This window comes from Podarcis vaucheri, assembly GCF_965113315.1.
Source record: "Podarcis vaucheri genome assembly, chromosome: 15".
Lineage (NCBI taxonomy): Eukaryota > Metazoa > Chordata > Lepidosauria > Squamata > Lacertidae > Podarcis > Podarcis vaucheri.
In genome coordinates this window covers 23,047,792-23,191,573 of record NC_138753.1, presented here as the reverse complement: position 1 = coordinate 23,191,573, position 143,782 = coordinate 23,047,792, and the positions used below count along the sequence as shown (strand labels likewise).

The following is a 143,782-nucleotide window of genomic DNA, read 5'->3' as shown; positions in this document are numbered from 1 at the left end:
TCATGGCCTGTGCTCATGGTATTGGGGCAGTTATATGCCATCCTGTGTACTGCTGGCACCTGTAGATGTTTTGGGGCAGTCATACTGCTTGCATTCTTATCAGAGCATGCCCAGCAAATTCTTACCTAAATCATCATGTACCATGAATGTTCTGGACAGTGGAAGCCAGTGTGGTGTAGTGGTTAAGAGCGGTAGTCTCGTAATCTGGAGAACCGGGTTCGCTTCCCCGCTCCTCCACATGCAGCTGCTGGGTGACCTTGGGCTAGTCACACTTCTCTGAAGTCTCTCAGCCTCACTCACCTCACAGAGTGTTTGTTGTGGGAGAGGAAGGGAAAGGAGAATGTTAGCCGCTTTGAGACTCCTTCAGGTAGTGATAAAGCGGGATATCCAAACTCCTCCTCCTCCTCTTCTTCTTCTTCTCTATATTGTTCTACTTTTGTTGCACTGTAGAACAAGAGTTCCCCTTCCAGGAGCACTACTGCAGTAACAATGGGGAAGCATTGCAGAACAGCTAATAAAGTGGAATTATGTGTGGACAATCATGTATAAATCTAGCACTAATGCGCTATTATTGCACCAGTGATAGGATACAAAATACACCTGCAATAAAACACCAACTCAGGGGGACCCTTAACATGAAGAGAGTTCCACAACTGCAGGGCCACCACTGGAAAGTTCCTGCGTCATAGGGCCCAATGTCCCTTCAGCCCTCCCCCCTCAATAAAATATTTAAGGCAAAGTTGATGGGCATCGCCATTCAAATGGTGTTTGTGTGTGCCGCATCTTGGGATCGATTATGCTGGGCGGGGCTTACCTCCCTCCCCCCCCCACAATATTTTATCCAAGTTGTGCGCCCCTGCCCTGCCTTGTGTGCTTGCCAAACTAAGCAATTTCACCTGTGGACACATGAGATAAAGCCCTCCTTGAGTATTTTCTCCAGATGCTTCAAGACAGCTAACTGGGTAATAATTACAGGGCTCAGAATAAGCATGGCCCACCTGTCAGTCACTGGACATCCTATGACAACATCACACTTCAAAGGGAAAATTCTTCCTTTCCTGATTTTCAGTCCTGGATTTCAACAAAGCAGGAGTTTTATTTTAAGAACTCTGAACTGCTTCGAGTCCACTGGCAGAAAAGTAGCATATAAATGCAATCGGTGAGCAATATAAATGTTGTCTTTATGGGGGGGGGGACCCATTCAAAGGAGCCTGCTTGGTAAGCCATTTTGCAGTGGATGACCACAGCTAGAATGCAAGGGCTGTAGCTCAGCAGTAAATCATCTTCTTTGCATGCAGCAAGCTCAATATAGGCAGCTTCCTATATTCCTAGAAGGTGAGAAGGAAGGATGAGTTGTTTTGTTTGATTTCTAAGTGCAAGCTCGTGGTTAGCTGAATTATCAACAAGGCTGGCCTTCCCCTTAGAAGGTTTTTTTTTTAATCCACAAAAAGTTGGTACTTGCCCATTAATGATATGAAATAGTCTCCCCATCCCTTCTTTTTTGATCTGTCTGCAGCAAAGAGGATGCAGAAGCAAACCTTGAAATATCATCTCGCCACCCCACCTCCTTGCCAGCCTCCTCTTGCCTCCAGCAATGAGTGTCTCTGGCTTGACTTTCCATCCATCTGGGAAATGGCACAAGACAAAATGTGCAGACAGTGGCCAGAGGACATGACTTTGATGGAGCGGCTCTGCTCAAGGAATGCTTAATTCTTCCCAGCCCTATTACCTGAACATCCCTTGGGATCCCCTTAGTCACCAATCAAGAGTACAGAGCAGCTCATTCTGTCCTCTGATGTCTGTAGTTGCAAACACCAGGAAGACAGGCTGCAGGAATTAAAGGGCAAAGATATAATTATTATGATTGTTTCCATTTATTAATTGCTTCCTATGAAAAATCTTGAAGCGATTCCAGCATTCCATAAAAACATTAGTTGTAGCCCATGCTAATCCTACTCAGAGTAGACACACTAAATTTAATGGACCTGGCTAACCTACATTTATCAATTTCTGTATATCTAATCTGAGTAAGGGACGCAGGTGGCGCTGTGGTCTAAACTACAGAGCCTAGGGCTTGCCAATCAGAAGGTCGGCAGTTCGAATCCCCTCGACAGGGTGAGCTCCCGTTGTTTGGTCCCTGCTCCTGCCAACCTAGCAGTTCGAAAGCACATCAAAGTTCAAGTAGATAAATAGGTACTGCTCTGGCGGGAAGGTAAACAGCGTTCGCCAGAAGCGGCTTAGTCACGCTGGCCACATGACCCGGAAGCTGTCTGCGGACAAACGCCAGCTCCCTCGGCCTATACATCGAGATTTACGGGCAACCCCAGAGTCGTCCACGACTGGACCTAATGGTCAGGGGTACCTTTACCTTTAATCCGAGTAGAACTTAGTAGGCTATAATCCATATAAAATAATAAGATAAATGTTTTAAAAAATAAAATCAAACCGAGAACAGATGCTGACTTGGATAAAGTCTCTGCTTCGCATAATCCTTTCTCCCATCTCAGTCTTGACACGGAGGTACTGTGGACCCCTAAAATTCAGAAGAGGGACTTGTGGTCCTCCAGATGTTGCTGGACTCCCTTTCCCATAGCCTCTGTCAGCATGGCCAATTGCCAGGGGTAATGGGTGCTGTAGTCCCAACAGAAGTTACAAAGAGCAACAAGATCACAGCATTGCAGGAGTTGTAATCCGGCAACATCCAACAGGCAACAGGATCCTCACCCCTGCCTTAATATTTTATATATAAAGTCAGAACTTTCTAGATCCAACCAGCACCAGTAGGACTTGAGGTATAATAATCAAATGAAAAAGAACATTGCCTCTACTTTTTTTCTAGCTCTGATAGTGAAACATGTTTTCGTTGTGACATGTGACAGCTCTTAGCTACTGACCACATTTAATGTGGATGCATGGAGTGCATTTCAGAAGCGATAAAATTGCTAAAACATTTGCAAGGCTAAGGAAGGCCTAGTATGGCTTCGAATTGGATGAGGGACCACGTGCTGAGATTCTTGAGAAACTGAAACTGGCATATTTACTCATCTCTAGCGATATCCCAAGGACGGAACTCAGAATAAAAGGGCTGTCTTGGAAAAATTGAGCCATCTGGAGCCACTAGACTCCACAAAACCAACCCAGAGAAACCAGTGATCAAAGAGACTGGCTAGGAGAGGGAATCAGTCATGGTGAAGCATCAGACACTCTAGCAGCAATGTTTACAGCCTGATAGACTGAGCTGAATGGATTTGGTAACCTGAGATCCCAGAGGGCATCCTCAGAAGGCTGCCGGTGAGGTCTGTTGTTCACAGTTGGCATTGTCTGTGTACATGTTGGCACTTCGGACTGGGTGGTAGGCTCATTTAATTATTAAATGCTTTCGTGTTCTGGCAAAGGGGAAGCACGTCAAAGCGCTCTTCCAGCCCAGGAGGGGAGGAAAAAACGCATGTTTACATTGTTCTTGGCAATGCCACAGAGCCCACGTCACAGCTGCAATTCAGTCGACGGCACGTCAAACCACAGGAATATGCAGATCACACCGAGGAGAATGGTTATTTTGAGGCACCCTTAACTTGACAGAAAATGCTATTGAATCCAGCACTGGCTGGAGGGACAACAGACTCGCTTATGTATAAATATACTTAAGTTTCAGCTGCATAATGCCTGGCAAGAACCTCATAGGAATTCTTCTTTCACGCAAGCTGGGTTTTCTTTCCACTGTGGGTTACCAGTGGTGGGGGAGTGGGGCATCAACAAAAATGAATGGAGATTTGCATAAAATTTACATATGCAGACCCTCCAAGTGTCCCTGTTTTCCAGGAACAGCTCCAGATTTACAGAAGCTGTCCTGGTTTTGGATTGGATCCTGGAACGTCCCGCTTTTCCTTAGGACGTCCCTATTTTCATCAGAGAAATATTGGAGGGCATGCATATGCTGATTTCTATGTACAGATGCACACTTAGAAATGTGTACTGCAATTTAAACAGAAAGACAACCCATCACCAGTGGCGTAGCGTGGGGGGTGCAGGGGGGGCCGGCCGCACCGGGCGCAACATCTGGGGGTTAGGGGGCGCAAATCCACAGGTTAGGGGGCGCAAATCCACGGGTTAGGGGGCACAAATTACTTGCCTTGCCCCGGGTGCTGACAACCCACGCTACGCCACTGCCCATCACACCCTAGTGAGAAAGACTCTGGCCAGCCAGATGACTTCTACACTCCTGCTGCTCAGTTTTCAGACAACCAGGGTTTGCTAATGGTTGACGAGCAACACCATCGTCTTTGCAGTTCTCCCTTCTTAGGGTTTCTTACCTTTAAACCAGATTTGGGTTCAATAGTGCTGCAATTAGAGGGCTCACCTCTTTAAAGAACCAGTGTGGCTTAGTGGTTAGTGTCAGAGTCCCAGGACCCTAGGAGACCAGGGTTGGAATCCCTACTAGGCCATGACGCTCACTGGGTGACCTTGGACCAGTCACTGCCTCTCAGCCTAACCAACCTCACAGGGCTGTTGTGGGAATTAAATGAGAAGGGGAGAATCATGTATGCCCTATTGAGCTCCTTGGAGGAATTATGGGATATAAATGCAAGAATGAATGAATGAATAACCAAACAAAGTTGGACCTCTGGACATCCTGTCAACATCATGGTACAGGCTGCTCCTGAAAACTGCCTAAATGACCCCTTGCCATGCAGTGATCAGTGTGTTTGCACATGTGTGCCCATGTGCCCATTTACCAGAGACAACACCTTTTCTTTTTGTTCTTGAACCCTGGGAAACCGCTCTCCCTAACTGGACCCTATTCTTTGCCCTTTGGGTGTGCCTTCCTTGTTGGTGTGGGCCAAGGTGGAGCTTTCCCTCATTTCGAGTTCAGCTCCCTCCCCAGGTTCTCTGAGATTTAAATCCCTGAGCCCAAGTATGTGTCTGAACGCCAAAGCACTGCCATGATGTACACAGCCTGCCGTTTTGCACCTTGCAGCCGCCGTGGTCTGTTTTCGATAACAGATTATGTGCAATTAGGCTTTCCCAGTACATTGCAGCGTAAATAAAAGGCACCTTCTTGGCTTTTTATATTATTTGTGTATTTATTTACTGGATTTGTATGTCTCCCTTCACCCGAAGACCACAAGGCAGTCATGACATAAAAATACAAAATGAGAACACAAAATACATCATAAAACAAAAACAAACGAATAACTACTCTCTTCAAACACATTTAAAAAGCCGCAGAACATTAATCAGCTCAAGGCCTGGTTATAGGGCATGGGAGGCCATTGCAAGGAGGATGAATGCAGGATCCTGCGGGCGAATAGAGCTTCCAGGAATGTATAAGGAGGGGAAGAAATCAGGTGGTGATTCTTGATGTTAAGTTGTGAGCAAACATAGCAGACGACACAGCGATTTCTCCAGAACAGCTCTTTATTTGTAAGCTGGACAGAACTGAACAGCAAACAGCTCAGCCGGCCTGCTTTTATAGGCAGCCGGCTGTCAACAATGTAGCAACAACAACCCAGGGTTTCCCGCCTAAAATAACTGACGTGGACCTGAGTGAAAACTACATACACAATACTCCTGGTGGCCAGGGTGAGAACTTCAATACATAACACTTGACATGATAATACGGTCATTACAAGTGTGTGTCTGTTTTCACTGCAAAATGTTGCAGGGCATGATGTGGGTGCTTCAACGTGTGTCTCTGCTGTTCCAAGAGTACAATCCAGTGGCCTTTTAAGTGCATGTAATTAATTGGATAATTATTTGGGTCTACGCTTGTGTTTACCCTAGGATAAAAAGGCTTGGGGGGATTTTTTTGGCTTTAATTGGCACTGCGTAAGTTGTGACTTGCCAGGGCACTTTACACATTAATGATTAAAATAATGTTTGTGTGCACACACTGTGTGTGTGTGTGTGTGTGTGTGTGTGTACTAGAAAAAGCTTTAAAACCTCTGCAGCACTAAGTAGATCTAGAATGCAAATTAAAAGGACTAGAGCACGAATGTTTTCACTGGGCGCATTAAAGATGTAAGAACATAAGCAGAGCCTGCTGGATCAGGCCAATGGCCCATCTAGTCCAGCTTCCAGTTCTCAACAGTTGGCCACCCAGATGCCTGTGGGAAACCAGAGAGCAATAGCTGTGGTTTCCAGAAACTAGTGTTCAGAAGCATTAGTGCCTCTGACTGTGAAGATAGAAGATCGTCACCAGATTCCAGTAGAAATGCTGGCCTGACAGGCAATGGCGTAGTGTGGGGGGTGCAGGGGGGGTCCGGCTGCACCGGGTGCAACATCTGGGGGTTAGGGTTAGGGGGCGCAAATCCATGGGTTAGGGAGCGCAAATCCACGGGTTAGGGGGCGCAAATCCACGGGTTAGGGGGCGCAAATTACTTGCCTTGCCCCGGGTGCTGACAACCCACGCTACGCCACTGCTGACAGGTTACTGGTATGCTATGGTTAAGTATGCTAAAGGTATAAATTCAGTATGCATAAAATGCTATGTCTGAATGCTTTGTATGTAAAACGCTATGCAGAGAGGTTTGCATTTAGGCAAGAGAGGTTTGTCTCTAGCTACAGGTGGCAAAGAAAAGGGTGGGTGTTTCCGTTCAGGTCTATTGGTGACTCATCCCAGAAACCCAAGAGGATAATCCCCGCTTGGCTATGAAGCTCACAGGCTGACCTTGGGCCAGTCACTGCCTCTCGGCCCTTCCTACCTCACAGGGTTGTTGTGGAGATTAAGTGAGGAGGGGGAGAACCATGTAGGCCACCTGGAGAAAAGGTAGGAAATAAATCAAGAAGTATTAAAAAAACTATGGTGCTTAACTGCTATTTTAAAAAAGCAGTGCCCCTTTTCTGCCACATTAAGAAGCATGCTTCTTTTAAGATGGTGATGTGGCATCTCTCTCTCTCTCTCTCTCTCTCTCTCTCACTCACTCACACACACACTGCTTTTTCTGTGGGGTACACATACCCCTAAGCATTTTGTGAATCTAAATTTGGCCTCATTGTGGGGCCATATTTCAATATGAGTAGGAAAATGAGAGTACCACTGAACATTTTTTAAAGAAAAAAAAGCACTGAATATACACAAGCACCTCTTCATTACCACTGATTTTACTCTTCATATATAAAATTTTAAATTATTAGCCAAGTACAGCTGTAGTCCTAAACACACTTAGTAAGGGCGTAAGCTCCATTAACCCCAAAGGGGTTTCCCTCACACAATTGTGAGGAAATTGTTTTAGGATGGCACTTCACAAATTATTTTATCAGGAGACCCATACTGTTTTTTTGGGGGGAGTCACCTTTAGGGAATAATGCGACAACCACTAAATTGCATGCAAAATCTTATTGCCTCCAGGCTTTCCTTTGCAAAGAACATCACTCTCTGTCCAGTCCAAGTCAAGTTTCCTGCAGAAAGAGGATTTGGAAATATTAGAAAGGTTTTGTAAAAATGGAATGCAAGCTCCCTTGGTCTGAAAAGTAACATTGTTCAAGTCAGCAGCTTGTAGCTGATGACCTGCACAAAGGCCAGAATTTATCCTTTCTGAATTTTCATGCTGAAAAAGACTACAGATATTCTTTGAATGCCTTAGGCAAATGTTCACTGCAGATTTTCCCACATGGACTGTACTAATTTCCAAGCGGTGAGAGGTTTCAGGGGTTCCACTGTATACCCTGCATTGGCTTCCTTTGGAATGAATTCACAGGAGCATTTTGCAATATGTACATTTATTTATAGATATGAAAGCTGGGCATAGGGCAGATGTTCGTGGTGGTGATTCCCATCCATTAAGCTTATAGTGGGAGCAACAGGGCCATAGGATCCTTCCAGGGAGCAACTCAGCCATGGCTTCCCCCAACAAATTCTGGGAGCTGTGGTTTGTTAAAGATGCTGAGACCCATGTTCCCTTCACAGATAATTCCCAGAGTTTCCTGGGGAAAGGGGCTGTGTTAAACCATTCTAGGAATTGTAGCTCTGTGAGGAAATCAAGGGTCCCCTAAGAACTCTTAGCTCCTGTTATGTACTGAAGTTCTCACCCTGGGCCAGCAGGGGGATACTGTAGATAGTTTTCACTCAGGTCCACATATGCAAATAAGGGATTGAAAGTGACGTTCAGTGATTGGATAGTTACAGAAAATGGTTACTGTGCGTTCTAGTGGAGCTCTATATAAGCAGGCTGGCTGAACCCTTCAGTTCAGTTCTGTTCTGGCCTGTGAATAAACAAGAGCTGTTTGAAGAATCGCTGTGTTGTCTGATATGTTCACCCACAACTTAACAGCTCCCTTAAAGGACTACAGCTCCCATAACTCTTGGAGGGAAGTCATGTCTGTTTAAATGGGCATCACAGCACTTTGAATGGATGGTGGGAATGTGGCTCATGTCTTTCCCAGCTTGAATTTTAAAAAATGTAGGCTAAACTCATTCCCTCCCTCTGGACTAATATAGGTACTATTTCCCCCCTCATTTTTCTGTTTGACCAATTAGCCTGCTCTCCCTTTTGATGTTTTTACTTTGCACGGCCATGCGTCCCAGAAAAAGACCCTACAGATGCTGCTCCTCCCCTCCTTTAAGAGGAAAGAACAATTCATCTCATACCTGCATCAGCCTCCAGTCAGGAGAAAACACTGCTCCATTGTTTTCCACTTTCCCAAGAAGGTTTAGAAGTTCCAAGGGCAGCCTATCCAGGATTTGTTTCCCTTAAGACGAGAGAGTGCTGCAGAATTATGATGTGTGTGCAGTGTCTATGTGGAATCCTATGCAAGTCTACTCAAAAGAAAAGGCCTATTCTGTTCAATGGGACTTACTCTCCCAGGAAAGTGCGTATAGATTGCAGCTTGTGTATTTGCAATATTTGCTTGATGTGCAGCTCTGCAAGCGGAGCGTAAATAGAGACAGACACCAGGATTATCAAGGAATGGATCAAATGCCCTACATCAGTTCCCCAGACAGAGGGGTCCACAATCCAAAGGGGGGGGGGCTCCCATGTGAGCTAATCCACAGCTCCTTCTCTCCACTTCTTTTTCTGTTTGCTCCAAGCTGCTGGGCCGGGGGGGGGGGAAGCTACATAAAAAGGGCCTCCTGGATCAGACCAATGGCCTACCTGGTCCAGCATCCTCACTGTGGCCACAAAGATGTCTGTGGGAAGCTATCAAGAAGAGCCCTTCCTGTGTTTTCCAGAAGCATTACTGTCTCTAACCGTGGAGGTAGAGCATAGCCCTTGTGGCTAGTAGCCAATTGTAGCCTTCTCCTCCATGTATTTGTCTGATCCTCTTTTAAAGCCATCCAAGTTGATGGCCACTGCTACCTCTTCCATACCTTACCTCTATTCTGTGTGAAGACGTACTTTCCTTTATCTCCCAACATTCAGCGTCATTGGGTGTCCACTAGGGCTGGGTGACAGCTGACTTTCAACATTGTAATAGATCACCAGCTAAACATCACAATAGACTGATATATGTCTGAAATAAGGATGGAACTATGTAGAGGCGAACAGTAGAGCTGGGCGATATCTTCGTGATACATCACCAGCTAAACATCACGATATACAGTGGTGCCTCGCAAGACGAAATTAATCCGTTCCACGAGTCTCTTCGTCTAGCGGTTTTTTCGTCTTGTGAAGCAACCCTATTAGCGGCTTAGCGGATTAGTGCTATTAGCGGTTTAGCGGCTATTAAAGGATTAGCGGCTATTAAAGGATTAGCGGATTAGCGGCTAAAAGGCTATTAGCGGCTTAGCGGCTTAGAAAAGGGGGGGAGTGGAAAAAATCGGAAACTTGCAAGACGTTTTCGTCTTGCAAAGCAAGTCCATAGGGAAAATCGTCTTGCGAAGCAGCTCAAAAACGGAAAACCCTTTCGTCTAGCAGGTTTTCCGTCTTGCGAGGCATTCGTCTTGCGGGGCACCACTGTACTGATATATCACAACGTCTGACATAAGGATGGCACTATGTAGAGGCATTGGCTGGCTTCACGGTTTTTCCCACATTGTGATTTTTTCCCAATATATCATGATTTGTGATATATTGCCAGGTCAGAAATTCTGAAACCAATATCATGATATGGACTCGAAACTGGTTTTGGACGATATATTGCCCAGCCCTAATGCTCATCATGACTTACGATATATTGCCCAGCGCTAATGCACATCATGATTTACAATATATTGTCAGGTCAAAAACGATGAAACCCATATCACAATGTGGACTTCAAACTGGTTTGAGACAATATACCGATATATCACCCAGCCCCAGTGCCCACAATTTCTGGTGTTATGACAGAAGGAGAAAAACTTTCCTCTATCCACTTTCCCCACATAGCTTTTTTAAACAACAACAACAACAACGTTCCTGTCACCTCTTACTCTCCTTTTCTCTAAACTAAAGAGTCCCAAATGCTACAACCTTCCCCCATGGGGAGTCTTTCCAGCCCCTTGGTCATCTGCCCTTTTTGGAAGCTTTTCAACTCTGCATTACCCTTTTTGAGGTGAGGTGACCAGAAGTGTACACGGTAGTCCAAATGCAAAATACTCATTCTTCACACTCTTCCCCTCATGCATCTACTAGCATCAGGTTCCTTTCCTTAGTCAGGGAGAGGGGAGGGCCACTTTCTCCATCGGACGCCTGTTGCTTTTAAAGTATGTGATTTCCCCAACTGTCTCATAACAATTACTGTGACATCAGCGACATCAGTGGACCATACTGTGCAGTTTAACAAGTGTTGTCACTAGCAGTTAAATGGTCAGCCAGACCTAACAATTCAGTCTTTGTTTAGTTCTTTAAAAAAAACCCCCACACTAATTGTCAGGTCATTCCACTCGCACAGTAGCTCATTCACCTCTTGGGGGGTGCTGTGTGTGGTGCCTTTGTGACAGTCCCCTGGGACAGGGCCGGCTCTACCGTTAGGCAGAGCGAAGTTGGCATTTCAGGCTGCAGAAGCTGGGGACTGGCAGCAAGGTGTCGTGAGGAGGGGGCCGTGTCCCTCCCAGGGCCTTCTGTTTTCTTATAACAAAAATCAATGGCTAGTCTGGTCAGTTCCTGTGTGCAAACTGAGGAGATACCATCTTGTTCTACATCTCAGGCGGGAAGATGACTCAGCCCCCCACCCCCACCTTGCTGTGGGCTATCAGAAATTGCTACAGTGAGAATATCACTAGACCTTGAGGACAATATCCTGATATCTATAAATAAAACAAACCTTTTAAAAGAAAAAGATTACCACCTTCCCCTGCCAACACCAATAATAACAAATATTATTATTTCCCAAATAAATAAATATTTTCATTTCCAGGGATTGTGAATTAAATGACCCACATTTGTATGTGTTTGCATGCAATCTTAATTTTAATTCAATTGCATTGTTCCCCACACCTTTCTTTCTTTATTTCCATATGCCATTGAAGCATATGATCTTGATTAAGTAAATACAAATACATTTATTTTAAAAAAGAAACCACCACACGTAAGGTTCTCACACCTGGAGCACATTCTGCCTTCCCAAGGAAAAGACATGGTTTTCCAGAAGTCCCACAGGTCAGAAATGACTGTGCATAGGCCTTTGATTAGGGATGGATGGAGCCCGTGGTTTCAATGTAACCTGCATTGTTTCCGTTTCGCTACAATTCGGCTTCCACTAAAATCTGTGCCTCGTCATCTCACTATCCACCCTGGCTGAAACTAACATGGAGCACAACGCACGGCCAGCTTGCCTTGATCTCACCCGAAACAGCCACATGTCAGGCTTACATATGTGGGACGCGCTCTGCCTCTCTGGCTCAGGCATTTCACAATATGGCAGGTGGTTTTTAAATAGGCTTCCTCAACAGGACCTGATTCTGCAAAAAGAAAGAAAAGAAAAAAGCTGGATCAGAGAGGGCTCTGATGTTTTTAAGGGGACCTCCCGGATCTGTCATTTGCTAGGAAGAGTGTGCAGGATGAGGGATCAATATATTGTATCCCCCTTTCCTGGGAAGAGACTGAAGCGGAACGACTGGCAAGCAGTTGCTATGCAGGGAGAGAGAGGGAGAGTTCTGCCATCATCTCGAAGGGATGTGCCATCCATCTCCCAGGCAGAGAGACTGCAAATCGCCGCGTCTCCTCGAGTCTTTAAATTGCTTCCATCAGTTCTGCATAAGCAGGCAGCGGGTGATTGCAAAGGACCTTGAGCTCCTGTAGGACGTGCCTTTTTCTGCCCCAAAGGGCATCTGCTACCCAAGAGGTTGAAATGCACCCCAAATGTGTTTGTGTGTTTTAAAAGGCTCGGACCTTTTGAGCGTCATAGTGTGGTGTCGCCTGCCAAGGTCTCTCCCTGACATATGAACGGCTGAGTTTCATGAACCATGGCCAGATCACTCCAGCAGCAGCAGCAGCTGTCTCCGGAGAGGAGCTGCAATAGATGTTACTGCTAAAATATGGAGCCTTGAAATTGCACTATTACAATTTCAATAAGGAGCATGGGAGGAGAATGGTGATGCAGGAAATATGCAGTCAGAGGCGCGCCTCTTCTGAGAAGCTGCCATTCGTACGGAAACCATAGAATCATAGAATCATAGAGTTGGAAGAGACCACAAGGGCCATCGAGTCCAACCCCCTGCCAAGCAGGAAACACCATCAGAGCACTCCTGAAAGCTGCTGATTCATAATAGATTAGAAATCCAGTGCCAAGCTAAGAACAGCAACCATTTTTGCTTTCAAGGAAGTATGTTTGCTGTTAGAACCTCATTCTTTGTCAAAGTTTCTTTAAGACTGGACGTGCCCCAAGATAAAAGTCTTCTGGGAAAGGATTTATAATGAATTGAAAAAAGTGTTGAAACACACATTTATTTTAAAAAAACCCAGAAGCCTTTTTACTTGGTATAGTAGGGGGGTGAAATCCGCAAAAAAGGATGTTACTTTTTTTCTGTATGCCACAACAGCTGCGAGAATATTGCTAGCGAAGAATTGGAAGAAACAAGATCTACCAACTATCGAAGAATGGCAGATGAAGATGATGGACTATATGGAACTTGCCGAACTGACTGGGAGACTCCGAGACCAGAGAGAAGAGACGGTGGAAGAAGACTGGAAGAAGTTTAAGGAATATTTGAAAAAATATGTTAATATTTAAATCTTTGAGTAGCTTTGGAAGTGGATATAGTCTGTAGGGTTAGAAGTAGAAGATAGTGTATTTTAAAATAGTATTATCTGTAAGTGATAAAATGTGAAGTTATTTTAAGAGTGATTAAAAAACAAAAGATGGTTAGATACTATGATATATGTAAACTGCTAAAGATGAAGTAAAATGAAAATCAGATAGGGGGGACCTGCGGAAGCCCACTTAACAATGTTTAGAAAAATAAGGATATGACAAGTATGTGTTTGTACTTTTTGTGTTCTTTATTTGTATTATAAAATGAATAAAAAAAATTTGAAGAAAAAAAAGAAGAAACTCAAAGGAGGAGTATCAGGACGTGGACATGTCTTGAAACACAGGCAAGAGCATCAGGGACCAGAAACAGCTGAGACTAACTTGGAAGAGTTAGCCCAGCACCTACCGGGGGTGAGGGGAGTTGGCATACACTGAGGGACACCCTGGAACACATATACAGTGGTACCTCGGGTTAAGTACTTAATTCGTTCCGGAGGTCCGTACTTAACTTGAAACTGTTCTTAACCCGAAGCACCACTTTAGCTAATGGGGCCTCCTGCTGCTGCCGTGCCGCCAGAGCACGATTTCTGTTCTCATCCTGAAGCAAAGTTCTTAACCCGAGGTACTATTTCTGGGTCAGTGGAGTCTGTAACCTGAAGCGTATGTAACCTGAAGCATATGTAACCCGAGGTACCACTGTATTCAAAGTCAGAGGACTCGGTGCTCACCAGCTGGGCACAAAGCTCCTAACGCTCCCTCTTCACCCTTAGGATCCCAGGCTAGGATACAGTGACAACCTCAAGCTGATGTTCAGATGAGAAGGTACAGGCAGGGTCATCTCCAGGAACTGCAGGGAGGTCACCTTGGGCAAGGTGCATTCACTGGGCCCGCTCTCTGAGTTTCCCACTTGCTTTTCCTGCAATCCATTTACTTGCCAGATCTGCCGGAATGCATGGGGGTAGTGGAGGAGGTGGCTTTGTCACCTTGCATGGTGAGAAGGCAATGGGGGAATAGGCCTGCAGAGCAAGGAGGAGGAGAGCAGGAGAAGGGGCTTTGAGGAGTTGCAGTGAGTCCTCTGCTGGGCCTAGCACCTACCAGCGGTGAGGGGAGTTGGCATACACTGCGGCTGTCCTGGCACCGGCCCTGTCTGTGGGGCACACCTGGTGGCATGAGTGTCATGGGCCAGGTGTTGACTTCACCTGCTGAGCAGCAGCCTAAAGGAGCAGAAGGTGAAGTGACTCCACCTGCTGCTGATCAACCTTCTTGCTCCTGATGAGAACCTGCTGGCTCCAGCTTTCTTAAGCAGGGTTTCCACCTTCAGTCAGTTGCTGGAAACAGTGGCGTAGCGTGGGTTGTCAGCACCCGGGGCAAGGCAAGTAATTTGTGCCCCCTAACCTGTGGATTTGCGCCCCCTAACCCATGGATTTGCGCCCCCTAACCCTAACCCCCAGATGTTGCGCCCGGTGCGGCCAGCCCCCCCTGCACCCCCCACGCTACGCCACTGGCTGGAAACAACATTAGTCGTTCCTGGCCAGATCTTGCTGCTTCTTGTGACCTTGCACCCTCGGTTTTCTTGACCCCCGGATCATCTGACTACGTGAACTGAGATTCTCCTGACCGTAGGACTGGACTGAACCTTGTATACAGGCTCTGCTTCCAGGCAAGTAACCCCCCCCAAAGGCTCAGCTGGTTGGCTGGTTTCTCCCTCCACTGTGCGCTGACGACAAGGCAACGCTGAGCTGTTCTTGGAAGGAGGATGCAAGCATCGAGGCACGCTCCAGATAAGACGCACCAGAACTCGAACCTGAGCCTCAGTGGGCCTTCCTCTTAAAATAAGGGGCAGCAGGGTCCTTGGGTGGCCACTTGCACAAATGGGAACCTTGGGGCATTAGTCCCCACCCTGAGGCACAGTGATGTGCCCAGATGACACTCTGCCCAAAAGGGGATCCAATGAGGCCCCACTGCCCTTGATTGTCCCAATATCACATGGAGATGTGTACTGATCATTGCAATGCATCCCTAGAAAGCTGTGTATTTCTAGAAGGGAGCTTAGCTATGAGGGGCCGTGGCTGTCACTATGTAGGCAGCATCTAAACTCTGTACCTCCCTGCTTATTGACATTAGGCAACCACCTTCACGGTACCCTTGACGAATTCTGCTATATAAAAAATGAATTCTTTAGTCAAGACAGCCTGCGCTGACATGCAAAAGCTGCTATGGGTTAATTGTATTTTGAATTTTTTTAAAAAACTTGTTTTTAACCTTTAATAGATAATGATAGCGTATGTTTTGTGTTCTTTTGTAAATCGCTTAGAAGCTTTGTTTACAATTAGGATGTACGTAACTTTTGTTCAATTAAATCAACTGTTGCACGTCTGAATCTGCCACCAGCCGATTGGGTCTCATAAATGGAGGTGCAAAATGTTTAATCATGGCAGGATTTCCTCAGGAACTGGGATGCGTGAATTATGCAGCATCGCTTCCCCCCGACGCCACAGCCTTCTATAGCAGCGTCCTTGTGATTCTGATTTAAAGGTTGCTTTCCCTGGCAGCTGCTCCATCTCTCCCAGACCATAATAAACTTGCTTGTTTTTTTTCTTTTCGGAATCCCATTTTCTCTCCCTCCAAATAACCCAGGGCGCTCATGCGCACGGAGCGTTAATTAGCTACAGCAGCCCCTGACTTGAGAATCGAACGGTGCTGAGCTACTAAGGAACTGCAGCGTGTCAGGATGATCTGAGCTGCCCAGGAGGTTAAGTGACTAAATGCCCGCAGGGAGGGATCACAGGTGTGTCTGTTGCCTAAGCAGGCCTGGCTTTGATGCCACTTCTCAGGTGTTGGGCAGAGCTAGCTGGTCTGCAAAGGGGAGTCCTCAAAGGCAGCAGTGCAGGGGGACATTTAGTGCAAATGTTTCCTAATGCACATATTTTTGTGTTGCATGGGGATGGGCTAGTCCCTTTCAGCTCGATGATTCTACATTTCTCACAACACTCTGTCTATTATACCACATTCCTCCTTTACCCTGCATTGGCCACCACTTGTGCCCCGCATTTCCTCTTATGTACGCATGTTCACACAGCAGTTTCCCCCTATATAATGCATTTGCATGTTATTTTCACTAATACCTTCGTTTTAATGCACACTCTACCCCAGTAGATGCCTTTCAGTATTCATTTCTCTTCTAGAGAACTGCACTGCAAAACTCACCGAAGTGCAAATTTCAGAGGATGGTTTCATTTCCGTTCCCGTATTGTTTCGAAAAGCAACAATAGGTTTGCTATTTCATGTGAACTGAATTCAACTCTCCACATGTGGAGAGTGCATGGAAACCTAATCTGCAATAAGACAACTGCTAGAATAGTCATCCTTCAAAACTCTCTGAATTTTTTCGTGCATTTCTTCAGCCTAGTAACATGTACAGGAATGCATATACTGGGGTAAAAGTGTCACCCCCCCCAAAAAAAAATGCATTGTGAAAGCAACATACAGATATGCATTGTATTCAGGAAAACAGCTTGCAGAAGCATGGGTATGAAGCAAAACTGCATAAAATGGGTGAAGTTCATTCATCACGGATTTTCATAAGAATTTTAAACTAATATGGAATCACAAACTAATGTGGATAATTTTTTTTATTTTTTATTTAAATCACAAACTAATGTGGAGAAAGGGACGTGGTTTAACCCAGAGCGCCTAGGACTTGCCAATCAGAAGGTCAGCGGTTCGAATCCCTGCAACGGGGTGAGCTCCCGTTGCTCGGTCCCTGCTCCTGCCAACCTAGCAGTTCGAAAGCATGTCAAAGTGCAAGTAGATAAATAGGTACTGCTCTGGTGGGAAGATCAACGGCGTTTCCGTGCGCTGCTCTGGTTCGCCAGAAGCGGCTTAGTCATGCTGGCCACATGACCTGGAAACTGTACGCCGGCTGCCTCGGCCAATAAAGCGAGATGAGTGCCGCAACCCCAGAGTCGGTCATGACTGGACCTAATGGTCAGGGGTCCCTTTACCTTTATGGCAACCCTAGCTAACGTGTCGACATTCTGACCCCCAAAGTGGGTGGTAGCGCCCCCTGGTGAAAAGTGGGATTACCAGGGGGTAATAAGAATCAAGGTGGCAGCGGGGGGCCGGCGCTGGAGGCAGGGCTATTTTTCTGGAAAAAGAGGTGTTGGAACTCACCATGAACGCCTCCCTTGTTCTCTTAGAATGGCAACGGCACCCACCAGAGAGGTGCTGGAACTGGGTTCTGGTGAGTTCCAGCTGAAAAAATGCTCTGGCTGGAAGTATAAATCCTAGGGGCCAATGTCCCTCTGCCCCAGCATAAAGTATTTAAAGGGGGTGGGCCACCCAAAGTTGATGGGCATTGCCATTCAAATTGTGTTCACGTGCTTATCATGTGATCGATGGTGCAAGGTGGGACTTACCTGCCCCCCTCCCAATATTTTATTCAAGTTGGCACTTCTGCTATCCAACTTTGAAAAGCTGGTGTCGCTGGATATAGGTCATCCATTTTGTGGAATTAATTAAGCTAAATAGTTTTTACTGGATGTTGAAGGAATGTGCAATTAATCACTGATTTATTGTGTTATCATTTTCCTTAGTGGGTCATGCAAACTGTTACTCTGAATGATGCTTTTTATAGGGTGGCACCGGGGATGAGTTTATGGGACCCAGTGGCCAGAAAAGGTTTGGCAGCCGCAGCTCTAATACCTTTTGCTTTCGAGGATTCCTACTTCCCTCTGCTTTCAAAACTCTGCGATTTCCCTCTCGGAGGCCAGAAGAAACCACATATGGGCTGCAGACTCCAGCAACCACAGGCGTGCCCACGATTGGTCCCTGTGGACCAATGAAGCAGGATCAAATTTCGGGCACAGCAACCACCAAAAGCAGCAGCTGAAGCTTTTCGGTGCTTTTATTGCAGCTGACTTGGGATGAAACTGTGGCCATGGTGGTGAAAGGGGTGTCCCTGCTAGCTGAAGCCTAGCAAGGCAGCGAAGGCTGCAGGGTTACTGAGCTCCCCCTTTCAAAAAGTGCTAAGGAAGCTGTTTTTTGAGGGGGGCTTTATAACCGCTCTGCAAAGCGACGGGCCAAAAGGACGCCGGAGCCTGCCAAGAAATGTGTTCCCGTTTCCCTGAACGATAAGAGAACTCCAATAAATCACACTGTAAAGAGCAGGCTGACTCGGGGGCAAAGAGGACTTTCCTCTCACCCTCTTTCACCATTGTGCACCGTCAGATTGCATTTATTCCAGTGTGTGTTTCACTGACTTTTGTTTCTCGGGTGAAAGAAGGCTTTAAAAAGCTGGGTTTTTAAAATAAAGTGTCTCAATGTGCTTGTTTTATTTTGCATTTATTGTTTTAGTTTTATCTATGAGCCAGCTGGAGTGCACTGCTTTGCAGAAAGGCAGGGCAGAGAAAATCTTGTAATAAATAAAATTAACACATTTGCGCACCATGCACGCTAAGAGTTCAGTGCTACACATGGCTACTGAGAAGTAAGACACATTCAGTTAAATTGAGCTTATTCCTGTGTCTGTGACTGCAACCTAAGCAGCCAGTGGTGATTTCTGAGATCTGTCTTGGCGAAAAGAAAGCTTCATGTTTGTTAAAGAGCCAAGTCCACTTCCTTCAGACCCCTGAAACCAAAGTAGGTAATCAAGAACCAGTGTTCCCCTTGTGGATGGACCTGACTCAAAATCTTCTATAAGTCAGTGGTCTGGTTTGACAAAACCTCTGGTTTGTTAAATTGTGGTCTGTGAAACCATGGCTTAGAGCTATGTGCAAACACCACCCAGTGGCTTCAATATGGTTTGTTTACTGCCAACCAACTATGATCTGAAGCCATGGTTTGTTGCTGACTTACAAACCTTGGTTTGTGTTAACCATGTCTTGGAGCCATGTCCAAATTGAACGTCCCTCTTTAGCCATGGTTTGTTTGGCTGCCCCATTAGACAAGCTTCAAAGGCATGAGACAAGAGCATCTGGCAAACAAACCAAACACCTGTGGGACAACTTGCGGATAACTCATAGCTTCTTAAACAAACCATGGCATAAACAAACCACAGCTTAGCCTGTTTGTGAACCAGGTCACCAGCTGTCAGCCTGTTTCCCATATATGCAGAGGAAATTACTACGATGTACTTAACAAAGCCATATGAGGACAGGGAGAGCACAACTGCAAAGTATAAAATGTGCTACATAAATGGTAAATGATAGGGTTTTTTTATTTGACGGGGGGGCATTGTTAGGGGGTGTCTGCCAAAGGGTGTTTACACGCTGCCAAAGGCAAAGCAACAAACCAACCAGAAGTAACTGACAAAGGCCATTTAGGATTTGTCTCCCTGTCCCTGCCAAAGTCCATCTTTTAATTTTGCATCTCTTAATGCTGTGCTCTGCCCTCTCTGGGAGATTACTTCCCCTTGCCTGACACCAGAAGCGGATTTACTGCAGCTCTATGGTGTTCTTAACAATAAGATCCAAGACCTGCAGGAAACAATTCAGCCCCGTGGATTACATACAAGCCGAGAAAACTTGGCTGGACTGTGCGGAAATGGGAAACGATTAAGCGGTGACCTGCCTGGCTCCTTTTTTTGTGTGCCCACCTCATGAGATTTGGCACTTTAAGAAAAGTGCCTGCTAATTGCTCCAATAAGAATGAGAAGTCCACTCAAAAAAGGCTCAAACAGGCTTCCTTCCTAGGTATCACCCCCCCCACCTAACTCCACATCGGGAAACTGGCCTTTTTTTGGGCTGCATGTATCCACTGCAGACTTGGCTAGACAGCTATTCCCTTTTACCTGTGGATTGGGAAACGTTGGCAGAGAATTCTCAGCACACACACACACACACACTCCCCCGATCCTTTGTGGGAAGCAGATATAATGATATGAGGAATATAAGACTGCTGGGATAACATAATAGCAGCCTCCAAACATATGCTTTGACTCGCGGTCCCTACAAGACAAGGGCTCTGATCTAGCAATGGAGATGGGTGCACACAGGTGGTCTTCCATATCTTTGCTGGTTTAAGAACCGCAGGATCGCTTTTGAAGGAATGCACATCCCCATCCATCATTCTGGCTCAACTAGTCACAGACAAATATATTTTACAAGTTACGGCAGCCTCTGTGGAAATCACAAGAGACTTAATGTCATGGATGGAAATAAAGGGTGAGCCTTGTGCCTGAGCTCTGGGTCTTCTGCACTGGCCAATAGATTTCCTGCTGCTTGACCATTAAAGAAAAAAAACCCCTCTATTTGCATACAGGGTGGCTGGGCACTCTGCAAAACATATGGCTGGCGAGACCCCAGCTAATCACCATTTTTATTTGTCCAGAGGCAAATGTGTGTCAGGGGTGGGGAAGAAATTCAATTCATTTAAAGGCAAACCTACCTAACTTGTGATTTCCAAAAAAATACGCAGACTTGTGAACCAAAATGTTCTTAACAGCGCAATCCTACACATGTCTACGCAGAAGCTCCATGGAATTCAGAGAAATTTACTCCCAGGTAAGAGCTGAAAGGATTGCAGCTTTTGGGCATCTTTGCCTCTTATTCATAGCCTTTATCAAAACTTCCTTTTCCCCCTCCTCCCCCTTTAATTTTTTTGTTTGTCTCAAAATTTGTCAGGTGTTTTTCGCTTCAGAAAGCTAAATTTGTACTTTGTTTGCCTATGTTTATTTTTAGTTTTCGTTCTGTTCGTTTGTTTTTCATTCTTTTGCTTTGCTTGGTTAATGCCCATTATTGAAGTGTATGTTCTTGTTTAAGTCAGTCAGTAAGTAAGTACCGGTAAGTAAGTAAGGAAGTAAAACCTGGAAGGGACAAATCTTCCTTGTTGTTTTGCTTTAGGCAAAATTCAGTGTGGCAAATGTTGGGTCCTGCTGATCCCATCAGCTTTTTTGGACAAAACGCTGACTCTGTATAAGGCCTCTTCGTAGCCAGTGGAAAAGGTAATCAGCTCTGTCTGTTCTTTGCAGAAAAGATTTGTTGCAATTACGGTACTTTAACAAAAAAATATGTTACACTAGTGCGTCTGGGGGTCTGAAATGCAACCCACACCCCTGGAAAAGGGAATTCCATGTCAACACACTTCTCGTTTGCCGGAAGGTTTTAAACTACTCCTTGAGTTTTCAATCTCTCTCTCTCTTTTTATGAAGCAATGTGGCAAGGGACTTCTTCTTTTTTTAAATCTCTTTACCTAAGTGTTCGGAGTTCATGCTGTTCCTTGCTGATGGGTTCCAGATGCAAGATAAATTCTAATGTGTTTCCCTCTCTGCCTATAAGCTATAGGATGGAGAAGCATTTATTTCAAGCGCAGGAGTGGAGTGGAACGAGCATGTTTGGTTCACTTTGGGTTCACTTTGCTCCTTTGTGGGAAACCACTTCTCAGCGGAGTCAGTTGTTGCAGTGAACTAGGGCTGGTGCAACACAGCAGTTAAAGGCATCAGCTATGATCCAAAGCTGGACGGAATAGAAATTTAATAAATGAATTAGGGTGTTGAACTAGGTCTAGGACCTGGGAGACTAGGGTTCAAATCCCCCCTGAGCTATGAAGCTCACTTCACAGCCTTGGGCTAGTCACTGTCTCTTGGCTTAACCCACTTCACAGGGTTGTTGTGAGGATAAAACAGAGACAGGGAAAATCATATTATGTCACCTTGCGCTCCTTGGAGGAAGAGTTAACGACAACGATCAAACCCAAAGAAGAAAAATGCAATAGACAAAAAATAGAAACAGAAAGCTCTATATAGAGCCAAATGAAAACCATACACTTACTGTTGGGAGCAAACAAACAAACAACTTAAAGCAGGAACCTGGTTTATCTATCTATCTGTCTGTCAGTCTACAATATGCCAAAGTAATGTCGCATAATACTGTCCGAACTTGCAGGTTTGTTGAAAGGATTACTGAGATTATGGACGGGAATTGCTTTGAGCACATGTAAAAAATGTGATATAAATATTTGTTTATAAATTTTCAGTTGAGAAAGCTTTTTATTTCATAGAATCATAGAGTTGGAATAGACCACAAGGGCCATCGAGTCCAACCCCCCTGCCAAGCAGGAAACACCATCAGAGCACTCCTGACATATGGTTGTAAATCCTCTAAAATTTTATCTGTGTCTTCTAACAAACTCATTTCATCATGCATAAGGTTTGTTTTATTCTCATGGCAGTCCTGGGGGGTAGGTTTGGGTGAGAGATTGGCTGTTTACCTTCCCGCCAGAGCAGTAGCTATTTATCTACTTGCACTTTGACGTGCTTTCAAACTGCTAGGTTGGCAGGAGCTGGGACCGAGCAACAGGAGCTCATCCCGTTGCAGGGATTTGAACCGCCGACCTTCTGATCGGCAAGCCCTAGGCTCTGTGGTTTAACCCACATATAGTAATACTTGCCTAATCATCATCATCATCATCACCACCCACCCTGATCTGAAATCTGAAGTGTTAAACAGTTCAGGATTCCACCACACAATTCTGTGCTGTGCTTTTTTAACAGCTTTTTTTAACATCTTTAGCAGCTTTTTTAAATCTTTGGGGATCTTCAATGAAGCTCTCCTCTGCCATGATCACAGAATATGATCAACCCTTCTATAAGGTCAATTAGCAAAAATCTTGCTGCAATCAGGGTTTCTTCCCCCACCCTGCCCCATTCCTATCCAGCACTGCCTTCCAACTGAAGCTTGTACCGTAGAAATCTCATAAGGAGAAACAATTTCATACCCTCCTTAATATCACGACCCCTAATACTCTGGAGAAACATTTCTCACTGATTGAGTCAGAACAGCTGAAAGGTACATAATTGCAGTTCACTCAATCAGTTAAAAAGAAAGAAAAAGGATGCTAACTAGATTTGGAAGTATAAAGGAGATCACAGGGAATGGCCTCAGCAAGATAAACACCAGTCCAATAGTAGGGATGGTCTGGCTTTAAGATCAATGTGTTGATGTATAGATGTTTTATTATGACTTTCTGTACTGGATCAGATTATTTCTATACCGCCTTATATTTTAAAGGAAGAATCTCAAAGCGGCTTACAACACATCAAAACATCAAATGAAACAATCCAGAATGAAACATATTCAAGCTTCAAGGAGAATATTTCAGATCCTTCTCCAACGGGTCAAAGATTATAAGGTGTGTGTTCTTTGTTGTATATTTTGTTGCTGTAAACTGCCTTGTGAATAGTAATATAGAAAGGTGGTATACTAATTAAAAGTGAAATAAAATAACATAAAGTCTTCTGCCCTTCCTCGACTCTCCCAAGTACATATGGTGGGGGGAAAGGAAGAGCAGAGGAGAGCCCCCCTTTTTATTTGCTAGCTCAGCAAAAGTGCTTTCTCTTTCATCATAACACCCTTGGCATCAAGATCAACCCTCTGAGCATTTTTGAGAGCAGTAGGAAGAGAGGTTGATGGGGACGAGAATATTTAGCATAGCTTTAATATTACATAATGGGCCCCTGCCACCTGCACAGGGAGAGTCAATCACATTCCTCTTTGCCTCTAACCCTAGGAGAAGCCGAGTGCTTCATTCTAGCCATTTATCATACAAAGCCCAGAGACGGAGGAAAAGACCTCAAAGGTCAGAAAATCCATCTTCCCGTTGTCAGGGGAGAATTGGCCATATATTATCATATATCATCCCGCAGAAGGTCTGACCTGGCTCATGCAAATGTCAGGAGAAAGAGGCATGGCAGGATGTGTTTGACAAGAGTTTGGGCCACCCAAAGGATCCTGGGAATGTTTGCTGGATTTATTTACTTTTTCCATTTAAATCCCATCTTCCTTCCAAGGAGGCAACAGAGGGGGAACACACAGTTCTCCACCTCCCCATTTTATCCCCACAACAACCCTAGGTTAAGCAGAGATACTGTGATTGGTCCAAGGTCACCCTGTAAGCTTCGTATCTGAGCAGGGATTCAAACTAGTCCCCCAGGTCCTAGCCCAACACTCTAACCACTACACCACACTGCCTTCTCCCACTCTGGCTCTGGTCCTGTTCTTGTAGCATCAACCAAACCACCCATTAGGACAGGGGTCACCTATGTGGCACTTATGGGTGTAACGGTGACCTTGAGGTCTGCCTCTGGGGTACATAGAATCATAGAATTGTAGAGTTGTAAGGGACCCTGAGGACCATCTAGTCCAGTCACCCCCAAATTTGGCCCTCCAAATGTTTCCGGACTACATTTCCCATCATCCCCAACCACTGGTCCTGTTAGCTAGGGATGATGGGAGTTGTAGTCCAAAAACAGCTGGAGACCTAAGTTTGGGAAACACTGCTTTAGGATTTAAGGCAGGCATAGGCAAACTCAGCCCTCCATCATCCCTAGCTGACAGGACCAGTGGTCAGGGATGATGGGAGTTGTAGTCCCAAAACATCTGGAGGGCCAAGTTTGGGGATGCCTCATCTAGTCCAACCCTCCACAGTGCAGGAATATTTAGCTGTCCCTTACAGGGATCGAACCAGCAACCTTGGTGTTATCCGTATCTCCCTGCCAGCCACTGCCCCTTTGGTCATGAAGTGAGGGTGGTTACCTTCTTCCTGAAAAATAACATAAGAGAATGGAAGTAGGAACTTGGAAGAATGATGCTCATTCCCACTTGCCTCTTTCACTTCCATGTGCTTTTCAGTGCTCTCCAGATCCCTTGGGAAAGCAATGTGTGATTCGGTGGTGGAGGAGACATCAAGAAGTGTGTGTGTGTGCCCATGGCACTGGCTCAAAAATCCAAATGTGCCCAGCAGTCTAAATAAGTGGGCAGCCCCTGCATTAGAACATCAGATAAATCTTTACAGAGTGTCTTGTGTTGACAAACGAGATTAACAGTCCCCTGTTGCCTGCCTCTTGTATACGGGAAACCGCATTGGCTGAGCAGTTGTGACATCATGGAATGCTCCCCCAAGATTCTAAGCACATGGGGGGGAAGGAACCAGCTATGGAATGTGGCAATTTAGGAGCCTGGCGAACGGTCCAAGGGAACTGGATGCTGCAGCACCAGTGAAAACTGAAAAGATGGAGCAAGGAAGATGGGAGAAGCGGTGATCAGGTATGTGTGAACCACCTCTAAAGGAAATGGAAACACTAAGCACACAGTAGCAGAACGTCATTTTATACCAGGGTGGCTAACCTATGGTTAGCTAGATGTGCCTGGACTCCAAATCCCATCAGCCCCAGCTTGCACGTCCAATGGTCAGGCATGATGGAAGCTATAGTCACAGGTTAGCCACCCCTGTGATCTATGTGTAGTCAGATCACCACCTTTCCCATGAGTGCTCCTCCTCACTACTTAAGAGGGCCAGTGTGGTGTAGTAGTTAGAGTGCCAGACTAGGACTTGGGAGAACAGGGTTTGAATCCCCACTGGGCTGTGTAGCTGACCAGGTGTACTTGGGCCAGTAGCTGCCTCTCTCTGCCTAAATTATCTCAAAGGGATGAAATGAATAGGTAGATCTGCGCACGCATTACTATGAGTTCCTTACTGAAAAGGTGGGATATAAATGCAGTAAGTAAATAGATACAGATATTGAATAAGTAAACATAACTCTACAGCAAAACAGAGGCATCTTCCAGCTCCAGCATATTTAGTATACTGAGCTTACCCGCTTTCGTTTTACAACATAAGAAAGTAAAGGAAGAAGAGCTGGCTGGATCAGGCCGCTGCCTTCATTTATACCCCTGCGTAGCTTCAGAAAAGCGCTTGTCACATGAGACCATGGGCTCTTCTGTAAAGCTCTAAAGGTGCTTTGAAACACACACGTGCACGCACAAAAACACACCGCAGGGAACCCGGAGGAACCTTTCCAAGGCTTCACGTTCTTCTTTTTGCGCTTGCAAAGAAAACATTTCTGCGCGGGGCGCAACAAATAAAGGCGATGTTATTGACTTTTTTTTTTTAATTCGCGAAAGCCCTTTCGCTTTGAAGGTCCTGCTGCTGTACTTCTGGGAGGTCAAAGCCAGGAGCAGGCAAAGAAGATTATGGAGAAAAGCGTGCGTGTGTTTTGTGGGGGTGGGGGATGACACGTGACTTGCACCCGCACACCGTGGCCGGCTGGTGCAAGCCGGAGGCTGCGAATGCAAATACAAACAACAACAACAACAGCCAAGCGGATAATTTCGCCACGCACGCGCGCGCTCGCTGCTTTGCCCCGCACCGCGCAAAAGGCAAGGAAGGGTTGCAATGCCCCGGGAAGCGGCGCGTGCAGCCCCGGGCCCTTGGCGCGCGCCGGAGCCGAGCTGCCTGCAGCTGGCCTGAATCTGCTCGCTGCTGTTGCTCCCTCGCCACCCCTCCTTCCCCGCCGCCACCGGGTTTCCCGGCTTTGCAATCCTATTGCACATTCTGTCCTGGCGGCGGCGCCCCACTTTGCAGCTCGCCAAGCCGGCGGAGCGCGGAGGCAGCGAACATGGCGACAGGGAGAAGCCGCGCCGGGGAGCCGCGCTCTCCGCTCCGGGAAACGGCCGCCCGGCTGGCGATGCCGCCGCCGCGTCTCGCTCTCCTCCTCCTCCTGCTCTCCGCTTGCAGCCTCCGGCCGGCCGAGTCCGCCGGCAGGACCTTGCGGCTGCACGCCGCTTTCACATCCCGAGCCCAGGACCGGGGCTTCGAGGTGCTGCGGGCGAGCAGTCCCGATGGCACAGTCAGGCAGCCGCCGCCGGGCGAGATGCTGCGGAGCAAGCGGAGCGCCAACGCCGCCGCCGCCCAGCAGCAGGAGTCCATGAAGGTGTACGGACAGGTGAGCGGGCACCTTTGGGGCCACCTTCTGGCACTCCTCCATCGCCTTGTCTCGCAAGGCTCCCCCCGATTTGGCAAGCCAGCCAGCCAGCCAGCATCGCGCGGAATTTGGAGCGGGGAGGGGGCGCGCGCTCTGCTTCCAGGTCCTTGCGTTTTCTTTGCAACATCCTCCACTCCACCCCCTCTTTGCAAAAGGAGCTTTTGTTATGCCCCCCCTCCTCTTTGCGCGGCGCTGTCTGGTTGGAATGCACGCAGTTCTCAGTCCAATGTTCCTTCGTTCCCCGCCGCCTTTGAGCCACGCGCGGTTTTAAATTGGGTAGTGGGCGCCCTTCAGTTCGCCCTGCCTCTTCCTCTCCCCACCATCATACTCCGCATCCCCCTCCTCAAATGGATCAGGGGCTCTGGGCTTCCTGGCTCTTAGGCGATCTCTCTCTTTGCTTTTTTTGTGGCGGGGGGAGGTTTGCGACTCAGGTGACTCGCGGGTCCAGTTGCAAGGGTGGTTGCTGGTTGTTGTATCACACGCGTAACTGGTGGGAATCGAACTGTAAATATTTCTTCTTTGGAATCGTTCCGTGTCAGATGCAAACAATGCAGTGCGGGGAACGGAGCGCTGCAGCAGCTTCTCAGCCGCTGCTCGGGCAGGAGGCCAGTTTTGGGCAACCTTGGACCACACTGTCATTTTTATTATTTATTTTTTTGGCTCATCTTGCAGCCTTCTCCCTCCCAAAAGTTTAAAAGCGTCAGACTGGGATTCGGGTTGCCACTGTTGCTTTTTGCTCTGGAAAAAATGGCAAGGAATTGGTGCAACTCAGGTTAGCTTTGCAAATTAGTTAACTAGTCCAACATTGTGACACAGCCCTTTTTGTTTGTTTATGGTCGATGGAAGGAATGAAAGAAAGATATCCAACTTTTGCAAGACCTCCTTTCATGGTCACCTGATGGCAGTTCTGCATCGCCATAGGCGAGTAGCTGTGTACAGTGCCTTTCACCTTTTTGTCACAGGTTACTCTTTCTGAGATCCATCCAAACCAGAGGTTTAATTCTTATCTTAAGTTCTGGTGCAGCTTAATTGGCACGTCCCCCCTGGGAACAAGAGAAACGCACCTGTGATTTAACTTAAGACAGTTGTCTCAGGAGTGGGTCTGACACACCTTGCTGTTGCTTATGCATGTGAGCAGGAGAAAAAAGCCCTGGGGTAGCAATTTCTGGATTTTGATTGTGCAAACATCTTATTGTTTTGCCTGTTTGCAAACCTGGGATGGCAGCCGGCATCTCATACTGAGAGCTTTTAGAGAAAACAAGTCTTTTTTTGCTTTTGATTTTCCCTTTCTCCTCTTCCCTCCAAATCCCTTTTCCTTTTGTGTTGTGTTTTTGGTTGTAAGCCCTAAGGGTGGGGACCGTTTTTATCACTGACATTGGTAAGCTGTTCTGGGAACCTCCCTTCCCCAGCCGAAGAACAGGATAAAAGAGTTTAAATTAAAAAAAACAAAACCAAACCAGACCCTCTTTGAATGATTTACCACAGGGGAAGGTGTGTAAGAGGATAATACCACATTCCTCTGAACATGAAATCTCTCAAATGCATCAAGTTGCATACCTCATAATAAACAGGTGCAGGTTGCGTGTTTGATCACTTTAGGCCAGAGAGTAGTGATAGGTTTCTGGGTACCAAATACAGTGGTATCTCAGGTTACAGACGCTTCAGGTTACAGACGCTTCGGGTTACAGACTCTGCTAACCCAGAAATAGTACCTCGGGTTAAGAACTTTGCTTCAGGATGAGAACAGAAATCGTGTGACGGTGGCGCAGCGGCGGCAGTGGGAGGCCCCATTAGCTAAAATGGTGCTTCAGGTTAAGAACAGTTTCAGGTTAAGAACGGACCTGCGGAACGAATTTAAGTTCTTAACCCGAGGTACCACTGTAGTCTCCAGCTATTGTTGGACTACAACTCCCATCATCCCTAACTAGCAGGACCAGTTGTCTGGGATGATGTGAATTGTAGTCCAAAAACAGCTGGAGACCCAGGATTGGGAAACACTGATAGAGATTTTTCATCTGGCCTCCACCGTAACCTCTGATCCCAAGGTACAACCCCCCCACCCCCGCTCCAAAACATGCACAAAAGAACATAGGAAGCCGCCTTATTTCATGTCTGACTGTGGATCCACCTAGCTCAGCACTGACAGGCAGCAGTTGTTCAGGGTTTGCAGCTTGAGAACATAACTGGAGATGGCATGGATTGAACCTGGAACCTTTTGCATGCAAGGGAGGTGTTCTAGCACTGAGCTAGGGCCCTTTCCACATGGGAAGCTGCCTAACACCATGTCAGACGGTTGGTCCATCTAGCCCATTATTGTCTACACTGATTGGCAGCAGCTCTCTGGGACTTCAGTCAGGCCTTCCTCCCAGTCCTGATCCTGGGACCTTCTGCAAGCAGAACAGATGATCTGCCTCTGACCCATCCCCTTAAAACACATGGTTCTATGCCTTGGCTACCTCCACCCAAGCTGAGATGCAGCCAAGGGACTCCTTAACCTCCTCTTCTGTATCGTTAACACAGCATGGGATTCCTGCCTTGCAGGGGGTTGGACTAGATGACACTCGGGACCCTTCCAACTATACAATTCTATGATATTCTCTCTCTCTCTCTCTCTGTCTGTCTCATGAACAAGACACAGGGAAATGGTACTGAGCAGCTGAGTTCCGAAGGCCTGTCTTGCTGTTCTGGGGAATGAGCTTAAAAAGCCTATATTTTCATTATGACATTTGGATCTCCCTTTCCTCCAATGTGGTGTGCAGACTTCTTCACCCCCTGCCTCCATTTTACTCACACAACAACCCTGCATGGTAGGTCAGGCTGAAAGACAGTGAGCAGCAGCTTCCAAGGTCACCCAGCGAGTTTCGCAGCTGAGTGGGATTTTGGTCCCTGATCTCTCAAGTCTGTGCCTGATTCACTATACCTCAATTGTGGACCCATGGTTTGCTGGCTGGTGCCTCACCCTATTCTGTATGAACTGTTAAAAACAGCCAGGGCAGAGCATGGGTGGGGAGCTTCCGGTCCCTGGGCCCCAATATGGCCCTCCCAACCTCTCCATCTGGCCCCCTGGACTCTCCACATCCGTCCACAGCCACCTGTCGCCTTGCTTTGTGCCTTCCTTGAGGCTTCTTGCCTGGCTGGACTTTGCCCTTGAATTCTGATCATGCCTCTTGCTTGCCTGCTGGAAGGACAGAGGGGAATGTGTGTGTGTGTGTGTGTGTAGAAACTACCCCACTGTAAAAGGTAAAATTTACAATTTTTCTTTGTCCACTTTTGGTTCCGGCCCCACCCACCACCACTGGGATGTGGCCACTGGAAGATTGTTGAGAAGGGAAGGTGGCCCTCCCTCAGAAAAAAATTGTTCTCTCCGGCCCTGTATTGGAGGAATGTGTAGTCCCCCCTCCCCCAGTGAATTAGAGGACTTGTGTTTTGTTTTGGGAGGAAGGGTGCTGGACTTGTACGAAGTGTTAGAAAGGAGAAGAGTTAGAACATCCTTGTGGAAAGACTCTTCTTATCCGTGCTGAAATCAAAGAGTTACTTGCATTTCTAACAGGCTGCCGGATCCGTTTTCAGAAATGGCAACCACTATTTTTAGGCGATACAGAAAAGGAGCATTCAGAGCACAGTTATGCTTCCTTAAAGGCGTTCCCAGACTTTATCCAAATTGTGCTTATTTGGCTCTTCCCATTAAAAAAAAAATTGGCCTTTTGTTGATGGCGTGCGTCCACATGTTGGACTGGTTTGCATTTATATTCCTTCTTTCTACCTAGTTTCACAGATCTTTTATATATATATATAAAAACAGAAACTGGAAGCAGAAGTGACCCCCACTGTGAACTATAGAGTAGACCGTAAAGAGGTTTATTGATCCAACACAACTCCTGCTGGACTTCCTTCAGAGAAATTCTGAAAACTGATTCAAAATATATAGGAGCTACCTCTCTTCTATTTCTTATGCTATCTTATTTCATTTGCCTACGGCAATCAAATGGTTTTCAATTTTTGCTTCTGCTTTCACTTCCTTTTGGGGGTTCCTGTTTTTGTTGCATACTTTATTTTTAAAATAGTCCTGTAAAGAATAGTGACATGTAGCCAGATTGAAAGGACAGCAACAACTCACTTCCAATAGCAGAGGGGATAGCGGTTCAGAAGGTATTCAGGCCAAAGATGCTCTGCAACAGAGAAGTTTTCACTTGTCATTTTAAATGCCGCTCAGTGAAATCTCCTGGGGCAGGAAGTTCCACAGGGGCACTTCAGTGGAAAAGGCCCTCTCCCATATTCCCATCTACTGTGACACAGATGATGGTGGAATATAGAACAGACTCCAGCCTGATTTTAAATTATTACGTGTATGGTTTTCTGGTTTTAAAACATTATATGGTTTTTTAAAAAATTGTGTGGTTTTATAGATCATTATTCTAAAGCTCTCTGATTTTTCTTCTTCTGCGTAAACCAAGGTTTGCAAGCCAACAGCAACAAACTATGGATTTAAGCTGTGCTTTGTTGCCAATAAACAAACCACAGTTAAGCCTTCCCATGGGCTCTTGAATTGTAAGCCATCACAGCATACCCAACCGTGGTTTATTAAACAATGGCTTAGCATTATGTGTGAACCTTTCCCAGTGGCTTAACTGTGGTTTGTTTATTGGCAACAAAGCGTAGCTTAAATCCATAGTTTGTTGCTGTTGGCTTGCAAACCTTGGCTTGCCTTAACTATGGCTTGGCATTCTGTGTGAATCTAGCCCACTTCCTTAACCATGGTGTATTTGACCACCCACCCCAGACCCTCATAAGGCTACAAAGACAAGGTCAGTTAGGGGTGGCAGTCAGTGGGGGAGCAGGCATGAGCCCCCTCCATCAATTGTCCAAGACTGGCACTCTTGGAGCATTCTTTCCCTCTGCAAGATCAGCATTGTCCAAGAGCCTTGGGGATCCAGCTTGCTAGAGGCTTCACAACCCCACCTACCATTTTTGCAGTCCCAGGTAGGCAGCAAAATCAAGAAGTAGGGTGGCTGGATAACTAGGAACATGGGAAGAAGCTGCCTTAGTCCATCTAGCACACCATGAATTTGCCTCCATCTCCTCCAGATTTACGGGACGTGGGTGGCGCTGTGGGTTAAACCACAGAGCCTAGGACTTGCTGATCAGAAGGTCGGCGGTTCGAATCCCCATGATGGGGTGAGCTCCCGTTGCTCTGTCCCAGCTTCTGCCAACCTAGCAGTTCGAAAGCATGTCAAAGTGCAAGTAGATAAATAGGTACCACTCTGGCGGGAAGGTAAACAGCGTTTCCGTGCACTGCTCTGGTTCACCAGAAGCAGCTTAGTTATGCTGGCCACATGTCCCGGAAGCTGTACGCCGGCTCCCTCGGCCAATAAAGCGAGATGAGCGCTGCAACCCCAGAGTCGGTCACGACTGGACCTAATGGACCCTTTACCTTTTACCTCCAGGTGTTGCTGGACTGCAACTCCCATCAGCTCCAGCAAGCACGGCTGATGCGTAGGGATGATGGGAGTTGTAGTTCAGAAACGTTGGGAGAGCCAAAGATTCCTTGTGCCTGGTCTGCACTGCCAGGCCATGACTCTCCAAGGTTTCAGAGGGCACATTCCCAGTCCTAGCTGGAGATGCTGGGGATTGAATCTGGGACCTTCTGCAGGCAAATCAGATGCTTTTCCACTGAGCTGTGGCCCCTCCCAAAATAGATCCACTGGATCCACTGAGGTAGATCCACCTACCTCAGTACTGCCTTCACTGACTGGCAGCACTTGTCCAGGATTTTGGACATGGTTCTCCTATCGAGACAATGAGGATCGAACCAGGAAGCAAATGTTCCACTGCTGAGCCACAACCCTTCCCATAGCCTCCTGTATTTAGAAGGGTGGATCGCCAGACCCCTGCTTGTGCCCTCTTTATTTCTTTGTTCTCCGCTCAGACCTACACACCCCGTTCTGCTAGCAGAAATTGAAAGCTTATCTGTCCGAGGATTTACTTTCAGGCAGATAACTTCCCACAGTTATTACGTGTCACATGGCTTTTATTTACCTCCCACCCCACAAATAAAAGCAGACACAATGGCAGCCTTTTAAAACCCAAAGAAAAACAAAAGCTCATTACAGTCCCCTGCATTACGATTTCTCCTTATATCGACATTGATGGGTATTTTTTTTTTTTTAAACCCAGTTATTCCCAGAAGTGTTCTGGTTATCTAAATTTCATGGCCAGGCTGAATATGTCATTGTAACCTTGTGTCAACAATGTGTTGTGTTGCATCAGCTGTCTGGATATCCAAGTGTTTTTCTCCGTGCCCCTGGGGCTGTTTGGATGAAGGGAGTTTGCGTGGAAATGCTAATAGCTTTCCAAGATCAAACAGGATTCTTGCTTATTCTCCCTCATCATGTTTATGTTTTAGGGCCCACCTGCACTATTCATTTAAAGCAGCATCGTAGCACTTTAAACTGTCATGGTTTTCTCAAAAGGACCTTGAGAACTGTCGTTTGTTATGGGTGCCGAGCAGCTGTTTGTTTAGTCGTTTAGTCGTGTCCGACTCTTCGTGACCCCATGGACCAGAGCACGCCAGGCACTCCTGTCTTCCACTGCCTCCTGCAGTTTGGTCAAACTCATGCTGGCAGCTTTGAGAACACTATCCAACCATCTCATCCTCTGTCATCCCCTTCTCCTTGTGCCCTCCATCTTTCCCAACATCAGGGTCTTTTCCAGGGAGTTTTCTCTTCTCATGAGATGGCCAAAGTATTGGAGCCTCCGCTTCACGATCTGTCCTTCCAGTGAGCACTCAGGGCTGATTTCCTTCAGAATGGATAGGTTTGATCTTCTTGTAGTCCATGGGACTCTCAAGAGTCTCCTCCAGCACCATAATTCAAAAGCATCAACTCTTCGGCGATCAGCCTTCTTTATGGTCTAGCTCTCACGTCCATACATCACTACTGGGAAAACCATGGTTTTAACTATACGGACCTTTGTTGGCAAGGTGATGTCTCTGCTTTTTAAGTTGCTGTCTAGGTTTGTCATTGCTTTTCTCCCAAGAAGCAGGCGTCTTTTAATTTTGTGACTGCTGTCATCATCTGCAGTGATCATGGAGCCCAAGAAAGTAAAATCTCTCACTGCCTCCATTTCTTCCCCTTCTATTTGCCAGGAGGTGATGGGACCAGTGGCCATGATCTTCGTTTTTTTGAGCGGTTGTTAGGAGGCCTTTATTCCCCTTGTAGATCTACAGTTCCCAGAGTTCCCTGGTAAGAGGGATTGATTGTTAAACCACTCTGGGAATGTGGCATTTCAATTTGGAATAAGAATATAGAAGAGCCTGCTGGATGAGGCCAGGACCCATCTAGTCTAGCATCCTGTTCTCACAGTGGCTAACCAGATGGCTGTGGGAAACCTGCAAATCAGGATCCGAGTACAAGAGCTGTCTAGCCTCCTATGGCTTCCAGCAGTTAGTATTCAGAGTCGTTCCTGCCTCCAGCCATCCTGGCTAGTAGCTGTTGATAGAGCACGTTCTCCTTCATGGAGAGCATGTGTTGCGGTGGGAGCAACCATGACATCCCCTGTTTGCTGGGCGGGTTAGTTTGGATGGCCACGGATTTGAATGGGCACCTCCAATGTTGCTGGGGAAAATTGACAGTTGCAATTTTATTTGATTGATGGGGGTGCTATATAGGTCCCTGTGCGCAGCGTTGAGCTTCCTCTTTTCACTGCACACATGGGATTACCTTCCCACCCTCCCTTTATTTAGGGCTTGTTTGCTATGCCTGTCATGGGGTCGTCTACTTTGGAGCAGGGGCCTGCTAGGAATTTTACCATTTGGCTGATTGGCTGGTGCCATTGGGGTTTGGCCTGCTGCGTAGCAAATTGTCACAACTTGTAAAGTTGTGGTTAAAGGTAAAGGTAAAGGGACCCCTGACCATTAGGTCCAGTCGTGACCGACTCTGGGGTTGCGGCGCTCATCTCGCTTTATTGGCCAAGGGAGCCAGTGTACAGCTTCTGGGTCATGTGGCCAGCATGACTAAGCCGCTTCTGGCGAACCAGAGCAGGGCACGGAAATGCCGTTTACCTTCCCGCCAGAGCGGTACCTATTTATCTACTTGCACTTTGACGTGCTTTCGAACTGCTAGGTTGGCAGGAGCAGGGACCGAGCAACGGGAGCTCACCCCATCACAGGGATTCAAACCGCCAACCTTCTGATCAGCAAGTCCTAGGCTCTGTGGTTTAACCCACAGCGCCACCCGCGTCCCTAAGGTTGTGGTTAGGCATTGGTTAATTTTTGGCTTGGTGGAGGGGATGTGGTTGGCTGTGCCTGCCCCTCCAATGCTGCTGCTGCAACGGTATTCCATTAAAGGAATCCAGGGGCTTGCCATGCTTTTGTCCGTATCCCTGACAAAGGGCTAGGGCCACGCAAGAGCCCCAGGGAGCATTTGGGGAGAGGTGTGAGCCTGGCACCCAGCTTTATTCTGTCCCCAAAATTGCTTACCCTTACTGACTTCTGCACGGGTGTGGTTGCCAGTTCTGTCCCTACCTCCAAGTGGGAACAGATAGTCGCTAACCAATGCCTAAGTAACCACTCACTTACTGTAATTCAATAAAGTTGTGGCCAAAATTATGCTAAAAACCAAAACAAAAATGATGTGTGAACCTGTTTTTATCCAGGGGTGTCTTGGGGGTCCTTGGCACGCAACCTTGTCCTCCATGAATTTGTCTGAGCCACCTTTAAAGCCATCCAAATTCATGGCCGTCACTGTGGGAGTGAGTTCCATAGCTTAACTTCCTGTCTTGGTCTTGCTATTTTTAGTAGCAGTATTGTGTCTCAGTGCAGTGTCCAAAATATAATAAAAACAGCTAACAAATAACACAGAAAAGACAACAGATAAAATTTTTAAAGCTCTGCTCCCAAGTCACTGTGGTGCGTTGCCTCCTGAGATCTTTCGAACTTGAGAGAGACATTCTCCTGCAGACTGCAGTGACCCCACAATCGAGATGTAGGGAGCTTTTGGCAGACGATTTGGATTCCACCTTTAAATTATCTGGACTGAGCACATGGCCCAGGAATCTTCTAGGCCTGGGGTTTTAGAGGGAGATGGCGGGCAAGCTGTAGTTTATTGAGAGTGCCGGCAATTGAAGCTCTGTTAAGGGTAAACTACAGTTCCCAAAATTACTGTGTGTGTGTAAATGTGCATTAAATGTGGTTCAAATGTACGGCGTGGATGTGAATTTGTTTGTTTAAACCTATATTTTGTGCTTCAGTTATTGTGAGCTGCTCTAGCCTTTGCAGAGTAAGCCTTGCATTCAGCTGAATACTTGAAGCAGACAGGTTGAAATTAACGAACCTAACTTAGTCGTGTCCATTAATCAAGGGGTCCATTAATCAAGGGGGATACAACAATCCTGTGTGATTAGATTATTTGTGGTTTTAGACTGAATGCGGAAAGAAAATAGCTTGGGCCTGTTTAGCTTTTTTAAAAACAACAACAGCAACAACATTTAAAGTGGTTTGTGAAGCCAGCTTCGTTAGCATAGTGAAAATGGATTTCTGTGTTTGCCATGAACCATAGTTAATTTTAACCCAATTTGCTGGCTTGTCAGCCATGGGCCTTTTCCAAGAACAATCAGACCTTAACCTCCTAGTATTCAATTTTCTTCCTAGCAGGATCTGTTTGGCATCTCATAAAAACGGCTTGATTAAGGGGGAAAGCTCTATAAACATTAACTTTTGCTTAGTTTAGATAATGCCCCCCCCCTTTACAGCTGTTAAAAAATTAGTTATTACACAGAATTAGTTCCTTATAACCCTATTTCACCATCTCATTACTGCTCCAGCCCTGCAGGAGTGAATTATTATTTTAATTATGCAGATCAGGAAACTGAGGCTTGAGAGGTGAATTCTTGGCTCACGGCCACCCAGTAAGTTGGCAGCGGTTGGGACGGGCAGCTGGATTCTACAAAAAGCAGGCAGAAGTTCAGTTCCCTTCCCATCTTTATCTCTGCGCATCTGACTCCCAAAATAGCTAAACATTTCATCTCCATCTGTTGTTCTCAAGGCAGTTTGCAAGTTGAAAGTGTCTCTGTTGTCCCACCAGGAAGCTGGTGATGGAATAGAGATATCTTGACCAAAATGGCAGGATAAGGAAGAAATCATTTTTTCTCTGAAAGTCCCAGACTTTTAGTCTCCCTACCTGCCTCATTACAGTTGTACCTTGGATCCTGAACGCCTTGCAAGTCGGATGTTTTGGCTCCCAAACGCTGCAAACCCGGAAGTGATTGTTCCGGTTTGCGAACGTTCTTTGGCACCTGAACTCTTCTGCGGCTTCTGATTGGCTGCAGGAGCTTCCTGCAGCCAATCAGAAGCCGCGTTTCCATTTCTGAATGTTTTGGAAGTTGAACAGACTTCGGGAACGGATTCCGTCCAACTTCTGAGGTACGACTGTACTTCCCTTCCAAAGGATGATCCTGCATCGTAGTAGAGTAGTGGCAAATTCAGAAGTGCAGTCCCTCCATGATAGTCACAGCCGCGCAACCTTCTGTGATTATACAACAGGATATTTCTATGATTATTTGATTCCAACCTTCTAAGGCTATACAATAATAATAATTAGGGATGCATTGCAACAATCAATGCAGATTTCTTTGTGTCGTCTTTCGGCTAGATCTATTTTTTGTGCATGTAGATGGGCAATTGGATTTAGAGTGTTTCAGTCACTTCTTTTGGAGTGACTTAAGTTGTGTTTTCCTTGAACTTCTGTTGTACACAATAGGACTTGAACACTATTCTCTTGAAAATGAAGCACCTTGTTTGCAAATGCTTAGCTTTGGAGCACAGAGCTCCTCATTGTTCTTCCTGCGCGCCTTCTCCAGAGTAACCTCAGGAGCCAATCCTTGGTGGTTGACTCACCTCCTTTCATGCTGAAAGTACACTGGAGACTGGAACCCTGCAGCTGAAATAGTAATGGGTTTTGGCCCCTGTGACCCCCAGCCCCATACACCTCTATCCTGCATCCAGCATTATTGCACCATCTGAGTGGGAAAAGGGATTGTTTTATCTTTTTATGAAAACATCCAAATGGGACCGCTTTCTTGTGTGAAAAACATGGGAAAAAGATCTGGGTTATGTAATTAAAGACAGAATTGAGACAATTGTGGTCAAGCAACCATGTGAAGACAGTTTTTGCTAAAATTAAAGAGATTGCAGTAAAAATCATACACCAGTTATGTAGGATATCTGTTAGGGTTGCCATATTTTGAAAAGTGAAAATTCAGATGGAAAAGTTTTGGGAAAGCAAAATTGTTGAGCTTTTTTTTGTTTAGTATGTAGTATGACAAGCCTAATACCTGTGCAATTGGCTCATTTGACCTCCATGATTAGCCCTGGGTTCAGGAGGGTATACCGCACTGAAAGCACTTGTCTGATGTGCATAAGGAACTGATTAACATTACAAGTGATAATATTGAATTTACTCCAGAATTATTTTTTATTTCTTTGTTTAAGGGTCATAAGGATATCAAGTCTAAGGACTGGATTTCACATTTGTTAACTGCGGCTAGACAAACCGTCCCTCAACAGCAGAAATTTTTGGATTCCCTAAACCTAAACTTACTTGCGTGGTATAAAAGGATTTGGAGTTTAGCAATAGCAGAGCAAATTACACGTAAAACCCGGTTTGTGCAGGGAAAAGAGAACCCACAATAATTTTACGCCACCTGGCAGAGCTTTATTACATATGCACCGGGCCAACACACAACAATGCCAGTCATGGATATTTGGGAACTTTCATGTATGTGACATGATCCCTAGAACTTTTTAATCTTTGAGGAGGTTGTGATGGAGGTTGTGATGGATCCTGTATAGTGCACTGGACTTATTGCTATATGCATTTTCTGTTTCGTATTGTGTTTAGTTTAGTTTCGGCTAAATAAATTCAATTTTTAAAAACCCCATGGATGACAGAGAATTAAATACTTACTTAGTTCTGCTACCTGAAACACTGGAATTTTCAGATGAGATCTGTGCTGTTTTACCTGCCAATATGCCTTCCTGATCCAATGCAGTAAGTCCCATGCAGTGTAAAAACTGAGATACGAAAGCTAGGAGCTAAATGCCACCTTGAACTTAGGTTATGGGTGCAACAATGGAATGTCTAGGCACGCTTTTTTATAACAAGAAAACAAAGCCGAAAATGAATGAGCTGCAGCTAAAGTATTGTGTTCATTTTTCCTACCCCTAATATTCTTAAGAGGGTCTCGGTCAGGTTTATCTCCATCTGATTGTGTCCTAGGTCTAGGTTTCAGCCCATCTGTTTATGTCTAGAGGGGTAGCTGTGCTAGTCCGTTCTAGCAAAAACAACAAAAAGTCTTATGGCAACTCAAAAGACTAAGAAATCTATTCTTTATTATGTATTTAGAACTCAGTGACCCAGTGCAGAGTCAGACAGAGTGTTCTTGATCTGCAGATTGTGACAGAGAGACTAGGAACAGGTTGCTCACCTGTATTTTTCATCCTTTCCGTCTCTCATGTGGATGGAATCTTGTTGTTTATGCATAACTGTTTAGCATTGCACTTGCATTGGGCCAAACAAACTGTGGTTAAGGCTAAGGCTTTGGGAACTGTGATTTGAAAGCAGATTTTGATATTTATTTGTAATCTTTTGTACCTCGCCTCTTAAGGTTAAAGATCTCCAGGGCGGATTACCAAAGGCATGATGCAAATAAGAGTAATTTGAAACAATTCAAGCTATTTCAAAAGAAGTTTAGTAGTGAATCAGCGGGGGCAGGCTGGGGGAGCTCATTTTAGAATGGATGAAAAGCACCGTCTTCCATGTCTGCAGCACTTTGCAAAGAATGAGCAGTCATAACATATGTTTGCATGCTACTTTCTCTAATGTATAGCCCCTTTTTTGCAGACTTTCCCCCTAACATACGCGTTTGTTTACACGTTGGTTGGTAGAAGAACAAAAATGCGAATTTTGAGGATAGTGAAAGTGTTTCGGCTTGTGTATGGGACTGAGAAGTGTGAATTTGCTAGTTTCTCATTAAATGCAAAACAACCACTACAACCCCAAACACTTTAATTTCTCTGCCATCCTTAGTGACCCCTAACCTAGAACCAGATGCTAGGTACACCACAGGGAAAGGGAAAGGAAATGGAGACTGGGAAAAACTTAGGCCCTGGCTATCTGCAGGGCTGTATTCTCCCCTACAAACCTGCCCAGGCTCTGAGATCTTTAGGGGAGGCCCTTCCCTTAGTCCTGCTACCTTTCAGGCACTCTTGGTGGGGATGTGGGAGAGGGCCTTTTTGGTGGTTGCACCCAGACTTTGGAAGTCCCTCCCTAGAGAAGCTAGAGGCTCCCTCCTTGTTGTGCTTCCGCCAGCAGGTGAAGGCTGCTGCATTCCTTTTTAAGGGAAAGGGCTTCAGTGGTGACGTTTTCGTTCTTTTAGAGTTTAATTGCAACAATCTTTTATAGGTTTCTAGCTTTCTGTGTTTTATTATCGGTGACGTTTTAATTAGTGTACGCTGCCTTGAGTTTCAGTCTGGGGAAAAGACTGGGTATTAATCATAATACAAATCAGAGCAAGAATCATAGAATCATAGAGTTGGAGAATATGCAGTTATTTTCAGTTGTATGGACTTAGGATTCGTTACAGTGCAGCAGGGGTGGGGAGTTGCTGGCCCCTCAGAAGTTGTAGGGTTATAATTTCTACTGTTCCTGAGAATTGGCCATGGTGGCTGGGACTGTTTAGCATTGCGCTTGCATTGGGCCGAACAAACTGTGGTTAAGGCTAAGGCTTCGGGAACTGTGGTTTGAAAGCAGATTTTGATATTTATTTGTAATCTTTTGTACCTCACCTCTTAAGGTTTATGATCTCCAGGGCGAAGTCCCTTCTCCTCCATGGGGTTAGAGAGTTGTGCCAGCACTGAAAAGGCATTAAAGGGGTTCTAGGTAACCCTGAAAGACCCTCTCCACCTGTGGGGAAAGGCTGCAATTTTACAGCAATCTTAGTTAGCCTTAAGTGTGCGTTGCTACAGATGTAACATGATTTGCTAATGCAAATCACTTGTCGAGGGGGTGAAGGAATTGTTCTCAATAGGAGAATGAAGAAGAGCCAGTCAATTCTAGGTACCACAGTCCATCCTGCAATGCTTGTACCATACCAATGAGGGTGAAGCGACTGGCACATCTCCTGTCTCTTGCCGGAGGTTGGCAGAACAATGAGAATGGCCTTTTTGTGTCTGCTGACGTATGGTTATCCTCCCTGTCCCCAATCTCCTCCTAATGCACATTAAGGCCTCACTGGAGAGAGGAGAGGGGGTGTAACATAGCTCTTGAAATAGTTGCTTTCACACTGGAACCTGGCAGGTGAAGTTTCACTAAGGTTGGTTTATGGAACGGCATTCAGGCGATGCTTCTGTTCTGCCACCCCGCCCCCTTCTCCTTAGAACAAAAAGAGGAAAGCTGCAGCTCAGCCGTTCAGATCCAGGGTGGATTTGTTATGCAACGGCGTATTTCCCCCCCAGCATTTAGACTTCGGGCAGCATGTGGATTAAATTCTATTCTGACAGTCTGGTGGAACTGGCTACGAACGGTAATTCCAAAACAAGCTGGTGGCTTGTGCAGATGGGCTGACAGCCCTGTGATGTTAGAAGCCCGGAAAACTGCCTTAACCCAAGGCTACATTCACACAGCAGTTTATTCCATTCCGTTTCCCTAACTGCTATATTTGAGCTTTCTCACAACGTAAAATCTGCATGCAGAAAACTAACTGTACACAGCACACCTTCAGTGCTCATTTCTGTGTTATTAGGTTCCAGAAAAAGAAAAACCAGTTTGCGGCCCCCTTAACCCAGAAAATGTCAGTTATTAAAGTGATGAAATTTGGTGGGGGGTATTCTGCCATATAGATGTTCCCTGCTGTTTTCATGGGGGAACAGAAGCAGGCATGGGCAGAAATGGGGGTGGGGTGGGGGAGTAGCAGTGATGTTGTCCAGTGGCTTCCATTGTTGTAGCACACCATGTCCACTGATGTGAATGAAATTCATTGTGAAATGCTTATTTCTTGGACAAAAGGCCACAGTTCCATAATGCAACAGGTACCGCAGTGTGAAAGGAACGCTAGAAAATGGAACAGAAGCACTAGCATTAAAATCAGGCAGACCATTGGGTCCATCTAGGGCAGTATTCCAGGGTTTCCCAAACTTGGGCCTACAGCAGTTTTTGGACTACAGTTCCCATCATCCCTGACCACTGGTCCTGCTAGAATGATGGGAGTTGTAGTTCAAAAGCAGCTAGAGAGCCAAGTTTGGGAAACCCTGGTCTACACTGACAGGCAGCGGCTGTCCAGGATTTCTTGCAGAAGTCTATTTCAGACTTACCTAGAGATGTGAGGGATTTGCATGTGAGGAGTGTTCTTTACCGTTGAACTGTAGCCTTTCCTTTCAGTAATGTTACTGCCTTAATCTAGATGGCATTTATTTATTTCAGACACACACACACACACACACACACACGCCACTTAATTATTTGCATTTCTAAGCAGTGCACAGAGAAACAATCCACAGAGATGGAACGATAAAAGAGTGTCGCAGCATGGGTGAAAGGACTGCACCGCTTGCAGCTGCGTCCCCAGGTAGCAAAACTCCCTGCCAGTAAGAAATAAACCAACCCTAGGCCATTTTTTGATGCGCAAACATTCACAGAGCCTTCCCGTTGCCCTGTGAAGCAGCACAGTTCATTCTGGAGCCTCGTGCTCTGTCCACCTCATTTCGTTCTGCCAGGCCTGATTCATTACAGGGAAAATAGCTATTTACAAGTCAGCCTTTCAGAGTTTTATGACTCAAATAAACCCGGCCTCCTCAACATGATGGGGATTAAGACATAAATTTGGGCATTGTGGTCTTGCGGGGGGGGGGGGAGAAGCCAGGAAGCCCAGATTTTATTGACTCATCACAAAAAAGAAAAAAAAAAGAAAGAAATCCAGTGAAGGCGTTTATTGGGTTTGGGATTGTGAAGGTGGTTTTCGAGTTCAGAAAGGCTGGTGTCTTGTGGCTTCTGCTGCTTGTCGTTCTCTCCTGCTTCTAGTTTCCTTATTCAGTCCTATTGCATGATTTGGCGGCGCCAGATTCACATTGTGGTTTTGCGAAAGGCACACGCGTCAGTTCCCTCCTCAAAACCTAAAGGAGGTCTGAAACCTTCTTGTGTCCACATCTTCAAATCTGTTCCGACCCTTTTGGCTGAAGCTGCTTCTTTGTGAAAACACAATTTGCCTCATTGCATCCCATACACTGGGGCTGGGGCTGGGGGGGGAACCTCGGGCCTAAGGGCCAAACACGGCTCCCCAGTCTTCTCTATCCGACACCTAGGACTCTTCTCAGGCCGTACCCCTCAGTAAGCTGCACTCTTCACTGACTCTGTCTGCACCTTCCTCGAGTGCTTTGGCTTGGCTGGAATGAGTCCCCGAACCTGGGAGACCAGAGTTCGAATCCCCACTGGGCCACAAAGCTCATGGGGTGACTTTGGGCCAGTCACAGCCTCTGACCGTAACCTGCCTCTCAGGGTTGTTGTGAGGCTAAAAAGGGAGAGGAGGTGAACCATGGACACCATGGAAAGGCGAGATAAAAATGTAACAACAACTAAATGAAAACAAATGTGGCCCTCCGGTGGGAAAAGGTTCTCCACCCTTGACAGAACATCATGTATATTATTGAAAGAGATGGTCCTGTTTTGGGTTTAGATGCTGAAATTCACATCGTAGAATCATAGGATGGTAGAATTGGAAGGGAGCATGAGGAACAACTGGTCCAACGCCCTTCAATGCAGGAATCTTTTGCTCAATGTAGGGCTCGAACCCACGACCTTGAGATTAAGTGTCTCGTTCTCTACCGACTGAGCAATCCCTCTGGTGCGTCTTGCCTCTGCTGCGAACTCGCAAAGCCGCACATAACTCTCTCAGCATCGACTGGCAGTGCGAATAAAACTGGCCTGCCTTACACAATTGTGGTTAAGGGTTGCTGAAAGAGTTTATGTGAAATGCTCTCAATTCTGAAGCATTGCAGAAGGGCTGAGTATTATAAATCAGTTTGCCAGGATCTCTGTACAAAGAGGAATAGCTGAGATGCAGGCAGGGTAGCAAGAGAGCCCGTTGTCTGCTCCAAGCATTTGGGATTACAGTGGTACCTCGGGTTACAAATGCTTTGGGTTACAGATGCTTCAGGTTACAGACTCCGCTAACCCAGAAGTAGTACCTTGGGTTAAGAACGTTACTTCAGGATGAGAACAGAAATTGTTCGGCGGCGGCACAGCGGCAGCGGGAGGCCCCATTAGCTAAAGTGGTACCTCAGGTTAAGAACAGGTTCAGGTTAAGAACGGACCTCCGGAACAAATTTAAGTTCTTAACCAGAGGTACTACTATAGTGTCAAACCTATCTGCCTGGGCATGTCCCCTGCTCCCCAATTGGAATAAAACTGGGAAGAGAAGTGCTGGGGTGCCGGTGTTGATATCTCTTGTATGAAAGAAACTGGTTTTGTATTGGGGCTTCCTACAAGTAGAGATGAGAAAGGCTGAGCAGAACAAATCTTTCTGCTGCATGCTACACTCAGTGCAGGGTTAACGTTACCAGCAGCAAAACACCTGCTTCCAACTCCTGTTTACTTCTTAAGGGCGGCTCCATTAAGGAAAGCTGTTCCTGGGGCAACTGAGTCCAACCACATTGTCTGAGTCACGAACAGGTGATTAATTAACAGCTGAATGAATGCTTGAAAACACCTCCGGCAGGCTGAATCTTCTGGGAGCTAAGTATAAATATCAGGGTGGGTGTTGAGGCGTCATTGTGTTGCAAGCTTCTGAGTGCTGTCTATCACACTGTCGAAATATATGTGACATGCACGCACGCACATGGGGCTGATCGTGATGTGGCACTACAGAACCTCCAATGGGGGACTGTGTGATGACAGCCTTACATTTTTATGTGTATGGGAAGATATATATGACTTGCAGCATTGATGAGAGGTGTAAGGATACAAGGAGAAGGAAGCAATGGATGACCCTGGATTGACTATATGACATGGCTTGTAATAAGCTGTCTTGTTTGGGGTTACAGATATTTATAGGAACAGAGGACAGGATGAAAATTAAAGTTTTGGTCATGGTGTGTGTGTGTGTGTGTGTGTGTGTGTGTGTGTGTGGAGAAGCTAGTGTATTTGAAAGATTGGTTTAGCATGAGTGAAAGCAACTACAGTAAGCCTTTTGAGGAGCTCTTGAAGGAGCTGGGTTTATTTAGCCTGGAAAAGAAGGGACTGAGAGGAGATATGATAGCCATCAAATATCTTAAGTGCTGTCACGTGGAAGAAGAAACATGCTTGTTTTCTCCTGCTCTGGAGGGTAGGACTCAAACCAATGGCTTCAAGTTACAAGAAAGGAGATTCTGACTAAACATTCGGAAGAACTTTCTGACTGTGAAAGCTTGTTTGACAGTGGAACAGACTCCCACGAGAGGTTGTGGACTCTCCTTCCTTGAAGGTTTTTAAGCAGAGGTTGGATGGCCATCTGTCATGGATGCTTTATTTGAGATTCTAGCATTGCAGGGGGTTGGACTAGATGACCCTTGGGTCCCTTCCAACTCTTAAGATTCTATGATTTATTTGTGATTAAAGTATCTCCTACCCTTTGTTTCATAGGGGCCTAGGGTGGCAAACAAATGCTAAAACCATAAAAACGTCTTTTGAAAAATCTAATACAGATGCAGACTGTCATGCAAGTATCTTGCAAGCATGACATCCGTGGCTATGCATGATGGCTTTCTCTGTCACACATGTTTCTGACCGCCAGTTGCTGGAAAGGTAGGAGGAGAGAGGACTCTGGTGCTCAGCTCCTGATTGAGGTTCCTATGAGAAGAAAATCCTCTCCTGTACAATTGAAAGGGAAAAGTGACCAGCTTCTAAGCTTATTTTTGTTTGTTTCCATGTGTGAAAACATTTGAATCCTTCTGGCCTGTGTTTTAAAACACCCACAAGGTAACAAGCAATTGCTTAACATTTGATATGGGATATAAAATCATGCAGCATAAAGAAAACCCACAGCACTTCATCAAAATGGCAACCAGCTATTCCCCCAAAGAGCAGTTGATAGGAATCAATTGTTGGATGTCTTGTGAAACGTGTTGGTCTTGGCCAGCCTTGCAAAAGGCAACAGTCCACCATCTCTTTAGGGCAGGCACACAGTGTGAGGGTCAGAACTGAAAAAGTCCTTTCTGGTGCTTCCAGTGTCTGGAGCCCAGACTGGTTTTGGCAGAGATGGGGAAATTGTGGAACTCCCTGCCTGTTGACACCAGGCAGGTGCTTTCACGCTACTCTTTTTGCCTTGTTTAGTCGTTTCCAACTCTTTGTGACCCCATGGACCAGAGCACACCAGGCACTCCTGTCTTCCACTGCCTCCCGCAGTTTGGTCAAACTCATGCTGGAATCTTTGAGAACACTGTCCAACCATCTCGTCCTCTGTCGTCCCCTTCTTCTTGTGCCCTCCATCTTTCCCAGCATCAGGGTCTTTTCCAGGGAGTCTGTACCACGAGGCTCTGCTTGTTAGAGTTTTAAGTCTTCTTTTAAATCGATTTGTTGTTTGTGTTTTTGAATATCTTATGTGTGAATCACATTGAAACAGAAGTTTAGAAGGCTATTGATAAATGAATTGCAATTATATAATAGTGAAATAAAATTAATAATACTGAGCCAGGCCATTGGTCCAACTAACTTAGTATTGTCAGCACTGACTGGCAGCAGCTCTCCAGGGTTTCAGGCAGGGGTCTCTCCCAGACTTGCGTGGAGATGCTGTGGTTTGAACCAAAGACATTCTATATGTGAAGCAGATGCCCCACTCCTGGGCTGGGGCTCTTCTCTCAAGACGCAGGTATGGCTGCCTTATACTGTCAGACCATTGGCCAGTCTAGATCAATATTGTCTGCAGTAGACTGGCAGTAGCCCAATAGTCAGGGATGATTGGTGCTGTCACTGAGCAACATTTGAAGGGCCAGAGGTGAGCTATCCTTGATCTAAGGCTCTAACCATCAACACCAGCAGTTGCTATATTTAAGAAACATGGAATTATATTTTGAAATAACTACGGGCCACAGAACGGAAGAACACAGAGAACAAAGCAATAAAACCACTAATTAAGGGATGAGGGCCTGTCACTGATTATGGTCCTTAGTATATAATGGGCGGAACAATTAGAATAAAGCAGCTCTAAAGAAATGTTAATGGAGTTCTGCAAAGTTTGAATGTCCCTGAATCACAGTCAGAGTAAGATGTTGGCATCTGAACTCAATTGGGATGTGGTCAGAAACTTCCACTCTCCTACAAGGCCGATAAATGGAACCGCGGGGCTGCAGTACCTTTGATAATTCCTTGCTTGTTGCACTTTGCGGAGCAGCTTTGCACAGAATGCTATGTAGGCTCTCAAATTTGATCAATCCACTGTTGAGAAGGTGGCTTGGGAGGCTTCCAGCTATGTTCTGCAGCATGCAGTTACCGTATTTTTTGCTCTATAACACTCACTTTTCCCCTCCTAAAAAGTAAGGGGAAATGTGTCTTATGGAGTGAATGCAGGCTGCGCAGCTATCCCAGAAGCCAGAACAGCAAGAGGGATTGCTGCTTTCACTGCACAGCGATCCCTTTTGTTGTTCTGGCTTCTGAGATTCAGAATATTTTTTTCTTGTTTTCCTCCTCCAAAAACTAGGCGCGTCTTGTGGTCTGGTGCGTCTTATAGAGCGAAAAATACGGTACTTAAGAAAGGTCTTGAGGCAGGAATCCAGGAGTCCTTTCGTTCCAAACCTATGGTGATGTATGGCTGCATCATGTCTTTTGAACTGGGACCTGGCGTAGTTATTTCACATTTGGTGATTAAGCTCTCAGCCGATGACTCCTGGTCAATCTGGTTTAATATTGTCCACACTCACTGGCAGCAGACCTCGAGGGTTCCAGGCAGGAGCCTGACATCCCTACCTACGGATGCCAGGGATTGGATTTATTTATGTCATCAGTTTGTGAATCACCTTCCACATTGACCTCAAGGCAATTTGCATAAAAACAACTAATAATATCTTTTTTAAAAGTGCAGAAAATGAGAACTACAGATAGGTTTAACAACAACACCTGAGGCAGAGATCTATTCACCCAGCTGGAAAAAAAGCTTGTAGAATCTAAAACGGCTTCGATTGTTTCCAGAAAGGACAAATAATGGGTACCTGCTTTATCCCAGCCTCTCAGTAGGCCTCTCAGTAGACCCTGCTCAGATTTATGGTGGAGCAGGCTTCTGATATTTTTTTAGGACCTTGAAGGAGAAACTCCATTGCAGAAAGCTGTGGCCTGCTAGCATATAAGGGGTGAGGCAATCTCTCAAGTAACCTGGTCCTGAGCTGTATAGGATTTAATATAGGAAGCTGCTTTAGTACTGAGTTGAACCATTGTTCTGTTGAGCTTGGTATTGTCTACACTGACTGGCAGCTGGGTTTTTGTTGCCTGGAAATGATGAGGATTGAGGTTGAATCCTGACAAGACAGAAGTACTGTTTTTGGGGGACAGGAGGCGGGCGGGTGTGGAGGACTCCCTGGTCCTGAATGGGGTAACTGTGCCCCTGAAGGACCAGGTGCGCAGCCTGGGAGTTATTCTGGACTCACAGCTGTCCATGGAGGCGCAGGTCAATTCTGTGTCCAGGACAGCTGTTTATCAGCTCCATCTGGTACGCAGGCTGAGACCCTACCTGCCCACAGACTGTCTTGCCAGAGTGGTGCATGCTCTAGTTATCTCTCGCTTGGACTACTGCAATGCGCTCTATGTGGGGCTACCTTTGAAGGTGACCTGGAAACTACAACTAATCCAGAATGCGGCAGCTAGACTGGTGACTGGGAGTGGCCGCCGAGACCATATAACACCGGTCTTGAAAGACCTACACTGGCTCCCAGTACATTACCGAGCACAATTCAAAGTGTTGGTGCTGACCTTTAAAGCCCTAAACGGCCTCGGTCCAGTATACTTGAAGGAGCGTCTCCACCTCCATCGTTCTGCCCAGACACTGAGGTCCAGCGCTGAGGGCCTTCTGGTGGTTTCCTCGCTACGAGAAGCCAAGTTACAGGGAACCAAGCAGAGGGCCTTCTCGGTAGTGGCACCCACCCTGTGGAATGCCCTCCCACCAGATGTCAAAGAGAACAACAACTATCTGACTTTTAGAAGACATCTGAAGGCAGCCCTGTTTAGGGAAGCTTTTAATGTTTAATAGGTTATTGTATTTTAGTGTTCTGTTGGAAGCCGCCCAGAGTGGCTGGGGAAACCCAGCCAGATGGGCGGGGTATAAATAAAACTACTACTACTACTACTACTACTACTACTACTGTTACCTGGGCCACTGAGCTTTGGCCTTTCCCTCAAAAGCTGGTACTAAAGCCTTGAGCAGATTGGCAGCCAGCAGAGACCCCACAGATACTATATGCTGGTGGAAGTTTCCCCCCCAAAAGCACCCTAGCTGCTGCATTCTGCACTGTGCTGCAGCCTCCAGACCCACCCCATAGATCTAAGTATACTGAATTTTCCTGTTATGCTGTTTACAATCCCCCAGTTATATGGGAAGTATGGTATACACCTGAATGATACCGCTCTAAGCAGCCATGGCTCCTCCCCCCCCCACCCAAGAATCATGGGGATGATAGTTTCTTCAAATGCAGAGAGGGGTTAGGAGACACCACAGAGCTACAGTTCCCAGAGTGGCTTAGCAACCAGTCTCTCTTCCCAGCTGTACCTTCCAGATATTGGATTCCAACTCTCTAAGAACGTAAGAAGAGCCCTGCTGGATCAGGCCAACGACCCACCTGGTCCAGCATTCTGTTCTCACAGTGGCCAAACAGATGGGAAGCACAGGAGCAGGACCTGAGCTGGGCTCCCATCTTCTATGACCATTGGCCAAGCTGGCTGGGGCTGATGGAAGTTGCAGTCCAATGTCACACAGTTCACAGTCACCATGTTGCCTGTCTGTGTTCTAAGACAATTACACTCCTTGGGTGAAGTTGGTATTGAGGCTCAGCTACCATATTGGCCCGAATATAAGCCGCACCTTTAAAATTAAAGGGGGGGGGGAAAGAAAAAAAAGACAATACCTGAGGAGGAGCGGGGGCCAAGGAGGCAGCACCTCCCCTTACGGTTTTGACTTTTAAAATGAGGCTGCATTTTAAATGGCATTTTAACCTGTGTTTTAAATTATTTTTTTCTTTTTCTTTTTTCTTATTATGTTTCCACTGAAATTTTATTGGTGTTAGCCGCCTTGAGCCCTCTGGCTGCGGAGGGCGGGGTATAAATTTATTATTATTGTTGTTGTTGTTGTATAAATTTATTATTATTGTTGTTGTTGTGTAAATTTATTATTATTATTGTTGTTGTTGTTGTTGTATAAATTTGTTGTTGTTGTTGTTGTTGTTGTTGTTGTTGTTGTTGTTGTTGTTACAGTGGTACCACGGGTTACATACGCTTCAGGTTACAGACTCCACTAACCCAGAAATAGTACCTCAGGTTAAGAACTTTGCTTCAGGATGAGAACAGAAATCGTGCTCCGGCGGCGCGGCGGCAGCAGGAGGCCCCATTAGCTAAAGTGGTGCTTCAGGTTAAGAACAGACCTCTGGAACGAATTAAGTACTTAACCAGAGGTGTTGTTGTTTAGTTGTTTAGTCATGTACGACTCTTCGTGACCCCATGGACCAGAGCACACCAGGCACTCCTGTCTTCCACTGCCTCCCGCAGTTTGGTTAAACTCAAGCTGGTAGCTTCGAGAGCACTATCCAACCATCTCGTCCTCTGTCGTCCCCTTCTCCTTGTGCCCTCCATCTTTCCCAACATCAGGGTCTTTACCAGGGTGTCTTCTCTTCTCATGAGGTGGCCAAAGTATTGGAGCCTCAGCTTCACGATCTGTCCTTCCAGTGAGCACTCAGGGTTGATTTCCTTAAGAATGGATAGGTTTGATCTTCTTGCAGTCCATGGGACTCTCAAGAGTCTCCTCCAGCACCATAATTTAAAAGCATCAATTCTTCAGCAATCAGCCTTCTTTATGGTTCAGCTCTCACTTCCATACATCACTAACCAGAGGTACCATTGTATTATTATTATTAAGGTACCCCTGCCCATCAGGGCCAGTCGTAACCGACTCTAGGGTTGCGCGCTCATCTCTCTCAAGAGGCTGGGAGCTGGTGCTGTCCGAAGACACTTCCGGGTCACGTGGCCAGCGTGACTAAGCTGCATCTGGCGAGCCAGCACCAGCGCCGCACACAGAAACGCCGTTTACCTTTCCGCTAGAAAGCGGTCCCTATTTATCTACTTGCACTTAAGAGTGCTTTTGAACTGATAGGTGGGCAGGAGCTGGGACATTATTATTATTAATTATTACTATTATTATTCAGCAGTGGCGGCAGGCAGCAGCGCTTCCAGAGGGTCAGCACCACCATGGCCCCCCAAAGCGCCCCCCGGCGGGCTAAAGCGCCAGTCACAGCACACCAGCTGGATCTCCTGTTCTTCCTCCTAGCAGACCTCGCTCTCTCACTCTCGCTCTTCACTTCCTCCCTCCTCGCCTCCTTCTGGCTCCCTCTCAGGGAGCCAGCCCAGCCAAAACCAGGCAACACCCGGGGCAAGCCTGTCGCTCCAAGCCAATTTTTGTAAGGTGGCGAATATAAGCCATACTTTTTAACTTTTCACGGTCAGAATATGGAAGGAAAAAAAAGTGTGGCTTGTGTTCAGGCCAATACGGTACTACTTCCATCCTTCACTGAAAGGGGGCCAGGATCCACGCTTTCTGGGAAACAGACCTGGTTTCCCTGCAATCATGCTATGGGGGAGATTTTAATCCTGTGATAATATTTGCACTCCAGATGGATTTATTTTTAGCACATGCTCCTCTGTTCGCTTAGTTTCCCTTACTGTTGACAGTGTGCCATGCTGGGAAGTGGTTGAGTTGTCAAGATTTGTTTCGGTTTCTTTCTCCTTCTTACGTAGGGGAGGTAACTGGTACAGACATTAATTCATATGCACAGGTTCAAGAAGAAACAGGAAGGCACACTTCCTGTGCTTGCACACAATGTAATGAACGGTAAATAAAAAATAGGGGCTTGCAAATCTCTCCTGTGGAAAGATGCATTTTCTCTCACAGCTCACAGGAACCTAAAGAAGAGCCCTGCTGCGTTATTTGTTGAAGTGGGCTTCTTAGAATTTGACAACATTTCCCAACTGGAGGAGTCCTCAAAGCAAATGTATTTATATATATTTCAGAAGCCGAAGCATCATGCTATAAGACTTCAGAATTTCTGTTTTGTTAGGCAATGTAATAGAGATGTGTGTGTATCATCTGTATATATCTATATATAATTACTGCAAGAGTGTTCTGCAAATATTCCTTAACTAATTCACATGGTTTTCAAATTCCTTTAATCCTTCCTTTCCGGTAATTTTGTTCCTCTGCTACTCTTTCTGGCTAATAGGCACACACGCACCATGTCTATCTTTCTCTCTCTTTTCCATCTGAGTGTTAGGATTCCCTTGAGCGGTTGTGTTGACCTGATGTAGCAGCAGGGTGACCGGCTGGTTTAGGATCTGGGACAGACACAAGCAACAGACAGAATGAGTGCAACTGAGCCTATGCACACAGATTCTCCCTCTCCCCCCCCCCCATCCAACATAAGAGCTTGCCCATATTTTTTTCTTTTTCTTTCTTTAAATGGCAGAGAGGCATCTTCATAAATAAATTAGAAGTGTAGAATCGTCGAGTTGGAAGACACCTCAAGAGACATCTTGGCCCAAGGCCTTGAAGTAGCAAAATAATGATTGGTCTTGACATTTGCTGTGTTTAAACAACCCTGCCATGGGTCAGATCAAGAGGCAGCAATGCACATGGGTGGTGGTTTTTTTTTGGTGTGTATGTGTGTGTGTTTGGTGGATGTACTAAAATAGTGGGATATATAGGCAGCTGTTGTGGTGGGGAGCCAGGCTTTCTAGTTAAGAGCGTGAAACAGACCATTAGTAGATTCAGGACAAAAGGAATATATTATTTACACAATGCAGACTAATAATAATAATAATAATAATAATAATAATAATAATAATTCTATCCCACCCCTCATCCAAAGATCACAGGGTGGTTTACAGTTTAATTAAAATTCTAGAATCTTCCCTTTTATCCCATAGCCACTAAGTTTACTCAGGAGCCCCGGGTGAGTGACCTTGTCAAAAGGATTTTGAAAATTATCAGTACTGCATCATCCAAGTCTGCATGTTTACTGACACTCCAGTTGCAAGACTTCCCTTTGCAGAAGCCATGCTGATTCTAACTCTGCAAGACTTATTCTTCTAGTGCAGGGGTCAGCAAACTTTTTCCGGAGGGTGCCGGTCCACTGTCCCTCAGAACTTGTGGGGGGCCAGACTATATTTTGAAGACCACCCCCCACGACTCTTCCCTCCCTTCTCCACAGCACCGGACGAGCCCCAGTGGCAGCTTACCTGTGCCTTATGAGTGGCGGTGGCGGCGGAGGGACGATGAGCGGCACGAAAGGGTTGGCTCCGGAGAGGGGCTGCTTAAAATGGTGCTCAGCCAATCGCAGCTCAACAAAGCCCAGCCCCCTTCCTCCTCTAGGCAGGGTGGGGAGAAGCCAGGAGGAGGAAGGGAGGAGGCGCCGCCACGGTGTGTGTATGTGTGTGTGTGTGGGGGGGGGAAATGGCGCAGCCTGAACAATCAGAATCCCCACGCCAATCCATGCGGCAATTCCCGGACTGTCCGTGGGCCGGATCCATAAGGCAATTGGGCCAGATCCAGCCCCCGGGCCTTAGTTTGCCAACCCATGTTCTAGTGCATAGGCATTTCATAGGATAGAAATACTTCTACAAATAAAGAAATAAGATGCGCTTGGTAATTTTATCTTTAAAACTTCCCATCAACTTGTGGGGGACAGTACAGTGGTACCTCTGGATGCGAACGGGATCCGTTCCGGAGCCCCGTTCGCATCCTGAAGAGAACGCAGCCCACGCCTGAGGGTCACGATTTGCCGCTTCTGCCCATGCGCGTGATGTCATTTTGAGCGTTTGCGCATGCGCGAGTAGCGAAACCCGGAAGCAACGCATTCTGTTACTTCCGGGTCGCCGCGGAGTGCAACCCGAAAACACTCAACCTAAAGCAACTTTAACCCTGATTCTGGAGCAGATCATTAAGCAAACAGTCTGTGAGCACCTAGAAAGGAATGCTGTGATCACCAATAGTCAGCATGGATTTCTGAAAAATAAGTCATGTCAGACTAACCTGATCTCGTTTTTTGACAGAATTACAAGCCTGGTAGATGAAGGGAACGCAGTGGATGTAGCCTACCTTGATTTCAGCAAGGCATTTGACAAGGTGCCCCATGATATTCTTGTAAAGAAGCTGGTAAAATGCGGTCTTGACTATGGTACCACTCAGTGGATTTGTAACTGGCTGACTGACCGAACCCAAAGGGTGCTCATCAATGGTTCCTCTTCATCCTGGAGAAGAGTGACTAGTGGGGTGCCACAGGGTTCTGTCTTGGGCCCGGTCTTATTCAACATCTTTATCAACGACTTGGATGATGGACTCAAGGGCATCCTGATCAAATTTGCAGATGACACCAAACTGGGAGGGATGGCTAACACCCCAGAGGACAGGATCACACTTCAAAACGACCTTGACAGATTAGAGAACTGGGCAAAAACAAACAAGATGAATTTTAACAGGGAGAAATGTAAAGTATTGCACTTGGGCAAAAAAAATGAGAGGCACAAATACAAGATGGGGGACACCTGGCTTGAGAGCAGTACATGTGAAAAGGATCTAGGAGTCTTGGTTGACCACAAACTTGACATGAGCCAACAGTGTGACGCGGCAGCTAAAAAAGCCAATGCAATTCTGGGCTGCATCAATAGGAGTATAGCATCTAGATCAAGGGAAGTAATAGTGCCACTGTATTCTGCTCTGGTCAGACCACACCTGGAGTACTGTGTCCAGTTCTGGGCACCACAATTCAAGAAGGACACTGACAAACTGGAACGTGTCCAGAGGAGGGCAACCAAAATGGTCAAAGGCCTGGAAACGATGCCTTATGAGGAACGGCTAAGGGAGCTGGGCATGTTTAGCCTGGAGAAGAGGAGGTTAAGGGGTGATATGATAGCCATGTTCAAATATATAAAAGGATGTCACATAGAGGAGGGAGAAAGGTTGTTTTCTGCTGCTCCGGAGAAACGGACACGGAGCAATGGATCCAAACTACAAGAAAGAAGATTCCACCTAAACATTAGGAAGAACTTCCTGACAGTAAGGGCTGTTCGACAGTGGAATTTGCTGCCAAGGAGTGTGGTGGAGTCTCCTTCTTTGGAGGTCTTTAAGCAGAGGCTTGACAACCATATGTCAGGAGTGCTCTGATGGTGTTTCCTGCTTGGCAGGGGGTTGGACTCGATGGCCCTTGTGGTCTCTTCCAACTCTATGATTCTATGATTCTATGATTCTAACCCAGGGTACGACTGTATTGGCTCCTACTGTCCTGGATCTTAGAGATATGGTTACACTGGCCGTTTCCCAGACCTTGGGTACAGCAACCCATCTTTGGAGAAGTTACGTATTTATGTGAGAAGATTAGCAATATCTAATTTGAGGTGTGTGTGTTTTTTTTTAAGAGCTCTCAGGTGGATACCATCCAGACGTAGCGATGTGTTCATTTTTTCATCTGTCATAAGGCTCGGAACTCAAAAGCTCCGGTTGAACCAGAACTCCAGTTCTCATTATTCCTTGATTGCAAAGCTTTCTGAGGAGATCAAGGCCGAGCATCAAAAGACCCTCAGCGAGGTTTGCTTGTCTTGACGTAACCCAGAGAGGCAAGAGCATCCCCTATGGGCTTGTTCTCACAACCGTTGAGCGGCAGCCCAGCGCTTCCTTGAAAAGAGGTTTTTGGCTTTGATATCGTTCATAATGTTTGGAGTGTTTAACATGCATTAATACTTGAGCTCTGCTCAGTACCACTTCAGAAGAGCGTAGGTGGTTCAGCTGCGGGTTTTTAATGAAAAAGGAATTAAATCGTTAAGTGGAAGCCTTCTAGCAAAAGCAGGGTTGGAAATGCGCGGTCCTTCAGGGGAGGTGAGCTCGTCGACTGCAGCCCATTGTCTCGAGAGTGCCTTCTCTTAGCATCACCTTCCACATGATGTAACAAACAGGTTTGCAGTTGCCTCGTGGGAGACAATCCCTGTCTCCTGATGCACATGCCTTGATGAATAAACAGTGGGAAAGGGATGGCCAGGAGCCAGAGACCTGAGGAAGTGAAGTGATAATAGAGCAGGGAAGTGGCGCGTTATTCTGTTTTCTTTTTTAATCCTGGGAAATGAGAAAGTTTGTGGGGAAATTGCCTGGTAATGACCCCCTGCCCTCCTTTTGTGTATCAGATTATTTTTCGACGAACCGTGTAGGCTGCACACTTTCTTGGGCAAAAAAAGATCTCATCACTGTTGTACATGCCTTGATTTAGCCTCGACTTGGACTGCTGTAGTGCTCTCTGCTTGGAGCTGCCCTAGAAGAGCGTTTGGAAGCCACAACTGCTTCTTGCAAATGACTGGTACCATGCTGGTTTTAGTTTGCCTGACTCCCAGTTTGTTTCTGGGTTCAATTAAGAGTGCTGGTTTTAATCTTTTACAGAGAAATCAGAATCCTTAAACCTGTTTGCTAGTGAGGATTATGATTATGAATTGTGGCTTTTTTGATCAATACACTGGCAGACTGCTGAAATTTGAAGGGTGGGAAAGAACTGTATGTTGGTCTGTTGCCTCAAATTATGTCAGCCTCCAGACATTTTCAGGGTTAACAAGGTTGCAAACAGATTCCCCCCCCCCCAAGGAACAAAACCAAATTGAGGGCCAAACCTTTGCTAGATTCCTCCAGATTTCTGGAAGTGGCTTTCACAACAGGCGAAAGATCACATAAAATGTGAGGAACAGGTAAGGAAATGTCATGAAAATGGGATAAAATACAGTCTGAATGCAGCTGTAATGTGACAAAACTCACACTGGACGTTCTTTTAACAAGACTCTTTCTTTCTTTCTTTCTTTCTTTCTTTCTTTCTTTCTTTCTTTCTTTCTTTCTTTCTTTCTTTCTTTTCCCCAGGTCAGCCTGAATGATTCCCACAACCAGATGGTCGTTCACTGGGCTGGAGAGAAGAGCAACGTCATTGTCGCTTTGGCTCGTGATAGCTTAGCCTTCCTAGGCCCCAAGTTAAGTGATGTAAGTAATTATGTCTCTGTGTGTGTTTTGTGTTTTTTGTTTTTAAATAAGTTTAAGGTGGAAAATAACATAGATAACCAAACTTCAACACAGTTAGTTGCTTAGCATGGATTAATGCTCCAGCCCTCAAATCAGTTTCCAACTAGTGCCTAATTTCTGTTTTGTACTGTTTTTGGCACCTTGCTAAAATCTTCTTCATGTAGGCCAGTATAGCCAGTTATGTAAAGCTGACATGTATTTTTACGTGTAATTTTATTTTATAGCATATCTTTTAAACTATGGATTTAATTTATATTGTGGTCCCCTCACTCTGGGGTCATTGCTTTTAAGTTCTGACTTATTAGTAATTTTAATGCATACTTTATGTAATCCACTTTAGAGGGTTTTTAAAAAAACACACACACACAATTAAACAGTATGGTAATGAGATGAAATAATAAAGTAGGCCTTGATAAGTAGGCAGCTATCAAAGCCGTTTCAGGCTATCCCCAAAGTGTGCCCCAATCATTTTAGGGAATATTAACTTGTACTTGTTGTAGGCACGGTTCAATTTAGTTTATTGTAAGCTTCCTTGTTAGGGACGTGAGTGGCGCTGTGGGTCAGAGCCTAGGACTTGCAGATCAGATCAGAAGGACGGTGGTTCGAATCCCCGCAATGGGGTGAGCTCCCATTGCTCGGTCCCTGCTCCTGCCAGCCTAGCAGTTTGAAAGCACGTCAAAGTGCAAGTAGATAAATAGGTACTGCTCCGGCAGGAAGGTAAACAGCGTTTCCATGCGCTGCTCTGGTTCGCCAGAAGTGGCTTAGTAATGCTGGCCACATGACCTGGAAGCTGTATGCCGGCTCCCTCGGCCAATAAAGCGAGATGAGCGCCGCAACCCCAGAGTCGGCCACGACTGGAGCTAATGGTCAGGGGTCCCTTTACCTTTAATGGGGAAAGGACCTCTTTATAGGAACCACCCATATAGATTGCACAACACCATTCGTTTTGGAGCTGGGAGTGGGCAGGGAGGAGTCGGAAATCTTTAACGAAATCAGAAGGTCAAATTTCAAAGTAATTACGTTTTATCAGCTCAGTATAACAAATAGTAAAGGTTCCAGAGACATGACATTTGCCCTCACCTTCTCTGTTGCTGGAAAGCTCCACAAGGGCACAGAGACCTGCCTTTTGTTCACTTACATTATTCTGTGTAAGTTGCCATGGCTTAATGGCTCTGTATAAATATGACAAAAATAATACTGTTTAAGAACAATGAGGAAGCTGATTTGTTGAGCAGGTCCATCTAGCTTGGTGCTGTCTAGGGTTCGAGACAGGGAATAATTACCAGCCGTACCCAGAAATTCTGGGGATCAAACCTGGAACCTGCATACAAAACAGATACTCACTACCAGTGAGCTATGGCCCTTCAGGAACAAGTGATTGTTGTTGTACAGCAGCCTGTTCCCTGATTTGCAAACTCACTTCCCTACTCCCTCCCAGACCCGCTCCTCTTCCATTTGTTGTAGCTAAGGGTGAGCAGCTGCAATAGTCCGTCCTGTCTCCTGAGCAAGCCTGAGGACTCTCAGTTGACACCGTTCTTAATACAAGAAGGCAGTTGCCATAGCTCTGCACCAGGAAGCCCCCAGTGCAATGCTATAGCCGCTCCTTCCTCTCATCCTGGTAAAGAAAAATAATTCTCAAATTCCTTGTTTCTTTTTCTTTTTTTTAAACAACCACATGATTTGGTGGGGTGGAACGGTCTTTTTGTGTGTGTGTGCAGTTTGTAACATTAGCATCTTTCCTTGCCAGGTTTATATTTCTTATGACTACGGGAAAACCTTTAAAAAGATATCGGAGAAATTCAATTTTGGCCCGGGGAACAGCAGCCAAGCAGTGATTGCTCAATTCTACCACAGCCCAGCCGACAACAAGAGGGTAGGAAATTAGAAATCGTTTGAATGTGTAAACAAAGGATTTCAGCTGCACACCCCCTAGATTTAAATAAGGGTGTTCTAAATATTTTGGGGTTGAAACTAGGGTAGGTTTCACATTTTTTCCTGAAAAAGATCTAATGCAAGTATTTGGCTTTCTCTCCCCTGCGCCACTTTGATCTTCACTTCTTTCTCTTTTCTCGGCTGGTTACATGGTTGACCCCAACTAACTGGGGGATCTCCTGAGCGGTGCTCAATGTGGTTTGACAATCCTTCTTCCCAGGGAACTCTGGGAACTTGTAGCACTGTGAGAGGAAAAAGGGTCTCCTTACAACTATGAGCACCATGAATAATCTACAGCTCCCAGGATCCTTTGGGAGAAAGCCATGCCTGTCGTGTGTTGAATGTGTGGTGTGAATGTGGTAAAGGCAAGAGACACATCCGTTGCTCCACCCACTTTTGTCTCTGGCTCCACCCATCCCAGGCACATGGCCCCTGGAAGCCTGCCTGTGAGGCCATGTGGCCCTGCTATGATAAGTAGATGTTATGGAAGGAGAAGCTGTATTTGTGGTTTCCATTTTTGGCAGCGGCTGCGAGGTTTGTTTTGTAATGTCTAGTTCCATCCTTGGATGAGCTTCTCGGTTTGTGTTGAAAATGTCAATTAAACTCAACCCCCCCCCCCCAGCTCCTTGTTTTGACCTCTGCGAAGTCTTCGCTTCGCCGTTTTGGTCAGTGATGTAGCGTCTCTGCCGTGTCTTCAGAGCAGACCAAGAGGTCTAAGTGTGTGCCATGCTCAGGCAGAACAGTAGAAATCGCTGCAACTAAACAGCTGTTTACCTAACAGCTAACGGGTTCGTGTAGCCGAGGGCTGAGGATTACAGATTGCGTTTGATCAAGAAAACTGACTGAGTCGCTTCTTATTTTGCGGTGGGGAGATGGGAGAGGGCAGAATAGAAAACAAAAGTCTTCCGTTGTTTTTTATAAAAATTCTCTCCTTAAAAGCAAAGTTTGCACAGTTGTCTTCTGTGACAGATGTGAATCCTAAACTAGCTTTGCAAGCCAAGCTGATGGGTGCCCTGCAGAAATGAAGTCGCCAGGCTTGTCAACTCCACCACTGAAGGAGGGAGGCCTACTCTAGCATTTAACTCCATAACCTGCTTGTCTCCGTCCCCCTTCCCCCCAACCATCCGATCCTAAGGGAAGGTCTAAATTGCACGTTTTGAATTTTATTGTGCTATTATCTTCTTTAGTGGGTTGTGCAAACTGCTGTTCTGAATAATGCTTTGAATAGGGTAGGGGGCCTTGGGGATGAGTTTGTAGAACCAAGAGGGCAGTGGATGAATTTTTTATTTTTTTATTTGGAACCACTGTTTTAAAATACAATTTATTGTATCGGTGAGGGATTCCAAACAATTCTGCCAAGATCTGCATGCTGATTTTTGAAGACCCACTGATTTTTTTGTCCTACCCTTTCCTCCTTTTCCTTTTACAGTACATCTTCGTTGATGCCTTCACTCAGTACCTCTGGCTTACCACGGACTTCTGCAACACCATCCAGGGCTTCTCAATTCCGTTCAAAGCGGCAGATCTGCTTTTGCACAGCCGGCTCCCAAACCTCATCTTGGGATTTGACAAGACCCATCCCAACAAGCAGGCGAGTAGATCACTGGCGGATGCATATGCCGAAGGCTCCCAATTTCTGCTTTTCTTTCTGTGCGTGGGGAGTGGGTGTCCTGCGAAAGAGATGCTCTGTGTGGGAAGGTGCCTCGGTGATCACGTGGAGCGCAGTTAAACTGTGGAACTCCCTCCCACTGGATGCAATGACGGCCGCCAACTTGGATGGCTTTAAAAGAGAAACTGGACAAATTCACAGAGGATACAGCTTTCAGTGGCTACTAGGCATGATGGCTGTGCTGTGTCTCCATAGTCAGAGGCAGTAAGACTTCTCAATGCTAGTTATTGGGAATTGCAGGTGGGGTGAGTGCTGCTGGTGCACTAAGGTCTTGCTTGTGGACTTCCTATAGGCATCTGCTTGGCCACTGTGAGCCAGGATACTGGCCTAGACACAGCATTGGCCTGATCCAGCAGGGCTCGTCTTATGTTCTTGATCATTTGTCTGTGTTTTGTGTTTTGGATTGTTAACCCCATTCAGAACCCAACTCTTTTAGAGCATGAGACTCTTAATCTTAGGGTTGTGGGTTTGAGCCTAACAACAACAACAACAACAACAACAACAACAACAACAACAATATACGATATACTATATACGATATTTTTATTGTCATTGTCCCATACAGAACAATGAAATTGAAAAACTACATAAAACTACTACAAAACTACATAAAACTACTACAAAACTACATAAAACATTCAAAAACCCCTGAAAACTCTGATAATAACCATAACAATAATAATAACCATAATAATAATAATAATATTTATACCCCGCCCTCCCTGGCCAGGGCGGCTAACAGCAGTAAAATTACAGTAAAAACATAATAGACAAAAAAACCAATTTAAAATACGGGTTAAAATGCATCCCATGAGCAAAAGATCCCTACATTGCAGGGAGTTGGACTAGATGATCCTTGAGGTCCCTTCCAGCTCTACAATTCCATGGTTTTAACTTGGTGCCCTCTAGATATTTTGAGCTGCATCTCCCACCACCCCAGATCCTCGGCCATGTTGCATGGTGGCAGTTGGAGTCCCAACAACATCTGACAGGCACCATGTCTGATAGAGCATCTGCTTTACATGTAGAAGGCCCCAGGTTCAGCTCCTGACATCTCCTGTTGTTGGGGGGGGGTGTATCCCCTGCCTGAAACTCTGGAGATCTGCTGCCAGCCAGTGTAGACCAAAATGAGCTGGGTAGGCCAGTGGTCTGACAGTTTCTCAGTTCTATGGAAAAGAGGCCTTCTGCGACCCTGCTCTTCCTCCTGTTCTCAGCCATACTGTGTTCAGAGCCTGGTGAAGGAAGAAATTAGGCCAGCGATTCCCACTTCCCAGCAAGAAGCCTGCCTTTGTTCCTCTCCAGGCCTGCTCTGCATTGTTCTCACGCCTGGTGCTCAAAATGGGCAGGAGCCCGGGAGGTGGAGGGACGCCAGACAGCCTAACTCCGCTGCCCTGGTACTTGGCAGGAACAACAGTGTTTGTCTTGTGTGGTCACATTTGGGTGGTTTTGCTTCCCCGCTCCCGCTTTCAATGTTTGGATGTTTCCTTCACCATAACTGAAAGGCGGTTAGCGCCCTGGGGTTAGTGGTCAAAGCTCGGAGACGATTTCTCGCTTTAGCCAGAGCGACACTTCTCGCCCTTGAAAAGAAAAAAAGGGAGGAGAAGTATCTCCCAGCTCCCAGCAGCAGAGAGCCAGAAGGAAGCATCGCTTGCAACCTCTCCCTGGTCCTTTCTCTTGCCGGCGAGCTCTCTCATTGTGTTCCTCCCTTTCCACCGACATCGGCTCTCCCTGATCTCAGCAACCATGGCGCTTGCTACTCACTGGCAGGGTGAAATTGCTCATAAGCTCTTTCTGCACCAGATCCGCTTGGGGTTAAAAGAGGAGGCTGGCTCTGCAAAGCTTTCGTGAGATTTCACGGGGCTACCGGAGTTCCCACAACCATCCCCGGCCTTCCAGAGCCGTCACACTGAGAGGGTCTTGCCTCTCAAGCAAGGCCTTTCCCCCCTGCCAGGTTATCTGGAATAATAATAATAATAATAATAATAATAATAATAATAATAATAATAATTTATTATGTATATCCCGCCCATCTGGCTGGGTTTCCCCAGCCACTCTGGGTGGCTTCCAACACAATATTAAAATACAACAATGCTTCAAACATTAACAGTTTCCCTAAACAGGGCTGCCTTCAGATGTTGTCGAAAAGTCTGGTAGTGGTTTTCTTTGACATCTGGTGGAAGGGCATTCCACAGGGTGGGTGCCACTACCGAGAAGGCCCTCTGCCTAAAAAGGGCTTCAAGCACTCCGGCTTGCAACTTGGGCAAGGAGCTCTGGGAGCACAGGGGCTTTTCTCCCCCTGCCCCACTTGCTACCTGCAGGGCAGCTCCAAGGATTTGGGTATTCCTGATTTTCGTGTACACATAGAACCCTTGGAACTGAAGCCCTGTGTAAGATGCGGCTGCACTGGGCTTGCTTCGTGGTGCTCAGGACTTTGCAGGCTTACTGTAATTTGAACCAGAGTGTTTCATTGGATGGATAAGGGGATAGTGTCTTCTTAACCACTGTGTGCTCATGTGGGGGAACACGGCTGTGGCCGCCAGTCCCCTAGCCACGTATAAGGTGCAGCATATGCACTTTTAACTCCTTCCTGAACCCATCGTCGCATATTTCTTTCTCTCAGCACCAGCCTTTGGCAGCCTGAGACAGCTTAATGCACAGCATCCAGGATCCACCCTGATCCATGCATTCCCCGGCCATCTGTGTTTGGCCGGCCCACCAGAATCCAAACATATTTCTCCATGTTCTAATTTCTTGCAGCTCTGGAAGTCGGATGATTTTGGGCAGACGTGGATAATGATTCAGGAGCACGTGAAATCGTTTTCCTGGTAAGTTGTGGAATTCTTTGCAGGCTTCTCGGGAGCCTCTTCTTCCTCCCCACCCATTGCAATGTCATCTACACCTCTTTCTGAGCAAGGGGCTTGAATCCCTGGGCTCTGCTACTCCAGGATGAAGGCGGAGTGTGGGCATCGTCTCCTTCCTTAAAAAAGATAAAAAGTTCCTGGCATGGATCATCAGGGACAGGAGTACTCTAAATGTTTCTTTCAGGTGTGCATGAGGTTGCCTTTGTGCCTGGTTTATGAATTTCCTAGGCATCTGGCTGATTATTGTTGGAAACACAATAATGGGATAGTAAGGCCTTTTGTTCTGATGCAGCTGTGCTGTTCTTATGCACTAAGTCTTGACTACAGGAGAAAAGTCAATGAGCAGCAATGCTTGGCTTTCACTTTGGAGGCGCAGCCATTGTGTTTCTTGGCATTTTTGAAATCTGAAACCAAGGCAATGTGTGTGTTTTATTATTTCCTGCACCAGTGAGGGCTAGAAACTGTACAGTGGTACCTCTGGTTACGAACTTAATTCATTCTGGAGGTCCGTTCTTAAGCTGAAACCGTTCTGATCCTGAGGCGCGCTTTCGCTAATGGGGTTTCTCGCTACGTGCGCGCCTCCGGTGCACAATTTCCATTCATATCCTGGGGCAAAGTTCGCAACCGGGAGCAGCTACTTCCGGGTTAGCGGAGCTCGTAACCTGAAGCGTTCATAACTAGAGGTACCACTGTATTTAGAAGTGTTTATTATACAGGTCTATCTCCCAAACAGATTACTGATCGGATCTAAACACCTGTCAGGCTGTACACTGGACAGCCAGGTTCATGGACCTGGGGATTAGAAACGTAAACGATGAAATTTTGAGCAGCAGAGGTTTTCAAAGGCCACTGCAGGTTCCACCAAAATATCTAGGAGAAGATGGCACCTATTGCCCATTAGCTAGAGTAATGAAAATGATGAGCAGTAGATTTAGAACAGAAAAAAAGGTGGGGATATAAAGGTAATGCAACAAGAATGGTATACATAGAAAAGATGGCTTCTTTTCTTTTCTTTTTCTGACAAGGGGTGTTGAACCATATGACAAACCCTACACAGTTTACATCGAGCGGCATGAGCCTACCCGGGCCTCCACAATCCTCCGCAGCACCGATTTCTTTCAAACCAGAGAAAACAAAGAGATTCTGCTTGAGGAGGTTGAAGACTTCCAGCTCAGGGAAAAGTATCTGTTTGCAACAAAATCTGTGGTAAGGAGCATCAAGTTAACGATCTATAGAGCAGGAGTGGGGAACCCCAGGCCTGGAACTGTAAACACGGCCCTCAAAGCCTCTCTGTTTGGCCCCTGGTACTCTTCCCAGGCCATGCAAATCTTGCTCCTCTTTCACTAGGTCAATGTTTCTGCTTAGCCAGATCGTGCCTCTTTCTTCCCTGGATGAAGGGTAGAGAAGGGCTGTTGCTCCACCCACTTTTTCCTTTGGGCATGCCTAATACTGGCAGAAGGTCAGCGGTTTGAATCAGAATCAGATCAGAAGGTCGGCGGTTCGAATCTCTGCGACGGGGTGAACTCCCGTTGCTCGGTCCCAGCTCCTGCCAACCTAGCAGTTCGGAAGCACGTCAAAGTGCAAGTTGATAAATAGGTACCGCTCCGGCGGGAAGGTAAACGGCATTTCCGTGCGCTCCTCTGGTTTGCCAGAAGCAGCATAGTCATACTGGCCACATGACCCGGAAGCTGTACACCGGCTCCCTCGGCCAATAAAGCGAGATGAGCGCCGCAAGCCCAGAGTCGGCCACGACTGGACCTAATGGTCAGGGGTCCCTTTACCTTTACTACTGGCAAGTGGCCCTCAGAGGATTGCCCAGAAAGGAATGTGGCCCTCAGGCCAAAAAAAAGTTTCCTGTCCCTGCTGTGGAGGGAGCAGCTTAAAAGAAAAGCACAACCCAAATTTATAAAGCAGCAGAGTGCATAGATGTCAAGGAAGCAGAGCCAGATTTTTGAGCATCCACTACTGTCCCAAAACAATGCTCCAAAAAGCTCTCTGCGTTAGCTACAGAAGAAGAGGAGGGGAACATGCTGTGAGCCTCAAAGGAAAGCATCAGAGTCTCCTTTGACTTGTGTTTGTGATCCAAATTTATTATCCCTTCATGGGGGTCTGGCAGGCAGCCTGTATGTGCTGCAATACTTTTCTGCTTAGGGAAGATTAAAATCACTCAGAGGTATGTCAATATAGACCACAGATAGGGCATATTTGGCCAGATGTTGTCAGACTACAACTCCCATCATTCTGGAGGATTGGCCACGCTAGCTGGGGCTGATGGGAGTTGGAGCCCAATATCTGGAGGGTGTCAAGTTCCCCATGAATGAGCATGTTGGACCTAATGCAAAATTTAACTCAGTAAGACATTACAATTGATGACTGTTTTAAACAGGGAACCCAGAATTTTTGGGTTAAAAGCCTCTCTTCCTCCTGTGCCTGCCACATTTTATGACCAGAAAATGCACATTATGTAGTTGCAATTCTCTTGTGTGAGAGTCAATGTGGGTATAACGGTTAGCAAGCTGGACTGGGGCTTGTTTTTCAAGTCCACGCCTCAGCCCTTAATCATGCTTGGTGAGCTTCTAACCTACCTCACAGGGTCGTCGTGAGGATAAAGCGGGGCACGCATGTTCACTGCCCTGACCTCTTCGTAGGGAGAGTGAGCAGAAATAGCAGAACGAGCCTGAGTTTGTGGTTCAGGAGCAGGCAGGATGCAACAACAGGGTAAAAAAATGCTAGCCTGCTTCTATTTGATTTTAGTACTTTAGGCAGATCTAGGTCAGTGTGAAACACGGAGGCTCTGGGAAGGAGAAGTTTAGATGCCTGTAAGTAATAGGCATATGTAGGTGGGAATGGGAGAGGGGAATGGATGGGCAGGGTGTCATGGGAGAAGAAGAGCTTTTGCAGCATTATCGAGGAAAAGTGCTGTATTTTTCGCTGTATAGGACACACTTTTCCCCCTCCAAAAATGAAGGGGAAATGTGTGTGTGTCCTATGGAGCGAATGCAGGCTCCTTGGCTTTAGCGATAGCAACGCGAAGCCTCCGAAGTGCAGAGGGAGAGCTCCCCCTGCGCTCCTTGGCTTCGCGTTGCTTTCGCTGAAGCCGTCTGAAGCCCCCGGAGCGCAGGGAATGCCCGCTGCGCTCCGGGGGCTTCAGGCAGCTATCCGCAAGCCTTTGGAGCGCAGCAGAAGTTCCCGCTGTGCTCCGAAGGCTTGCGGATAGCCGTCTGAAGCCTGGAGAGTGAGAGGGGTCGGTGCACACCGATCACTCTTGCTCTCCAGGCTTCGCTTCGCTGGAGAGGCGCTGCACAGTTTTCTCTCTCTGCGCAGCGCCCCTTCAGTGAAGCGGGAGGAGAAATGGAAGGGGCTCGGTTTCTCCTGCCGCTTCGCTGAAGGGGCGCTGAGCAGAGAGGGGGAGAATTCCCCCCCCCCCGTTCTCCCCTTCCTATGGTCCAGTGTGTCCTATGGTCCGGTGCGTCCTATAGTGCGAAAAATACGGTATGTTGGTCAAGCAGAACGAGGCCCGGATAATATCTCCTGATTGTCTGGATAGAGGATGGAGAGGAGCGTTTGAGCGTGCGTAGAAACTAGCGTACTGCATACAGGCAACGCTTCCGTATGTTGCCCCGCCCACTTTTGCCCCTGGCCCTGCCCACCTTTGCACACGGCCCCCAGAAGGCGTGTTGTATGCTCACATCTGGGAGAGTAGCCGTAGCTCAGAGGTAGAGCTTGCCCCCCTCATTGCTGGACACATCACGTTATTTTTCTTTCAGAGCTCTTAACGTGGGATGCAGCTTGCCGACCTAGAAATAAGCTTTGCCACTCCCTCGCTTCCCCTGCCCCGATTTTTCTGGTGCGGATGTTGCAGGCAGCGTAGCCCACTTTTGATCCCTGATATCTACAGTTAAAAACAAAAACTGATGGGAGAAAACCTTCTCTGCTTCGTGGGGATTGGTAACCTTGTGGGACTACGACTCCCATCATCCCTTCCTCATTGGCCATGTTGGCATGGGCTGATGGGAGTTGGAGTCCAACATCACATTGAAAGTCACAGGCTCCCCCACCCCTGAGCTGGATGGTTTGAATTGACACAGGGCAACTTCATATATGGGCCATGGTACAAAATGATGAAAATCTCTTTCCCCCTCACTTCCGCCCCACTCTTAAGCCAGTTAAAAGTGCAGCCCTATGGGCTAGTTAGGGACGCGGGTGGCGCTGTGGGTTAGCTAGGGATGATGGAGGGCTGAGTTTGCCTATGCCTGCCTTAAATCCTAAAGCAGTGTTTCCCAAGCTTGGGTCTCCAGCTGTTTTTGGACTACAACTCCCATCATCCCTAGCTAGCAAGACCAGTGGTCAGGGATGATGGGAATTGTAGTCCAAAAGCGGCTGGAGACCCAAGTTTGGAAAACACTGTCTTAAAGCCTTCTTTTGTAAACAATAACAAACTTAAGATTTATTAGGTACTCACTACTTTGATTTCTTCCCCCCAACCTCTTTTCTTCTCAGCATCTTTTAGGGACGCAGCAGCCATCCGTTCAGCTTTGGGTATCCTTTAACCGCAAGCCGATGCAAGCAGCCCAGTTTGTGACGAGGCACCCCATTAAGGTATTGACATGTGGGAGGGAAATCATTTTGTTGTCAAGGGCCACATTATCGCAGGAATAATCTGCTGGGGGCCGCATGTTGCTGGTGGGTGGGGTTTAAACCAGTTGTGGGCAGATTCAAAAGTGGGGGGCATCACTCCTTTCCTTTCTCATTCTCTCCCCTTTTCTATCCATCTTCTTCCCTGCCCCAGGGAAGGACTGATTGCTTTTGCAGCAAGTCTGAACTTGCGGGATTCCCCTGCCCCAAATTTTTCCCGTTATTCCCTACCTCCATTTCAGCCTTCTTCCTCCATTTCTCCTGGCCTTCTTTCCCTACGGGTTCATCCCTCTTCCCCAGCATGAAATCAGGTCATGTGCCACATATCCCTTATCCCCACTGTAAGGGATGGCTGCAATCCAAAGAGAAGGTTTGAAGAGATGTTTCAAACCCTTTGCTGCTTTTCATAACAATGACTGCACACCCATGCACCTTTTTTTTCTTTTTTAAAAATAAAATTTTATTAACACTTTCCACAATACAATAAAAGACAAGCTAATTTACACAAAGAATACCGTATTGGCCTGAATATAAGCTCCCCCCCCAATTCTGACCATGAAAAGTTAAAGTGCGGCTTAAATTCACGACCTTACAAAAATTGGCTTTTATGATATCTCTGCTGAAACAGACATACGGTAAAATGGAATGTGTGTGAGTGCCTGTGGAATTTTAAGGGAGCAGCTTATGTTCGGGTATTGCCTTTTTTTCTCTCCCCCCCACCCCGCCGAATTTTAAAGGTATGGCTTATAATCAGGTGCAGCTTATATTCGGGCCAATACTGTAATAAAAAAGAAAGGAAAAGAAAAGATATAGAAGAGATAGAAGAATAAAAGGTCCTCTCTCTCACAAATATATTTTACCCTCCCGGCTCTCACCTGGAAGCATCCCTGTCTTCTCCCAGCCTCTTGCGCTGAGAGATCTCCCCTTCCCCGTCCCTCTCACACAGACTGTATATCTCCCATTGAACGGTGTGGGGCTTGCTTCCTAGTTGGCATGCATTAGGATCACGTTGCATGCCACTTTTTAGGTCTGTTTCATTTTATAGTTGATGTTTATAGTGTGAGTTTCAACCAATTTAAAATTCACATAAACGTACGTGTCAGAGAAACAATAGGGGAAGAGAACATTTGTTTGTTTGTTTTTTTAGATGATGCTTAATGTGTTGCCATTGTGTTGCCTTAGAAAAGGCACCTCCACTCTGGCACAGAACAATTAGGTAGGCATATGGCGGGGGTCTCTTCTAAGATAGCTTCCTTTCTATCTTTGAATGTACAGCTTACAGTCGTCCATCTTCTTTGGCTTCCTAATCGAACGTACACCCATACATTTTTGTTTGTTTGTAATCCTCAGAAGAGCTCCGAAAGGCAGTATAATTATTACCCCCATTTTACAGATGGGGGAAACTGAGGCTGAGAGAGAATGGTTTGCGTAAGGCATGTGATTTCGCGGCAGAAGTGCAAGTGCTGAACTGGCAGTTTCCTGGCTTGCGACTCACATTCGCATGCCTTCAGTGGAACAAAAAGATTTCATTTTTTCTTCCCGACTTTTTCTTGAAGGAATACTATATTGCGGACACATCTGAAGACCAGGTATTTGTGTGTGTCAGTCACAGTAACAACAGCACCAACCTCTACATCTCCGAAGCGGAAGGCCTAAGGTTTTCGTTGACTTTGGAGAACGTCCTGTACTACAGCCCTGGAGGAATGGGGAGTGACACTTTGGTCAAGTAAGTAGATAGATGTGCTCCACTCAAGTGGAGAGATGTGTCTGTGCTACTCTTGTGGATTTTGTCCTTAGCTTGGAAAGGTCAGCAATGGCCTCAAGAAATCTCCGTACCACACCTGACTGCCAAGCAAAGGTGCATTAAAATGAGAACAAATCATTCTTGTTTAAACAATGATGGCAAAGCACAAAATTATTCCAGCCAGCCAAGGAACAAATCTAATAAGGGTTTCAGCTCCCTCCTTGCAGGTAGTGGGAAGTCTTCGAAGGATTTAACTTCAACCAGCTCCCACGTAATCATCCAGCCACAGCTTCCAAACATCTGATCAGTGTGTCTGGGGCCGAGTCAGGATGGCCGTCCATCAACAGATACGAGTTGGGTGTCATCAGCATACTGATGGCAGCCCAAACCAAAACTCCAGACAAGCTGGACGAGGGGGCACATAAAGATGTTGAAAAGCATCGGGGAGAGTATCGCACCCTGCGGCACTCCACACACCAAGGAGTGCTGCGACAACTGTTCCCCCCCCCCAAGTGCCACCCTCTGTCCCCGACCAATTCCCCCCTAATTCTTATTATTGTATAATTACACGTTTATTATTTAATCTGTTGTGTAATCTTAGAAGAAGGGACGCGGGTGGTGCTGTGGCTTAAACCACAGAGCCTAGGGCTTGCCAATCAGAAGGTCGGCGGTTCGAATCCCCGTGACAGGGTGAGCTCCCGTTGCTCGGTCCCAGCTCCTGCCAACCTAGCCCTTTGAAAGCACGTCAAAGTGGAAGTAGATAAATAGGTACCGCTCTGGCAGGAAAGTAAACGGCGTTTCCGTGCGCTGCTCTGGTTCACCAGAAGCAGCTTAGTCATGCTGGCCACATGACCCGGAAGCTGTATGCCAGCTCCCTCAGCCAATAAAGCAAGATGAGTACTGCAACCCAAGAGTCGGCCACAACTGGACCTAAGGGGGTACGGCTGTGACAGGGTGTAGCTGCGACTATCGTGAAGTGGCCCTGCAGTTCTGAATTTGCCGCTGCGCCACTGGTCACAATGGGGAATTGCAGCTAACGGAGGTGCGTGGCTCAGTGCTTTTGTTGTCGTTCCCCCCTCCCCAATTTCGGCAGGTACTTTGCGAACGAGCCCTTTGCGGACTTCCACCGCGTGGAGGGGGTGCCGGGGGTCTACATTGCCACCTTGATCAACAGCTCCTTCAGCGAGGAGAACATGCGGTCTGTCATCACCTTCGACAAAGGTGGGACTTGGGAATTTCTCCAGCCGCCAGAGTATACTCGCTACGGCGAAAAGATAAATTGTGAGGTAATGATGCCGCGATGCAAAAGACGTCTCGCCGCCTCTTTGAGGGCTTTTGGATTGGGTGTTTATGTTCTTGTTCCCTGGCTAGGCTCAGCTGAAGCTTGTAGATGCATGTGATGTATATACCTGCTGGGTTGTGAATGGGCTATTCCAAGCTCCTGGGGAAGTGCAATGCTTCTTCTAATAATAAATAAATATTTTATTTATTTATACCCCACCCTTCCTGGTTCAGGGCGGCTAATAATAAATTTAAACCACTTAATTGATACAACAGAAACCAGCATAAAATACAGTATAAAACGTAAATAATAAATTCAGATTCAAAAATCAATTTAGGGCGGAAATCCATCCAATAAACATTAGATGATCACCAGGGCTAGCTGGCTAAATTAGTCCTATTTGGGCCAGTTTTTGAAGAATATTCTCCAGAGAATTTTCTAGCAGAGAATATTCTCATTCTCAAGTGTGAAAAACCTTTCCCATGTTTCTTTCTGTTTATGCAATCTGCACAGCTTCCAGGTTTGGGGAGTGAGTGGTGGGGAGAGGGGCTCAACCAACATTTTGTCGTTTTATGACTGTTTTCTATTTTAGTTTATCTTCTTAAAATAAAATATGCAAGCTAGATTTTACCAGCACTGTTTTGTTCCGCTTCTCTTGCATAGCTGTAGTTCTTGACTCTGTGTTTTTTTAATTATTATTTACTGCTGTGATTATTTCTATCTTTTAATTTGTACAATGCATCAAACAGTTTTTTGGGGGAGAGATGAGGTATACATAAAAGAAACCCACAAAGTGAGAAATAAATGGCCTCTAGCCTATACACCTGTGCCTCCAGAAGGAAAATAAAAAAAAAAGTCCTAGCCTTTAAGGGTTCTTGTTTGCTTTCTCTGGATTTCCCTCCCACATAGGCAAAAGGGCTGTGCAAAAGAAACAAACAGCATTATGTGATTTGTCTTTGTAACGTGAAACGGAAGCTGTGCACATTTAGCATGCATGAATATGTACCGGGGTGGTGGTGTAAGCTTCAGACCTCCAGCGTTGCATTTGTTTGGAACAGGGGCAAGTACACATGCTGCCTGTACCATGGGGAAGCACAACAAGTAATACTCGCATGATTTGACTCTCCTAGCTTTCCAAGGGCTGCTCTCTTCACCTGGCCCAGCGGCTGAGCCAGCTCCTCAACTTCCAGCTGCGCAGAATGCCCATCCTCTCCAAAGAATCAGCTCCGGGACTGATCATCGCAACAGGTATAGCTTTAATAAAAAAAATCCTTCCAGTAGCACTTTAAAGACCAACTAAGTTAGTTCTTGGTATGAGCTTTCGTGTGCATGCACACTTCTTCAGATATACTGAAACAGAAGTTGCCAGATCCTTCTATATAGTGAGAAGGTGGGGAGGGGTATTACTCAGAAGGGTGGTGGGAATGGGAGATTGGCAGATAGCTGAGATGAGCCTGTTGACGACTCTTAACAATTGCAATAGGTCTTACAGGAAAAGGCAAGGGGTGAGAAGGTGAAAAATGGCTTAGTCATGTATAATGAGATAAGAATCCAATGTCTTTGTTCAGACCAGGTCTCTCCATGGTTTTAAGTTTGGTAACGAGTTGCAATTCAGCAGCTTCTCTTTCCAGTCTATTTCTGAAATTCCTTTGTAGTAAAAAAGCTACTTTGAGATCTTGTATGGAATGTCCTGGGAGATTGAAGTGTTCTCCTACTGGTTTCTCTGTTTTGTGATTCTTGATGTCAGATTTATGTCCGTTTATTCTTTGGCGTAAGGTTTGGCCTGTTTGTCCAATATAGAGAGCTGAAGGACACTGTTGGCATTTGAGGTATAGCTCTGTTGGTTTGTATTGATCTGTAGTCCATTACCCCCGACTCCAGCAGGTCCAGGAAGACTCTGTTATAGGTAGGACACCGGTTAAAATGATTAAGCCGATGTGTTTCTCTATTCCTCACCCTCTAAATCTATTTTGAATTGCCCAATTTATGGAAGCTGCACAGGTTCAGGCTTTGGTGGACCTCCAGAATCTCCAAAGATGACTAAGGATGTTTCTATGTATTGTTCCTGAGTTAGCTTGGGGCACTGATGGCGTGTTTCAAAGAGAGAGCTGTTCCCTGTAAGCCAAGCTAACTCCTCACTCACAGACACACAGGTTTGCTGTTTAGCAGCTATGGCCACACCTCAGTGGGGAACGATGAATTAAAAAGCAGCCACACCCTGATGATTCACACACTTGCTTTTGTAGGATCTGTGGGCAAGAACATGGCGAGCAAAATGAACGTGTACATCTCAAGCAGCGCGGGGGTCCGGTGGAAAGAGGTAAGGCTTTTGCAAGTCTCCGCACGGGGTCTTCGCCTGGTCCTGGGGTAGCAAGGAAAAGCCCTCTGGAAGAAAACAGTATTTATCTGGGAAGCCTTGTTTATAGATGCCTTAGATCTTCCAGCTGTTTTGGACCGCAGATCCCAATCAGCCCATCTACTTTGGCCACGTAGGCTGTTGCTGATGAGAGTCATAGTCCAAAACATCTAGAGAACATCAGGCTGGTTTACCTATGCAAAAAAAGACGCAGGTGGCGCTGTGGGTTAAACCACAGAGCCTAGGACTTGCCGATCGGAAGGTCGGTGGTTCGAATCCCTGTGACGGGGTGAGCTCCCGTTGCTTGGTCCCTGCTCCTGCCAACCTAGCGGTTCAAAAGCACGTCAAAGTGCAAGTAGATAAATAGGTACCGCTCTGGTGGGAAGGTAAACGGCGTTTCCGTGTGCTGCTCTGGTTAGCCAGAAGCGGCTTAGTCATTCTGGCCACATGACCCGGAAGCTGTACGCCGGCTCCCTCGGCCAATAAAGCGAGATGAGCGCCGCAACCCCAGAGTCGGTCACGACTGGACCTAATGGTCAGAGGTCCCTTTACCTTTTTACCTGTGCAAAGGCCACAGTTGGGTTGCCACTTCTGTAAACTGTTACAAGCAGGGGATAGGAGCCTTCTCTCTCTTCCCCTCTTCCCAGTTTTGCTAAGCAAACATTGCAGACAGTGGCAGCCTTTATATGGAATTCCCTGACATGTTCCAGCCAGGCAAGGATACTAATGGTGCAAAACCGGGCAAAGGAGAGGGGTGTGGTCTGGGGAGAGGAGTTGTGGCCTCAGGAGAGTCCCAAGGGGCCAAATGGAGAGGTCGGGGGGGGGTCACACTTGAACCCAGGCCTGAGGTACCCCACTGCTGACGTAAAGGAAGCCACAAGAGTTTCCTTGAGCACATGCCATGTCCCCTGCCCTCCTGCCCTTTCTCTCCTTGCGGAGTACCTTCAAGCAGCTCTCCCATGTCTCTCAGATTAGGAGGAAATAATCCGGTTAGAGCCCATGACTTGGATCCCTGCACCTCTCAGTTTGCAAATTAAGCACAGCTCTTTTTGAATTTAATGGCAAGAGAGCTGTGCATCTGTAGCGAATTGGGGTGTATGTGTGTGGATTTTTTTCTTCTCAAAATCACAGCTTTTGAAAAAAGAAGTCTGGCTGGTTTACTGTCATGTGTTATGTTTGGCTGTTAGCCTTTGAAAACATAGTCAATGAGATTCTCTCTCTTTTTTAAGGGGTGTGTGCGTGTGGAGAGAGTATGTCTGTGTGATCAGCCAAAGAGTTTTGGCCAACTTCCATCAGGGTAGGGCTTGGCCCAAATTTTACAAGTGCTTTTGGCTGATTGGGTGGTCTGGTCTGCAGTGGGGTTTGTGGCAGGCCTCTCCAGACGGATGTTAGTCTAAGGGCGCATTCTAACATCTGCAAAGTGTTTAAATGCTGTGAACGGAGTCACCTCCTTTTCCTTTCTGAGAGTGGTGTGGGTTTGGTTTGGCAGCACCAAGGCTGCTAGGACAACAGCAGCAGCAGGCAGGGAATTTTTTTTCTGTCTCTGGCCTTGTAATGTATATCATAGAGAAAACTATTTGGGAGCGACAAATGCTCTGTCATCTCAGTTCAGTTGTATGTTGCATTTTCCATGGTAAAGCGGCTCATTACTTCAGAAAGGTTTGAGTTACAATTGACTAACAAATCACTAATTATAAGGTGTAATTCAAATCTGAATACAGTGATACCTCGGAAGTCGAACGGAATCCGCTCCGGAAGTTCGTTTGACTTCCAAAAAGTTTGGAAACCAAGGCACAGCTTCCGATTGTCTTCAGGAAGCCACACCAGACATTCGGGTTCCAAAGAACGTTTGCAAATTGGAACACTTAATTCTGGGTTTGCGGCGTTCAGGAGCCAAAACGTTCGAGTCGCAAGGCGCTCGTCAACCAAGGTACAACTGTAGTCATATAAATAGCCCAATCAAAGCAAATGGGGATTTTACTTTTTATGCCACTGGCCTTATAGCATATACCATATATAAAAATGGCTTGGGAGCGACTAATAGACTATCATCACAGTTCAGTTTTGTGCTGCTTTTCCATGGCAAGTTGCTCAAAGCAGCTCAAAGCCTCAGAAAAGTGTGTATAACAATTCACTGACAGTTGTAAGGCGTGACAAAATTTAAATAGGCGTGTGCATAGGAATACGCTATATCAAAGCATTTTGTATTAATAAGTAGACAATAAAATTAAGCAATCCACTAATAATGCCTTGCAGAGTGCCTGGGTGAAACTGCCTCAGCTCACGGGCAGAGGCCAAAGCGTCTTGTTTTTTCTACATTGCGGTAATAGTAATAGTAATAGTAATAATTTATTATTACGGTCAAAGACCAGCACAACTTAGACTGCTTTCACAAGAATGAAATAGATATTTAAAACAATATACAATAACAGCTTATAGATTAAAATTAAAATAGTTGCATGAACACAAAAGGACCTAAGGTTAAACTAAAATTCAGATTGCCCCTGGGATGCCCAGGAGGTCAGCTACGACAGTTTTCCTAGTGATCTATTTGTTCCAGGGGTGTTCTATGCCTACAAATTTGCGCACGTAATCTGGCGACTATTCGGGTCACCTTGTGATTTTTGCCTAAGAGGAGAAAATTTAGTTTAGGCTTGTTCGGGAGGTCAGCAAGCCTCACCAGATGGGGGTTGATGGTATCTCTACGCACCTCATCGTAAAAAAGGACATCTAAAAAATAAGTGTTCAGGGCTTCCTATTTCCCTTAATGGGCAGACGCTACATTGCGGTATATCGCCAAACCGCGATGTTTGGCTGATGATACACTGCAATGTTGAAAAGCTGATATCGCCCTCTCTAGCCTCCAGCCTTCTTCCACTCATGCGCCCCTGTTTTTCTTCTTTCTTCAGGTCCTGTCCGGACCCCATTATTACTCATGGGGCGACCATGGAGGGATCCTCATGGCGGTAACACAGGGCACAGAGTCAAACCAGCTCAAGTAAGTTCCATGGGCAAATAGGCTGCTGAATCTGAGCTAACAGAAAGCAGTAGAATAGCCGATAATTAGCTCTCCACTTGATTTCCTTTAGGCCACATAGGGAAGGATTGTTGTGATTTGTTATACTGAAGCTTTACCAATGGAGAGCTTGAAGAATTGAGAAGTGATGTGATTCCTCTCCCCCCATTCCACCTGGCACTGAGCTTTTAGAGGTGGCAGTGGTGAGCTAGAGAATCTGGAATTTTACTACAGTTTGTAGAAAAAACGTTTGCAGCAGATTGCTCTCAAGAACAAACAATCCATCCAAATTGCCGTTCAGATTTGCATCACAATGCCTGTAGCTATTGCTGCTTTTCCTGTAGCTATGAACAACGGGCTGCCTTCAATGCTAGATCCACTCAGGAGTTAGACCCATTGCAATCAATGGACTCAAATGACTCGTGCCCCTTGATTTCTGTGGGTCTGCTCTAAGTAGGGCTAGCACTGGAGGCTACCTAGCATCACAAAGCACCTAAAATTTTCTAAGTTATCTACATACGTTGAAAGTGGGAAACTGACACTTCTCATGCTGTGCTTCAGGAAGAAATTGAAGACTAAAACAGAAGTTCTATATTTGGGCCTCTTTCACCCCTTTTTAAAAAACTGAAAGCAGCTGGTCCGAGCTCTGATTTTGATTGTAACAGGGGCACTTGGGCAGGGGCACAAAAGGATATATGTGAGGCAGGGCCTTTTCAGTGGTGGGACTGAGACTGGAATGCCATCTCTGTGGAGATCCACCCCCGGGCTTCTTCTTTTAGCCTTTGGGCAGGAACAGGTTGTCCCTGTTGAGCATGTGCTCAAGAGATCAACAGGTCCTGATCAGTGTTTCCCAAACTTGTTTTTGGACTACAACTCCCATCGCCCCTAATTAGCAAGACAGGGATGATAGGAATTGTAGTCCGGAAGCAGCTGGAGGCCTAAGTTTGGGAAACACCGGTCTAGATTTTACTTTGTATTGATTACAGGAGTAGAGCAAAAGTGAACATTGAACAGCCTTGACCTGCCATTCTCTCTGTGTAGGTACAGCACAAACGAAGGGGAGACCTGGAAGGTGTTCACCTTTTCGGAGAAGCCAGTCTTTGTTTACGGCCTCCTGACGGAGCCTGGGGAGAAAAGCACCGTATTCACCATCTTTGGCTCTTACAAGGAGAATAGGCACAGCTGGCTCATCCTGCAGATCAACACCACGGATGTGCTTGGTGAGTGAGGGAGTTGCTGTTTGGTGTCCCTCAAAGTTCTGCAGAGGGGGTCTGAGTATTGCACATTTTAGTGTCGTAGAATTATCCTGTAGAAGTACAGTTGTACCTTGGATCCCGAATGCCTTGGTACTTGGCCGTTTTGGCTCCCGAATGCCGCAAACCTGGAAGTAACTGTTCCAGTTTTCAAATGTTCTTTGGAACCCGAACATCCAATGAGCCTTCCGTGGCTTCTGATTGGCTTCCAATTGGCTGCAGGAGCTTCCTGCAGCCAATCAGAAGCCGTGCTTTGGCTTCCGAATGTTTTGGAAGTCGAACGGACTTCCGGAATGGATTCCGTTCGACTTCCAAGGTATGACTGTATTCTGGATATTGCATTTTGGCACTGAGACATCTCTGTTATGTATCCTCCCTCATAGAATTATAACTCCAATGGTTCCTTGGTGAGAGGAAAGGACTGTTTGAGTTGTTGTTGTTGTTGTTGTTGTTGTTGTTGTTGTTGTTGTTGTTATACTGCCCTATACCCTCAGGTCTCGGGGTGGTTCACAACATAAAATCACAATATAAAAACACAAAATACATAATAAAAACAAGAACAACCCATAAACACATTTTTAAAAGGTGTTGGATGTCAGCCAGCCTAAAGCCTGGTTAATTTAATTTAATCTTCACTGGATATTCATATATTTAGGAGACTCATTTAGGAAGTACACCTTCCTTCCTGCGGAAGTCTTTTGTTTAGACAGGACTCTACAATATTATTTTTCTTTCAGTCAGTATTCATTTGATGTTTTTTACAAGTCTTTTGTTGATTTTTATCATTATATATTAGACTTGGCCTTGCTCTGTTTTTTAATGAAAGCACAGATTATAAATTTGCCAGTAAATAAAATTATAAACTGCCTTATTGAGGGGTAGCCAAAATGGTGCCCTCCAGAGGCTGCTGAACTACAAATCCCAGCATGTTTAACCACTGGCCATGCTCACTGAGGGTGATTCTCAGGTGGCACAATTGTTCAGTGCATCTGGCTGTTAACCAGAAAGTTGATGGTTTGAGCCCACCCAGGGACAGCTGTAGGTAGGATTTCTGTATTGCAGGGGGTTGGACTAGATGACCCTTGGGTTCCAACTCTATGATTCTATGTGACAAGTTCAATCCCCGGCATCTCCAGGTTGGACTGGGAGAGAACCCTGTCTCAAATCCTTCAGGGAGCTGCTGCCAGTCTGTGTAGACAGTACTGAACTAGATGGGCTAATGGTATAAGGCAGCTTCATATGTGGTGGCATAGATTTGTGGGGAGTGGGAGGCAGGAGAAATTTCCAGTCCCGAAATTCCGCTTATATGGGTGTTTAAAATTGTTGTTGTTCAGTTGTCATGTCCGACTCTTCGTGACCCCATGGACCAGAGCACGCCAGGCCCTCCTGTCTTCCACTGCCTCCCGCAGTTTGGTCAGACTCATGCTGGTAGCTTCGAGAACACTGTCCAGCCATCTCGTCCTCTGTCGTCCCCTTCTCCTTGTCCCCTCCATATTCCCCAACATCAGGGTCTTTTCCAGGGAGTCTTCTCTTCTCATGAGGTGGCCCAAGTATTGGAGCCTCAGCTTCCGGATCTGTCCTTCCAGTGAGCACTCAGGGCTGATTTCCTTCAGAACGGAGAGGTTTGATCTTCTTGCAGTCCATGGGACTCTCAAGAGTCTCCTCCAACACCATAATTCAAAAGCATCAATTCTTCGGCAATCAGCCTTCTTTATGATCCAGCTCTCACTTCCATACACCACTACTGGGAAAACCATAGCTTTTTTAGGTGTTTAAAATACTGGCATGCAATCACATCTGGAAACAGGAGAAGCAGTTAAACATGGCAGAAGAACGAGCTTGACTAAAATGTAGAACTGATGCCTTCTAAAACTGTAAGTGTTCTAAGTGGAGCTTCTTGGCAGCCCAAATGGGTTTGAAATATAAATAAGATACATGACTCACTCCAAGGAATGTTCTGTGGAATAGGTTTGTTGCTGTCTGTCGTGGTAGGTATGGGGGAGAAATTTGATTCAGCTCGCATTTAAGGTTGGACCTGCCTAATTCACACCTTGTGAAACATCACATCAGCAGAAACACAACCATCCTGAGAAATCTAATTTTGCAATGTAGTTCTCCAGCCAAGCGATGTGTACAAAAAATTCATAAACTAGGGCAAAAAGGGTGCATAAAAATGCAAAGGTTGGTAAAAAAACAAAAACATAAAAAATTGCATTGGGGAAAATTATGTACAAAAATGTTCAAATAGTCAAACCCACATTAAAAATGCTTGTTAAGAGAAATTTGTGTTTACGTCTTGCAGCCCCCCCCCTTTGAAAGTGGATATGTTGAGTTCATGACATGGTGAACCCACTTTACGTTTAGACGCACAAACCCTTTGCTGTCCTCCTCCTCACCCCATCTAATGTTGCTTGTTCATTGCATAGGGGTGCCTTGCACTGAAAACGACTACAAACTGTGGTCCCCCTCTGACGAGAGAGGCAATGAGTGTCTCCTGGGACACAAGACGGTCTTCAAAAGGCGAACTCCCCATGCGACTTGCTTCAACGGTGAAGACTTTGATCGCCCAGTCATGGTCTCCAACTGTTCTTGCACCAGAGAGGACTATGAATGGTGAGTTCATTAAGTTCCCTGTGGACTGCAGCTCAGATTACCGTATTTTTCCATGTATAACACGCCACCATGTATAAGACGCCCCCTATTTTGAGGGACTCAAATTTAAGAAAATGGGGGGGGGGAGATGGCACAGAGTTGTTGAGCTCTTTTGGTGGGGGGATTGCTGAAAATCTGCCTCTCGTCTGTCCCCTCGCTGGCAGAAACTGCCAGTTGCCTGCCCAATTGTTGCGGCATCAGCCAATCAACACCAGCAATTGACGCAGCAACCAATAACACTCCCAATAGCCGCTGACAGCAACCAATCAAACGTCCACCCTATGCACTATCCATGTATACAACCCCCACTTTTTAGAATAATTTTTAAAGAAATACACGAAAAAGTATGGTAAATGTCAGCAATGAAGGGCACTTAATGGCTGTTTCTCTTTTTGGGTGGGATTCAATCACATAGGGTGTACATTTAAAGTTGATTTGAAGCTCTTCCAAATCTTCCCTCCCCCACCCCCTGCCAAAAATAAAATAAAAAAATCAGACATTTTGCTGTATGGAAATTGACAGGGAAATGCACTGCAGAGCATTGGATAACACTTGCTTGGCAGAGCCTCAGCAGTGGTGTAATAATCTGGGGTTGCAGGATCCTTATTATTCCTGCTGAAGGGTCCCTATCTTCAGCCTCCTAGAGCCACCCAATCAGCATGAAAGGGGGCTTTTCAGCCGTCTTAAGCTCCAAGGCTAAACATTTAGGAACACTGAAAATACTGAGCCATTTCAAAAGAATGGCGTGCAAGTTCTGTTGCATACGCTGGAACTTCAAGGAAAACTCGAACGTAAATCACGCTGAACGATTAGCCCATGTTACGTGCACTGAAAATAGTAGGTATAGCTGAAAGGCAACACATGGAGATCTGTGCAGTTTGTTACAGTGCCCCCAAAATTATTATTATTGTATAATTGTCAAATTATTGTATAATCTTGGAAGGGGGCTTGGCTGTGACTTATCGCGAAGGGAGCACCGTATAATCTGCCCACAAACAAACCAGAATGAATGCTCACTGAACAGACCCAGCTTATTTGAGTGCTGGGTATCTTTTGGCTTGACTGGGTAATCTAAATAGGAAAGCGCAGTGGGGAGTATCCTTTTCCCCCCACCACCACAAATGAGGTTTTAGCTGAGATTGTTGGAGCATCCAGAAATAGAGACGAGCAATTATTATTGCCTTGTCACTTTTTCCTTCAAATGAAGGCAGCTTCCCGAGGGAATGTTGGCTGCAGTTCCTTGTGTAATTATGAGCGCATAACTCCCACTGATCAGTTGGCCTTGAGCACTCAAACTGAACAAGGGATTATTAATACCTTAGCATTTATATAGCATTTTGGCATGTGTAGAGGGGCTTGCATACATCGTCATGTTGTCATCCTTGGTACATACTCTGTGAGTATTATTAGTATTATTCTGCCCATATTACAGATAAGGAGGCCTTGCAAGGAATTGGCTTGACTAATGGTCACCTGGTGAGTTAAGGGGAGAACTCACTAGGCTGTGGGTATTTAAATATTCATCAACACAGGGGAATGACAACCTCAGATATTGGGAATTTAGGTCTGTGGGTGAGGGGCTAAAAGAAAATGGAATTTTGGTTGCTGGATTTTGAGGTATTGACGCTTTGTCAGAAACTACTGATGGATTGCTGTGAAGTGTCCCTTAATATGATATTTAAAACAGCTTTTAAAAACCAACCAACACAACTTTCCTCAAAAGTACAAGGTGACTTTCTATCCAATAAAACAAAAGTCAAGGTGATCTAGAGTAGATTTCGGTGTGCATGTGTTGTTTTTTGGAGAGGAATTTATTATATCCAATGAATTATTCAATATAATTCAAGGCAGACTTAGCCACAAGATAAAAGTAAAAATGCTGGAATTAATTAACACAGCTACCAGTTACCTTGGATAAATTTTGACAGTGGTTTGGGCCTCAGTGGACCCATATTGCAGAAAGCAAGTAGTTCTTGGGTAGCATACAACCACTTTGATATTTGAAGAACTTCACTGGAAGAAGAAAACCCCTTGAGGTGAATGGAGCTTGTTGAAATAACTATTACTGTAACTTGGAGCTTTGGCATTCCCCGGGGCCATTTTGTTTCCCTGGCAGTGGCCTGTGGACTGCATGTGTATTTCGCCACACAAGCCAATCCTCCCATGGCCAACCTCTATAATAAATTTCTTGTTGCTGAACTGTTAGGGATTGCCTGTTCTAGAGCACGTGTACAGAGGTAAGCTGGTGGGAAGAGCGTTGGACCAAGCTCGACAAGACTTGGGTTGATGTTCTCCTTCAGCAATGAAGTTCTCTGGGTAATACTGGGCCAGAACTTTATCCCTCCTACCCCATGGGCCAACTTTACTGGTGGGTTGGATCACCCACTGTCAAATCTTCTGATGTCATATTGAAAACCAGGTGATTAGCAGGTGGGTGGTCCAGCCGTCAAAATTGGCCCACCAGGAGATGAAGATGCTGCACAAAGCAGGATTGAGCTCCATGTGCACCACCAGGTGGGGTTCAGTTCTGCTTTGTGTAGGGTTTCAGTTTTGGTGTCTAGTTCTCAATGAGATCCACTTGGTGTACCTGAACTGAGATGGTTTGAAGGCCCCACGCATCAGCAGAACAGGCTAGAATGGGCCAGATGAGAAGAGCTGGTGAGCCAGGTGTGGATTCCCCATGCCTGGCCTAACTTACTTTACACAGTCCTTGTGAGTTCTCTCTCTGTATGTACATTGGAATACGGACTTTCTTGCAGGTGTAATTGCGGGTTAATTCATTTTGTACTGCACTCTGATTAAAATGCGGTGGAGCTAGCATCAGAAAGAAAGAAAGTCCATCATGGAGAAGCAAATGAAATTAATTTTTGGCAAGGGCAGGTGGGAGGGGGCGTAAAGATAAATTCTTTCAGCATCTGGCTCTCGGGCTGTGTAGCTGCCAGCTGGCAAGGCCTCCTGGGATGCATTAACATGTTCACAGGTCCTCCAGTGAAAAAGGGCATATTGTGAGATATTTGAATTCTGCTAATAAGAGCCTTCGTTTAAATAGCTGCATTTCCAGAACATTTGGTGCTTTAGCTTTTTTTCCTAATTGTAAAAAAGTAGTTATATAAATACATATGTATATAAACCTACACTTGAAGGGCACATTCTCCTCTCCTCCCCTTGCCCCTCGCCTCTGCTTTTTCCTGGCTCAGTGACTTTGGCTTCAAGTTGAGCGAAGACTTGTCATTAGAAGTTTGTGTACCAGACCCCGAATTTGCCGGCAAACCATCTTCCCCCCCTGTGCCGTGTCCCATTGGTTCAACTTACAAGAAGACTAGAGGGTAGGTGACTGCCCTGGTGGCATGCATTTATCATTTATTTATTTATTTATTTATTTATTTATTTATTTATTTATTTTTATTATTATTATTATTATTATTATTATTATTATTATTAACATTATATACTGCTCTCCCTCAAAAGGCCACAGGAGGGCCACAGTTCGCCTACCTCACTGTAAGTAGGATAGTTGGTTATATGTGAAAGGTGGGTCATGTTTTCATGTAAGATAAGATAGGGACGTGGGTGGCGCTGTGGTCTAAACCACTGAGCCTCTTGGGCTTGCTGATCAGAAGGTCAGCAGTTTGAATCTCCTGTTGCTCTGTCCCAGCTCCTGCCAACCTAGCAGTTCGAAAGCACAACAGTGCAAGTAGATAAATAGGTACTGCTGTGGCAGGAAGGTAAACGGTGCTGTTGTGACCTCTGGTTTCCGTCACGGTGTTCCGTTGTGCCAGAAGCGGTTTAGTCATGCTGGCCACATGACCCGGAAAAGCTGTATGTGGACAAACACCAGCTACCTTGGCCTGAAAGCAAGATGAGTGCCGCACCCCATAGTCATCTTTGACCGGACTTAACCGTCCAGGGGTCCTTTACCTTTACCTTTTCCCTTCATGATGCCATTCTTTCCAAATGGATTCAGAAGAAGGAACAGGTTTAAGAGGGAATGGGTTTGTTCTTCCTACGGGTCTCAGTGGGACTGGCTACCAAGTCAGTGTGCTTTGATAAGAACATAAGGAGAGCCTGCGCAATCAGTGGACGCAGAGCAGGACTGCAGCATTAACACCCTTCACTTTTCTGTGTTAGTTACCGCAAGATCTCTGGAGACACTTGCTCAGGGGGGGACGTCGAGGCTCGGCTGGAAGGGGAATCTGTACCATGTCCATTAGCAGGTAAGTGGGAAGGAGACAGTTCCTGCCCCCACTAGAACCACCAACCAGAGCAACTGTTCTAGCCAGAGGAGGTGGAGACCAAAGGCTGCATCCAATGTTCTCTTGTCTGCTTTGTCTGCAGAGGAGAATGAATTCATTCTCTATACCACACGGTACTCCATCCACCGATACGACCTCTCCTCTGGGATCAGCGAAGAGCTGCCGCTGACGGGGTTGCGAGGGGCGGTGGCGCTTGACTTTGATTATGACCGCAACTGTTTGTACTGGGCCGATGTGACGCTAGACATCATCCAGGTGAGTTTTGCCTTCTGAGCTTCTTTGGTGAAAGTTTTTGAAGAAAAGTGGTGTCGTCTAGGAGTCCCAGGGAGAGTTGCAGCCATATGGATTAGCAAGGGCGTAATGTTGGGGGCTGTTTTAGAGAACAGGGCCTCCTAGGACAGGCTATCGCTTTTGGTCAAGGATCAAAGATGGTAGGCAAAGATGCAGGGATATCATAGAGTTGGAAGAGACCCTGAGGATCATCTTGCCAACCCCCTGCAATGCAGGAATATGCATCTGTCCCTTACGGGAATCGAACCTGCAACCTTGGTATTGTCAGTGCCACTCTCTAACCAATGGAGCTATCCAACGCTCTTAAAAATGAGTTAGATATCATAGGGAGCCTATTTCATTCTGAGGGCCACATTCCCTTCTCGGCAGCCTTGCAGGGGCCACATGCCAGTGGTGGGCAGGGCCAGAGGCAAAAGTGGGTGGGGCAATGGATATAAATTTCACCTTTGCACACTAGGGTACTTTATAGACACATTCACATGTCCCTCCGTCCAGGCAAGCAAGAGACAAGATCGGAGTTCAAGGACACATCCAAGCCAGGCAAAAACTTTACTGAATAGCTTTAAATAGTTTTTTGACCTGATTTTCAAAATATGTGTGTTTATAGATATATATTTTTTTTCATTTTGTAACCCATAAAAACAGCAGTAATCTTTTTACAAACCAGCAGCAGCTGAAACATTTTCCAAGCACAGCACATTGAAACCAGCCATTGCAAGACTGTGCATATTTCCCTGGGGGAGAGAATTCTAAAGGTGGGAAGGGGACAGCACCGAAAAGGCCCTGCCCTTGTTCCGTGTCAGTCCTAGCAGCGCTCACAGCTGAGCCAGATGATGCTTCTTGCTTGCCTGAGTAGAAAAGGGTGTCTGTGGAAACTAGGCTATGATACAAAGGTGCAGTTTACACTCACTGCTGCGCTCAAATTTGCCTCACCTACCGCCAGCATGTGTCCCCCAGAAAGTGTTCCAGGTGGAAAAAAAGTTTTTCCTAGGCTTGATTCAAGGTGCCCAGGGATGTGCTTTTTTTCTATATCTCCAGTCCCCCTTTGATTTTCTCTGTGCTTGTACAGGAATTGAACTCATTGATGCTTTAGATTCCTTGTTCTTATTTATTTTCAGCGTCTGTGTCTTAATGGGAGCTCGGGACAGGAGATCATTGTCAGCACTGGTCTGGAGACGGTCGAAGCGTTGGCCTTTGAACCCATCAGCCAGCTGCTGTACTGGGTGAACGCTGGCATTCCAAAAATCGAGGTATGTGTCTCTGCGCAACCTGGATGTGTTGTTGCCCAAAGCAGCAGCACCTCTTGGAGCTCAGTGGAAGCCGGGAGCGTCAAACCCAGGAAGTCAAAATAATAAATTAAGCCAAGAGCCAGTAAAGACTATCACTGTCCAGGCAGAGTTCCACCCTGAAGCTTTTATAGCCCTTCCTGTCAAGGAGAGCTAGTGGCCAGCCAAGACAGGCAGGGCCACTGCAGAAGCTTCACTGCCCTCGCCATTTGGCGCATCTGTGCACAGAGCCACAGGGTTCTGTTTCCTATCATGCCTGGCCATTGGCCATGCTTGGCAGGGCTGATGGGAGTTGTAGTCCAAAACACCTGGATGACACCAGGCCCGAGAAGGCAGACTAGGCAGAGCACAGGTTGACCTTAAGGGAAAATTAAGTTCTCCTGCGAGCTATGTATCTGAATGTATTTTGTTACCGTCCTGTAAAGCTTATGAGTGGGGCCGTTTTGGCCACGTGAGGAGCATTTCCCACAGCCTGGATGTTGAAAATAGTTTGCCATCGCCCCCTCTGTCAGCCTTGGCCCACCTGTGAGCTGATATTCCCCACCCCTTCTCTCCAGCTGCTTCCTGGTAACCAACCCATTTGCCCCAATAAGGCTTGGTATACAGGTGACAAGAAGGCTGAATCAACGGACATTTTAATCCAAGTTAGTGGCAGGAAGCTGTTTGCTGTGCTTTTACAGAGTGTGTTCAGGCTTTTGCTGTGCGTTTAACTACCTGTCTATATCAGTAGAGCCAGTGGCATAGGGCAGCGTTACAACCTTCTGCTTCCTGCTTTGGTCAGGTTGGGAGTACAAGGCTGGGGTGGGCAGAGATGGGATTCGGAGCTACCAGTAGATCTCTGGGTAGTTGGCAGCAGTTTGGGAAGAGATCCTGGCTCCCAGTTGTTCAGCAACAACAACGAAAAGCTCCATCTTCCTCCTTTATGAAGCTGGTGAAGTGAGTGGGCAACTTCTGACCTGCCAAACCTCATTCTGTCAATGCATATTTGCACATGTGCTCCATATATATATATATTGGAGGGGGGTTCCTACAACCTTCTGGAGCAGATTGAGGTTGCGGGGAAGAAGGATTGGAGCGAGTTCTGTCGTGCAATCGTAAATCCTTTGCTAAAGGAACACGTGCATTGAATAGTGCCCACTATCCACATCCTTGGCTATAAGCCTTTGGAATGAGCCTATGTACTGGAATAGTGCTTCTGCTGCTGCCCATGATGACAGCCAGATATGCTCCTTGTTTCTCCTCTTTGTGGTGTCACACTAGGTCGCGAACCCAGATGGAGACTTGAGACTTACGGTGTTGGATTCCTCTGTGCTTGAACGGCCGCGAGCCTTGACTCTGGTACCTAAAGAAGGGTAAGTGAGACATCGGAAACACTAGCAGCCAGATTTGTAAGACCCTGGGCGGAATGGTCGCCAGCTCCACAGGGCTGCAGGGAGGGTGAGTGGTGCAAGGGCAGGACTGAAATTAATGCGTCCTCTTTCAGGGTGGTTAAATATTAAGCTTCTGCACTTAAAATCTCGCCAAAGACTAATTTTAGCAAACTTGCTGGGGGTTTTTTTTCTACACCTCCTTTTCTGTAATATGGTAACATGTAGGGATGTTATTGTTATGATTCTTTTGTTTTTTTTGGAATTACTTTATATATTTGTACAGTTTCTTTTTGAATACTGTTCATTTTATGCAGAGTCAGGGAAGGAGGAGTACCTCTCGTGGGGGACACATTGTACTCCTGGGTTAGTTTTTCCATCTTTGGTCCCCACCCTGCACTCAGCTCTCACCTGTGGCTCCTAAAAGCTGCCAACATGCAACAGCGGCCACACCCCAGGAAATGGCTTCAACTGGCCAGCTAAACCAGATGAGGGTAGCCAATGGGTCTCTAACCCTCAGTGAGTTAGGGATTTCCCCTCCATGCGAAGACAGGCTCTGGCAGATTGAATGGACAAGACCAATAGTCTCTTGACCAACCACCAAGAAGACTGTTTCTGCCCATGCTCTAGAGGGCAGAAGGGGGAAGATGGGGCTCATCAACCTAGGAAGATAGCCCATCTAGAAGATGGAAAGCTCTGATCCTAAACCCTCCACTGCCTTGAGAGATATCTTTGGGGAAAGAAAAGGCTAAGGAGTAAACCCTACACAAATTTGTAGTGGAGTCCCTACGATGGTTGATGGTATGCCTCTTATTGGTAACTCCTGCAGCCCTGCTGGTGCCAAACTTATCACTCTGCTTTCCTTTGGACTACATCAGTGAGGTTGAGAGGCGGGTCTGGTCATCTGGGCAGTCCAAGACCTCCATACACCCTGCCCAGGCTTGCGCCCTGGGGAGGTCACTTCGGTGCTGCTAATGCAGTGGTTTGATTTCACCCCCGAAAGCGCACTCCATTGTCCCTCGAGACAGATGCCAACCACAACAGCCATTCATTGACCTTAATAAAGAGATTTGGATTGATTGATTGTGTAACCGCGGAGTGCAATTCATTTATGCAGAGTGTAAAGTACTGCTTTTGGTAACAGGGAGTACATTTTTCTCCACTGTGTCCAGAGGGCAGTCTCAGCACAGAGAGAAAGAGTGGAGCTCTCAGACCCTTGAACAGATGCTTCTCCTTGCCCAAGAGACAGGGTTGTTTTGGAAAGACAGGGAAAACCACTCCCTCTAGTGAAGTTGGAAGCTAGTTCTCTCCGTTGACCAGGAGGAGAGACCTTCTCCTAAATTCAGGGAAGGGGGGTGATGTTCAGTGATGGGGCACTTGCATTTAATACATGTACAGTCCCTGGACTCTCCAGGCAGGGTTAGGAAAGGCCCCTGTCTGACTGTTGCTGCCAGTCAGTGTAGCCCATTGGTGGACTCCATTTCCCATCACTCCTGGCCCGCATAGCCAGTGATCTTGGATGATGGGAGTTGTAGTCCAACAGCTGCTGGAAAGTCACAGGATCTCTGTCCCTGATGTGCACTGAAGGTCTGACTCGGGGTAAGGCAGCTCCTTATGGTTGCTCCAGGGACGTGCCGAAGAGCAATAATTCTCTTGTAACGTCCGTAATTTGCCTTCTCAGGCTGATGTTCTGGACAGACTGGGGGGACTCCAAGCCTGGCATTTACCGCAGTGAGATGGACGGCTCTTCCCCGACTTGCGTTGTCTCCGAGGGAGTGAGGTGGCCAAATGGCATTTCGGTGGATGATCATTGGATCTACTGGACGGAAGCCTACATGGACAGGATCGAGCGCATCGATTTCAACGGCTTGCAGAGATCAGTAATCCTGGACAGCCTCCCGCATCCTTACGCCATCGCTGTTTTTAAGGTATTCACTGAGCGCCTTCATTTAAAGCTTTCGTTTTTTATTCCTCCAACATGTTTCTCTCTTGGACCAAAATCCTGGGCTGGAGAAGGGATGGGGATCCTGTAGCCCTTTGGATGTTGTTGGACTGCAGCTCCCAGCATGCTGAGCTGGGGCTGATGGGAGCTGGAGTTAGGGGAAGGGCCCAGCTCAGCAATCTACCTTGCATGCAGAAAGTCCCAGCTTCAATCTTCCGCGTCTCGGAGCAGAGCTGGAAATGCCCCCTTTCTGAAACCCTGGAGAGCTGCCATCATCAGTGCAGACAATGCTTGATGCAGTCAGAACAAGACAGCTACTAGTCTGTGCCTTCTAGCCTGGGTGTCGGTTCAGACTCGGCACCGTTTCTTGAATTGAAACACACATGGCACCAATGGTGAATTTTCCTCCCAATACATAAGGACGTAAGGAGAACCTGCTGGACCAGGCCAATGGTCCGTCTAGCCGAGCATCCTGTTCTCAGCAGTGGCCAACCCGATGCCATCAGGAAATCTGCTAGCATATTTCCAATCAACTGGCATTCAGAGGCATTCTGTCTCTGATACTGGTGGCAATGTAGCCATCATGACTTATATATATACAATAGCTTCAGGTAAGAGATTTTCTTCTGGGCCACAGCAGAGGAGGAAAGGCTTAAAATCCCACCCACCCAATGCATGCCCTGAGACCATTAATTATCTGCCCTCTCTGGCTGATAGTATTTGCGTTTAAAAACAAACAAACCTGCAACTTAAATGTAGAGCCACCTTTCTCCTGTCTAGTTTGGCCTTCTGCTCATTGGATTGATGGCAGAAGTCCCCCTGGTTGTGCAGATTCATGGAATGATGCAGCATTATCTATCTATCTATCTATCTATCTATCTATCCTTCGAAACGTATATTGTAAGTAAACTTGATTGTAAGTAAAACATCCAAGCAGTTTTCTAAATAAATGAAAATAAGCGCCCAATAGAAGTGCAGTTTTAAAAAACCAGATCCTTTTAAAAAGCAAAATATGATTAAGACCAGTTGAGCTTAAAAGCAGGTTAAAACACATGTTGGTCTTATAGAGATCTGGAGAGCCTCGCCTGAGCAAAAATGTTGTTTGCAGGTACTGAGAAGAATACTGTGAAGATTCCTGGTTGATGTCAATAGGCAGGGAGTTCCAAAGTGTGGATGCTTTCACACAAAAATATCCATTTCTTGTTGTTGTTGTTTAGTCTTTTAGTCGTGTCTGACTCTCCGTGACCCCATAGACCAGAGCACGTTAGGCACTTCTGTCTTCCACTGCTTCCTGCAGTTTGGTCAAAATCCATTTCTTACAAATGCAGAAAAAAATAAATGTGGATAGGTGCCAGTTTTGCAGATTATCCTGGGGGTGATGAGGTGAAGTTGTTGGTTGACTACCCCCCATGATGGGGTCCCCTCTCACTCTCCTCTGAAGAGATCAATCCACTTCTGGTTCCAGGCTGGCCCTGATAGGAAGGAAGGTGCATTGACATGGCACTCCCAGAGAAACCCACGTCACTCTATTGGTATAACTAACAACCTTAATGCTATTGCTGAAATCAGTTAGGGTGGACTAATTGATCCCATTAAACACAGAAAGTGTTTAATGTTTGTGTACAAGCCATAAAAGTTGTGTTCCAGTCAGCCAGTTTCCAATCCCCCTCTGGGTACCCTTGTCCAGATCAAGGTTATGGGGTTGCCCCTGGCAACCTGATAAAGAAAAGATGTCCTTCTGTACAGGATGTCCTTGCAAGCACAGCGAGAACTGAGAGTAATATATGGCAATTATATTGCTTGTTAAACAAGAATATCTGCGGGGTTTTTTTTTTGTTTTTTTTGCAGAGCTTGTCTAGTGAAAGCATCACAGTCCTGATTTTTTTATCAATATAGAGGAGGGATGTGCAAATTAGGTACAGCTTTGCCCCTTACGCAGGTGGCGCTGTGGTCTAAACCACAGAGCCTAGGACTTGCTGATCAGAAGGTCGGCGGTTCAAATCTTTGCGACAGGGTGAGCTCCCGTTGCTCAGTCCCTTCTCCTGCCAACCTAGCAGTTTGATGAAAGCACGACAAAGTGCAAGTAGATAAATAGGTATTGCTCTGGCGGGAAGGTAAACGGCGTTACCGTGCGCTGCTCTGGTTCACCAAAAGCGGCTTAGTCATGTTGGCCACATGACCCGGAAGCTGTATGCTGGCTCCCTTGGCCAGTAAAGAGAGATGAGCACTGCAACCCCAGAGTCGCCTGCGACTGGACTTAATGGTCAGGCTTCCCTTTACCCTTTACCTTGCCCCTTACAGTGGGAAGAACCTCCCTTCCTCCTCCTCCTTCTCCTCAGTTTTGGTCCTGCCTGCTCCATACCAACAGGAAGCTTTGATGGCGAAATTCCTCCTCTGTTTGCATATGGAAAAACTGCCTTATACCACCTCATCTTGCCCACTGTTGCCTGTTGTGATTGGCAATAGCTCTCCAGGGTTTGTTGTGGGGGAGGAGGGGAAAGGAGATTGTTAGCCACTTTGAGACTCCTTAGGGTAGTGATAAAGCGGGATATCAAATCCAAACTCTTCTTCTCTTTTTTCCTGCATTGCAGGGCTTGCATTAGTGCAGGCATGGCCTAACTTGGCCCTCCAGCTGTTTTGGGACTACAATTCCCATCATCCCTGACCACCGGTCCTGTTAGCTAGGTATGATGGGAGTTGTAGTCCCAAAACAGCTGGAGGGCCCAGTTTGGCCATGCTTGCTGGGTGTATTTGTGTTTGTAGACTAGCTGACCTCCAAGCTCTGTCCCCATTGAACGATTCTGCGATTCCTTGGATTAGTTAACATCTGGAGGGCATCACATTTGCGAAGGCCATAATAGATGGAGTCAGGGAGGGGATAATGGAACAATAATTGATTGCTTTGGATTGAGGGCTGCCATGGCCCTGACTGGTTCTGGAGCAGCCAACTCGACAACGTGCTTAATTATTTTGAAAAAGGAAGAATCCCACAGGGACATAGGAAGCTACCTTACACCGAGTCTGACTGTTGGCCCCTCTAGCTCAGTATCGTCCAGGCCAGGCCTCCAGATGTTTGGGACTACAATTCCCATCATCCCTGGCCACTGGTCCTGTTAGCTAGGGATGATGGGAATTGTAGTCCCAAACATCTTGAAAGCCGGAGTTTGCTTATGCCTGGTCCAGGCTGACTGGCAGCAGCTCTCTGCAGGATTTGAAACAGGATTCACACTCAGGCCAACCTGGAAATGCCAGGCATTGGACCCGGGACATAAGATCATAAAGTTGGAAGGGACCCCTCATCTAGTCCAACCTCCTACAATGCAGGAATCTCAACTAAAGCATCCATGGCAGACGAGACTATTCAGCTTCTGCCTAAAAACCTCCAAAGAAGGAGAGTCCATCACCTTCCAAGGCACTCTCAAACAGCTCTGACCATCATAAAGTTCTACCTTCTGTTTCATTAGAATCTCCTTTGTTGTAGCTTGAAGCCTTTGGTTTGAATCCTGCCCACTGGAGCAGGAGAAAACAAGCTTTCTCCATCTGCCTTATGGATTGAACCTGAGACCTTCTGCATACAAAGCAGACCCTCTGCTGCTGAGATACAACCCTCCCTCTTACCGTCTCAAAAGTAGTGCAATGGAATGAAATGGCACAGTGTAGTGGTTCGGTGTACAAGCAGTGACCTGGGATGGCTTTGACTCAAATCTCATTTCACCCACAAATTCATAAGGTAGCCTCAGCCAAGCCTCAGTCCCCAATCTATAATATGGCGATAACAACACTGATTTACATTGCAGAGCTGTTTTAAAGATAACTGAGATAATGTACGTGACGCTTGAAATCTATAATATAATGTTAAGTATTATTGTTGCGTTCATATATCTAAATGGTACTTGCTTTGCTTGGTTTCATTTGTGTGTGTGTGTGTGTTTTAGCTTATCTGCAGTTGCGATTCTCATCAAACGTTATTGCTTAAAAGATAAGAGGTTTGCTTTTCAGAATGAAATCTATTGGAACGATTGGTCGCAGCTGAGCATTTTCAGAGCCTCCAAACATAGCGGGTCCAAAATGGAGACATTGGTTGAGCATCTCAATGGTGTGATGGACATGAAGATCTTCTACCGAGGAAAGACAGCAGGTATTTCTTGACCACTGACGATCATGGTTCTGTTTATTCCATTTCATGATCTCCCTGGATAAGAGAAATAAAACCTTGGCGTACAAAGGTTGGACCTGCAACAAAAAGTTGTAGGGCGAAGTCCTTCTCTTTGGGTTGTTTTCCCTTCTTCCTTCTTCTCCAGGGTTTCTTCCTCCTCCCCACAGTCAGTCAGAATTCAGTTAGTGCTGAGGATGCACAATCTCCATTAGACTGTTTTGGTTCCCAGTGGCGTAGCGTGGGTTGTCAGCACCCGGGGCAAGGCAAGTAATTTGCGCCCCCTAACCCGTGGATTTGCGCCCCCTAACCCTAACCCCCAGATGTTGCGCCCGGTGCGGCCGGCCCCCCCTGCACCCCCCACGCTACGCCACTGTTGGTTCCACACAATTTTATGTCATTGTTTTAGTATGTGTGTGTGTGTGCATGCATACGCATTACAGATGAGATGTTAATATTTTAATTCTTTTATGCATTGCTATGGAAGCTTGAAATGGAAGGCCTCTTGTTGATTTAAACCAGGGGTGGGGAATTGCAGGCCCGGGGGACAAATGTGGCCCTCCATAATTCTCTGTCTGGCTCTCGGAACTCTCCCTCTGCGAAACCCCTCACCGGTCCTGCTTAGCAGCCTCCTTGAGTGTTTTTAACCTTCCTGGAATGCGCCCTTGAACTACGAAAATCCATCTTGCATGCCTGGATGGAGGATAGAGAAGGTTGTGTGTGTAGAAACTAGCCTATTGCACAACGGTAAAATGTACCTTATGTTCTGGCGTATAAGATGACTTTTGAACTCCGAAAAATCATCTCCAAAGTCGGGGATCGTCTTAAACGCTGGGTATGGTTGTGGCGGCTGCGGCTGCACGGGAGGCAGCCAAGCAGCGGCTTCCCACCCACTCCGTTCCAAGCCCTTGCCCTCTCGCTTGCTCGCCCGCCCTGCCACCATGGGAATCGCCGGATAGCAGGCAGCTATCCCGAAGCAGCAGCAACTGCGGCAGCCTCCCCTTCCCACGGCAAGGTGGGGCGCGGCTTCGGCCAGGGCTCCAAGGAGCTGGGCATCCCCACAACTGCCAGAACTACCAGCTGGTGAGCGCAGCCCGCTGCTTTGCTGGACGGCTGATCGGGGCTCGCTCGCCTTGGGCTACTGCTGCTGCGATGGCAGAGGCAGCGGAGGGGAGTGCGCTCTGCCCTGGCGGCACTCGGTGGGTGGCGCTTGGCGGGCTTTAGGTTGGGGGGCTGCCTCTAGTTGGCTGCAGGCGGGGGTAGTCTTATATGGTGAGTATATCCCAAACTCTGTATTTTAACAGGAAAAGTTGGGGGGTCTTCTTATACGCCGGAAAATACGGTAACATTGTCCCGCCCACTTTTGCTGCCCGAGTGGCCCCTGGAAGATTGCCCCGAAGGGAATGTGGCCCTCGGGCTGCAAATGCTTCCCCCCACTGTTGATGGAAATAAAATAATGACTCAATGGATTATCCTGAAGGACGATCTCTGGAAGCTGCAGGATTTTACAATGTCTCTCTCTCTCCTTCTTCTGGACAGGGCAGAATGCTTGCATCTCTAAGCCTTGCAGCCTTTTGTGCCTCCCAAGATCAAACAACAGCCGAAGCTGTAAATGCCCCGAGGGAGTTGCCAGCCATGTGCTCCCATCTGGGGAAGTGAGATGCGATTGCCCACCTGGGTATCTCTTGAAGAACAGCACCTGTGTAAAGGAAGGTAAGAAGCACACCTCCACACTCTGATGTGATGTGTGCATCTCTTCTGTTTGTGCATGTCTGCACTGCAGGATTAACAGTAACTCTCTCTTAAGGGAAACCGGGAAGTGTAGTTCTGTTAGCTGTTAGGAAGAGCTAGGGCAGTGTTTCCCAAGCTTGGGTCTCCAGCTTTTTGTTGGACTACAGTTCCCATCATCCCTGACCACTGATCTTGCTAGCTAGGAATGATGGGGGTTGCAGTCCAGAAAAACAGCTGGAGACCCAAGTTTAGAAAACACTGAGCTGGGCTTTGTGGAAGCCTGTCAAACTACAATTCCTAGAGCTTACCGGGAGAGTACACATAACAGTTACTGTGGTACAGAAACTGATATAAATGTGTGCTATACATACTCATTTATTTCATAAAATGTATATACCTCTTGATGGTGAAAAAAACAAGCAAACCTTAGACAGGTTTATGAAAAGAATAAAACCATCAATTTATCAGTAAAAAATAAAAAACTTTCAGAAACAATTAAACAATTAAAACAAACAATAAGCTAAAAAGCAGTTTAAAACACCTGACAGCTTTCTATCATAATCATAATTTATTATTTATACCCCATCCATTTGGCTAGGTTTTCCCAGCCACCCTGGGCGGCTCCCAACAAAATATTAATAATAAATAAAATAAAAAGCGATAAAACACCAAATATTAAAAACTTCCCTAAACAGGACTGCCTTCAGATGTCTTCTAAAAGTCAGATAGTTATTTATTTCCTTGACATCTGATGGGAGGGTGTTCCACAGGGTAGGTGCCACTACAGAGAAGCCCTTTTGCCTGGTTCCCTGTAACCTCACTTTTTGCAGTGAGGGAGCCGCCAGAAGGCCCTTCGTTCTGGACCTCGGTGTCTGGGCTGAATGATGAGGGTGGAGATGCTCCTTCAGGTATACAGGACTGAGGCCATTTTGGGCTTTAAAGGTCAGCACCTTTTTATATTTATATTCTGCCCATCTGGCTGGGTTTCCCCAGCCACTCTGAGTGGTTTACAGTACATATAAAAACATAGTAAAACATCAACGATTAAAAAGTTCCCAATACAGGGCTGCCTTCAGATGTTTTCTAAAAGTTGTGTAGTTCTTTATCTCCTTACCATCTGATGGGAGGGCGTTCCACAGGGCGGGCACCACCACCGAGAAGGCCCTCTGTCTGGTTCCCTGTAGCTTCACTTCTCTCAGTGAGGGAACTGCCAGAAGGCCCTCCGCGCTGGACCTCGGTGTCCAGGCAGAACGATGGGGATGGAGATGTTCCATCAGGTATACAGGGCCGAGGCTTGGGTAGGCTTTCCTAAATATGTTTTTAGCAGGCGCCAAACGAGTACAGTGAAGGCGACTGCTTGATGTCAATAGGCAGAAAGTTCCAAAGTTTGGGTGCTGTCACACTACAAGATTGATTGCTTACAAATGTGGAATGAGCGTTATGCAGCGCCTGTAACATTGCTAGTTCAGCGGTCGAGTAGGCATATTTAGGCTAAGGCAATCTCTCTGGTAAACTGGTCCTAAGCTGTTGTGCTATTTCTGTTGGAGGGCTAAATCCTGCCCCTTGTCTACAGTGAGGGGCCAAAGTCCCAAACTACTATGAGAACTGTAGCTCTGTGAGGGGAATAGGGGTCTCCTAGCAGCTCTTGGCATAGTTAACAAACCACAGCGCCCAGAATCCTTTGGGGGAAGCTATGTCTGTTAAAGTGGCATGACAGAGCTTTAAATGTATGGTTCAGATGTGACATTCTAAAGCTTTTCTGGGACCTGGCTTCTTAACGCTGCATTGTTCATTGAAGCCTGGCTATACTTTCCTTTTAATTTTTTGTTTGTCTGTGCTGGTTTCCTCACCTGCCCTTCTCTGCCACTGTGTACCAGAAAACACCTGTCTCTCCAACCAGTACAGATGTTCGAACGGGAATTGCATCAACAGCATTTGGCAGTGCGACAACGACAACGACTGTGGGGATATGAGCGACGAGAAGAATTGCCGTAAGTCAACATCGCCGCTCTGGTTCCCTCAAGTTGATTTGCACGGGAGCATACACCAAACAGTTCCCTTTCTTGAGAAGCTTTTTTGATTTTTGGCAAGAGGAAAGGGAGGTGTGAGAGGAGCAGGAAAGACATATACAGTCATACCTCGGGTTACAGACGCTTCAGGTTGTGTTTTTTCGGGTCACAGACCCGCTGAAACCTGGAAGTACCGGAACGGGTTACTTCCGGGTTTCGGTGGTTGCACGTGCGCAGAAGTACAAAATCGTGCTTTGTGCATGCGCAGAAGCGCTGAATCGCAACCCGCACGTGCACAGATGCGCCGCTGCGGGTTGCAAACACTGCAGGTTGTGAACGTGCATCCGCACAGATCACATTCGCAACCTGAGCGTCCACTGTAATATATACAGGTGCAGTTCTATGTGCTGAGTGTCCTAATTCTTCCAGCGCTGTTGTGTGGCTTGATATCCTTGATGCCTTACCAGGAACTGTTCAGTGAGTCTTAAAGTTCAGGTTATGACGGGAACTCACAGACGAGCAGCACAGGCAATATTGGATGTTGCTTCAGCACAGGTTAGACTTCCGCTGAGCATATTTATAGTTAGTGTTGCTGCTGCAACTCTTCCTGGCCTGTCATCATAGATCTCATCCACAGCACACAAGGAGTCAGATGTCTTCAAGAGGGGGACTCGGGCGCTGTCACCATTTTAAGTTTCCAGTCAGACATGCTGCAGCCTCCGAACACACGCCTGACTTAGGCCACATGGGGTAGTCTCTTTTTTAGTTTAGGAGCACTTTTAAAGAGAATGAGATATTTCTTTTTTTTAAAAAAATATTGAAGCAGTGGTAAGTCTGCTTCAATTTGGAATTTGTCTCAATTTGGAATTTGCGGACTGCAAAAGTTGAACCACCGATGTAGCTTGGAGTGTTTGTGTCTTCCAGCTCTGGTAGGCAGCAGCTCTCCAGGGTTCCAATTGAGGTCTTTGTGAACCCGGTCAAATGAAATCCTTTACCTGCAGATGATGGTAACTGAATTTCTGGTCCCACAGCTACAACTTTGCTCTGGCTCTCTGCCAAGATTGGGGACAGAGTCGTTGTAGATCATGGCATGTCCAAGACACAGTTCAGACAGGGAAATTTTAAGGATGGCCACATGGAATGGCTCCCCACTATCTGCCAGGCTAAGGAGAAACACGCTTCGACTGCCTGGGTTTATTTTAATAAAGCTGCTGGTCTCTCGTGGTGACTCATTTAGGCTCTCCAAATATTGCTCTTTCCTCCCCTCCCAATAGCAACCACTGTGTGTGATGTTGACACTCAGTTCCGGTGCCACGAGTCGGGGACCTGCGTCCCGCTGTCCTACAAGTGTGACCTGGAGGATGATTGTGGAGACAACAGTGACGAGAGCCACTGTGGTAAGTGTGACAGCACCACACATCTCAGGGGCTCTTTACACATATGGTGAATTTGCTGCTTAGGCAGTGTGTAACCCAGGGTCTGCCAACCCTTTTGTGTAGTTCTTTATCTCCTTAACATCTGATGGGAGGGCGTTCCACAGGGCGGGCACCACCACCGAGAAGGCCCTCTGCCTGGTTCCTTGTAACTTCACTTCTCAGTGAGGGAACCAGCAGAAGACCTTTGGAGGAGGCCCTCAGTGTCCGGGCTGAATGGTGAGGGTGGAGATGCTCCTTCAGTTATACTGGGCTGAGGCCATTTAGGACTTTAAAGGCCAGCACCAACATGTTGAATTGTGCTCAGAAATGTACTGGGAGCCAGGCGAGATCCTTTAGGACCTGTGTTACCTGGTCCCTGCAAGCAGCTGCCCCATCAGTAGGAAAACGGTATAACTTGGATAAGAAACCCATTCTTTCACTATAACTCAGTACTTTGTATTTGAATTCTCACACTCCCTTCCCTGGGTCTTTCCCCCCCCCTGCCCCCATGTTTGCAGAAACCCACCAGTGCCGCGAGGATGAATTCAGCTGCAACTCAGGGATGTGTGTTCGCCTGTCATGGAAGTGTGATGGGGATAACGATTGCCGAGACTGGTCTGATGAAGCAAACTGCACTAGTGAGCTCTTTTTTCCCATTTTATGCAAGCAATAAATCCTTGGTGGGAATTGATAATGACCTGATTACTCTTTAGCATTTTGGTTTGACCACATATTTTGTTTGTTTTTTTGTTAAAAGCTACTGGAGAATTATTTTGCACTTGTGGGGTAATCTTCAGTGGCAAAATACTGATTTTTCTATCACTCTCTTTTGTGGGATAGAAGTTTAACAATTAAATAAAATAACTCTTGATTCCCTTTTCCTCTCTTTTTGAAGACAAATTCCCTGCACATCATTCTAAATGTATTATGCGGAGGGAAAGTATGTCAATAACACAGTAGACTACAAATACTACAACTAATTCTCACCCTGGTATATTTTATCCAAGTTACTATTTATTAAGAAAAATCACTTTTTTGTCACTTTTGATGCTGTTCAACTGCAGTTGTCCCCCCCCCCTTTTTTTGTAAATTCTGTTCTTCTGTCTTTGCCTGCAGTGTTTAAAACTGGTTGGCAACTTTTGAGGAAATGTAACGTTTTTATTATCAGAGATGCACCTTGCCTAAAGTCTTTGGGCAGAGAGGCAGTTCATAAATATTAAAACTAAGGATACATCCCTTAGGAAGGACATGTACCTATGCATGTCCAAGGAAATTATGGAGAGGAGAAAACAGAATTGTTTGTAAGAAGAAGGAATGGTAACACTTATTCAGAGCAAATTTGCCAGGGCTTAAGCACTGAATTCTAGCCCCAGGATTAAAAAATATTCCACACACACACACACACACACACACACACACACACACACACCCCTTGTTCTGCACACCTCTTGACTTCTACACAAGAGGGGAGAAATTAGAATTCAGCAACGGAATTATCAGTCTCTTGCCAGTGAAGAGAGTGAATCTTCCCCCTCAGCAGCAAAATAATTCCCCTTTGCCCCCCCCCTATGAAATCAGTCCCTTGATGTTTTCCTCACTGTTTTTGCCATGAAGGCATTAAGGGGGGAAAGGGCAGGAAAAAGATAAGCTCTGAGGGGAAAGAGGAGACTGAGGAGATAGGCTGCTTTTGCTTTTTGTATTTGATGCTGGTGAATTGGGGCACAGCTGGAAGAAAGAGGGAGGGAAGAAAATAACTTAAAAGCCTGAGGGGAGGAGAGAGACAGGCGAAGAGCTGTGTCTAAGTAGGTATGCTCTGAACCAAGGGAGGAAGCGAACTGTGGCCTCTGTGGGAAAGGAGGGACAAAGTCTTCCTTTGAAACCTCAGAGTTTCCCGCCTTTGAAGAACCTGCATGCATAACAAACTGAGTGCCCCGTCACAGAACTGTGGTCGCTCCTCACAATGTTGCTTAGCTATTACGATTTCTATTTACTAGTCACTTCCCTCACGAAAGTCACCCAAAGCGACTTACGATAGAAAATACCAAAACCAATTTCAACAAACGCAACCAATGAAAACCTAAGAAACACTGTCTGTGCAAATGAAAGACAGGTCTCAAGAGATCCTGCCCCACTAAAAGAGGCCACAAGATGCTTCAAATTAAGGGCCAAATGCCTGAGGAAAGCTTTTTCATGGCACATAAAAATAGATAAAGATGGCACCAGTTGAGCCTGCCCAGGAAAAGCATTCCACAAGCAGGGAGCCACCACTGAAAAGGCCCTTCTCATGTTGCCATCCTCTGGACCTCCCATGAAGGTGGCACACTGAGATGGACCACCAGTGATGATCACAGGGTCCAGGTTGGTTCATCTGGGGAGAGCTGATCCTTGAGATATCAGGGCCCGAAGCCTGATATTATAAGGCTCTGTAGGTCGAAACCACCATTTGGAATTGAGCAAAGATATTTTATTGGCTCTCACTTGACTGTATTTGTCTTCACGTCCCTGAGGGCTGTCAGGATGGAGCAGCTGGTATTCTCATGACATAGGTACTCCTCGAGGGACATACATAACATTGCAGTGGCTTATCTTTCTTGCGAGTTTCCAAGACTGATAGGACAGCAGCCCACTCTGAAAAGACTGTTGTTGTTGTGGAATGTTATTTTGTTAAAGCCTGGCTTGAAATTATCTGAGGATAGCAGTTATTTTAGAAGCAGCTCATCTGGCGGCTGTGCAGGCTGAATTCATGCCTCTTATCAAAAATAATTGCATTTCACAGTGATTCTTAATAGAATATTACTGCTGGAAGAGCATAGCAGCTTAGAATATCAGGAAGCACGTCACTTGCATGTTGGCAGTAAGTAGCGTGCAATTCAATTATGGCAAACGTTACTTCCTTTCTTGAGAAATAGAGTCCTGGCAATATATTTTTCTATATTGGCAATATCCCCCCCCCCACTGACAATATGAAATCCTAAAAGCTCATCAGCTTTTGCTTCCTTAACCCAGCCTTGTGCCTTCCTCCTGTGGCACCTGCTAAAGGTCTCAGTATATAGACCTCAAAACCCCACAATATACAGGATACATTTTTCTTCTCCTGCTGAGTTGCGGTTTGCGCTGGCTCAGCCTCTCCATCATTGAACATGCCTCCTTAGATATCTTGGTTTAGTGGCGGGGGGGGGGTATATAAAAGGAGTATTCCTGGATGCCAAGATCCACGTTTGGGAAAGTACTCTTTGATGAGAGAACCCCAGCAGAGATTTAAAATCATGAAATAAGGGAAACGTGGCAATGTAGGCTGTCAGACCTTTAAAATATACCCTTGTAAGGTTCCTTGTAATCAACCGCGGGTCTGTAAACCAAATCTTATAAGAAGTGGTTTGAGAGAGTTGGATAAGTTTAGCCTGGAGAAGAGAAGATCTGAGAGGTGATACGATAGCCCTCTTCCAATATCAGAAGAGGCTGTCACATAGAAGATGGAGGAAGCTTGTTTTCTGCTGCTCCAGAGGGTAGGACCTGGACTAGTAGATTCAAATCACAAGAAAAGAGATTCCAACTAAACATTGGGAAGAACCTTCTGACTGTAAGAGCTGTCCAACAGTGGACTCCCCCAGAAGGTGGTGGACTCTCCTTCAATGGAGGTTTTCCAACAGAGGTTGGATGACCATCTTTCAAGGGGTCCTTAACTGTTTTTCCTGCATTGCAGGGAGTTGAATTAGGTGACCCTTCCAACTGTGCAGTTATTTGATTCTGGCATCTCTATGTAGGGCAGGTAAAGACTCCTTCCTGAAGCCCCGGAGAGCTGCTTCTGATGGGCGTAGGTAATCCAGAGCCAGATGGACCAGTGCTCTTGAGTCGGTGTCAGACACCTTGTTCTTACCACTTAAGGTCACCTCTCAACGGTGTCTCCACTGTTTTTGCTTTTCAGCAGTGTACCACACTTGCGAAGCCTCCAGCTTCCAGTGCCATAATGGGCACTGCATCCCCCAGAGGTGGGCGTGTGATGGTGACGCCGACTGCCAAGATGGATCTGATGAGGACCCCACCAACTGTGGTATGGGAGGGGCTCTCAGCTGCACTGGGGAGGGTGGAAGATGGTTTCCCTCTGCCTAAATGGACAGTCCGCAGCACACTTGAGGAGAGAAGGAGGTCTTGGGATGTTTGTCTGGGGACTAGGACCCTTAATACAGAGTTAGCTAGCATGGCGCCCTCTAGATGTTATTGGACTACAACACCCATGTGCTCCAGCCTTCGTGGCCAATGGTCAGAGCTGACGAGAGTTGCAGTTTGAAACATGTGGAGGCTGCCATGTTGGCCACACCAGCCCTATTAGGAGGTTTCACTCATTCAGTGGAACAAGCTATGGGTTGGCCTTCCCAGGTATGATTTCACATGTCTCTTTCCAGAAGAGAGAATGTGGAGTGAGGTACTCCTCCCACTCATTCCCACCTCAGCATTTAGACCAGCTTTCCATGACATTTGACCCTTCAGATATTGTTAGACTACAACTCCCATCAGCCCTGACCTTTTTTCATACTGGCTGGGACTGCAGCATAGTTTGGTCTACCTATTGGCAATGATGGCGGCATGGGTCTCCATCTTCCAAGACCTAGGCCCGAAACCTCAGTCCATCTGAATGCCACTGAACAGCTGTTGAGGCTGATTTCGCAGCAGCATCAGGCTGACTCCTGTAGTGCTGACTCCAGGTGCTAGACTTGATGGAATTTGGATGCGACCTGCATTGTGTCTTTGTTAACATCCACAATCCACCCACCTCCAAGGTACACCTAAAAAGGACTCCAAATGTCTTGGAAGAAACCTTAAGACTATCTTCCCCAGCCTGATGACTTCCATCAGTTGTTGGCTTCCAATTCCTATCGGCATGGTCAGTGGTCAGGGATGGAAGGATATCCAACAATATCTGCATGACACCAGGTTGGGAGAGGCTGTTTTAGACACCGTCCCTTGTGACGTGGGAGGAACTCCGTCCCAGTTCCTGCCCTGCTTTCTCTGTAGAAACAGGGTGGTTTTTTAAAAAAAACCTCCTGTTCCATTGTTTCTTATCCTTTGGTTAGGGAATGGGAGGAGAGGAGTCCTGGGTGAACCTTGTGAAAAACCCAACACTCTTCCTTTATTCAGGGGCCATTGGTTAGAGCCAGTGTGGTATAGTGGTTAAAGTGTTGGATGAGGACCTTGGGAGACCAGGGTTCAAATCCCTACTCAGCCGTGAAGCTTACTTAGTGACTTAGAGCCAGTCACTGCTTCTCACAGGTTTGTTGTTGGTCTGCTTGGAGAAAAAGTGGGATATAAATGTGATAGATAGATAGATAGATAGATAGATAGATAGATAGATAGATGTGATCCAATTTCTGCAATTTCACCCTTCCTGGTGAAGGAAGTCTTGTGTGTTCACTCTTGGTCTGGGCTTGATGTTCATGCCAGCCATATAATTCTCTACCTGGCCCCGCTTTGGTGGAGCATTTTGGATCTATGGAGGCACACCCTGGAAGTTGTTCGTCATTGAATGTTTTCTGTGTTTGTTCTGTTATTACAATTGAACTGAACTGAGCAGAGAAGAAGTGCAACGGCTTCCAGTGCCCTAACGGGGGTTGCATCCCTTCCAGCAAGCGCTGCAATGGGGTCCGCGACTGCTCTGACGGCTCTGACGAAGAGCATTGTGGTGAGTGCGTCTGTGGGGTTGTGCGCTGGGATGATAGGGGGTCTTGGTGGTGTGAGGAAGGTATTATTATTTAATACTATTCTAATGATTGTTGAATGTTACCTTTTTGATGTAGGTTGCCTCTTTTAAAGTTTTATTATCACGTTTTTGTATTGCATTAGATTGTTATAAGATGTACATTTTTTGTTTCTTCAGCTTGTAAACCACCTTGAGTATTGTAAGATAGAAATATGGTATACAAATTAAAAAATGAAATGATCCAGGAATGTCAGGAGATAAATTGCCCCACCGCTTTAAACCCTGGGCAGGCTTCATGCATAATGTTCAACAGCGGTCTACTGAGGTTTTATTAAACCACAGTTTACTGTTACATTCAACCAGGCCATTCACTGAACGAGCAGGCGATGAGCCAAAGGAAATAGCAAAAGGAGAGTCCATTCTAAAGGACATGTTGGGGAGGGGGGGAGGAAAACACAATCCTGGTTCTCTTCACCTTTTAAAACTCTATTTTCTGTCTGATTGCTTGGCTGTCTGCAGAGCCCATCTGTACGCGCTACATGGATTTCGTGTGTAAGAATCGGCAGCAGTGTTTGCTGCGTTCCATGGTGTGTGATGGCACCGTGCACTGTCGAGATGGCTCAGATGAAGACTCTGCCTATGCAGGATGCTGTAAGCATTGTTAAAAAATTTTTGCTTTGCTTGGTTTTTTTTTTCTTCCAAGCAGGGCAAGGCTTGGGCACCATGGTAATTAAGCACTCCGTAACAGCAGCTGGTCCACCTTTTCTCATATAACCTTCCTGTCTTGGAAATAAAGAGCCCCAAGGGCTTTCTCATTAAACAATTGTAGAGATGTTACAGAATCTCCAGTTTCTGTGCTGTTGAGCCAATGCAATGCAGAGGAAGGGAATCTTTTGCAGCCCAGGGGCCACATTTCCTTCTGGGCAAGCTTTCAGGGGGCCACATGCCCATGTGGGTGGGGCCAAAGGCAAAAGTGGGCTAAGCCGCAGGTGCAAATTTCACATTTACACTATATGCTCAGCTCTATACTCTGTTGCCTTACAAGGTTCTGGTAAGAAGATAATGTATGCGAAGCAGCCTTTGAACAATCTCTGAAGTGCTATTATAAACACTAGGTGTTAGATAACCCAGTTGCTGAATTCAGCCCCATTGCTTGTAATGTGTGATTGCAGAATCACATAGTATTTATTTATTTTAATGATTTATATATAGCTTAGTATGGCAGTTTCTAAGCAGAGTACAAAAGGGATACAACCTAAAAATCATTTAAAATTAACCATAAAATCAGAAGGAGAAAACTGTTGAAATAAAAAGGAGTCTTCATCGTGAGCCGGAAGCTGTACAGTAACTGTTATCACGGGGTGTGGGTGTGCATCCAACTTTTCATACCAAGTGGGCTGCAAGAGTACTTCGACACAGAACCTGCGTGCCACACCCTGAATTAAATTTCCATATCATAAATTTAAAAGTGTTCACAGTACAATAGTACCTTGGTTTAAGAACAGCTTAGTTTATGAGCAACTTGGATTAAGAACGCTGCTAACCCGGAAGTAGGTGTTTTGGTTTGTGAACTTTGCCTTGGGAGCACAACACGTTCCGCTTCCTGTTGAGGGTGTTCCATTTGTAAATTGAGTCCCCTGCTGCTACCGGAAAGCACGCCTTGGATTAAGAACGGACTTCTGGATTAAGTTCATAAACCAAGGTACCCCTGTATAGTTAATATCATTTAGTATACACAATGCACCTAATTAATATACATACAATCAAGGCAATTGACCTACAGTGAACACAATGTGCGCAATTAATATAGGCAATATAGACAATTAATATATTTAATTAAACATATATAATAAAATACCCAATTGGTAGATTCGATTCGTTTAATATTAAACAAAATGAGTACACTAGCGGATGCATGTGCTTTTGTTAACAACTCATGACACACAAAATATTTTCTTTGCGGCTTTAGTATGTTTTTTTCTTGGACGTTGCCGAGGGTCGCAGAGTGGGTTGGGCCCCTCTGTATTTTAGCATAGTACAAATGCTCAGGCTGAAAGGGGAGGATCCAACACAGCCTCAGCAAGAACTGTATAGGCCAGGGGTCAGCAAACTTTTTTAGCAGGGGGCCGGTCCACTGTCCCTCAACCATGTGGTGGGCTGGACTATATTTTTTTTGGGGGGGGGATGAACGAATCTCTATGCCCCACAAATAACCCAGAGATGCATTTTAAATAAAAGCACACATTCTACTCATGTAAAAACACAATGATTCCGGGACCGTCCGCGGGCCAGATTTAGAAGGCGATTGGGCCAGATCCGGCTCCCAGGCCTTAGTTTGCCTACCCATGGTATAGGCTCTCTTCTGCCTTGTCCACATGTATACCAAATGGAAGAGGCAGTGACGGGGTGGAATATGAAAACATTGCCTTATCACTGCAGCTCTTACATATGCTAGGTGGGGAGGAGGCAGCAATCGCCAAGGAGGCACAGACTTGGAAAATGCCATTTGTGGTTGTTTCTAAAACAACAAAATCAATTCTTTAACTTGCAGCCCAAGACCCTGAGTTCCACCACACTTGTGACCAGTTTAGCTTCCAGTGCCAAAATGGTGTGTGCATTAGTTTGGTGTGGAAATGTGACGGCATGGATGACTGTGGGGACTATTCCGATGAGGCGAACTGTGGTGAGTAGAAAAAGGAAAGAAAAAAGAATCCTGCTCCTCATCCTCTCTCTCTCTCTCCTCTGATAATGGAAATAGATGAGGAGCAGCCCCCTATGGAGCTAGAACCCAAGGGTTGGGTCTGTTTGGGGCAGAGTCTCCTCATCAGTGCTGTAATGGCCCATGGTTGCAGGAGGCTGAAGATCCGTTACTATTTCTGTAGCCGGCTTTCTGTCTCCATCATCCAAGAGTCGTCCAATCAGCATCAAAGGGGAGCTTTTTAAACGGCATGAGATGAAGCATTCTCACCCTTTGTGCTGATTGGTGCCAAACAGAGTGACAGGAAGGCAGCCAGCCAGAGGATTGGCTCCTGGGTCACTCTGGAGAAGGTGTTTGGGCAGAGCACCTAGGAGGGTGCTAAGCATTTAGGGAACACTGAAAAACTCAAGATTCTTCCGTTTCAAGAGAATAGTGTGGAAGTTCCATTACCTACCATGGAACTTCAAGGTAAGTGTGAGCCAGTGTGGTGTAGTGGTTAAGAGCGGTAGTCTCGTAATCTGGTGAACCGGGTTCGCGTCTCCGCTCCTCCACATGCAGCTGCTGGGTGACCTTGGGCCAGTCACACTTCTTTGAAGTCTCTCAGCCCCACTCACCTCACAGAGTGTTTGTTGTGGGGGAGGAAGGGAAAGGAGAATGTTAGCCGCTATGAGACTCCTTCGGGTAGTGATAAAGCGGGATATCAAATCCAAACTCTTCTTCTTCTTCTAAACACACTCTAAAAGAAGAAGCACGCCAGATCCCTTGCCCATGTACTTGCACAGAAAATTGCAGATCTAGCTGGAAGGCAACACTTGGGAGATCTGCATTGATTGTTGCAATGAAATCCTGCAATTCCTCACAGAGCTACAATTTCCAGAGTTCCCTGTGAAGAGAGCTTGACTGTTAAAGCACTCTGGGAATTATAGTTCTGTGAGGGGAATAGGGGCCTCCTAGCAACCGCCAACACTCTTAACAAACTACAGCTCCCGGGATTAATTCATGCCTGTTTAAAGTGGTGTGATAACTGCTTTAAACGTTTAATGCTGATGAGGCCTCAGTTTCAGCCTTGGTTTCTTTTATTCCGTGCTTACTCAATTGCACTTAGTAGGCAGGAGATGATGGGAACTCTTTGTCCTCCTCAGAAAACCCAACCGAAGCCCCAAACTGCTCTCGGTACTATCAGTTCCAGTGTGACAATGGGCACTGCATCCCTAATAGGTGGAAATGTGACAAAGAGAACGACTGTGGCGACTGGTCCGATGAGAAGGCCTGCGGAGGTAAGAAAGTGAGCAAAAGGAAGGAGTTGTTTGGAGGACTTGCTAGACCCGCGGTCAGGTTGCCCTAGGCTGTTCTTGATGAGATCCCGTCTTACCGGTTTAATTTTAGGTTCAGCTGTCGTCCCCGCCACCACCTTGGCCCCTGCCACGTGTTCGCCTAACCACTTCCGGTGCAATGGCGGTGCTTGCATCATGAACAGCTGGGTTTGTGACGGATACCGGGACTGTGCAGACGGCTCTGACGAGGATGCTTGCCCCACGACACGTAAGGCTCCCTCGCTAAGCGCTGCTCCTGTTTTAATTTTTCTACAGCTTCTTCATCTGCCTCCCCCCCCCCACCCCACACTGGGCTTGTGGTCTACATTGCATTGAAAAGGGACTGAGGAGAAAGCTAAGGGGTCATATGTGTGGGAGTGTTGAGGATAGTAGGAGAGGATATATTGATTAAATCCTATCCTTCCTCACTCACGCTAGTGAGCTAGTAGCAGAGCACATTCCCTTGTACATTGCAAGTAGCTAGTTGATGGATTCGTTAGAACCGTTTGAGTTTAGCAATCCAGTCCGGCTTGTCCAGATTGGATAGTTCCCTCTTGAAAACAATAATGACACAACAGTTTTCTTTTAAAAGTAATGATAAGGTTTACTTACATTCAGTTTACAGTATGCTCCCGAAGGCAGTCTTTAGCTAGTAGTTACAAAGAAAAGCGTGGGTTCATCCTCTGTGAGGGGTGAGCCCATGTGCTGCTGGGTGAGCCCATGAGAGCCAGCACACAGCAAAAGGCAAGATGGAATAAGGCGAAAAATATGGAATAAGGCTAAAAAGGAAGATGGCTGCATGACCAGCCCTTTTGTAGGGTCTGCTAGGGTCACACCCATCTACCTGGTCAAACACAGGGGGAGGATGCTCCAGACCAGGTGTGACAGGAAGTCCTCCTGGCTGGACACTGAGATCCAGCGCCGAGGGCCTTCTGGCGGTTCCCTCATTGTGAGAAGTGAGGTTACAGGGAACCAGGCAGAGGGCCTTCTCGGTAGTGGCGCCCGCCCTGTGGAACGCCCTCCCACCAGATGTCAAAGAGATAAATAATTACCTGACATTCAGAAGACACCTTAAGGCAGCCCTGTTCAGGGAAGTTGTTAATATTTAATGCTGCATTGTTTTTAACACTCGATTGGGGACTGCCCAGAGTGGCTGGGGAAACTCAGCTAAATGGGCGGGGTATAAATAATAAATTATTATTATTATTATTATTATTATTATTATTATTATTATTATTATTATTATTCCCCTGTGTGTCCACTCTGGGCAAACAGGAAATATTGTATTTGACTGCTTTTGTGCTGTTACATCCCACAATATAGAGCACTGAAGGCAGGGGCTGGCATGCTCAGAAGCTTGTCCAGGGATTCCCTGAGCCGATCGGGAATGGCAGGCTGGCTCCACCATTAACATCTCCTTGCAGTATGCAACCCTAAAAGTCTGTCTGGGGCCACGTGGCCACGTCCACACCATACATTTAAAGTGCTATGGCACCACTTTAAACAGTCATAGCTTTCCACCCAGTAATTCTGAGAGCTCTAGTTTGCTAAGGATGCTGAGAATTGTTAGGAGCTCCCCACCTCCTAGAGCTACAATTCAGTTCCCTGGGAAGAGGGACTGGTTGTTAAACCACTCCGTGGTCTGGGTGTGTCCTGAGATTTGCTCTTCGTTCACATGGGTCTGTTCAGTGCCCGGTATGGATTAAGCGAGCTCTTTAGAACGATTCCGAAAAGTGTGCTAGGGTTCTTGAGCAGAAGGCGTTTCCCCGAAGGAAGGAAGTTTGGAAACCTGACTTAGAGGAGCAGCAGGTGGCAACAGGGACAGAGGTTCCTCTGGAGTAGCACTCCAGCCTTCTGAAGCCCATTAGCAGGGTGGACGAAGTCTTTGCTCAGCTTTTTTTGAGGCTGCTGTAGGTTGTCCTCATCCCTCATGGCAGGCAGAGGCTGCCATCTGGTGGTAAGGAAAGCGAATCAACTTTTTCTTTTTTTGGACCAGTGAAAGTCATAAAAGTGAAATGCACATAAAAGATGCAGAATCTAGTTTTGCTTCTAATGTGGGTTTTTTAAAAATATGCTTCTCTCTCTACCCCGCCTGCCCAGCAATCGGTGCAACTTCAACATCGCCCAGTGTCCCCGGACGATGCAGTCGATTTGAGTTTGAGTGCCAGCAGATGAAGAAATGTGTCCCAAATTGGAAGCGCTGTGACGGCTTGAGAGACTGTCAGGATGGCACTGATGAACTGAACTGCCGTAAGTGCTTATTGGGATTGTGTTGAGCAGAGCACCCCTGGCTGCTTGTCATCGCCCCTCCTCAAACTCTGGTTCAGATTGTGCAAAACGGGCCTCTTTATTTCTCTGGCTGTCTATGCACAAGGCACAAGGGCCACAGGTACCTGTGGATATCCAAGCAATGGCTCACTCCTAGGGAGAGGTTTGAATCTGCAAGTGAAGTCCTCTTGCTTGCTGTTGATAGGGAAGGGAACATTTACCCGACTTGTCTCCCTGTGCCTGCAACGCCCCCGTCCCCAAACCTCAATTCATTGATGCCTCCATCTGACCTGTGCTGTCATTTGCACATATGCAATGACTGTTTCAACTGTACACATCTTGTTTTGAGGGACGCGGGTGGCACTGTGGTTTAAACCACAGAGCCTAGGGCTTGCTGATCAGAAGGTCAGCGGTTCGAATCCCTGCGACGGGGTGAGCTCCCGTTGCTCAGTCCGTGCTCCTGCCAACCTAGCAGTTCGAAAGCATGTCAAAGTGCAAGTAGATAAATAGGTACCACTCTGGCGGGAAGGTAAACGGCATTTCCGTGCGCTGCTCTGGTTCTCCAGAAGCGGCTTAGTCATGCTAGCCACATGACCCGGAAGCTGTACGCCAGTTCCCTTGGCCAGTAAAGCAAGATGAGCACTGCAACCCCAGAGTCGTCTGCAACTGGACCTAACGGTCAGGGGTCCCTTTACCCAGTGTGGGAGCCAGTGTGGTGTAGTGGTTAAGAGCGGTAGACTCGTAATCTGGGGAACTGGGTTCACGTCTCCGCTCCTCCACATGCAGCTGCTGGGTGACCTTGGGCTAGTCACACTTCTTTGAAGGCTCTCAGCCCCACTCACCTCACAGAGTGTTTGTTGTGGGGGAGGAAGGGAATGTTAGCCGCTTTGAGACTCCTTTGGGTAGTGATCAAGCGGGATATCAAATCCAAACACTTCTACCTTTACCTATACACCAAACAGAAGTATTTCTCAAGGAACTATGGGATATTTGTGGATTGTGGTTAACGTCATGCGTACTCGGCTTTAAACACTGGAGGTGGGAACGCATTGCAGGCAGAGTAAATGGTAATGTGTGCACGGCCTTATTCTTTCTGTGTTCCAGCTACTCACAGCACCTTGTCGTGCCCTAATGGGTTCAAGTGTGAAGATGGAGAGGCTTGCATCACCATGACGGAGAGATGTGACGGGTTCCTGGATTGCTCAGACAGTAGCGACGAAGGAAACTGTACCGGTAAGTCATGCTGCCCTGCTGGACATATAAGACCCTTTGCAACATCTACTGTGTTTCAGTGGAGTAGTGGGTCAGCTGATGGGTGCTGACTGCAGACCTTGCAGTTCTCAGGGAACTCTCCCAACTGCAGCTCATCCCAGTGGAATTGGCGGTGGTGCTGACAGCAACCGCCCCCTGGGAACTGGGAACTCCCAAGTGCAACCAACCACAGCTGCAAACCTCACTTTTGACAGGGACTAGTTGTGCTTGGGTGTTCCCGGGTGGAAGCAGTTCCAGCAGGGTTTGCATCTGGCGCCAAAGGCAAGTCATCAAATGCAAGTCTGGTTGGGACAAGGAGCAATTTGGGTGTGTGCCTGAAGGCTCTTGATTGCAAGATCTTCACCTGTTATCTTTAGATGACGGGTGAAGGGCAGACGGGCATGGCTTGGATAAAGCAATTGGGACTGTTTAGTTTAGAGAAAGGGCGAGAAAGAGGCAACACAACAGAAGCTTATGCAATTATGAGTAGCGTGGAGAAAGTGGATGGAAGAAAGTTTTTATCCCTCTCTCATAGCGTTGCAATCTCCAGTGAAGCTGAACGTCGGAACATTCAGGATGGATAAAAAGGAAAGCACTTTTTCATGCGGCACATAGTTAAACTGTGGGACTCCCACAGAAGGCAGTGATGGCCACAAACCTGAATAGCTTTAAAATGGCATTAGATGAATCCATGGAGGGTGTGACTTAATGGATGATGGCTGTGCTGTGCCTCCAAAATCAGGCAGCAATGCTTCTGAATTCTCATTGCTGGGAACGACAGGAGCGGGGAGCACTCATGTGCCGGGGTCCAGATTTCAGGTTTCCCACTGTGAGAACAGGATTCTAGACTAGATGGGCCATTGGCCTTATCCATCAGGCTTTGCTTGTGTTCTTATGAATAATAATAATAATAATAATAATAATAATAATAATAATAATAATAATAATAATAATTTATTATTTGTACCCCGCCCATCTGGCTGGGTTTCCCCAGCCACTCTGGGCGGCTTCCACAGAGACCAAAAATACACTAAAATGTCACACATTAAAAACTTCCCTGAACAGGGCTGCCTTAAGATGTCTTCTGAATGTCAGGTAGTTGTTTATCGCTTTGACATCTGATGGGAGGGCGTTCCACAGGGCGGGCGCCACGACCAAGAAGGCCCTCCGTTTGGTTCCCTGTAGCTTTGTTTCTTGCAATGAGGGAACTGCTAGAAGGCCCTCGGCGCTGGACCTCAGCGTCCGGGCAGAATGATGGGGTCAGTTTCGGACCCCTCCTGGGCCTTAGGTGGACCATGGACCAGAGGCTCCCCCAGCCTGGCAAAGTCCTTGTGTGCTAGATGCTGTCTTGACAGATCCCCCCCCCTTTTCCTCTCCTCTTTCTCCTATGCATCAGCTTTGCTGGCAGAACACTGTTCTGTCAGCACAATCCCTGACCCTCAATTCATTATGGCTTAGATAATAGTCACACTAATAGTTATCGATCACTTTCTCTCTTTCTCCCTCTGCCCCCACTACACCTCTCCACCTTGGGATTCAACCAATTTCCTCCTAAAGCACAGGGGGCGCTGAGCATCAATCAGTTTTTAGTTCTTTAATTAAATATTGATTTGGAGAGGCTGCCCAGACTCGGCTCACCCACCAGGACACCGAGATCGGCAGGCTGGCCAGAATTCTAAAGAGACACACACAGAGAGAGCAGTTTTGCGTTATCCTCATGAGTGCAAACTGCCTTTGAGAGGCTTTGCAACCTCCCGCTGATGCTTGGAGAGACTTTGAGCTGACCTGTGAACATAAGGACATACGTACGGACTTGCTGAATCCGGCCGAAAGGCTCATCTAATCCAACATCGTTCTCACAGTGGCCAACCAGATGCCTCGTTTGGGAAACCCAAAACCAGGACCTGAGAGTGCGAGAGCGCTCTCCCTGCTTGTGATTCCCAGCATAAGGTACTCAGAGGCATTACTGTCTCTGATAGTGGAGGTAAAATATAGCCATCGGGGCTAGCAGCTGTTGACAGCCCTATCCTCCAGGAAATTGTCCAACTCCCCCTTTTAAAGCCATCCAAAGTGGTGGCTATCGCCAGTAGCTTTTGCAGAAGTGAATTCCATATAACTATGTTCTGTGTGAAGAAGAATTTCCTTTTGCCTGTCCTGACTCTTCCAGGATGACCCTGGCATCTGGAATGACAAGAGAGGGAGAAAAACTTGCCTCTTTTTATTTTCTTCAAATCAGGTATTATTCTATATACACCTCTGTCGCATCCCCTTCCTCACATCTTTTCTAACCTGAAAAGCTCCAAATGACGTAGCATTTCCTCGTAGCGGAACTGCTCCCACTACCTGATCAGCTTGGTTGCCCTTTTATGAAGGGTCTTCAACTCTACAATATCACTTTTGAAGTGTGGCAACCGGTGCTGTTCCCAGTGGCATTTGTCCCGGGCGCTGGCTGAGGCGGATGGGTGTTGTGGTACGAAACATCTGGAGAGTGCCAGGTTTGCAAATTTAAAAGCTACCCCCCCCATGCATAACTTGAGGGATGAATTCAGAAGGGATGCAGATGAATGCAAAAGCTACTTGAAATACTCAAGAGAGATTGAATAAAAAAATTCCTTCCAGTAGCACCTTAAAGACCAACTAAGTTAGTTCTTGGTATGAGCTTTCGTGTGCATGCACACTTCTTCAGATACACAGTGTGCATGCACACGAAAGCTCATACCAAGAACTAACTTAGTTGGTCTTTAAGGTGCTACTGGAAGGAATTTTTTTATTTTGACTATGGCAGACCAACACGGCTACCTATCTACATCAAGAGAGATTGAGAATTCTTACACTCCCCACCTGCAAAGATGCACCCAAGGTGGCTGGTGTAAAACAGGCTTCCTCAACCTTGGCCCTCCAGATGATTTTTGGCCTACAACTCCCATGATCCCTAGCTAGCAGGACCAGTGGACAGGGATGATGGGAATTGTAGTCTCAAAACAGCTGGAGGGCCGAGGTTGAGGAAGCCTGGTGTAAAAGCTGACTCGTCACTTGGTCACTGTGGGCTGTGATAGGCGTTGTGTAAACTCATTCCCTTGCCTCTACCAAACTTGGGATTTTTACATTCTGTTTCCCCTAGATGACACTCTTGTCTATAAAGTGCAGAACCTCCAATGGACAGCCGATTTCTCCGGCAACATCACTTTAACCTGGACCCGCCCTAAGAAGATGCCCCTTGCATCCTGCGTCTACAATATCCATTACAGGTAGCCTGGCTGGGCAGCTTTAGCATAGCAGTCATGACTAAAATCAGACTGTGTGTGCAAACACCTAATTGAATCCGAGCTTATTAGTGCAGTTGTTACTATACCATGAGCAAATTACAGAGGTCCATTTGCAGCAAGCAGAATCAAGGGCACTGCCCCCTAGGAGACTACAATGTAAAGCAACAGAAGGAGAAGAGGGATGCAGATGATTATAAGCGTTGAATGTAGCCCAAAGGAGTTGTAAAAAAGAATTGATTTTGGCTGTGGAACGATGTTAAGGAATAGCTCTCTATTCAGGGCTTGCCCAAATGATGCTCTTGGCGAGACATATTGCCTCCTCTCTGTTCATACTTAAAATACACTAAAAAACAACAACTTGTGTCCCATTTTAGGTTTTGCTGCCTGAGTATCTTGCATATAGCTGCCCCCAGCCCTGGCTTTGGTTGGTGGGTCTCAGGGTTCTAGTAAACGGCATTGGAGATCCTTTGGTTGTGCCTGATGTAGGTGCTCCTTTTAGATAGACCAGGGATGGGGAATCTTTCGTCCTCCAGATGTTGTTGGACTTCAGCTCCCCTCAGTCCCAGCCAGCCTGGTCAGGAACGATGGGAGTTGTTGTTCAACATCGTCTGGAGAGTCACAGACTCCCCATTGCTGTTTTAGACCATGCCTTGCTGTCATTGTAAGAGTACCAAATTCATACCCCCACAGTAGAATTAGGTGATGGATTATGTTTGTGTGAGCCAATTCCATGATGTCCAGCTGCCGAAATGGCTCCTGCCTGATTTACATTTCAAAGCAGTGTTACTGATGCTTCTTTGAAACTCCCAAATCTAGGATGGTTGGCGAGAGCGTGTGGAAATCCTTAGAAACCCACAGCAACAAAACCAACAGCGTCTTGAAAGTCCTGAAGCCAGACAGCACGTACCAGGTCAAAGTTCAGGTTCAGTGCCTGAGCAAAGCGTACAACACCAACGACTTCATCACCTTGCGTACCCCAGAAGGATGTAAGTCAGCTCGCTCGTTTGTGGCACACGTGGAATTAATTACAGAATGAAAGATGCCTTTGTTAAGCCCAAAGTACCGATTTACAGAGGACGTGGCTTGCAGTGTTTCTGCACGATCCATTGCCCTTGCATTATTTTGCAGTTTTCTGCATTGGGTGAGATGGGCTCATTCAGTTTGCCAGTGCTGAAATTAGGCTTGAAATTCTGTATGGTGACTCAGGGTAGCATTGCTATTTCATACATAATTCCAGTGTACAAAACTTGACTAGAAAGATGCTTTCCCCTCATGCAGAGGGAGGCAGAGCGAATTAGCTGCTTCAGGCAACAAGTGTTGAGGGGCAGGGCACAGACAAGAGCTCTCTGTGTCCTCTGGCCTGCCTTGTGCCCCCTAAGGTAGTCCTCAAGTGTAGTGGGGGAGGCTGTCCCCCCGCACGACTATTAAAGTAATTTGGTTGCCAGTCTGGTCAGCATCTTTAGATAGCATTGTTTATTTATTATATCAATTTGTGGGCTGTTTTTCCACATAAATGTGCCCAAGGAGACTCATAAGAGCATAAGAAGAGTGATGCTGGAGGAGGCCAGTGGCCCATTCAGGCTAATTGAGTAAGCAAGTGCCTTTAGGAAGCCTGCAAGTGGGACCTGAGCGCAGCAGCATCTTTCCCCGCTTTCGATTCCCAGAAACTGGCATTAATAGACTGCCAAGAGTGGAGTCGAGATATTGTAACATTGGAAATCCATCATAAAATAAACTGTCTTTCAGTAAAAGGCAGCCCTGTTCAGGGAAGTTTTTAATCTGTGATATTTTATTGTATTTTTGGTTTCTATGGAAGCCGCCCAGAGTGGCTGGGGAAACCCAGCCAGATGGGCGGGGTACAAATAAATTATTATTATTATTATTATTATTATTATTATTATTATTATTATTACTATTACTATTACTTAACATTGGTTAGTTAACGTTTATAGTCCAGATTCTGTATATAGACAATCTTTATAGAATTCCTTCAAACAATAACAAGTTCAAAATGAAATCTTAGACTCAAAGTCTCCGAAAGTCTTTAAATGAAGGAGAGGTACCAAACTTTGTACGATGAAAGATAAGCTGTGAAGCTTTGTATATTCAGCAAATATAATGTCCAACACTGAAAAGAGATTCCGGACATTTACTGCTGTTTCATAGATCTTCGTCAGCGTGGTGGGAAAATATAGAATTGTTTCATAAACCGAAAATAAAATTTTACAGATGATGACCTGCATGACATATCACTTTACAAAAATTATAAACTGATACAAACAGTAATGAAAAAGAGTACACACCCCATCTTATTTCGAATGAATATATGTGAACTAAACATTGTTGATGTTCTCCTTTGCAACACAGGGGTTTGTTTGGATACGGATTCTATATATGACAAATCTTTTCTGTGCAATGGGATATTCATGGAATGGAAGGGGTACAATCTTGTGCAATCAGCAAAATGTCTTAGGCCGGCTCTGTCCTTGTCACTAATCATACCCACCCACCTTTCTCCCCCCCCCCCCAGTGCCAGACCCTCCCCGACATCTTCAGTTGTTGCTGAAGAGAGAAGCTGAAGGCGTTGTAGTTTGCCAGTGGGCACCACCAGCGAATGCCCACGGCCTGATCAGAGAATATGTTGTAAGTATTAACTGGACTGATGCCGTACTGAGGGGGAGCCTCGGAGAAATGTGTGTGCTCGCAGAAGTATTTCTGTACTTTCTGTATCATAAAATGCCCGGGCAGTGTGCAGCACTGAGACATAAAAGCATAATTAAAAACAATACATGTAGGAAAATGATAATCAGGGAATTTGGCCTGGGGCCTCATTCCTAGAGCAGAAAGGGCAGCCCTCTTTGGATCTGGCTGAACTGGCCAGTGGGGGGTTGGGGAGAACAGCCCAGGCAGCTCAGACTGGAAGTTTCACTTCCACCCAGTGCATTGTCTTGAAGAAGTGGGTCCGCTGATGCTTTGCTATAGCTGCAAACCAGGACTGCTCCTCCCTCTTCTCTACCATATCAGGTGGAATACAGCAGAGCTGGTTCCAAGGAATGGTCGTCTGTGAGAGCCGCCAGCAACTACTCGGAGATAGAGAGCCTGCAGGTCAACATGTTATATACAGTCAGAGTGAGTATATATCTTGAAAGTGATTTGCCCCTCGCATAGGCAGGTGGGAAGCGGCCTTTATACCCAGGCAGGCTGTTGGACTTTTCAGCTCAGTATTCTTCACACTAGGTCAGCAGTGAAAGTCACAGGTTCACAGGCAACAACAGAAGCTTTGGCTGGTGCTGGTAGGGTCCCTCCTCCTTCCGCCACCTGTAAAAAGTAAAGGTAAAGGACCCCTGACAGTTGTCCAGTCGCAGATGACTTTGGGGTTGCGGCGCTCATCTCGCTTTACTGGCCGAGGGTGCCGGTGTTTGTCCGCAGACAGCTTTTCTGGGTCATGTGGCCAGCATGACTAAGCCGCTTCTGGTGAAACCAGAGCAGCACATGGAAATGCCGTTTACCTTCCCGCTGGAGCGGTACCTATTTATCTACTTGCACTTTTTGGCGTGCTTTCAAACTGCTAGGTTGGCAGGAGCTGGGATCAAGCAACGGGAGCTCACGCCGTTGCGGGGATTCGAACCGCCGACCTTCTGATCGGCATGCCCAAGAGGCTCAGTGGTGTGGACCACAGCACCACCCTGTATCCCTGTTCAAATGAGACTTGAAATAGGTCTTCTATTCTGGGGTGTGTGTGTGTTGCCGATAATAGTTTCTCTGGTTTCAAAAGGTTGGCTGCTTCTGGTCTGCTGCGCAGAAGAGGGCAGCGGCCTGTTAGTTTTTGCCCCAGAGCTCAGGAGTAGCTCTGATCTGGTGAAGCTGTGTGTGTGTGTGTGTGTGTGTGTGTGTGTGTGTGTGTGCGTTTGTGTGTGTGTGTGTAGGAGGGAAACTCAGCTCACAGGCCAGTCTTGGCCTATGGAGCTTATATTTTCAAAACAATGTCCACCTGTCAATTAGCTGGTGTCATTTCAGTGGGCAGCTGGCAGCAGCTGACAGGTGAGTTGGCGCTGCACTGTTCTGACCGTTGGCACGTCTAGTTCTGGTGTGCAGAACTTGCAACCCTCCAGATGGTGTTGGAGCACGCATTTCATCCAGCAACATCTGGAGGGTCACAGGTGCCCAGTAACCCTTGGTCTAGATCCATGGCTAGCAGTGGGACTCAGACAGGTACCGTATTTTTCTCTCTATAAGACACACTTTTCCCCTTCTAAAAATCAAGGGGAAATGTGTGTGCGTCTTATGGAGCGAATGCAGGCTGTGCAGCTTTCGCTGAAGCCAGGAGAGCAAGAGGAATTAATCCCTCTTGCTCTCCTGGCTTCGGGAATAGCTGCCTGAAGCCTCCTGAGCTTAGCGGGAGCGCTCCCACTGCGCTCAGGAGGCTTCACGTTGCTTTTGCTGAAGCCAGGAGAGCAAGAGGGATCGATCCCTCTTGCTCTCCTGGCTTCACTTCGCTGGAGAGGCGCTGCGCAGCTTTCCCTCTCTGTGATGGCAGCAGCAGAAGCTTCTCTGTTCCTTTTTGCTCCTCTGAGTCCTGCGTGAAACTAGGCATTGCCAGAGGGATGGAGAGCAGGTGGGAGGACGCGATGAAGCTGAGTGAGGGTTAGAGAAGTGGCCTTGTTGTAGCAGCCGTCAGGACCCCTGGCTACTACTGGCACCTGGAGGCTTCTTGCTTCCCAGAACCTCATTTTCAGGCTCCCAAGTCTGCAGAGGAACAGAAGCAAGGCACTTACACACCATTTCCCCATCAGCTGTCGCATGTAAACCTGCTTTGTTTTCATTAAAAAGTCAAACAGCATGCCTTCTTGCATATTAACTAGCCTTCTCATTTGAAAAGGTTGCTGCGGTAACTAGCCGTGGAGTGGGAAACTGGAGTGATTCCAAATCCATACGAACCGTAAAAGGCAAAGGTAAACTATTAACAAATTAATTTCTTTTACCTCTTGTTTTGTTTTGCTGCACCAGGAAGCAGACCAGAGAGAGCAAAAAACCCAAAACCCAAATCTATAAATGAGTCTGAGCCGTCTCACATTTTGTTATTTTAATATTAATATATTCACTGGCAGCCTTGGGACGTTCATTATGTTCCTCTCGCTCTCTTCTCTAGGCTGTTCAGTGTGCCAATTACAAATCCATCTATAGTAGCTAACGACTTGCACATATTGTAAATATTAATCACTTGCTACATTAAACAGCTATGCCTTTCCCCAAACTTACCCATTCCCTACTAACAACACTTTTTTTAAACCCACCAGCTGTTAACGGACTACAATCCCATCATCCCCAGCCACCATGGTAAATGATCAGGATGAAGGATATTGTAGTCCAGCGACAATATTGGTGAAATCTGGGCTAAATGATCAGGAATGGTACTGTGAGAATGGGCCTTTTCCTCCCACCAGCTCATCCCCTCTTGCCTATAAATTATGCCCCCCTACACACACACACACACACAAGCACAAGCATACTTGGCATGCCTGTAGCAACATCCATCCTAACCCTAGAGCAGGGATGGGGAACTTGTTTCTGGACTACAACATCCATAATCTCCGATTGTTGGCCATTCTGCATGGGACTGATGGGAGTGGGAGTCCCCATAGCATCAGGGGTGCAGGTAAAGGTACCCCTGACCATTAGGTCTAGTCGTGGCCGACTCTGGGGTTGCGGCGCTCATCTCACTTTATTGGCCGAGGGAGCCGGCATACAGCTTCCGGGTCATGTGGCCAGCATGACTAAGCCACTTCTGGCGAACCAGAGCAACGCACGGAAACACCGTTTACCTTTCCGCCAAAGTGGTACCTATTTATCTACTTGCACTTTGACATGCTTTCAAACTGCTAGGTTGGCAGGAGCAGGGACAGAGCAATGGGAACTCACCCCATCACGGGGATTCAAACCGTCGACCTTCTGATCGGCAAGTCCTAGGCTCTGTGGTTTAACCCACAGTGCCACCCGCATCCCTTCAGGGGTGCAGGTACTTGGTTTCAACTGTTAGTTTAAGAGGATTGACTGTAATTAATTTAGCACAGTCAAATCATACACCTAATCATGGTTGGCACTGACTTTGCATGCAAAAGGGAGTGGGAATGTGAGACTTTACAGTCCATGTTTTGGGGACTGTAACGTATACATCAGCCCCTATTATTTAAAAAGGAATGGGTTGTTGTTGTTGCTTATTAAAGGCTGTTGAGACCTACTTGTGGGCCACAATCTACCGGTTCATTACTAGTGTCCAGATACATTCACTGTGATGGACTGGCAGAGTAAGCTGAAAACACAAAAAGAGAATTTTCCATTGGAATTTTGCAGATTTCAGTTTAGTGTCTGATGCCAGTTTCCTCTGTTTCCTCTCTGCCTTAGTTATCCCACCACCTACGATCCATATTGATAGCTACACTGAAAACTCCATAAGCTTCACCCTCAAAATGGAAGCTAACATTCAGGTAATAAAAATTTGTGGCTGAAAAGCCCAGCTCAAGTACACCACACAAAAGAACATTTTGTGAACTGACGTATAAATGCTGTGCTTTGGAAAGGTTCTCTAAGGTGATGGAATGGGAGCAGGTGTTGGGAGGGAGGCAAATAAACCATAATCGTGATGCCATTAGGGGTTTGCAATTCCTAGGCAAACAGAAGTTTTAATTACGCTAGCTCTGAATCTTAAACATAATAAAATTCCTGGTATTGGTATCCATTTTGTCTGACAGAGCCTTTTTTGGAAGGTGCAAAGATAATAGAGTATATTTCTGCCTTGCACTTAATCACTCTTAATTTAGTTAACAATGATCCATTATGTTTCTGTTGCACCAAGTTCCTTAGAGAGCTGCCTTTCAAAACCAAAGATGGGGAGGAGAATCAGAGCAGATTATAGCATAATTACCGTATTTTTTGCACCATAACACTCACTTTTTTCCTCCTAAAAAGTAAGGGGAAATGTCTGTGTGTGTTATGGAGGGAATGCCTACGGGTGGCATGCCTACGAATTTTCCTCCTCTAAAAACTACGTGCGTGTTATGGTCGGGTGCGTGTTATAGAGCGAAAAATACAATATTCTCATTCCTGAACTACTGGCCAAGCTGACATATAGAGGAGTGATCAGTCAGTTACAAGGAGCTTTTGGTACTTCAAACTTGCCATTTAAAACACATGGACTTGCTTACTTGTTTGTCCTATGCATTCTCTGCTGCCGCCTGACAGGTGAACGGTTACGTTGTGAAAATCTTCTGGACTTTCGACACCCACAGACAAGAAAAAATATCCTTGCTCATTGATGGGGGAAAGTCGGCACAAACTGGTAAGCCTCACCGGAATATTCATTTCATCTGGCAACATCTAATGGAGGATTACCACTGATCAGCAGGGTCGGTCCTATCGTTGGACACGGGTGAGGCGTCAGCCTGAGGCAGTGAGTGGTGCTTGCAGGCAGGAAGGTGTTGGAGAACAATGCTTGCTCTGTGTGTCACATGGCTTGCTGCCCACTACCTAAGCTTGCTGATGACCCCAGGTGCATTGGATGAACGGGGGGGAAAGATTCATTTACTAGTCTAGTGAACTTCTTGTACAGGGAATGTTCAGGGGAGGTGGAGGCACTGCCTTGTACTTCACCCTAGTATTTTGGGCTGGCCCTCTGGATTCTCCCCAGGCGACTCACCTGGGAACAGCAGAAATGCTAAGCGTTCAGAAAGCTGGTGAGCAACACCACCCTACCTGAACCTTCCGCTACTGGGCCCACATGACCACTAAATCAGGTGAATTTCACAGGGCCAGATGCAAAATCTTCAGAATGCTTCCCCTTTTTAAAACAAGCAAGCAAGCAAAACCCTTTGCAACCTGGAAATGGGCTGCCAAAGTGGGAGATTCTTTTGGCTCGGCCCTAGACAAGCTTTATTTGGGGAGAGTGCTCCACATCCTTGCTTAGCCCCAATCGTTTTCTCCACCCTCCACAGTGAGTAACTTGACTGCTCAGACACAGTACGAGATTTCTGCATGGGCCAAGACGGAGCTGGGGGACAGCCCTCTGTCTTTTGCCCACGTGTTGACCAGCGGCACAAGACCGCCCCCTCCCAGTCTGAAAGCTAAAGCTGTGAATCAGACAGCGGTGGAATGCAACTGGACTGGCCCCAAGAATGTGGTAAGGGTTCCTTTCTTTTTCATCTTGTGGAAAGAGCCCCCAGACAGAGCAGAAGAGCCCGTTCTCTTTCTAAATGTCTGCCTGCCATTCACATGTAATTTTTGCATTTGGTCCCAGATAGCAGAATCCTGTGTTCAGGATGCCACATAACCCAGCTGTTAAAGACAACGGTTTTTCATCAAAAAGGGGCACGCTTATTGTTTTCCTATTTTCAGGGTGTAAATCCCATCCCAAGCTGGTGTGGTAGGCCATATATTTGTTACTTATTAAAAAAAAAAGTATCAAATCAAATAACAATTATGAATGCGTACAAAGCACAAAATTTAAAATGCAGCATAAAAAAGAAATTTAACTAAAAGTGTTCATCTTGCAATAACATAAAAAGGAGAAATCCAACCTTACTAAAGTTGAACATCAATACAGGCTTGCGGATAATCATACCCTACGTCCCCAATTAAGACCTAATCAGGAACATCTTTGTCTGGTGCCTGAAAGTTGGTAACAGTGGCACCAGGTGCCTCTTTCTGGGGAGAGCACGGTTTGGGAGCCAGCACTGAAAAGGCCCGTTCTCATGTCACCACCTTCCATTCCTCCTTCGGAGGAGGGCCTCAAACGATGAACATAGGATTTCCAGGTTTGTGGTAGTTAAGTTAGTGAGTTGCTCAGAGCCATCCAATGAGCTTTATAACTGAGATTTAAACCTAAGTCTCCCATGCAAATAATAATAATGAGGATGATGATGATGATAATAATAATAATAATAATAATAATAATAATAATAATAATAATAATAATAAAATATGTTATTTATACCCCACCCATCTGGCTGGGTTTCCCCAGCTACTCTGGGCAGCTCCCAATCGAATATTAAAAACACAATACAGCATTAAACATTAAAAACTTCCCTAAATAGGGCTGCCTTCAGATGTCTTTTAAAAGTAGGATAGTTGCTTATTTCCTTGACATCTGATGGGAGGGCGTTCCACAGGGCAGGCGGCACTACCGAGAAGGCCCTCTGCCTGGTTCCCTGTAACCTCACTTCTTGCAGTGAGGGAACCACCAGAAGGCCCTTGGTGCTGGACCTCTGTGTCCCGGCAGAACAATGGGGGTGGAGATGCTCCCTCAGGTATACTGGACCGAGGCCATTTAGGACTTTAAGGGTCAGCACCAACACTTTTAATTGTGCTAGGAAATGTACTGGGAGCCAATGCAGGTCTCTCAGGACCAGTATTATATGGTCCAAATTGTAGAGATTGGCTGTGAGAGATGAGGCTTTCGGTAAATATCTGTTTAGTGTAAAATCCACTTGTTTGGATGTGCATTTGGTCCAGTTAATAGCTGGCAACCAGACAGAAAAGCCTTTATACTCTTGAAGATACAGTCTTAGTCGTCGAACAAATTGGCTCCCGAATGTCGCAAACCCAGAAGTGAGTGTTCAGGTTTGCAAATGTTTTTTGGGAAGCCGACGTCCAATGTGGCTTCCGATTGGCTGCAGGAAGCTGTGCCTTGGTTTTTGAACCATTTTGGGAGTTGAACGGACTCCCAGAATGGATTAAATTTGAGAATCAAGGTATGTCTATAATTCATTCCTTTTTAAACTTCAGGAATCAGTTCAGTTTGCCACGAAGACCACTGCAACTGTGGATGGCTACATTTATTTATTTTTTAATGGGTTGGAAAATTCAGTGGATTTGTTTGCAAGACTTTAGAGTGGGGAAAGAGTTTCAGCATGCTTTTCTTGCTTGCATCTCTCCCCACCCCCCTTGACAGGTATATGGCATATTTTATGCTACATCTTTCCTGGAGCTCTACAGGAATCCTACCAATGCCACCACCACACTGCACAACATTACAGTCATTGTCAACAGAGATGAGCAGTACTTATTTCTGGTAAGGAGTGCATCGTTAATCTTCTCCCCCTCCCCGCTCTTGCCAACCAATGCAACTTGGGCTTTTGTTTATAAATTCAATATCAGATTAGGGAAGGGACATAGATCGGGGCAGAGCTTCTGTTTGGCACGCAGAAGGTTCCCACTCCGATCCCTGACATCTCCAGATGGGAAGATCCCTTGCCTGAAATCCTGGCATGCTGTTTTGCCAGGCAGTGTGGACAACACTGAGCAAGACTCCCTATAAGGGCAAGTTCCTGTGCTCCTATTCTACTACTTTGAGGAAGCTGCCAGAACCACAAGGCGGTATAAACGTCGCAAAGAGCAATATGATATTCTCAGGGTTGCGACTTATTCTCTTAAGGGCCAGCAGCCTTGTACCCATTTAAGGTGTTCTAGTGTAAGCTCATAGGGACAGATCACCTGTAAATTTTGGCTTGGGCAACTCTAACATGTGCCACGTACACTGCATGCGCACACATGCCTTTGGTATCTTGGGAAGAGGCTCTTATGAATAGGTTCCTTCTTTTTGTGATGTAAAAGTCCCTAAATGAGAACAGCAGGGTCTTCTCTGTTGGGACACTAACACCCATGTTGTGGGATTTCCTGCCCATTGTCATCACTTTTTCAGTGTCAGATAAAAACCTTCCTATGTGAGAATGCTTTTCAAGCAGCTGGATTTTAAGGCTGAACTGAATTTCTTCCAGCAAACGTTTTGCTTTTTTTTTTGTGTGTGTGTGTGGGGGGGGTGTTGCTGTTTCACCTCTGCATGCAGACTCGATTGGCTACGGTGCCCTCTATGGTCTGAAAGATGTTTGTTCTCCCTACTCAATCCTGCCATCATATAGAAGCATTAGCCAGCTGCTGAACTTCTAAGTCATATCAGTCCCAGCAACATGGCTGATGGCCAGGGATGATGTGGGGTGTAGCCCAGCAACACCAGGAGGGTACCAGGAATGGCTGCCCTTGCCATAAAGCCATTCAGATTCAGTTTCAATCTTGTTTCCAGAGATACGTTCGTTTCTGACACATTCCTCGTGAATGTATCTTAACAGGAAGACCTCGAATTTGGTTCAGACAGGCAGCCAATGCAAGATCCTTAAGTGCAGGAGTTACATGCTGCGGATGGGAAGCTCCATGAGCAGCCGGACTGCTGCGCTGTGCGCTAGTTCCATGCTCAACATAACCATTCTGCTAAAATGGCTTTGTAGCAAAATACAGAGGTGTGCATTTAAAGCAGTTCCCATAATTCCTGACCACTGGCCTGGCTAGCCAGAGATGATGGGAGTCGTGGTCCAAAAACAGCTGGAGACCCAAGTTTTGGGAAGCACTGATTTGAAATAACCTTCCCGGAGTCAAGTAATCTTTATTGAATCAAGCGGCTGTGGTTATTCTGCTGAGTTGTGGGTTATAAAAGGAGGCGGGGGACATGCTAGAAAGCTGTATAACCGACTAACAACTGCTGACCTCCTTAAGGTACGTGTGATATCCCCATACCAAGGGCCGCCTTCGGATTACATCGTTGTGAAGATGATTCCTGACAGTCGCCTCCCCCCTCGGCACCTTCACTCTGTGCACCTGGCAAAAACCTTTGCGGTTATCAAGTGGGAGTCTCCTTACGATTCTCCTGACCAAGATATGGTGAGATTGTTGCTGTTGTTGTTGTTTTATTATTATTATTATATTGGGAAAGGATAGAAATCAAACACAAGCTAAATTAATGCCACCCAGTTCCACCAAACATTTTCTAAGAGATGGGCTTTGGAGAGTGCTGGGTGGGGAGATGGCATTCTAGGCTACTGTAGATTCCGGCGTATTAGGCAACTGGGCATATAAGACGACCCCCCAAATTGGCAGCTGCCAATTTGGGGGGTTGACTTATACGCCCAGTGTTATAAGCAGTAGCGGCAGTGGGCAGCGGGCTCCGCGCCGGGAGGAAGCTGCCTGGCGAAGCTGCCCAGTGATGCTAAGCCAGCTTCGCTGGGCGGTTTCCTCCCGGCGCGGAGCGGAGCCCGCGGCCCACTGCCGCTGCCCAGCGAACCCATACCCGGCGTATAAGACGACCCCCGACTTTTTAGAGGATTTCCCGGGGTTAAAAAGTCATCTTATATGCCTGAATCTACGGTAGTTATGCAGCTCTCCTTAAGCAAAGGGCAAATCCTCTTGATGCTTCAGCTGGCCTTTAGCATTTCAGGCACTTAAAGGGAGAAGTGGGGTGTTGTGGGAGAAGGAGCAACTCACCATTCTGCTCCCTTCAGTTGTATGCTGTAGCAGTGAAAGATTTAATAAAGAAAACAGACCGGATCTACAAGGTGAAAACTCGCAACAGCACCGTGGAGTATACCATCAAGAAGCTGGAACCTGGTGGCAAGTACCATATCATCGTCCAGCTGGGAAACATGAGCAAAGAGGCCAGTTTGAAACTTAACACAGGTAAGGAATGTCTGAGAAAAAGTAGTGGAATAAGAGGACCATGCTGAGTTTGTACTTCCTTGTTTCCCTCCCCAGCCAAAGCCTGCATTCCTGTTGTCACAAACCTGGGTGTGTCTTCCTCCTGTGCACTTGTAATTGTGTACTTTTTATCTTTCAATAAAGAAGGAGGCAAAGCAAAACCTGGGTGTTTAAGCCCCATTGAACTCAGTAGGTCTTGGCTCTTGAGAAGACACGCTTTGGAATCCAGTGCATATTGCATTCTCTATCTATAGGCATTTCAAAGAACTGAGCGAGACTGGTGGACAGATTGCTACTTACCTATATGTTTCCCTTCTTTCTTTGCAGTTTCCCTGGCTGCACCAGATGCCTTAAAGATTATAGCAGAAAACGACCACATCTTGTTGTTTTGGAAGAGTTTAGCCTTAAAAGAAAGTCATTTTAGTGAAAGCCGGGTAAGTTGCTATTGGAAGTTTGGGAGCAGCTCAGCTTGCTGAGAGACGTTTCCATGGGCTGAGACAGATAAAGGCATCTCCAGCTTTCCAGACTGTCCCTGGACCTTTTTCTCTATGCTGACTTCTCTCTATCTCTTTGATGTTTAGACTGATAAGTCTTAGGTTGCATCCTGCTTACAACTTCCTGCTCTTCCTCACACACTTTCTCTGAGCCTGGAGGTGAGAGGTCATCTTGGATGTATCAGTGCACAGTGGTACCTCGGGTTAAGAACTTTGCTTCAGGATGAGAACAGAAATCGTGCTCTGGCGGCGCGGCGGCAGCAGGAGGCCCCATTAGCTAAAGTGGTGCTTCAGGTTAAGAATAGACCTCCGGAACGAATTAAGTACTTAACCCAAGGTACCACTGTATAGAGAACAAAGCAAGCATGGCTTCTTTGCTTCTCTAACTTAGATAGCTAGCACTGCAGAACTCTTTCATATCAATAATGTACTTCATTTATTAAACAGAAGCTTTATTATTTTACACCATGTCTCAGTTTGAATACCTTTCAACTGAGGGTGTTTTCCAAGCAAGGATTCACTTAACTAAGCTAACCTCCGCTGCTGCATATTAACTCTACATGCTAGCAGTTATACCCACACTCGGAGTGCCATGCTTTTTTTAACCACTCATTCTTTCTTGATTTGATTGACACCCTGCCCTTCTGCAAGTCCCCAGGGCAGCTTAGGGAAAGCTAAAAAAAACACAAGATGATAAAAGTAGAGACATCCGCCGTGTGAAAGCAGTATAGTGGCAAACAGCGAAATTGAGATGAGCACAAAGCAGCATTAAAAAAAATGGACAGAAGATTGCAAAGCCTGCGAGAAAATACAAAGAGGTGTTTTCCCCAAGCCAAGTCCAGAAAGTTCTAAGGCTCCAGCAAGGGAACTGGCAGTCGATTTCTCCTCCCTGTGTCCAGGATCAGGTCAAGGGCCCATCTAGTCCAGTATTCTGTTCTTGCTGTGGCCAACCTGTGGGGAACCTGCAAGCAGCATGTGAACACAAGAGCCCTCTCCCTTCCTGTGGCTTCCAGCCACTGGTATTCAGAAGCATGACTTCCTCCAACTATGGAGCCAGATCATAGCCACCCTGGCTAGTAGCCACTGATAGCTGTATCCTCCATGAGAATTTGTCCAACGCCATTCAAGGAAACTGACCCCCTCCTTCTGTAAACCTCATAGAACTCTAGCCCAATGGTTGCCATTAATTTGACTCTGAATTGATTTTAGAATGAATTGAGCTGCCTTGCCCCTCTGTTCCCTTTTTGATTGCTGCAACACAGCAGCTCTGGATGTTTGTTCCTGACTAAAATACGCCAGCAAGCTGTAGCCTGTGTTTTTCTATTGCACTAGCGACAGTCCTTTGATTAGAGTAGTGAGCTGGCGGTAGGGTAGCCCAGGTTGTGACTGCATCCTGGTTACCCTGTCCTGCACATTCCTGCCGGTTCCCAAGTGGGGAAGGCAGCAGGGAGCTCAGCGCTGTGCAGGCAGAGCAACAGAACCACCCCAGCCGCACCCACTCCAGGCTCTCCGCTGCCGTGCCCCTCTCCCCTCCCAGTAACCAGCAGCAACATGCAGCATTGGGAAGACATCTTGGAGATCCCAGGCCACAGGGAGGTTAGGCTGGCCTCAACCAGAGCCAGGGCTTTTTTGGCTGTGGCCCCGATCTGGTGGGACGCTCTGTCACAAGAAACTAGGGCCCTGCGGGACTTGACATCTTTCCGCAGGGCCTGCAAGACAGAGCTGTTCCACCAGGCCTTTGGCCAAGGCACAGTCTGACCCCCTCCTCCTGTAATCCTCATAGAACTCTAGCCCAGTGGTTGCCATTAATTTGACTCTGAATTGATTTTAGAATGAATTGATTTTAGAATGTATTTCAATTAATTGATTGTGATTTTATGTAAACTGTGTTTTTTTTACTGTTGTTAGCTGCTCTGAGCCCGGCTTTGGCTGGGGATGGCGGGATATAAATAAATTATTATTATTATTAGGTCCATTCATTTCAGTGGACCTGCTCCGGGTAAAACCTGATTTGGACACAACCCAATATTTCAATCCAGAACCAAATTACCTTGCTTTTTGTGTGTTTTGTGCTTAATTTCAGGGGTATGAAATACACATGTTTGACAGCGTGACAAATAGCACGTCGTACCTGGGCAATACCACGGAGAACGTCTTCAAAGTCTCCAACCTGAAGATGGGGCATAATTACTCCTTCACGGTGCAAGCAAGGTGTCTTTACAGCGGGCAGGTGTGCGGGGAGCCTGCAACGCTACTTTACAATGAAGTGGGAAGCGGTAAGGAAAAGATCTCCCCCTCTGATTCACTTCTGCTTCCGTGTATTTTCTTTTCAACACTCAGCATGTTAACGTTTGGAAGCCTGGAACATTGCGGCTATCGATGCCCTTCAGCTAGATCTATCCTCTTCTGTTCATGTTTATGGGCAATTTATCTCGAGTACTCCAGTGTCTTCTTTCAGAGCGACTTAAGTTGTGTTTTCTGTGAGCTGCCAATGTACATTACAGGGCTTGCACCCTATTCTCTTGAAACTGAAGCACCTTGAGTTTTCAGAGTCCCTAATTGCTTAGCTTTAGAGCATACGGAACAACTCCTCCTTTGTTGTCTTCCCATATGCCTTCTCAAGAGTGACCCTAGGAGCCATTCCTCAGTGACTGACTCACCTCCTTCCATGTTAATTTGGTGGTTCTAGGATGCTGGAGAGAGAGACCCTGCTGCCAAAATAGTAACAGGTCCTTAACCCTGGACCACCACATCACTGCTTCCAGCCAAATAATTATCAGGCTAGAAGGACACCTGCCTTCAACTGGCCTTGCCCAGGGTTTAGCCTTCCAACTTTTCATAACCATAGCAGTATGTGGAACTTTATAGCAGCATAGTATGACTTTATTGCAGTTGTTCTGATGACTTGGTTGCTGCTGCTGTTGTTTGCTTTATTTATATGCTATTGTGTTTGATATTATAATGATTGCAACATTTGGTGTTTTTTTTAAATAATGCTACTATAAAGTGTTGTGAGCTCAACATTTGTTGGAAAACCAGAATACAAATATTAAATCAAACAGCTCCTGCATCATTCTGTGAAAATACAAAGTCTCGGTTCACCCATTATGGTGTAAACAAACGAAATGCAGGTTGCAAACAATGGCTTACATTCCATTGATGCATTTCACAAAGCCTTACAAATCAGTTCCCCAGGCTTTTCAGACCTGATATTTTCTCAATCTCACTGGAAATCTATGTCCTAATACTGTTGTTAGAGTTCTGTTTACGAATACTGTAATAGCAGTTTATCTTTGTGAGATGCCCAGGGAGCAGACATGTGATGCTCGTATTTGTGTTGGGTAGCCAACAAAATGAATCGCATTCTTTGTTTCTCCTTCTGCAGGCAGAGATCCTGCTGCATCCACCATGAGCAAGCCTACAGACGTGGCTGCCATTGTGGTGCCGATGTTATTCCTTTTGCTAGTGACAGTGGGCATAGGGTTTGTTGCCTTGTACATGAGGCACAGAAGACTTCAGAATAGCTTCACGGCCTTCGCAAACAGCCACTACAGCTCCCGACTGGGGTCAGCAATATTCTCATCAGGCGATGATTTAGGTGGGTGAAGCTGTTTTCCTAAGCCTTGGACAGGAGGACTTAAATGGGTGGAATCTCATGAGGGCAACAATTGCATTAAGCTACAGAGGTTGAATGGGACGCGGGTGGCGGTGTGGGTTAAACCACAGAGCCTAGGGCTTGCCGATCAGAAGGTTGGCGGTTCGAATCCCCATGACGGGATGAGCTCCCGTTGCTTGGTTCTTGCTCCTGCCAACCTAGCAGTTCGAAAACACTTCAAAGTGCAAGTAGATAAATAGGTACCGCTCTGACGGGAAGGTAAATGGTGTTTCCGTGCGCTGCTCTGGTTCACCAGAAGTGGCTTAGTCATGCTGGCCACATGACCCGGAAGCTGGCTCCCTCGGCCAATAAAACGAGATGAGCACCGCAACCCCAGAGTCGGTCACGACTGGACCTAATGGTCAGGGGTCCCTTTACCTTTACCACAGAGGTTGAGGGTGTTTTGGTAATTAGCCTTTGTGTATATTTCCATTGCAGCATTTACAGTTTGAGGGGGGCCCTAAAGGACCACCTCTCCTCATATGAACCAACCCAGACACAACAATTATTATCTGAAGCCCTCCTTCATGTGCCTCCTCCACAAAAAGTCTGGAGGGTGGCAACACGAAATCGGGCCTTATTTGCAGTGGCTTCCCGCTTCTGCTATGCTCTCTGCAGGAAGGCTCACCTGGCACCTTCAATATATATATTTAGGTGCCACAGAAAGCAAAAACATTCCATTTCACCCATAATCTATGGTCTTTTAAACTGTTGGGGGGTATTATTTTTGTTACTATGTTACGTATTTTTGTGTTCTTATATTGTAAGTTGCTCTGCGATCCTCAGATGATCCTCAGTATAGAAATTTGATAGATATTAATAATGGTTAATAAACAATATTGATTGTAAGTTGCTATGGATTGCCTTGGGCAAGATAAAGCGACTAAGAAATAGCACTAGAGCTCTCATGCCGCTGGTCAGAGAACGTTGGGTACAGCCCAGAGAGACCAAAACATCTGCAATGGGAAATGTTGGATTAAACATTAGGAGGAATTTCCCGTTGGTACAACTGTTGAACAGGCAGGTTCGGAAAGTAAAGGACCATGCTGGCCAGCTCTCCTGGGATCCTGAAGCAGAGGATTCCTCACGTTGACCGAGTGTTAGGCTGGGCGACCTTTGGTGTAATTTCCCAGTTCTCCGATTTCTTTCTGAAACGGATGTGTTTCATTCCCAGGAGACGAGGACGACGAAGCGCCGATGATCACAGGCTTTTCAGACGATGTCCCCATGGTGATAGCATGAAGAGCGTTTCTGACTCTGGAAACCAAAATGGTGTAAATATTTTATTTGATAAAAAAGGAGAAAAAACACAGTCAACTGTTTATTTTAAAACAATATACAGTATATATATATATATCTGCACTTTTGAGTTGCAATATGTTATTTTTGTATGGCCGGAAAAAAAGAAGAAGAAATAACTATTACACTTTGTAGTACACAGCTGTGAACTTTCAAAAAACCAGGTTGATTTAGTAACAATTTCTGTTTCTTTGTTTCCCTCCCATTTCCAACCTTTAATTTAGTCTTACAAGGCTGTGCTTGCTGGGCATGCTTTTAAGTCTGTGAGATAATTCTCTCCCCCACCCCCTCGTCCTTGTTGACTTTGACTCTGATCCTCTGAGAAGTTGCGCGTAGTCAGAGAGAAACCACTTGATGCGCCTTCCAGCTTTGACACGATACCATAGAATTGGTTGTGAAGAATGGCAAAAGTTTGGCTGCCACCGACATGGAAGCACCGTATTCATCTCCCCCTCGTAATGTGTCATATTGGAAAGGCGTGTGACCTCTACCATCCCTTTCCCCATATCGCTGGCCCCAACTGCGCTGGGATAGGGGCAGGTCACGAAGTGGGGAGTCCCAGTTCTTGGGCTGCAGGATGCCACTTCCCTCGCCACTGCCCCTCTTTCCCATACACAACTCAGTGGTTCACTGGCGCCCCCTGGGATGCAATAGCTGCTTGAGTTAGCCTTCTGTCATCACGCAGGCCATTCGTCGGCTTCAGAGCTTGTTCCCCAGCCTGAACAACTTGGTTGCCGGAGGTAGGAACGCTTCTGAAGGCCAGTTGCTAGAAGCCACAGGAAGGGAGAGTACTGTTATGCTCAGGCCCTGCTTGCTGGTCTACCGTAGTCATCTGGTTGGCCACCACGATGACAGGGTGCTGGTTTAGATGGGTCACAGGCCTGATCCAGCAGTCTCTTGTGAGGAGACATTTCCTGGCCTACTCTCCTGCTTCTGTTCCCTGATTTGCTGTCTCAGATCATTTGGGGGACCACAGAACTGCTACCTCCCCACTGGATAAGTTTCTGAAAGTCCACCTGCTCCTGACACAGTTTCTGACCATTTCCAATGCTTGGCCACCCAGAGCGTAATTGGGGAACCCTGCAGTGTTATGCAATCACACCATGCGCTTCCATTACTGCACATTACCAGGGAAGGGGGACTAAGAGGGCTGTTTTCAGAGCCCTGGTTCTAGTTTGGATGAAAGATACGGGGGCAAGGAAGGACTGCTGAGAGGTTCCTTTGTGGCTTTCGTTATATGGTGGTTATGCAACTGAAGTGGGTACGGTGGGGCAACAACAATGTCTTGCCCATTCGCTATCTTAGGGCACACCCCTGCCCCCCAAATGCTGCTGCTACAAACCTCTCTTCATTTCCAGAGGTCTTGCATGAAATCCTTACCCAATTCCACAAGGCTAGCAACTAGCAGAACCACTTCTCTCAGGATCAGAGTCCAAACTAGCTTCTTTCTTTTTTCCTAAGAGAAAATTTTATTTTAATAAATTCAGGAAAATATAAATATATATATATCTATATATCTATGAAGAGAGATTCCTGAAGGTTTTAACATTGGCTTAAAAAAATATTTGGATCTTGTTTTATATGAGATTTTTTTGTTCTGTTTTATTAATTTATTAGGAAATCTGCTTTTGGTCAGAGTTCCAGAATTCTCAGTCATGTTGCACACTTATTGTGTGAGGAGATGTGCCACTTTAACCTTTTGCAAAATAGTTGTTTCTTCCCTCCAACCCCTTATGTGTCTTGTAATTGAATCAGGTATTACTACCATAGTAAAAGAAAAGAAAAAAAACATTTTTATCTTTCAATACTTTTCCATGCTTTAGGAGAAAACAAAACAAAAAAAGTGGGGAGGGGGGTAGAGTGTGAGACTTGTTGATTTGTAAAACTGAGGGCTAAAATAGTTTCTGCAAAGCACTTAGTACACATTCACGGAAGCAAAAAATATATACATATCTAGGCGCACAAAGGTTCATTCACTGGTTAACTTTTCTGTTTGTGTGTTTTTAATGCAAGTGAAGATGATGAAGTCCCGAGTGCACCCCAGTGCAGAGGTAACAGCTCTTGCATGATGAGGATTCCCCATTCACTCTAATGGAAGGGGCAGTGTCCATGATGGACCACTTTCTGCAAGAAGAGCTGCCTGCTCCATGTGGGCCCTGTGCCTCCATATGCACTTGAGAAACTTCTGGATCAGGGTTAAATCCTCCCGCCTTTGTTTGTTTTTAACATTCAATGGGTATGGGAATTTGGGGGCCACCTGCCACCTGCTTGGATCATTCCCAATAAGTGGGGGTTGCATCCAATGCAACGATAAGCAACCTATTCCATTAGTTCAAGGGTTTACGTTTGCGCAATGAAACTTCCCTATGTGCCTGCCAAATCTGAGTTTCCCCTTCCAACCCTCTGGGGCAGATTTGAGGAGGGCACATTGCATGTGGGGGGGGGGGTTGGAATCCCCATGTGCAGCTGTAAATCCTTGAGGACAAGGGCATTTGGGGCTGAGTAGGAGTTGCAGACTTAGCATAGCTATGCAACTTTGGCTCCAAAGCCAAATACCTGGTTCTCCTTGTCTTGTATTTGTGTGAGTTACAATGTGGATTCCATCATTAAAAACAAAACAAAACAGTAGGAGGAAGGTATTGCTTAAGAATTAGGTGCCCCGCACAAAGGCTGCTAAAATTACAGCTTCCCTGTGTCCGACAGGGTGCAAGCCCAGATGTGTGCCTGCTCAAAAGTTTCCTCTCCTTGCCTATGTTGCGTGGCCCTGTTTGACCTTTGGTGCAGTTCGGACATTTCCAAAGTATCCCGTGTACTAGAGGACCAGGCCTGTTTTCTGTCCTTCTACCTTACGTCTAAGCCAGGGGCCAATTGCTGCCCTCTGGACCTCTCTATCTGGCCGTCAAGATTCTCTGCAGGCGTCCTAGTCAGCCACACCCCTACGGGCCCTGCTCTGCACCCTCCTTGAGTGCTTTTTGCCTGGCTTGAATGTGTCCTTAGCTCTGTTCATGCCACCTCCTTGCTTGGATGGAGGATAGAGACAGGTGTGCGTGGAAGGATGCAGGAGGGTAGCCTAAAATCTAGAGGTGGACTCTGCATTCATTGCTCTTCCCACTTCTTCCAGGCTGAAAACAGTTCCTCACTGCTGATCTAATTTTAATGCATGGTACAAGTGCTCCATGGGGCAGGGTGTGTGTGCCCACACATACAACATCCTGCGTCAAGTGACTGTTCCCCCTTGTTCTTCTCTTTCCCCCCTATCTTGGGGAATAAATAGTGCGATTTGGGCTGCCACATATGCAAGCATCCATGCTGAGCACCCACATTGCATGGATTATGTGCTATGGCGGGAAGCAGAAGTACGGGCCGGCTCTACCATTAGACAGAGGCTCTCACCACCCACTAAGTATTGAACAGTGGTTCTAAAAACTAGCATAAGGGGCAATGGGGTTTTTTTAAACCACCTGCTCTGCCAAAGCTCTTTTCAGCAGCCTAGGATAGGGGATTGCAACAGTCCACAGCCCTGTTTTGCTGACATGGGTCGCACCTCCCCAAATTCTGCATATGCAAACCTAGTCGAGAAATTGCAAAGCTTCACATTTCTCAGATGCAAACATCCATAACGGTTTGAACCAAATATATATATATATACACACACACACACACACTGTAGATTGCGGCGTATTAGGCGACTGGGCGTATAAGATGATCCCCGAATTTTTAGAGGATTTTCTGGGGTTTAAAAGTCGTCTTATACGCCAGAATCTATGGTATATCTTTGATGCATATAACTTTGTCTTCCTAGGGCTGGAGTGAATATTAAACTGGCCAAGCATGACTTGGATAAGCAATCTTAAACTATTCCCACCATGCCTTCTCCGTAACTGATTATTATTTCGCTGACAATGGTGGGCTTTCCCCCTCTGATTTTTGCTGTTTTGACCTTTTCTCCTTCTACGAAGAAACACTTAACGGTTACATTTCAGTAAGTGTGGGAAGTTTGCCAACGTTATACATACAGATGTTCTTCCCTTTTCAAGTAAACTCAGCAATAGCCTGAAGGAGGTCAGAGCTATCCTGATCTTGTGACTCGTTTGTGTGCTGTGTTTGAAATTGACCCCTCGTAGGTTATCTATAATGATTACGTTGCGGGAGGTTGGACTTGGATGAACCTTTGGGTCCCTTCGAACTCTGCAGTTCTGTGATGAGTGGTCTTCACGGGGTTGCAGTTTCCAGACTGACTTTACTACCGAGGAATCCTGAACCCAGTCACATAAATTGGAGATGCGTTGCAGAGATGATGCATTGGAAATAGGGTCTTGTTTCAAACCGGACGCTAGCAAGGGATGCCAAGAACTGTAATGGTCTTTTGTCTATTGTCAGCATACCATAGCCTCAGCTGTAAAATAAGTTTGTGGTGGTATAAACCGGATGTTGACACACATCCATCTCCTTTGAAGTGCAGGAGCCTCACATAATAGAGAGACATAGCTCTGGGATAGCTTAGCTGGTAGAGCGTGAGTTTCTTAATCTCAGGGCTGTTGGTTTGAGCCCCACGTAGGGCTAAAGATTTCTGTATTGCAGGGGGTTGGACTAAATGACCCTTGTGATCCCTTTCCAACTCTATGACTCTTATCTTAAAAAGACATGATGTATTTTTTGCATAGCATGGAACAGCAGCTCGATAAGTATAGCTCTGAAAGATGTGATTGTTTTTTGTTTAAAGAAATTGCGAGCCCCACACATTTGGAATCTCTGTATATAATTTTGTGGCACCGTTAATAATAATAATAATGAATTGTGTTTATACCCCACCTTTTTCTCCAAGGAGCACAAGGTGGCCCTACATGGTTCTCCCCCATTCTTATTTAATCCCCTCAACAACCTTGTGAGGTAGACTAGGCTGACAAGCAGTGGCTAGCCAATGAGCTTCATGGCCAAGAGGGGAAGTGAACCCTGGTCTCCCAAGTCCTTAGCCCAACACTCTAACCACAACAGCCACAATCCGCTGCTGAAATCTGACTTCCTAGCAGATTTCAAGCCTTAAAACAATTTCATGGCTGCTTGAGAACTTGAAAATGTGCCTAATAGCTAGCGCAGTATTTTCTACACTGACTGGGAAGGACTCTTCAGAGTTTTTAGACTGGAGTCCCTCCAGAGATGCCATGGATTGAAGCGAAGTTTGGTTGGCCATTTTGGTAACAGAACTAGAACAGCCATTGGCCTGATCCAACAGGACTCTCCTTATTTCCTTATGATTCTTCAGCATAAAGAGCTCTACCACTGACCCACAGCCCCTTCCTGAAGTTTAGGAGATCAATTTAGAATGCTGTGTGTGGCATTCAACTACGTTTTGCTACAGAATAGACCCGTTGGAGTCATTGGACCTGTTCGTTCATGTCACTGTGTGTCTTCACTGAGTAAAACAATACCCATTTCTTGGAAAGAGTTTAGGGACAAGGGGAAAAACTTTTGCACAAGCCAAGGGAGGCTGGAGGAAGGAAAGTTACAAAGGATGCAATATTTAATCCAAGAATAGGAAAGTGCAGGAAGGGAAAAGCCAGTTAAAAAAATAATAATTCTTAATGTAACAGAGGAAGCAATATCCCACACAGAAGGGACACTAAAGAGAAAAAGGAAATGAAGTTTAATAAGTGCATTTAATGTATAGTATCCCAATGCTGTACTATTGGAGCTATGCTGGTACATCAGGCCTTTCAATTCCTCCCCCCACAAAAAAAGAAGAAGAAATCTGTTCCACAGTTTTCCCTGGCTAAGTTAGAGGCTGTCACTGCATCTTGTAGCAAATTTCACTATGCATTGCGTGAAGTCCTTCCGTAAGCCTCCCTATCTTTGACTTCATTGGATGACGACAGTTTTTTTGTGTTACAAAAGGGGGAGGGGGAAGAGAATGAGAATTCAGCAATTGTTAGGAGAGAGGCCAGCACAGGTAGCTTCATGAACCATTTTCAGCGTTTTGTCTATAAAGGACTGATGTTAGCGCATACTGATTTCTTGCCGCCTGATCCAGAGTCCTGTCTTCACCCAACACCAATAATCATTTTAGGTTTCATGGGATTTCACGGAGCTCACTTTCGACTGGGTTCCTCACGGCAGTCTTTTGAGTTGTCTTGGTACTTGATTATATGTGATTCACCCTCCCCTTTGGTGTTCCTTTTCCATCGGTGGTTTCCACTAGGAATTATTATTACTTCTTTTTTGCACACTTTGGGATGAATTTCCTTTGTCTTTCAATGTCTGCCATCTTTCCCACTTGAGTAATAAAAACGTAAACTTGAGTCAAGAAATAAAGTTGTTTGCAAAATAAAGAAGTATTGCTGATCTGACCTGTGTCCTGAGTTTAGTCGTAAATCTAAGGGAGCCACTGCTTGGGTTTTGCATGGAATTGAGACCTGTTTATTGAGTCCATCTCAGTAGAGAGAAACTGGGGGACAAATTTGACGTGCTGCAGGCACACAACGGAGAAGAGGAATTGAACACCTCATATGCATTCACCAATGTTTTATTTGGCTTGGATGCCTCAAAACAACAACAACAACAACAACAACAACAACAACAACAACAACAACAATTTATTTATTATTTATATCCTGCCCATCTGGCTGGGTTCCCCCAGCCACTCTGGGCGGCTTCCAACAAAATATTAAAATACAATAATTAATCAAATATTAAAAGCTTCCCTAAATAGCTCCCCTGGCTGGGCTTTGGGCTAAACTGCATTTTACACTACAGTTTTCTGCAGCACTTGCCCAGCAGCCCCTTGGATCTTGCAAAGCACCTTTAGAGTACTTGCATGAGAGGAGATGGGCATGGAAGGGGGTGCTGAACCTCAGGTAATCTAATGTTTAATTGTTTTTTAATGGTTGGTCCCAATCCTATGTTTTTAGCTGTTTTGTTTTAGCTGTGAGCTGCCTTGAGTCCATGTTAGAGAAAAAGGTGGGGTATAAATAAATAAATTGTTGTTGTCATCATCATCACCATCAACTCTTGTACTTCATTGGGATGTGCTTTTTGTTTTGTTATTGTTCTTCATTAACATAAAATAAAACTACAAACAAACAAAAACAGTTACAAAACATAGGACTGGTACAGAGGCTGTACTTTCCAAATAAATAGCAGGTCATGTAGAAAAAAATAAAATATAAACGCATCATGACAGCCAAGTTTTGCAACTTGGTAGGGGAAGAGTGTTTTGTATACTAGAAATTGATGAAATCCCACTGAATGGTGCAGAAGGGTTGCAAGCCCCCATCATCCTTAGAAATATGCAATTTTGAGTTGTTTGCTCTGCAAGAGCTGAGCCCACTTATTCTTGGACCAAAAGAGGAGGTTTAAGTTCTGTTGTGTCCTATATTTGGGGGCCAAAGAAGTTCTCGCTGCAGCCTGCATCCATGTCGAAGCTCCTAAGATTGAAAAATGCATGACCCATGATGGGATGCTAATGGATTCGGATTGTCTTGGTTTAAGCTGAGCTATATTCCGGTAGTGCATTTGGCAAATATGGCTGGAGCAGAGCGATGCAGAATAAATTCATCTCGGAAGGCACACCTACCTAATTTGCAGTTTTCGAACCAATTGAAATAGCTACCTTACACATTTTTCACTTCTAATTTTTCCCAGTTCCGTTTTCTCCACCCCACCCCAGCCAAGTAACATTTACAAAAACGCATATAAAAGTGAATAAAAATGCACACATGAGTGAAAACACCAAATTAGGGTAAAATTGCTTTGCAACCCGCGTCTGTGCGGGTCACGATTCGCTGCTTCCGCGCATGCGCGTGATGTCATTTTGAGTGCACATGCACGAGCAGCGAAACCCGGATGTAACGTGCTCTGTTACTTCCAGGTCGCCATGGAGCACAACCCGAAAATACTCATCCCCAAGCTACTTCAACCTGAGGTATGACTGTATTAGGGGAAATTGCTTTGCAGAATTGTGCATTTGGGGAGAAATTGCTTGTACAGTGGTGCCCCGCAAGACGAATGCCTCGCAAGACGGAAAACTTGCTAGACGAAAGAGTTTTCCGTTTTGGAGGTGCTTCGCAAAACGAATCTCCTATGGGCTTGCTTCGCAAGACGAAAATGTCTTGCGAATTCCTGCGGGTTTATTTCCTCCCCCCCCCTTTTCTAAGCCGATAAGCCGCTAATAGCGCTAATCCGCTAATCCGTCAATGGGCTTGCTTCCCAAGACGAAAAAACCGCTAGACGAAGAGACTCACAGAACGGATTCTTTTCGTCTTGCGAGGCACCACTGTATATTAGGAGACATTTGGACTAAGCTGCTGGCAGATTTTCCTGATATAATTAAAAAAAATGCAAATTGATGTGAAAGTGTGATCAACTTGAATTTAAGATTGGAAAAATGAGAAACTGAAATTGACATGTTCACCCATACCTCTTGGAGCATCGTGCCATAGGCCTCCTGACATGGCATCATAACAGCACTTGCATGCTACCATGAGACTGTCTGGGCTGGTGAAGCACATGGCACATTCAGAACGTTAATCAAAATCCCCTCGCCCCGCCCCTTTCCTAATGGGCTTTTCATTGCTTTCTCCTTCCAGCAGTCAGCTCAAGACTACATCCTTGTTGTTGGGTGTTTGAAATGTAATTTACGGTATGCAAATACTTCGCAGACACCCACGCAGTTTGGAAGGGAGAACACCGAGGTATTCCCTGTGGATCGAGATAATGAGGAAGGAGCAAACTTGGTGGATGCGTGTTCACAGCTAGCATAATTGGGAAGGCACAACAGGAGGAAAACAGACATAACTAATTCAGCCAGCCAGGCTTACTCTAAAGTGTGTTGCCGTGCTTCGTTAATGCTTCACTTGGGGCTAAATTTTAAAAGGAGCCTTAAAAGACCCCAACTACTTATCGTACGCAGACTGTCCTTTTCTCCCAATGGTATTGCAGAAGTCCTGCAATCTCTGTTTTTGAAAATCCCTGTTGTGCAGATATGCCCCACACTGCACCGATCCTGTCTGCAAAGCCCTCTGGGTGCCACAGTTGTCAAGAGAGGGCTTGTTGAGATACACCACATTATCCTTCAATAACAACCCTCTAACACTCTGAAATCTTAGATTTGTTCACACAAATGGATTAGGCTGAAGCATGTGGAAAGCAGGAAGAGCCCCAGGATAATTTGAGGCTTTTGATACCTGCCTCTGTTTTATTTGGTGGAGGAGGGTTAGCAGGACACATCAAACAGGTGAGCATCATGCGTCTCCTAAAAAGGTTTGATATAACTTGTTGTTTGTTTTTTTGTTGATTGTGTCTATATCCTGCCCGTCCTCCCCGAGGAGCCCAGGCTGGCAAACAGATGTACAATTTAAAAACATTTTAAAGCGGTTATTTATTAAAAAGCAAACAAAACTCCAAAAGCAGTTACAGTGAAGAACATCTAAAGACACAGTTAAAAAATATTCTTCCATCCAGTGATGGGTGCCAGGAACAGTATCCTTTGGCCACCAAACGCCTGGGGAAAGAAAAATGTTTCTCTTTTAATCCTTGTGAAAGTCAGTAATAATGAAAACCAGTTTTAGAGCCATGGTGGGATAGGACGTGGCCTTTAAGGAGACACTGATGAAGCATCTCATTAGTGGCGCTAATTAGTGGACACAGGTCTAAACCACTGAGCCTTTTAGGCTTGCTGATCAGAAGGTCAGCGATTCAAATCCCCGCAATGGCAGGGTGAGCTCCCGTTATACAGTCCCAGCTCCTGCCAACCTAGCAGTTCGAAAGCATGCCAAAAAGTGAAAGTAGATAAATAGGTACCACTCCGGCGGGAAGGTAAACGGCGTTTCCGTGAGCTGCTCTGGTTTTGGTGTTCCTTTGCACCAGAAGTGGCTTAGTCATGCTGGCCACATGACCCAGAAAAACTGACTGCGGACAAATGCCGGCTCCCTCGGCCTGTAAAGTGAGATGAGCGCCACAACCCGAGTCGTCTGCGACTGGAATAACTCTGAGTCTGGAGTAAACATGCAGAGGACATGCATCATTATTTGGAGTTGTTGCACAAAAGTACAATGGGGTAGGTCCTAGCTCTTATTGATATGGGTATAATCTGCTTTTTTTCTGGAAAAATAGGTGCCTGTACTCACCATGAAGTTGTTGCAGTAAGTGTCACACTTTTTAACAAAAACCAAAAAAGAGGCGCTGGTACTGCGTTTGCATTGAGCACCCCCTGAAAATAAAAGTACAGTCATACCTCGGGTCGAAGTAGCTTCAAGTTAAGTATTTTCGGGTTGCTCTCCGCGGCGACCCACAAGTAACGGAGCGTGTTAC

The 143,782-nt window shown here is 46.2% G+C and overlaps 1 protein-coding gene across 2 annotated transcripts; it reads left to right on the top strand.

The window, feature by feature from the left end:
• Positions 1-25,129: 25,129 nt before the first annotated feature.
• SORL1 (sortilin related receptor 1) lies at positions 25,130-139,821 on the top strand. Of its 2 annotated transcripts, none has more exons than XM_082200926.1 (48): positions 25,130-25,151; positions 57,023-57,139; positions 58,926-59,051; positions 60,540-60,701; positions 63,537-63,604; positions 64,666-64,846; positions 68,141-68,239; positions 69,832-70,001; positions 71,113-71,305; positions 72,432-72,549; positions 73,548-73,621; positions 76,567-76,655; positions 77,715-77,893; positions 80,353-80,539; positions 83,776-83,904; positions 84,707-84,792; positions 84,914-85,086; positions 86,241-86,372; positions 87,669-87,760; positions 89,457-89,703; positions 93,717-93,855; positions 95,410-95,583; positions 97,479-97,592; positions 98,885-99,007; positions 99,544-99,663; positions 102,951-103,076; positions 104,595-104,702; positions 105,240-105,371; positions 107,272-107,403; positions 108,561-108,695; positions 108,805-108,960; positions 110,832-110,981; positions 112,104-112,232; positions 115,372-115,498; positions 116,333-116,502; positions 118,047-118,159; positions 118,541-118,645; positions 120,396-120,468; positions 121,919-122,001; positions 122,756-122,852; positions 123,505-123,689; positions 125,460-125,579; positions 127,055-127,219; positions 127,837-128,011; positions 128,357-128,463; positions 130,607-130,799; positions 131,909-132,121; positions 133,353-139,821. In XM_082200926.1, the coding sequence occupies exons 2-48, from the start codon at positions 57,050-57,052 to the stop codon at positions 133,418-133,420; spliced, it is 6,327 nt and encodes a 2,108-aa protein (XP_082057052.1). In that variant the 5' UTR covers positions 25,130-25,151; positions 57,023-57,049; the 3' UTR covers positions 133,421-139,821. The 2 variants fall into 2 exon arrangements, with proteins under 2 accessions (XP_082057052.1, XP_082057051.1); XM_082200925.1 differs by lacking the exon at positions 25,130-25,151 and adding an exon at positions 26,102-26,830.
• The last annotated feature ends 3,961 nt before the right edge of the window (positions 139,822-143,782 follow it).

Bases quoted from the DNA above. Each gene is read 5' to 3' on its own strand.
- SORL1 (XM_082200925.1), top strand. From the start codon at position 26,117: ATGACACGTGACTTGCACCCGCACACCGTGGCCGGCTGGTGCAAGCCG. The intron at 87,761-89,456 runs GTAAGTGAGACA...TTGCCTTCTCAG, and splicing joins ACTCTGGTACCTAAAGAAGG to GCTGATGTTCTGGACAGACT. The intron at 120,469-121,918 runs GTAAACTATTAA...TCTCTGCCTTAG, and splicing joins ACGAACCGTAAAAGGCAAAG to TTATCCCACCACCTACGATC.